General features: G+C 43.0%; 2 protein-coding genes across 3 annotated transcripts; one reads left to right on the top strand and one right to left on the bottom strand.

Annotated features, from left to right (window-relative positions):
• Positions 1 to 50,591: 50,591 nt before the first annotated feature.
• LOC121361160 (synapsin-3-like) lies at positions 50,592 to 89,691 on the top strand. The gene is made up of 9 exons (XM_041481585.1): positions 50,592 to 50,921; positions 51,666 to 51,728; positions 61,223 to 61,365; positions 66,599 to 66,673; positions 70,039 to 70,141; positions 75,743 to 75,877; positions 80,811 to 80,895; positions 82,347 to 82,644; positions 84,156 to 89,691. The coding sequence occupies exons 1-9, from the start codon at positions 50,799 to 50,801 to the stop codon at positions 84,286 to 84,288; spliced, it is 1,158 nt and encodes a 385-aa protein (XP_041337519.1). The 5' UTR covers positions 50,592 to 50,798; the 3' UTR covers positions 84,289 to 89,691.
• FBXO7 (F-box protein 7) lies at positions 88,787 to 99,216 on the bottom strand. 2 transcript variants are annotated; one of them, XM_041481583.1, is made up of 9 exons: positions 98,902 to 99,216; positions 97,172 to 97,466; positions 95,987 to 96,214; positions 94,527 to 94,668; positions 93,981 to 94,064; positions 92,820 to 92,912; positions 91,686 to 91,862; positions 90,971 to 91,008; positions 88,787 to 90,600 (listed from the first exon to the last, which is right to left on the bottom strand). In XM_041481583.1, the coding sequence occupies exons 1-9, from the start codon at positions 99,021 to 99,023 to the stop codon at positions 90,196 to 90,198; spliced, it is 1,584 nt and encodes a 527-aa protein (XP_041337517.1). In that variant the 5' UTR covers positions 99,024 to 99,216; the 3' UTR covers positions 88,787 to 90,195. The 2 variants fall into 2 exon arrangements, with proteins under 2 accessions (XP_041337517.1, XP_041337518.1); XM_041481584.1 differs by lacking the exon at positions 98,902 to 99,216 and adding an exon at positions 98,213 to 98,433.
• Between the last annotated feature and the right edge of the window lie 7,683 nt (positions 99,217 to 106,899).

Raw genomic sequence — 106,899 nt, 5'->3', positions numbered from 1 at the left:
CCCGGCCCCGGCCCCGGCCCCGGCCCCGGCCCCGTGGGGCGGGGGAAGCCTCTCTCCGTAGCAACAGTACCTCTCCCGTACCGGTGAGTGTCCGCCCGAGCCTGTCACATCCTTCCCAGGACACCGCTCCTCAGGACACCTGGAAAGCGCACGCGGGGCTTGCGGCTGGCTTGGAAAGCTGGCGCTGCTTCCCTCCGGTCGGTCCGGGCTGCCTGCAAACTGACTTTACTCCGCAGGCACGGCGCGCTGTTCGGGCTGTTCCACAGAGCTCTCAGACAGCGATCAGATAACGCACAAGTGCAGTGTGCTGCTTCTTGTCCTCTCCCAACAGGCAGTAGAAAGAGGATGAGGGGAAAGGACAAGATCTATCTGAACTGAAACCAGGATTTTGCCCTGAATGTTTTTAATCCTGCTCAGATGCTCCTTCTCCACCACCCAGCAATTCCCCTTCTCCGGCCTTTCAGTCAGAAAGCCGTCATAAACTGCTAAAAGCAAGCTGGAAAAAGCAGTGTTGTATCTACCCGGGCACTGCCAACATTTAATCTCAAAGTATATTTCAGCAGAGCAGCTTTAGTGGAATTTAGAGAAATGTCCTGTTTGTTTTGTTTTCCTTTATCCCCTTTCAGAGCCATAAATTTCCATCAGCTGTAGAAATGTAAATGTTATAGAAGGGCTGGGACTGTAAGGAAGGAGATTGCCAGCTGCATGATACAGACAGCCTTATTATCCTCCAAAGGGGACTGAAGGGTGATTAATCACAGTATCAAACCAGTGTATATAATGTCAGAGTACTTTCCACGGGGTTTACAAGACTTAAGCATGTCTAGTTATAAATTATGCTGGTATTAAAGGCCAGGGACCAGCTGTCCTAAATTTCTATATAGTCAGCTAAGTCTTTAGATTTACAATTCTGCTCCATCTGGGTGAAGCACAGCCTTCCTACACCTTTTGTTTAATCGTACTGTCCATATAAAATTAAAATCTCCTGTCTTATGGAAGCACAGGCTTTTATTTGGAGCACTGGTAGGCAAAAGCTTCAGGATGGGTGTTGTCAGTAGGGATCAAGGTTGCAGTGCCAGCAGTGGGAAACACAAGTTCCTACCCTCACTGTGACACAGACAACCTGTGTGGCAGCTCTGCCTCACTGTGCTTCACATCCCTGTGTCATGGATAATAGTGTTGGGAGCTGCTCAGGAATGTGCATTAGGGAACACACTGAAAAAATCAGATGGTGCTGGGGCACTAACGGGTCCTATAAGTATGCGTGAGACAGGGTTTTAAATAATTGATTCCATTTAGACACCTCACAGTCTGAACCATTGGGCCCAAACTGCAATACGAGAAACCCTGCGCAAAAAATACTTTATGCGCTTGGACTGTCTGTTCAAAGCACTGCAAGTGAAGCTGGGTCCATCAGGTTGGGTGGATGTCATTTCAGTCTCACTGGGTGTAAACAAGGAACAACTCCACCAACCTCAGCAGAGTAACACAGAAGAATGAGGTGTGTCTGGCACTCTCATTTTCCCTTTGTTGTTGTAAAAAGTTTGATGTCCACCGACATCATGATACACCTGGCCTATCAACATCTCAGATCAATATCTGAGAGAAGCAGAATTCTGCCAGAACCTGACACTGGTGTAAATAAGGGAGAGTTTGGCCCACACACAACTAGATTATAATCACAGCTCCTGCACCACCTCCCTTCACTCTCTGGCCAAGTAACTCCCCTGAATATGTTTCTTCATTCCTATAATAACATCTTTCCTGTGTGTTCCGAGAACTAACATGCTAAATGCTTTGTAATAAGCTTGTAAGCGGTTGGGTGCTCTGTAAATGCTGAGAGTCTATGATACACAGATGCAGGACACATTCAGAGGAGACTGAAAAACAAACCCTTTAGTCACCTCCTCAATTTCTGAAATGGGAGAGGAAGGGGTCTAGAGTTACTGAAGTTCCACAGGGCTCTCCAAGCTATGGAAGTAGCTTGCTTACAGAGAGGCTGACCAAGCTAGTTAAAATGACACCAAGTTGGGCTGATTGCAGGAACTGGCTCACTTTTCAGATACAATCCAGAGAAGCAATCAGATGAAAAGGAGTGACACAGCTTGATCCAAGGGCTGGGCACATCTCTTTGGAAGGGAGAGGGTGCAGGTTGTCCGTATGGCAAGGCTTACCGCTATCTTCTATACCACTGTTTGGGAGATGATCCAGAAACTTTTTTAGTGCCTGTATTATCATTGCCTGGCGTAGTAGTACCTGTGTTTGGTCAGGGCTTAGCTGATTCATCTGCTTTTTTTTACACTTAGATATTCTTTTTCAGAGAGATTAATTTCTTTACAGTAGTAGGGGTGCAGTTTTTTTCAGTCAGGACTGGATACTGTACAATAAGAACAATATTTATTTGCCTCTTGAAGAGTACACTTCACACAGAGAAACCAGAATGTGTTATTTTTGTAAAGTACAGGTAAATCATTCTCAGGAAAGTTCATTCTGGCCAGTGGCCTGCTCCAGGCTTCTGTTAAATAATTTAATCTCCCTGTACACTCATTTTATCATCTGTAAATGGAGATATTCTATGTTAGCATTTGATAATATCCATTAGATAGCCAATATTAGCCTCTCCCCTTTAAGACCTACTGGCAAAGTGAACTCTGAAAAAGCCAGACAAGGATTCTGAGTGTTTATTTATATGAGAAAATATTGATAATGGTGTCAGAGTAACAGAGAAAGTCAATGAAGGAACTGAAAGGGGAATTATCTCTGAATTCCTCCTCTATGCCCTGTCTGCATGGGAAAAACTGCAAAGGGGAAAAAAAATAAAATAAAAACTATCATTCCGCTTCTTTGCTCAGATAAAACTTTAAACCTTATATGGCCATAAAGAAGACAGCATTGAAAGAAGGAGAAAATAGACACCTTGATCTTCATATGAGAAAATTTGAGTTCACATTTGGTTAATGTCACCAAATAAAGAAATCTTTGTTATTCCACTCTTCCATCAAGAGCACACTGCTGAACAGAATTAAGGACATCTCTGCCTTACCGAGCAGCCACACAACTTCATGCTGTGATCCTGTCGGATCCCGCAAGCCAAGCGTGACTGGGCTGGGTCAATAGTTGGTGTGAAAATTCCCAGGGAAAGCCGTGTCCCGCAGGTGTTGTTGGCTGAGCGGTGTCCTTCTCCCCTCCATCGTGCAGGAATGTGCGCGGCAGTGCTAGGGGGCAGTGCGCTGCAAGAGATGTTCCGACCTGACCTCCGCGCGTGGAGCCAGCTCCTCCGCAGTACCTAGAGAACCGAGTCTTTGGAAAAGGAAACATGTTGAGCTGGGTGTCTTATTTAAATTTCAGGAAGGAGAATTACCTTCTGCTTTCAGATACTCATATTAATTTACATCGGGGGATGTTAACATCATTCTCCTTCCACAAAACCCGCCTGGAACCAGGGACAGAGACTGAGATATGAGCTAAAGGCATGTTCACTTGCCTTCTGATCACATTTCATTGTGAGGGATGCCGGCTGCTTCAGTACAGAAGGGCTTCATCAAACTACAGCAACTGCTGGCAAAAAAACCACATACCAGGAGGGTTGAGAGAAAGAGAGAGAGAGGGAGGTGCAGCGAGAGAGAGAGACACCCCACTATCACCAGAGAAAAATACCCTCACAAATGTCACATGTAGTGGTTGGTAACACTTCAGTTCCTCACCAGATCTTAGCTGGCTTAAACTGAGCTTAGCATGAATGAAATCAGGAGAATTCAACCTGCAGTTCAACAGCCCTGCCACCTCCTTAACAATATAATAACTTTAAAAGCTTCTAAAGTAAGGGCCCTTTTCTATTTTAATTTTTTGACAGCAAATTGACTTGATTCATTAATGTGGAGTCTTGCCATTAGCATTCTAAATTTTGCACCTGACAAGTTGCTCAAAAGCATCCTCTTGTCCTAAAAACTTTTCTTGAAATTGATGATCTTTATATCTTTCACACCAGCTCAGCATCATGCCGTTTAGGCATTGTTTTTCTGCTTTTATGCAGCATGAGGGGAAGGGTAGGCGTTTTCAGAGCTATCTGATGTTCTTTCTATAGCACACTCCTGCCATCTTGTAGGACAGTAGCGAATGGTCATCTATCACGTTAGAAAAAGGTTCTTGTATTTCTTGATTATCTGCTTCTTTTTCAGTGAATTGTTTCTTTTCTAACACTGTCCTTGGAGAAGACATTTTGTCTAAAATGTTTGCATTTCCTATGATTCATATGCGTGAAACAAGTTGAAAAAACTCCTATTAATTCCACCGTTTTATCAGTGAACTTTATATGCTATTTAAAATGAGAATACTCCTTCTTCAAAAATGTCTTTGATTCTATGAATACATACCAAAAAAATTCATTTGATCTCTTTCTCTGAGGTTGCAAAGGAATTATGTCACCTTCCTGTCTGCAAGCCAGACGTAGGTAACACTCCATCCCATTCCCAAGCTTTTCATTGCAGGTACACCATTAAATTTTCATCAGCTCTAACAGTTTTATACTGTGTTCAGTCTTCAAGGATCCTTTAGAGACTGTGCCCACTGAGAGCACCCAGCCTGGTAGCAGACTGTAGGCACCATGTGTTTCCAGGAATATTACATTATATGGGGTTGTGGAATATGAAATCACCCCTCAGTAGTGTGGGGATCCTCCATTCATGTGTCATCAGCTGCAGAGGAGTAACCAGGAAATATCTTTTAACAGCCTTATCAAGCTGAAAATGCTTCCTGCACATGACCGCGCTCTTTGGCCCAAATCCAGCAAAACAGTAAGGCACATGTTCAGCTCTAAGCACACAAGATGCTCTTCTGAAGTCAACAGAACCATTTACATACACAAAGTTAAATATAAGCTTAAGTGCATTTCTGGACCAGGGCCAGAGGGCTCAGTACCATGCAGGGTTCAAGCCAGCAGGCTGTGATTAGATGGTCTGACAGAATCCGGGAGGAAAGGACACAACGTGATTTGCTTGGTTCTACCTGCCTATGCCTCATTCCAAGCAACTAATGTTCTCTCATTTTTGTTTATAGTAAGTCTTTCCATTTCTCTTGTTTTACTTTCCTGCTGCTGTAGCCATTTCCAAATTGAAGTTTTGATTTTCTTTTTTAAACCCTTCTAAACTGCATCAATAGCTTTAAGTGATTGAACAAAGAGATTTCAAATAGATGAAGTGCTTCAAATGGTAATAAGAGCTGGTGTTCCCAGAGCTTTGGAGGCTGCACTAAATACAGAAGAGAGTGAGAGCAATTGAAAATCACTTTTCTGTTGTTCCTTTGTATGAACTGGTTTCTGGCTTATGCAATGCACAGTAATTAAAATGACTGGAATGCCTCACATTTTTAAGAGAGCTTTAAGGCAGCTCTGTGGCATTGCAGCCAGCAGAGTTCATGAGCAGATTCATGGCTGCAATCGAGGTTTGACGTTTCTATCCACGTAACTTGAAGAAGACAATATCTGTGTAGAGGCCTTTGAGGGGAGTTTGAGGAAGAAGGGATAGACACAGAAAAGCAGTAACATCTGTTCCCTGCATCAGCTCCATGAGCAGCTGTGGGGCAAATCTTCCTTTTGATGGGATAAGAGCCTGAAGGTTGGTGTGGTTGTCATTCATTGCCTTCTCTCACTGTAGCCTTAATGTCCTGCTCTAATTCAAGGGTGGGACAGAAAGCCTGTCAGAGTGGCATGTCTCTCACGGCTGGATGCCCTCCCTGTGATGAGGTTTACTCTGCTTGGAAGGGGTGAGGGATTATCTTGGTGCTTTTCAGTCCCCCAGCACAGTCCAGGATTTCATTTTCAACTTTTCCAATTTTTCGTTTTTACTGAAGGTGGCTGGCGCTGCATCCCCGGTTTTCTCTCAGCTACTGGCCTGGCTTTTGATAGAGATGATTGGCCACAGAGGAGCAGGAGAGCTGAATACAGCCTCCCTTGTCAGGGAGAGCTGGCTGACCTGAGGACATGGCCTTTTTGGCATGTTGAACTGCTAGATCCTTCTCCTCTCATCTCTCTGCCTCTCACCAGCCTTCTGAAGGCATGGACTGAGCCTGCTTCCTCATCTCTCAGCATAATCTTTCTCTCCTTCTCTTCAGAGGGCACTCTCAGGATACAGCTGCTTCCACAACCCCATGTGAGTGTAGGGAGTTAAAGATCCCAGGCAGGAGGCAGTAATCCTGTTATCTCTTAGACCATCCTGAGGCTATGAGAGCTGCAGCCCGTCCATGTGCCAGTCCCTAGGATGTGTCGCTGGTTTTAAAGCATGTTGGAATCCCCTAAAATCACCATATATATGAAAAGCAGAAAGAGCAGCACCACAGGGCTTGTATCCCTTTTTTTTTTTGTTTCTTTAAAGAGCCTGAAAATAGTATTGGGCTGTCTGGTGTGAAGGAAGGGTCTTTTCTTTACCTGCAGAACAGGTGCAAGTGCAGGAAAAGTTGATGTCTTGAGTTGCTTCTCCCTGTGCAACCTTCAGAAACTTCCTGTAAGAATAAGCCAGTCTCCTCATCCCCATAGTGCGGGTGTTACCAGTCTCTCACCTGAAACTGCAAATTAAGGTATTAGTTACAAGGGCAGTCTCTAATGCAAGGATAGTGTCCCAGCAGGGAATGAACTCAGTGACTCCTGTCATGCATGCCACCCCATGATGTCAAAAGTGAGATGCAGTTCCTCTGTGTGGAAATCCCAACAGAGATTATTGCTCCAGCATAGGATTTTTCTTATAAATCCAGACTTTTTCAATGCTTTTCTTCCTGTGTTCCCAAATCTGTGCTGTATTCTAAACAGTAGCTGACTGCTCACTGACATCAGGCCCTTCCCTCAGACTCATAGTCCCAGCCAGGAGAAGCTGGGGAATTTCCGATGTGAGATTTCAAGGACGGGTCTCTTTCTTCTCTAGAGCAAAAGGCAGCACTTTGGTTTCCTCACTCTTTTGGAATTTTTATCCGTAAATCTTGGCATTTGGTGTGAGACAAAAGATGAGGAGATGGTAGATCTGCAGTTTAAAGTGAGGACACTTATTTGTTTATTATCTTGCTCTTCCCAAGTGAAGAGTAATGCATTCCTCAAAGGAACTTTTCAGGTTGGCAATGTGAGTTCCACACCTAATGTATTAATGTCAGGAGTGAAAAATCAGTGTTTGATTTAGCACAGATGTGCGAAAATTGTATTCTTCCTCCACTGAAGACAGAGATAATCCACAGCCCTTCTTCCCCTTTCCTTTAATCTGACAGCCTCTATCCCTTCGCTGTGCCTTTCTGAGAGGTGCTTCTGAGGGGTGTTTCAGTGAGAACTACCCAGAGCTGGCAGGAACCAGGAAGGTGTAGTCTGTATGTACAGATTACATACCAGGAGTTGAACTCTGAAGATACCAAAGCTTGACCATGTGCTCTGAGCTAGCAAACACCTCTCTGTAACTTTGCTGTTTGTAGCTGTGCCACCAAATCTTGCACAGAGCATTGGCCAGGGGTCCAGCATTATCCCAAGTGCCTTGCAGTGGGATCCTGACTGCTCCAAAGCAGTGGCTCATCTCAAGTGCTAAGAGGTTGGAGAGGTACTGAACACTTCTAGCAGAAGCAGGTGTCCAATAGCAGCTTAGCACAGCACATTCTCTCTTCTCCCTCTCCTCTTTCTCTCCCTCTGCCTCTGCCTGTCTCTCCTCTCCAAGGTAACTGCAAGAAGAGATTGAATTCTCACCACACAGGCCAGGGAGGCAGAAGGGTTCTCCCTAGAGACCTAGCTGAGGTCAGTGAGGAAAGTGCTCTCAGAGTAAAAGTTATGCAATGCATGGGAGGAATCTACAGTTTTAATCATGGGATAATGAATGGAAAATAATAAACAAAGGGCTGAGCAACAGCAGTTTCTACCAACAGAGATATGATTCTCCAACAGACTTTCCCCAGCACCTGACAGTACAAAAGACAGTAGATAGACAAGCATTTTAATGTGTTTTCATTTTAGCTGTATCATTATGTTCCCTAGATTACAACCCAGCATTTTTAAACCAAAATCTTGCTTCCTTTTCTGTCAGTTCAAGTTCAGCAGAACCACCACAAGACCAGTCTGGGGAATGGGAAGGCAGGGGTGGAGTTCTGCACAGTGCCAACAAATTCTTAGTGCAGCTAGGATAGAAGGCACTAGGCGCTAATCTGGTCTCCCTTTCCTCACAGGATAGCTGTGGGTGTACCTGTTGAAGGCATTTCAATTCTCCCTCCCAGTGATGAGATTGAATGAGCTGTTGCTGGAGAAAACCTTATCCCATTGATTTCTGTGCCAAAGAAGCAGGATCATCAAGAAGGGCACAGTCTGCCCCATGAAAAAGAAGGAGCAAGCTAGGAAGGGAATCTTTTACTTCATTTGAAATTGGCTTCCCCATTCCCCATAAAACTTCACCTTTGAACACCATATATGATGGCAACTTAGCCTAGAGAGGCTAATAGAGCATAATCTTTGTGTGGATGTGAGCAATAGCATTCCAGAGAGCTGGCTGGAGGAAACCCATACTCACTCCTAGTGATTGCAAGAGCATTTCCTTCTCCTCCTGCTCCTCCAGAACCTACCTCCTTAGCTTAGACAATGTCTCCAAGTCCCCTAAAGTGTTTTCACAAGTATCGATGCAATCACTTTTAACAATATTTTTATTCTTTTTTCCCCTGAAATTACAATCTGAAGGATTAAGCAGTCATAGCGATTTGGTTTTATTTTGAGAAAAGGCTTTTAAAAATAAGAAGGAGAAAATAGGAGAATCTGGTGCTGCCAAAATAACCCAATTTATTCCATCAGGCATTTCTGGGGAGAAGGAGGGAAGGGATGATTTTAAAGCCATGCCTGTGGCTGCACGTTAAGGAATAGTTCTCAAAGGATTCCCTTAATCAGTTTCTGAAGAAGATGGGCTGTCTCTTTGTAATTCACTCCATGTCTTATTCTAAGACTATATGCTCTGGTCACGTGAAGATTTACAGTCTCAAATTTACTGGCCTCAGAGATCTGAAAGAATTATGCAAGAAAACATGGTCTGTCATAACTGAGGCCTCACACAGCCGTGCTTCCTAAAGACTGCTTCTAACTCGATATATGGCCCCTCTAGGGCTTTGTAAGCCCTTCTGGGGAAGAGGGAAGGGGAGGAAAAAGGGGAGCTGCTGATCATTGCCATATGTGAGAAGCATCCCTGTGTGCACGTGGGTGTGACGTCCGTGTTGTCACGGAGGCCGAGCTCTGCAGAGCCCCCATTTCCTGTTTCCAGTCAGAATCTCACTGCCAGAGCAGGAATCCCATATCACTCTGTACTGCACTTACAAAAAAGGAAAATTATGGCCAGTGGAGGGGGAAGGGGTGGGGGAAATCCTCTTAAATAGCCATGTAGGATGTCTGGGCAAGGATATGAGCCAGGAGTCCTCAGAGGCAGTAGAATAAGTGGGAGTTTAGCAAACAACCATTTTCTTCCTTTGACTAGTGTTCCTTAGAGACCTCAGTACTCCAGTTCTCATAGCTAATTTTAGCTATTTGTGGTTGGCCTGTTCCTAATGTTCCTTTCCTATCTCTCTCACACACACTGAACCTTGGGATAGTCTCTGTGGGTTGACAGATGATGTGAAAACCTCTAATCTGCAGGTCAAATATCAAAAAATGAAGTGGGATCATGCAACTGGAAGCATAATTTGCTTTTTTCCAAATAAGGGAGATACATTCATATTAGAAGTTCTTAGCATACCAAGTTTATGAGGTTTTTTAAAAGTATATGAGGGGAATGACCTATTCTTTAAAATTTTATGGTAACCACCAATGTTATCATCCCATGGACACTGCCTTTCCTATGCAGGCTATGACTGATATGCTTTCATTATGTTTTGGCTCTGCTCTGTTAGAAAAACCAAAACCACATTGTCCCTGTACTGATACATAACAGGCAGGATGAGTCCCTGCCAAAGGCCATTGAGTGCATGTTAGAGAGGGTTTAAAATGGACATAGTGGCAATAAATGTGCCATGCCAGGAGTGAAGGAGCTTGCAGCTTGTGGCATTTGTACTGCAGATTCAGAGAACTCTGAGTCTTACTTGCTTTACACTCCTGTGGTGAATTGATGCCAATTCTTTATCTACCATGAGGTTTGCTGTACAGATTGTGATGAGTCTGAAGTCCAGAGGCACCATAGGGTACAAAAGAAAGGTAAAAGAGTCCTCCTGTCTCAACCAAATTTTCCCAGACACGTGAGCAACAGGTGGCTCTTTTTCTTCCCCTAAATTTCTCCTGGATTCCCTGTCTTGATTGCCCCTCCTCTCCACGTAGAAACCTGTAGAGGATGCTCTGCAGGCGAAAAGTGTGTGCTCTAAGTGATGGATGTGTGAGACTGTGGACAGTAAAAGGGTATATGGGTCCTTAGATGCTGACTCTGCTCTGTAAGAAAATTTATGACCCTGGAAATTGGGTCACTAACCTTATTTTCAGTTGACTGATTTAAATAATCTTAGAGCCAGGTGAGGAATCCTGAGAAACTGATTAGGAGGAGGGAAAGGTAATTATTATGTCTCTCAAGGATAGAAAAGCAGTATTCCTTGAGAATAGGCCAGAGGCCAGATTTACATTATTAATTAGACAGACACCTCTGGTTTTGTGTTGGACCAGAAGCAAAAGACTGACTAGGGTGTCTTGGACTAGACTGCCTGTAGCACCCTGTTCTGGCTGGCCAGAAGCAGTCAGTCTGCACATCAAACAGACCTGGAGAGTTCTTTGCTGGGAGCTCTGCTGATTACTGAAGGTCCCTTAATTTTTAAGAAGTGTTGGCAGCTTGTTTCACTTTCAGACGGAGATAAGTCCTGCCTAAACTGAAGGAATGAATGGAGGGAATCTCCCCCCACTACACCCCATATACAGGTTGTCCTAATAATCCCTGAACAGATGGACGTGGTCATGTGAGCCTGTGAAACTCTATCTGTTTTGGAGGAGTAGTGGGTGTGGTGCTGTGGTCATGGACAGATATATGTGTTGCCTTTCACAGAGAAGCTCACTGTCCTCCAAAGACTGAATATCAACAAAATCCTTCCTGTGGGGACTTCCAGTTCTGCCCGAGCCAGCTGTAAATTCCTTTGAGGCTAAGACTAAGAAAACTGGAATCCTGGGAGGGCTTTGGTACAGTCCCAAAACCATTTCCACTGAACCTTCCCAAAAATATGGTTTCTCTGACCCAGGAATGTGAGCTCTGTAACAATGCAAAGCTCAAGTCCTAGACCACTGGAATTAACCAGTATTAGCTCATTGCATCTTTGCGCTCCGTCTGTCTCGGCTAATACAAAAATCATTTTCCCTCTGGGACACAGAGTTGGTTCCATTTTTGTGTAGCACCTGGCACAATGGGGATGTTGGTATTTGAGTGAGGTGCTACCTTTATATATAAACAAATTTAAAAAAATCCTGGGACCCCTACTTTCTTCTTTGCTGCTTTTGAGTTGATTATTTAAGAGTAAATAATCATAAAGCATCTGAGTGAGCAGAGCAGAGCTAACGGCTGCTTCAGCCAGGAAATGCCTGAAGAGCAGGGAAAACAGAGACTGGAGTATAAATTGCTGTAGCACAGTGAAACAGAACTCATGAGCTGGTACAGACTGGCTGAAGCGGAAGATATCAGAAAAGTAGTTATGTACACAGAGAGCTCCTCTACTAGTCCCAACAAAACTGGAACAAAACTACATTTGCTCTACAGCAGGTGAAGGTCCAGTCCTCCAAACTCAGGACAGCTGGCCATTCTGACCACTGGACCTACCAGCTGCCTCCTCACTTGCCAGACCTTCTGCTTTTGCCTTCTGTCCCTCACCATCTCTTTGTCCTTTTCATGGGAGAGGTCCCTTCCAGTTGTCACCCTCTGCATGAGCCATTTGAAATATTTGCCTCCCCTACCGGGACAAGTTTCCTTCACATTTTTTGTGCTTCCTTGCATGATACCATTTCTTTTCTGAATGAACATTTGCAGTCTTCCCCTTTTAAACACAGAGGTTCTAGAGCGACACAACAACTCTTGGAGCAAATGCCTTCCCTAAAAGCCTTCCTCTTGGTGCTAAGGCCCCAAATGTCAACACTCTGTCTTCCAAGGATACAGAATGTAATCCAGGCATCCCTCCCTTGCCTGTGGTTTCTCTGTTGCAGTGAAGTGTCCAGTGAGCAGACAGCCAGAACAGCCACCAGCATGCCGGAAAGGGCATGTCAAGGGTGGGAAGGAAGAGTGGCTGCACCACATTGTGTTCCAGGCATGTTTGGCATGTGGTCCCTAAGGGACTGCTGGATGCTGGAGTATATTTAGGGCAGCTTCTGGGCTACTTGAGCTCACAGTGAGAGAGGTAAGGCAAAATCATGCAGCTGCACCCAACTCCTAGGGACTGTCTTGCTTCCCACTGCTTGTGAGAAAGATCTGAGCAGAGCAGAGAGAACTTAGACCCACTTCTCTGCCTCTTCCTACCTGCCAAAGTAGGAGGGTGGGAGTTCCAGTGAAAACTTTTTTCTGGAGTGGGGAAAAAGACAAATAAAGAATAACCAGGTGGTTTGCTGTGCTCACACTCTTCTTTGCATCCCTAAAGTAGCCCCACAGACTGACATGAATGATTTTATTAACTTGTGCTCACATGAAATACACACAAACACGGAAGCGGGGAAGGCTCTCAGGGCTGTTTCCAGCTCTGAAGCAGCTCTTTGACAGGGCTAGACTGGTTGTTTTTTTCTCCCCAGATGAGAGACTGGTCAACACCACCCCTAAACTCACCTCCACCCCCAAACAGCTGTTCTGCCAAAGGGTGGAGAAGCAGACCTCCTGACTGAGGGTGGAGCAGTTTAAAGGGGAGGAAAGCAGTGACTTCACTTCATATTAAGTAATAGCAGAGCAGGGTGTGCGTCACTCTGAAAAACAAGAGTTTGGGTGGGGCCAAAGGCTCTCTGCAGCATCTTATGCATGGAGCCTTCCTCTTTGTGGGAAATGAGCAGAATACACCATTCTGAAGAATGAATTTAGAAAGTAAAATATGTTGAGTACCTCATAATCTTATTTAAGGGGATCCAAGAAGAGCATCAAGGTGAAAGGGCTCATAATGGTGGAAGTCTTTTAGGTTAGACTTTAGGAAACACTTTCCTCCAGCAAGGATAGAGAAACTTAGGAAAAGATCGAGTCCCTGTGAAAAATGCAGCATGTGGGGGTCAGTTTTCATAGGGGGCAGATGGCACTGGGGTCTGTGTACAAATACTAGGGGAGTGATGGCAGGACAGACAAAGGTGTCTTTGTGATCACAGGGTTACCTGCAAGGGTACTGCTCACAGCTTCCTCGCACCTGTGCAACTGAGCAAGTATCACAAGATCTGGATCTATCTTCCCAAATAATCCTTTCCCTGCAGCTGACTCCTTCAGGGCTGTATGAACAGCCTCAGGCCAGTCTGTTGCATTCTCTCTGCCTGATTCAATTGGCTTCTGCCAGTCCTGACTACTGCTGAAACAGTCTGTCAGGCTTGAGAGCAGTCTGGTATGTTAGACATCATTCCAGGCTTTTCTGAGCAACACAAGAGGGAGAAAGAGTCTTGGACTCCAAAGGCTTCAAATGTGACAAATGTTTTCATACTGCTGATACTGTTCATACTGCTCTGAAAGTGTAATCGCCAGAATGGCCATCAGAACAGAGACTGTAAAAAGACTTCCCAAAGACTCTGCAATGCTTGTGGCATCATCAGTACCTCTGGCTCCATTTGCAGTGAGGACATAACCAAAGGCACTTATTTCCTCTCCTAGACCTTCCAGGTGAAACTTAGAATACCTTGGCAGTGTCCTAGAGACACATGGCAGGGTGGGGGCACACCTCCCTCATTCCTCTGGCTGGCACAGGGAACTGCAGTGCTGTGCATCAGTGCTGGCGTGTGCTTCACTCATTGGGCATTTACCCAGGATTTTGCCTGGGCATGTTTGACCTTAGATTCTTGCTACCACTCATGTGAGTTATTTTATATACAGTTTTTACACACCTTTTCATACTGCAACCACACGAGGTGAGCACATCTCAGATGCAATCAGGAATTCAGGCTTTGCTTAGGAGAGGTGTGAAAGCTGCCAGGCTGCCAAGGGGTCAGGCCCTTAATTTTTTTTCCTGTATATAGACTGAAACCCCAGTTTTGTGGTACCAACCTCCCAATGGCTCCTCATGCAGACTTTCACTAGAGATTCATCAAGTCTGCAAAGAGCTCAAATACAGGCAATAAGCAGCTTTCCTCAGCCTTGCCTCAAGTATATGACAAGGGAAATATAAAAAATTAAGGAAAGAATAAATGAACTCTTTCTTCCAGTCTGACTGACAACAGCAAGGGCAGTTCAATTTCATTAACAAATAGAATTTTGTGTTCCAACTTCCAACCTAAGAAAAATAAATTAACTGAGTGTTCAGAGAGTTCTACTGCCTTGCTCACAAATCATAAATGGCTTAGCAGAACAGCACTGTTTTGGAAATAAAGGAGAAAAGGACAAAGGAACATAAACAAAATAACAGGCATCCATCAGTTCCCAAAATGATACTTGCCAAAGCCCTTTCTCATTGCTTGCTGGCACAGCTGCTAGAGCAGACCATTGCTCCCCTGGTCTGGAAACACTCCACTCACAGCTGACAGTTCAGGGGGACTGCCACACACCTGCTGGGTAGCAAAGGCTTCCTCAAGCTGGGGCTGAGATAGGGTAGGAGCCCCTGACCAGCCCCTCTGGCTTGCTGCTTCTTGCAGCTATTCTAACTCCTTTAGCAGCTCCTCTTAAGTGGGTCCAGCTAAGCATCTCCCACCACCTGCAGTTCCTGTTAAGCACTCCTGCTCCTCACTGGGTTCTGGCTTTTTGTTGCTCAAAGAGAACTTCTTCAACAGCCTTTTCTGGTCCTCTAGTTTGCTGTATTTTTATCAGCCAAGGCTGCAAACCATTACATGAGGCTAGGGGTGGTGATCTACTATGGCACAGCTAGTCCCAGCTTTTCACACTTGGTCATCCCCATTATCCTCATTTTTATGCTGGTGATGTTGTTGTTTTCTTACACAAATCTGTCCATATCTGCAAGCATATGTTGATCAGTATTAGACCCACCTCTAGGCTACTTCAGCTCTTCTCTCTCAAACTGAGGCCAGCAGAGCAATTCTGTCCCTACAGCTCTCCTTCCTTCTGGGCTGCCGTGCTGGTCAGCCAACAAAACAGAAACAGAAACACGGGGTCTGAGTTAGTTCCCTGTATCTTGCAGTCAGCCTGAGGCTGACTAATCTCATTAGGATTCACCAAATCCTAAAAAATAGTAGTTGTCCTATATAAACCTCAGGACAGTCCTCTGTTTATAACAACTTAAGATCTTACTGTCATATCCGTGCCGCAGACAAATGAACTCAGAAAGGCTAAGCCATGCTAGCAAGTTTGTGAGTCCCAATGCTTCTCCACCCCTTCCCTGTTTTCTTAGAGCAGGCAATATTCCCTTCCAAAACCAGGGAATTAGTAACACTAATGGGGGAATGTGTCACTTCTGCATGCTGAGCGTGACTCACAAAGTCAATACAGCCTTAGCAGCTGAGAGGAACAATGAGTTGTGTTCTCAGTTACGCTTTTTTTGGCTACACCATCACTGGAGCCCAGAACAAGGGCAGTGATGTCATGGCCATAGGCTTAATGTGTAAGTATCATATACAGCACTACCAGCTCTCTGTGATCTGTGACTTCCACATTAACATAACTTGGGGCATATATACACACAAATAGTTGCCAGAGCCAAGAATAAGTAATTTGGAACAGATTATTTTATTTCAGGCTTTTAACAAGAATGCTTGTCAGTCCCAACAGGCTCATTCTGGGGAGGTAGTACCTAGCTCAGAACTGAGCTATATAATTTAGTCAAGACCTCAGCTATAAAGACAGAAGTTTGTAATGTAGAAATGGGCAGAGAAGAATCCTGCTAAAAAATAGCTTACATTTTTCTGACAATTAACCATTGTTGCAAGTATTTATACAAATAAAGAAAGAGTAAGGAAAAGTTCTGAGACAAAGGAGGAAATTACTCCCAGCCATTTTCAAGAAAATGAAGCATTCTGTGCACTTGTATTTGAGCAAGACTTTTCTCCATTAGCCTCTGAGTGGAGTGGGGAATTGTTCCTTCCTTTCAGAAATGTGCTGTGTGTATTAAGTGGTCTGTCAAAGGAGTCAGTGCAGGAAGGGGTGTAGAGCTGAGCACACAGTGACATTGTGATCAGAGGCCAGCCCCTGGGTCACGCAGGCAAGCTGGAATTCGCTGTAACCTGCCTGGAGCGTGTGCTGATAACCCAGGCTGCGGGGTTCACGGGGAGCTGTTAGCAAACATCCTCATCCCGGCAACTGCGCAGGGCTGGAGCCTGCACTGGCCTCTGGGCAGCCCACGGTGCTGCTAAAACCCAGCTCATGGCATCTGAACTGCACAGGGATGGGGCTGCAGGAGCTACTGTCTGCTTCTGCAGGGACAGCTGTGCCAAGAACGACAGTTCCCTGCTTTATAAAACTCTTTTCTAATGTATTGCCAGGTGCCTCAGGTGACAAGGCTTGCCTCTGTCCCATGTTATGGGCCCCTTTCATCATTTGCTGGGTTAAGCCAGGATTCCTCTGGCCAGAAAAACAGGGGAAGCCCTGAGAATTCATAACACGAAATCTTATCTCAAGGGAAAAAACAGAGGCATGTGTGTAGAGGCTTGTTGAACTACGCATTCCTCTAATAGTTTCCCAATGCTGAGTACCAGTGGGACAGTCACACACTTTGCTGCATGTTCCCAACAGGCTGGAACCTTTATCTGCTGGGCTGGCTGGTGCTGGAGCCCTGCCAGTCTCCCTGGAGAGCAGCTGTGGCCCCCTCGGTTCCTGTGCCTCTGCGATGGGCAGCAGATTGGCGGAAGCTGGTACAAAGCTGCCTGTCCGATTAAATTTGTTATTTTGCAAAAGGATTTAGCTTTGCTTGTTGGTTATTACTTAAGAAAAATCCTAAGCTGGTGCTTTAACCTGTTTTAAACCTTTCACAGGGTGAAAGAATCTGGTTCCTTTGCTTCCAAGTTGTAAACAAAGAGCAGAAAGCTGAGAGAGAGCAGAGAAAACAAAAAAGTCTTAAAATACTATTTTTCTTACATTTTTTTTATTTTTCAATCAAAAATTGTGTTTAAAATTTCTTGTACTAAAAGGCTGCCACATCAGAAGTGTTGCTGAACTTTGCTTCTGAAAAAAATCTGACAACAGGTCATTAGCCACCATCTCAGACATACTCCAGCTCCCACGCATACCTGCTGTCTCTCCAGGGATGTGCTAGTAAGCCCGTCCAGAAGGGTTTGTAGATTATAAAGATGATGAGAGATGTTCACATGTTTCATATTTTTTCCTTAAAAAAAAAAAAAAAAAGCAGAGGAAGCCAAATCAAATAAACCACTTATTCCAAGAAAAGCTGCCTATATACAAGATTATACAAGATTTGCTCTGGCTTAATTGAGCTTGTAGCTGACTGTTACTTGACTGTTAGTTAAAACAAAGCTTTTTCAGTTGAGACTGTTTCACGTGAGCAGAGACTGGTAGGCTACAAGTGAAGATGACTGTAAATGTATTGTCTGAGTACAAAAACTACACTCAAATACTGTTGTAGTTGCAAACCCAGAAATTGCCCATGCGAAGTGCCCAAAGAAGGGTTGACACTGAAGTTTTAATTTCTGTACTCTGAGACATGCAATGTAGATCACATCTTTCACAGGATTCCTGTCACAGGATTTCTGCAATTAAAAAAATAAACACTTCAGGTTTAGCTTCGTCCTTCTGCTCAGTGGATGAACTTAGATCATCTTTAGTTCCCAGGGTTTAAACAAAATTCTGACAGCAGAATGGCTAAAACCCCTTTTGAGCTGATAGCATTCAGCAACATATCATATCTAACTCTTTCAGAAACATCAACAAATTTGTTTTCACAGCAGGACAGTAAATATTATGTATTTTGTAAATGAGAGGCTGCCTGCTGAAAGTGCAAAGTCAGATTTGTGTACTTGATACAGAACGATGAGGACCTGGATTTTCAGTATCTACCATGCTGCAGCACTTTATATTCAAAGCATGAAGTCCAGGTGCATTTGCAAGTGTTCATTCCCTTTTGCAAGCCAGCTGTGGCTCAGCTATTCAGGGGGCTCTAGCTGCAATGCCAGCTTCAATAGCTTCCACCCTGGTCAGCAGAGCCCTTGCCTTCCCACCCTGGCCCTACATTGAATCTCACAACACACACGCACTTTCAGTTTTGGGCCTGTTCTGCAAATAGGATCAGGGAATCAATTCATAATAAAAATAACCCTGCTTGGCCTCAGAGCACAGTCTGGTACTGGAGGCTATGTTAAGCATGCAGAAAGCAATGGACAGCCTTGTCACAATCATTCATGGGGAATCTGGCTAACTTGCCCAGCATCACACTGGATGACAGGAGCACTGGTCAGCTTGCAGGGCAGTAGTCCATCCCTAAAGTCCCATGATGACTCTTGCTGCTTCTGCAGTCCCTTTTCCTCTGCTGACCGCTGCCATCGATGTCCCACGATGCATGAGGCAGGGGGTACTGCAGAGAGCCCTTGTGAGGCTTTCACAGCCATGAGTGCCCATCGGGCGGTACTTGAATGTTACCCAGGTAACTTTAATCCTGGGTTTCTTAGGTTTCTAAGCACTTGACTCCACAGCCATTACAAATATTTTATGCAGGCATTTTGTGTGCAATATGCACCACATGTAAAAGTTGTTCTTAGGGACTTCGTTTAGTGATGGACTTGGCAGTGTTAGGTTAATGCCCAGACTTGATCTTAGAGGTCTTCCCCCACTTAAACAATTCCATGATTCTATATGTCCTCATTCAAAGAAACCTGAAGTACAAGAAGAATGAGAAAGGGAGGAGATGTGTAACTGGACAATGCTGAGGACTAGAGCCAATACTTTGTCCTTGCCCTTTATGCTAGATTACTTGGAGATAAAGGAGTTTGGAGGGATTACCAGCAAAGATTCCCCACTCTCAGAACCTGGTTGTTGCTGTAAACAGCAGAGCTGAGCTACCTGTTGGTCCCTTGCAGAGAAGCTGCCACTTGCAAAGTGCTATTTCCTATTGGAAGCAAGATGGTTACTGTGAAGGAGCACAGACTCCTTCCTAATCCATGACCGCTGCAAATATGTCAGTGCCTCTGTTGGACACACAGAGCATGCATGACAGCTTTGCTTCATGTCACTGCCTAGCAAAATCCTTTATTTGATCTCTCATAAGGAGAAATACAGAAAATAAGTGACAGTTCCTCTGCAAGTATTGCCATCATTAGGATGGTCTGTCTAGCTCCTCTCCAGTAGGACCAACTCCCAGACATCAGCTGGAGAAGTCTCAAAACCTTTCTGACATCTTCATGACACATGGGACATCCTCATGTCTCCTGCTTCCTTTCCTTTTAACATTTCAGCATGGTAAGGATGGGACAACAGTGTGAGCCACATGACTTATACTCTTGTGCCCTCTATCCTCTATTTCCCCACATCATTATATCAGCTTTAGTGACAATCTGTGTTACTAAAATGGCACAGAGCCAACCACAGAAGGGGCTAAAACCTGGCACAGGACTAGCTGTTGTGAAGTTCACTAGAATAACAAACAAACTTCAGCTGGGTCATCCTTAAAATAATCTCTTTTGTTTCTTTCATTGCACCTGATCCAAGCTCCTCATTCTCAGTTTTTAAGTTGAGAGTATCTGTGCCTTCCTGCTCCCAGTACTATCCCAGTCTGCCATTATTATTTTTAAGCATCTTCTGGATCCCTTTTCTCTTTGTGGTGTGCTGCTTCCTTCTCTCCCACTCCAGAGTCTGTGGGACAGACTCAGACACAGCCAGCTAGCTACCCTAGGGGTCTCAAGCAGCAGAAAGTCATTGTGGGGCACACTGTACTGAGGCAAAGTAACAGCAAACCACTTCCCACTTTCTGGAAGATTATCAGCAGTTCACAGAGGGGGTGCACAACCAAGATAATCCAGCAAATGCTAATCCCACTTATTCTGAGCCATGTCACTTCTTCAAAAAAATAATCTTCTTGAGTGGCAACTGCATCGTTAAAGGCATATTATCATGCATGAAAGATTTTTCATAATTTTTCTACCTGAAAGAGGCAGCTCTTATTTCCCATACAAATGCAACATTCTCATTCTCTTTCCAGAGGGTCCTTAAAAGCTCTGACCCAACAGTTTTCCACAGTTTGATGTGCCATGCCCACAGCTCAGATTTTCTTGTTATTATATCTGTCATTACAGTCTGCAAGATACTGAAAGGCAAGCTTGACACTTGGGCTTTCTGTAATGACCTCCCCATAGATATTTCTGTGTTAATAACTGAAAAGAGTATACTGCAAATAACAGGAATTATGATAACTATAAGGTGAATGGTAAAATTACTCTTGAAATCAGCCTTATATTTGAACAAAATTTAGTAATATCCCTTCTGGAGAAGCCAGAAGCAGTCTCTTCTTGCAGGATGAAAGGAGCTAAGGAATGTGCTGGCTGGCACTGAATCCCTGTCCTCTTGGGCCTTTAATGGGTTTCCTGCTCCTGAAGGTTCAAAGAGCAATTACAGACTCCAGCAAAAGTACAGCAAATGGAAAACAGATTCTCTGCCTTTCACTGAAATGCCAAGAAAATAAGTAGCTGAAAGATGGAGGACTCAAAGTCACCACATTGCAGCAGTTGTCTGAGCGGAAGGGAAATTTCCCTCTGTTCATCCCCAAGGCCAAAGGTAGTCCCTGCCATGTGAAGTGGGTGGTGGGAGCCCAGTTTGCTGACCCCTCTCCCTGAGGAGGCTCATGTTAGTGGAAAGAAATTACACCAGAGGCAGCTGGAAACTGCCTCTGGGCACCAGCTCCTTCACCTCCTTGTTGGGGGTTTGGTTTTGTGCCTTTGAATTGGCTTTTGGAGAGGAACAAAAGCAAGGTCAGGGCAGCTTCCTTCACTGCAGCAAGTCACCCAATATATGGAGAGCCTTTTCCCTGAGAACAGGTTTTTTGCTTGGTATTCAGTAAACTCTGCCATACAGGGCAAACTGAAGCCTGAATAAGCCTGTCTGAAGTGAAAAGCCTGCCAAGTTACTTTGCATCATGTTTCATTGCCACCTCAGATTACTTGAGATTAAATCCTATCATGGGTGGCAGGGAGAAATAGCTAATAAATCTGAACATCAGCAATAATACCAACTTTGTGCTCAAACAAAGGATGCTCAGTATCCAGTGACAGTCCATGTAGGTCACCCAGCCAGCTTAGCAACAGGAGGAACTTCTCCAATGAGACTTAATTCTGGCACTGTTCAGTTTGTACCACACTCATCTGGGATGTAGCTCAGCCCTGCAGTTCCTCAGGTGTAGAGAGGAAACCGTATCCTCATAATTAGACAGTTGGGATGAAATAATTGCTAAGGATTTCTTTGGTCATCTTATATTACAAATTGATGCTTCCTCTAGTTTTCCTTACTGTCTACAGAGGAAGAAGGAATCCATTCTCTCCTGACCATATGGATGTGTAATTCCCCTTAACCAAACAGGAACCAAAGAGAAATTGAATGTGAAAGAAGATGGGTAAGGAACAACTGAATGAATAAAAGGCCCCCTTATAACAGCTCTGACCTGGGTGGGTGGGGTTTCCCTAATCCCTGACCTTCTGCTAACAAGTATGAACTACAGGCAGAGAGTTTGGATATGAAATATCCAAATCCAGAGCCAGGCACGTTTGGAGAGTGAATGGGTTTTTTCGGTCCCATCTTTTCACACCAGGAAGAAGGACTTGCAGTCAAAACAAAATTTAAAATTAATTGATTTAATTTTTTCACATTTTGAAACTCTTTCGGTCTATCTGGGATGGGGAAATAAGTCTGTTGTAATTAAAAGTTATGACAGAATGCCAGGTAATTTTTCCCAGAAGAAGATGTTTTGAGTTAAAACGTTTGGACAACGCAAGGTGAAAGTGACCTTTTCTCACTGCAGTTTGTTGGGTCTGTAGATGTTAGCTGGCAGTATCAGCTCACTGTCTCTACCCCAGGCCTCATCCCTTCTCCTTTAACTGCACAATTGATATAAATTTCAATTTTTGTAGGTAAGGAAAGAAGCAATAGCAGAATGGGAAAGCAACAGTTTTGAAACTTCCAGCACAACAGAGGCACACTATTTTCCATAAATGCCTAATTTCAGTTTGAACATGGTTTTTCCTTTATCAACCCCCTACTGTTGGAGTCTTTTTGGAGAATCTTTATGAATTAATTTGGAAACAATAGCCGCCAGTGCTGCTCTAGAAATGCCTAAAAATGGTAAAGCTCTGCTATCTTCTAGGCTCTTTAATGTCAAGGTTGGAAAAAGGACTTCTAGGTGGGTTAAAAATCATCTGGACCACAAGACTGAGAAGGTAGTGATGATCAAAGGCTTAGCATCTGCTCACACCTAGTAATAAATGGTGTGCACAACAGGTTGATCCTGTGGTCCTTATACTACACCAAGGACCTGCATAACATACACATGCACCCTCAGCATATCACTGGAAGATGCAAAATTATGACATCTGACACATGAAATGATATCTTCAACTTAGAGGCACTTCAAAGACATAAGGGTTGTAGCAATAGAAACCTCATGAAGTCTAGTAGAGAGAAGTGCAAAGTTCTTCACCTGAGCTGGAATGATTCCTATACACTGGGAGGGAACTGGCTGAGATGAAAGTCAGGAGGAAAGCCTGGAGGTTACTGTGGATTTCAGGCTGAATGAGCTGATCCTGCACTGACACCACAAGGCAGCTGTGTTCTGCACTACATTAGGAGCAGCACGGCTGGCAGATCTAGGAAAGTTCTTTTCCCTTGTGCCTGACACTGATGAGGCTTCATAGGACACACTATCCATTCTGGAACCTGAACGTTGCAGAGGGATGGGAAGAAACTGGAGAGTGTCCAGCGGAAGTCTAGCGCTCTGACCAGAAGTGGTCGGAGGCCTGGAGCACATGATTGGCAAGGGTGTGCTGAGGCATGCTGAGGCAGGTGAAAGGAAGGCTAATCCAACAGCCTGAAAGGGCCTGAAGGGTAATTACAAGCACGACAGATCCACGTTTTCCTCAGCGGTGTCAGATGATACACCATTGAACAGGAGCCACAGGAGCTGGACATTAAGAAGGAAATTCCTATAAAGGTAGTGCAGCATTGGAACAGACAGGCCACAGAGGTCATAGAATATCCAATTTAGGCAGTTTTCAGGATGCAGCTATTCAGAGTTAGAGCTGACCAGATGATGTGCTGGCAATAGTACTTCTGTGAATAATTGTGTGGGTGGAGTAGATGACTTCTACAGTAGTTCCAATCACAATATCTATTGTTCTGTGATTCTTTACAGTCACTAGTCAGTGAATTTGACAAGGGGATTTCCCAAAGTTCACTGTACAGATAGAGTTATTTCCTAGCAGACTTAGATCATTGCATGCCTGACAGCTATTTTTCCTCTAAAATATGGTGAGCAGCATTATAGTTAGAATTCCTCATGCCAAGAAACGTGATTTCCATTTATTATTCTGACTCTAAGTCAGTCACAGATCATACATACGTAGAACTTGAGCATGAGATGGATGCTCTTTGGAACTAATATTGGCATCAGGTGCACAATCAGCATCTTCTCTAATCAGTCCTTGGTCAGAGAGGACCTCACCAGGCAGTAACAAGGGATTTTAAAGTCTTGTACTCAGGTGAGGTTTTGAGAGCAAGCTCAGACCATCCTTGATGGTCAGAGACACCTTTTGGATTTTCTCTTCAGTTCTGAGAAGCTATAAAGACATTTTCAGAGGTATTCAGCCACAATAGAGACAGTGCTACAAAACCCCTGAAGCAGAGTCAATTGGCTTCAAATAACTTATTGTCATGTAAAAATACTCTGAAGGCCCATGCCTATGTCCCAGATATATATGCTTGATATCTATGCAAGAAAAGGCACTTATTCAGGTGGCAGCAATCATTCCTTGCTGTGACCGCTAAAATGTGAATGCTAGGTCCTCTTTTTACCAAAGTAGTCTCTTTGTCACAGAGTAGTATCCTGAGTGAGTCCTGGCTACAGACAACAATGACAAAAAGCCAGTCTTAATCTGGTAACTGCAGCCCATATTTCAGTCAATGACCCTTTAGTTAAAAAGGCTGACTAGTACTAAGGCAAACCCAAAGTGTTGCATTTTTACAAAGAATGCAATACTTTTACTCCACTGTTTATGACTAATGTATCACAAGGACTTAGAGCTGCTAGTTAATTTGCAGTAGTATTTATGAATCAGAAGAGGGACAGACTTGTGGTTATGGCTGGACTGACATTTAGGATGTCTGGGTCCAATTCCTAGTCTAGCATAGATTTTCCTTTGTAAACTTTGGCAGGGCTGCTTCATCTCTCATCCTCAGTTCCTTGCCTACAAATTTTTTCCTCCAAAAAAAGAAGGCTTTTTGGCTGTCTGATCCATTTTAGTTGTGAAGTATTTCTGTAGTTTCTGACATCCAGGAAAGTACAGAGTAACTTGTATGATGTAACAAATTATGCTTTCAGCTGCAAATATCTCTAAAACAGCCTAAAGGCTTCAAAAGCTAACAAACATACCCATGAAGAAACCAGCCTGGACAAGTGAATGTAGCAAGTAGAAACTACATTCAAAAGTAATTGTTTATAATGAATTCAGTTAAATACCTGACACACTATTACTTTTTAACCCAGTATCAGCACAGACATATTTACTACCATTTCATGCCAAGCCATTTTAAGTGATAGTACAGACTCCCATTGGTATTTCTACCACCTGTACTATATTAAAAAAAACAAGTATTGGAGTATTTTCTGATCATCAAATGTGAAGCAAGAATTCTATTTTTGACATTTTAAAATATTCTTTACAGATTGCAACATTCAAGTGCTTATCAGTGATGTCTTCCAGGGATGATACCTCTACCTTTCAACATAGAAAATAGTTTTAAAATTGAACCTACTGCTGATTAGGTTGCTTTGCAGCCTGAAGTTTTCAAAGGTTGACTGAAATGTCAAGAAAATATGAAAACAAGAAAACGAAATGTGGACATAATTATTTCTGTCTTACTGTCTCTTTTCAGAAGAATTATCTTAGCACCAGGAGGTCTAGATTTAAAGAAATAATCAAGAATTAGCAAGTCACATTTTATTCACTTGGCTCTTTGGACCTCAGAATGGAAACACATGGATCTCAGGGTGTTAGAACTAAAACTTCTTTTTTATTCTACCAGCAGTGCTCTAAGCTCTATCCTTACAGACATGTCAAAAGCTGTCCCCTCAAAAGAATAAAGCACAAATATAAATACAGAATGGGGATTTAATTCAAAAACAATGGCAGACTAATGTATGTGCTTGGAATCAAAAGGAGAAGGTAGATATCTTCAGAATGAGATACAGAGATGAAAAATATGACAATCTTCTGTTTTCCTATCAGAACTGCAATAATCAGGGTAAATTCCGTGTACAGGGCATATGAGTTTTTAGTACTAAGCAAGAAAAGACAGCATCCACAAAGTTCACCAATGCAGTCAGGTGCACCCTCATTGAAAATGGTCTTTGTGCGTGCCAGGCATCTTTCATTCTGAACTGGGAGAAGCCATAGGTTGGAATTAGTGGGACAGTGTCTGTTCTGGGAAACAGCATGAGCTGGAAAGTTCTCCAACAGTACTAAAGGGCAGCAAAACCAGAGAATGGAGTGGGGCCTTGACCTCTACAGAAGATAATGTGACCGAGTGGAAAACAGCTGCATATGCATTAGCTCTGCCTGCAACACAGAGAAAGATCCCAGCAGAGGTCATTGTGCCCAGCAAATTGCAGCTCTTCATTATATACAGCTCTGAATGCAGTACTACCACCAAATTCACATTTGTTCCTCTTCCTCTGTTGTTATAAACCACAAAGCCTAATGGAAAAAGGAGGAAGCCCCTGGGGACGTTCTGCAAAATTAGAGGTAGGAGGTGATGGACTCAATGAGTTTCCTAAGACTTGCTGTACTATGGTAACAAAGGCTCACAGAGATTTTGGACAAGCATGCTGAACTCTGAAAAAGCATTACAGGGCTTCTACAGTTTTCCAGAATTTACCAGAATGTGAGGTCCTATCAGTTGGACATTCTTGCACACCTTATGAGCTGATGAGGACCTTTCCACCTGAAGCCTTTGAAAGCCATTAAGAAAGTAAATATTACTTGGAAGTACCATTCTCCCCTTTCTTTAGTTATGTTTCAAAATAAAGCAGATTCTCATAGCAAAAAAATTTGGAGGCAAGCTAAGGTTGTGTAATCCTCCTGCATGATCCTAGGCTACCAGCAGAATGGTACAGCTTAGTTTTGAGGCTCTAACAAGCACCAGCTGAATCTGCCACCTCAAAACATGGGAAAACAAGAACTGATATGCTCATCTGAGGCTTAGCCCCCCTGCTGCCATATGGTGCACCTAACAACTTACCAAAACAGCACATTGTTGAGAAAAGGGGAGAGAGTAAAAAGAAACAAAATAATGTACTGTAAGAACAATGAGGTAGAAGGGCTAGATTAATCAGTTAGACCTTTCCTATAACACAGCCATCATTTCAAACCCTATTAGTTATTGGTGAAGCAGCTGCCAGTGCTGTTTCAGAGACACAACGGCAGTTTCTGCTGGCCTGGGCCCGACTGTCACAGCTGGAGAGCAAGGTCTGACCCCTCCTTCATCAGGCCACACAGCATGTCCAGGCCACTAAAACCTGTCCCTCTTAGCCCATTAACCATCCCTTCAGGTTACTTCAGCTGGCCACCTGTACTGACTTTGACAACCACTTCTGGTTATCAGTAACACCTTCATTTTAACAAGAACATGCACAGTTTACACACACATACTCACTCCATTCTGTCCAAAGAAAGGGTTTTTAAAACAACATATTCTAATCCATCCTTTAGACTGGATTGTCACTTCCCTGAAGTACAGCCATTGCCCAAAATGAGGATGTTCAAGCTCTTCCTGTGCATATTAAAGTACCACTGGTTTGCCCAGCTTATGCCACATAATTAAAAGGCACAATATCCTTCCCCATTATATTTGAAACTTTTTTTAAACTTCACTACTGTCATGATGAAACATAAAGTGCCAGCTGAACAGACTCAAGCCTACCCATGAATCCCTTTCTGTCGCTTCCCAAGACGGTAAGAGGGGACACCGTCCTCACCAGACCACGCATTTTCCTCAGCAGAGGGTTCTCCATCCCCTTCAAACTTGAGTTGTTCAGCTCCCAAGGGAAAGCCTTCTTCAGTAGTTAGAAGCTATGCAGTGTTGGTATTACATCTATAAACCAAAGTAAACACCTTCCTGTAAATCTCTGTCATGCATGGTTCCAAGGGTGGTTACATTACATGATATTTACTTGCTGGGAAACAGGCAGAGGACACACACAGATAAGCTTTTCACAGTACTCATACACAGCTTCTGTGCTTGTGCCAGCTTTTGGAAACCACTCACCACGGCTGGCTTCGAGCATGAGACCTTACTTCCGTCATTCCCAGGACAATCGTTTTTGTCCCACACTTGATTTCTCACATATTGGAATGCCACAGAAGATAAACAGATACAGCAGAGGAACACGCTGGGAAACAGCCTCGCCCAGCTCTTGAGGAGCCTTTGTCAGAAAGCAACCTCTGTCAAAGCAGCATTGTTTTGACTCGGACTCTGGAGTTCACTGTGGCAGTCTGGTCAGGGCCAGGCCTTCATCCTGCCTTGAATGTAAACACACATGAGGCTTCTTTTACCACATGTTTTGGGAAGCATCAACAGCTCTTGGCAAGCAATAGGAAAGAGATGACTGAGAGGCTGCTGGCATGCTGCTTAACCTGATGTCATCTTACAATCAGACTCGAGCTCTGGGTGCACGCACTTAGTCACACAAAACACACAGCTACCAGTCACCATGCTTTTGTTATGGCTAAAAAATTAAATTAGATATGTTTGGCTGGAGAGTTCTCCCTCCCTCTCAGAACTGTTATGTTGCTTTCTTGCTCCAAATGGCAAAGCAGCTGCTCCCTCAGATCACCCAGCACCCAAACACCAGGATATATCTGTCAGGGAGCAGAAAGAGCAGGGCTGCTCCTTAAAGGAAGGTGGGGCAGGAGCCAAGAGGGAGCCTTACTAGCCAGGTCTCAGTCCCACATTGCCAGAGGTGAGCCAGACAAACCCAGAGATGATGGCCAGGCCCAACCAAAAATTCAGGTCAAAATTCTGTATAATGGTGATGGGACAGGTTCTGAGGCCAAGCCACAAAGTCAGGGGAAAGGATCAGATCCAGGGCCCACCAGGCAGGTCCACAGTGACAAAAATCAAATCATGAAGGTAATCCATAGATTTAGATCCAGTTCAACAGGCTTCATAACCAGACAGGAGCAGGGCCATGGCTGGACAAGAGACCAGCACTCCTCCAGTATGGATCAAGCAAGGAAGGAATGCCCAGGCATTCTTGAGCTTAGGTAGAGCTCCTGGGCCCATGGGTGTGAGCTCCAGGTGAGGGGTCTCAGGGCTATTAGTGAGGGCCATTAGTGAGCTCAGGGCTCAGCAGAAACTTCATTTTATTTTGTGTGACAGATAATAAACTAAGGTACATAAACAGGCTGAAAACTGTGGATATGTTAGGAAATTCCGTTATCAGGGTTGATTGAAGCAACTTTCTTTGTTTCCCTTATCTGTGCATAAGTTCTTGATTACTGATCACATACTGACTTTTTTCCACAAATTTTCGGCATCATTTAACACCCAGTTCTGACTGAATGACCTGTTACCCCCTCATAAGTTTTGGTCCACTGTTCTGACACTATTCATATGCTGTCCTAAGGAGAGAATTGTTCTTTTAGCCATGGGCATTTCAGTGGTTCTCATTGCTGAAGTTTCATAAATGATAAACAGTGCACATTCAAAGCTTACCTTCCAGCTAAGGGGAGATTCAGAGTCATCATATAGATGTAAATTTGAGCTAGCAAGGGATTACATTCAAAAGTACAGCATTTAAGTATCTTAAGTGAGATATCTGAGATTTTGGGGGTTTTTGTCTGTGTAGCACTATTTAGATTTTTATGTAATCATAGAGAAGTTTCAACTGACTTCAGATGCAACAATGACTACCTGGCACTTGGATTAGTAGAGATAAGGGTTGTTAGGTCACAGAGTCTGACTTCCTCTGTTTTACAGACCAATATATAATTTAATTAAGTTTTCCCTGTAATTGGTCAAATACTTCAGGATTATCCAAGGAATAAAGCAAGTAGCTAGGAAGGCAGTTAGTCTCGATTTGGAGACCTAAAGAGATAAAGAGCTGATGATTTTCTTGGATTGATATTGGAGTGATGATTAATTACTTTCACTGGTAAAGCTTTATGCCAAATTCCTCATATGAATCTGCCTAGCTTCATCTCACAGATGCAGGTGCTTACTTTACTTTTCTCCACTGGATTATAGATTCTTTTTACATCTGGTATTTATTCCACAGGAACATATTTGTAACCTGTTTTCCAGTCACATTTTAAAAAGTTTGAAAAGTTTAAGAAGTCAGTTCTTCCTTTCCACAACAAACATGAGTCCAAGATGTCACTCTCTGAAGTTCATTACAGCAGGACTGAAAAATTTTCAAGTTAGTTTACTGTGTCCAAAACTAAGAAAATCAAAAATTGAGAGACAGAACATTAATTCCTACAGAGAACTGTGATTTAAAGGATTTTCTCTGAATTTTATTTGGACAGTTTGGCACACTTAGGGACAGAATTCAATTCCCTAAGATGTCTTTCAGCTGCCTAAATCATCAGAGTGCCCCTTCTTAATCTGCTACTCCCTGACACATAATTATGCATTTTCTGACTTCTGGAAGAAATGAAGCAGGGGTCCTGCAAACAACCTTAAGTCCAGATTTAGCATCAGAACAAGTCTACCTGGTGGACCCTTCTGAAGGGGACCTGTGGAAAAAATAGCTCACAGTCATGTAATTAAATGCTGATTCATAAAGCTTATGTACAAGGAAGGAAAACGAAGTTTGTATTTCCTAAAGTTTGGGTGCTTAACTTTTTGACCTTAATAAGGCTCTTTTCATGTGATGTATGGGCATGGCAATCCCTGGGCTTACCACAAATCATACTGGGGGAAAAAAATCCCTCTGGCAGCTGTATTTTGGTACACGCATGACTCACCAAGGTTGGCACGTTGACCTGAACTTCATGAAGAGCAGGCATGTGTTTGCATTCATCACCTGTGGCCATAAGGACATCTTTGCAAATATTTTCTGCTGGCAGAGAACTGGTAACAATCAGGACATTTAAAATCCACTCTGGGCTCTGAAGGGAAAAGGTCACATTGGAGACAGGCTTTCCTTCCCTGTTCCCTTGAGTTCATCTGTATCTACATTCTGGGTCTCTCCGATCCTGGTTCTTTAGGCAAGCCCCATTCTCCTCATGTAGTTGGTTTTAATATCTGTCCTATTCTTAATATCTGTCCTGTCATAAACATGGTGCCCACTAAGTCCCAATATTTGTCACCGGTGCCACTGGCCTTGGCTGACCCATCCAGTGCCTTTATCCCTGGCTCTCTATCCATGCTTCCTCCCCTCTCTGACTCTTCCTACCTTCTTGTTTCTTCACTCAGACTCCCTTCCCAGATATCTGTTCATTCACAGTGCACCCCTTTGTTTCCAACTCTCCCCAGCCCATCCCAATTTTCTGTTTGCCCCTTGATCCCTGTGAGATACCTGCCTTCCATAAGATCCTTGTCAACACCTTGCTCTTCTTTGGTCCATAATTCCTTGTCCTACTCCTTGCCTTCCTTATCACTGCACACCAGATCACATCTCTGCTGTCTTTCCTCATGGACTCTTTGTCCCACTGATCCCCATATATTCTGCTCTTGTGTCACATCCTTATTCTCACATGGCATGGCCAGACTTTACATCTAGTTTCCTCCATAGCAGTCTTCAATCCCAGTGTCATCAGCTGACTTTCCACGGCTCCCTGGACAAAACCACTCCTTCCCAGAGCTGATTCTTGTTTTTCCTGTGTTTAAACCATGGCTTTCCCAGTGGCCCTGATGTTAGCCCAGCACAGGGAGCGTGGCAGGCCCCACATGTCCCAAAGAAAGGGACAGAGGTGCAGAAACATCACCTTGCAGTAGCACATCCCATCAGCACCTCATGACCACTGGTGTCTGTCTGCTGACAGCTCTCACCATGCTGTAAATGCAGGGCAGTTTACTTGCCTTTTATTGAAAGGTAAATTGCTGTGAATTACCCCATTTTATGCAGGGTAAGAATGAACAGGGATAATTGCTACGTATCAGTTCACACAAAGTAATATTCTTCCCTACATTTGTTTGTTCATGTTTCCACACCCACAGACTGCCTTGCTTCAATTCAGTACCTGCAGCACGTGTAATTGCAGGGGAAGATCTCTGTGAGCCTCTGTACTTCAGAAACCTGCTTAGCACAGGGAGATGTTTTGATACACTTGGGGTAGGTCTTTGGCAGGACTGTGTTTGGCAGGTGCTAACTGCAGGTACCAGAAGTTTGAAACTTGACCAAAGTGACAGTGACATGAAGACAAATTTTTATAATTATTTAAAAATTCTGGGACTGCTACCCTTCATTGGCTCTTTTCATAGCTGAAGTTCTCAGATTCACAAGGTAGCAGTTACAGATATTCTTCACTATGGGCAAACCAACTCTTCTTTAGCTTGTGTGTCTGAGTTTATGTCTATTAAGCCTTCTGGTTTCCTTGAAATATTCCATCTATTCTTCTTAAGGAAAGCACTCAGGATGGAATATTCCATCCTGAATGGTCACCAGAAGGAAAAATTTTTCAAAAGGTAAACCAGTATCTTGTAGTAAGTTGTGATCAGCCACAGACACATCAGGCGATGGCATGTGTCCATGGAACCTGCTTGTAGAGGACAGTGTTAGACATACATACCATCCACAGTGTATATATTGACACAGTGCAGTCTGATGGAAGCAAAGAACAAATTGCAATTGCATCCATGCAATCTTCAACAGACACATATGTGGTGATGATGATGATGATGCTGATGGTGATGCTAATAGTAATAATCATATGCTGACCACATCTATGCAAGTCCAGGAGTGTTTTCAAGCAAGAGAGATTATTATGTATTAGTCTAGCATAAAGCTGGGCTGAATGATAGGAAACGTATGTTTCTTGGTACTTGTGCTTGCACAATGGTATAAAAAGAGTCCTGACATTCTATAGGTCTCTGGACAATTCTGCTATTGATGTGCTGTGAGTCACTGCAAACAGACCATCGTATATTTCTGAATCACTTCCTGCTCAAGGGGTTCCTCCACTTCTTCCAGAGATTGTGTGCTGGGGAGGAATTCAGTGGGCTAAAGCCCTGGAGACCTATTCTAAATGCTTTCCCTTTCCCTTTCCTTCTGTGCAGCTGAATGACTCAGACAGGGGATGACACCTTGAACCAATGTCACTATTCCCTTATTGGGATGGGAGAACCTTATGAGGAGTCCAGAAGGAAATTTAATTCTTTATTTTATTTTAAGGACATCCCTTCTGTTTTGCTTTATTTTTGTTGTTGGCATTTTATGGTTTACGGGAGGTTTTTAGCGGGAATGAGTTTAGAAGTTAGGAAATGGTGCTGTGATAAAACAAAGTTGTTTCAGCTGTTTCCAATACAGCTGCAGTGCTTTGCCCCTCTGTCCCAAAAGCATTCAAGCCAGACCACAGAAATGGTCCTTAGATATCTAAGTACCTCAGCAGTCTAATTAACTTTCCAATTATTAATAGTTGTAACTAGCTTCTTTTAGATTCCCAGAATATTTATACTTGCTTCTCTTAGATCTGTTGATTTGTCATTTTTCTGATAACACAAGAGGCTTTAAGCATGGCAGAAGATACCAGATAGGCCAATACAGAATTACAAATTTTGTGTGATTTTCAATGTCCCAAAAGTCCCACTTTGCATAAAAAGCATTGTTGATCGACTGTTTTAATGCATTTTCATAAAGAAAAAAAATCTGCATTTAAGGGAAATGTATTCTTCTCCTAGTGTTTAAAGTGCTCCATTTTTCATTTGACATTTCCACTAGAAAATACTGTCTTGATGGCATTTTTTCACAAAGAGATAAGCCATTGTGAATTGCTGAAACCTTGCATTTCAAGTGCTTTTTAGTTTGCTTTTCCCAAGTTTTACTGGACTGATATGTGATCTTTTGGCAAATCAGTATTGTGATGAAAGTACAATCAGTTTCTAAGTAATTGCAAAGTTATTTTGACTTCAAGAGATGCTTATCCTGAATGCCAGCTAATGCAGTACTTCCTCACTAAATGGCACTAAACATTAGTCCTGAGTGAGCTGTGCCTGTTCAGCAATTATTTAGAGCTATCATATCTGACGGACGTGCATTTCACTGGGGCCTGATTTTCAGTCCATCAGTGCATAACATGGGCCTGTCATCAAGGCAGTTGCTGCTTTCAAAATACAGTTCTCCCTGTGCACCTTCACCGACAAAAACATAGAATGCCAGATTCATTTTTTTTAATAGGTCGTCTGCTTTGCTTTCATGAAGGAGTGGATGGTTCCAGGACCTCAGTCCTTAAAAGTTTGTTGTGCCTCATCTGTTTCTTTGTAGATGTGCTAGACTTTAGTTTGATCACTTTCTAACATTTTAGGCATTCTTACCTCTTCAGATTTTTGCTGAAGGATACCTGTGTAGCTGACAAACCACTCATCTTCTGCAAAGTCCTATAATTTAGCAATGCTAAATGCAGGTAACAGTTCACTTTCTTACATCCTTACCCTTTTCCATTGGGAGGTTTCTCATTTTAATAATGCTTCCTACCAATCTGTTGTACTGAGTGTAAATTTGGACTAAGAATAAAAAGTCTCATAATGTTTCACCACAGACTCAGATCTGCTAAAACTGCAGTGCTGTGTTAGCAACTAACTATGCCACATGAGTAGACCTAGCAAAAATGGATATGATCACCTTTATGGCTATCTAGTAAGGCTGCCTCTGAAATAAATACTTCATTTCTCCAACATAAAGGAATTTATGCCAGACTGCATCAGCTGACCAACTGTTCCCATGCCATGGGAGTTTTCACTTGACTGGTCTGTGATTTCAGTAATTGTGACAAGCCTTAACAGGTTCCCTTTCCCTTGGAAGGTATCCTCAAATTATTTTTCAATTGTTTTGATCTTCTGCCTGTTTACGTCTTTAATGAAATTAAGGGAGTGGCATGTTTTTATTCGTGGGTAATTATTTTCTCTTGTTGTGATTATAAATTGTACTTCTTCCAATTTGCTAATTGCCCATGAGTTTAGTCACAACTCTAATAGGAATTACCTCACCATGCTAAGTCCCACACTCCATTTGTTTATGATCAATTGCCTGTAGTTTTACTTTATATGCTAACATGCCTGTTCTGGCAACATTTCAGCTTGTACCAGCGTCATGTTCAAGACAGAGGCATTTCCTTTGCTTTTGAGCAGGTAGTGCTTTAATCCTCTGCAACACTGCTCACTGGTCCCATGAAGTGTTGCCTGCCAACATGTGCTATTGTCCTCTTTGTGCATGCTGGGCAGTGTCTTGGACAGAGATAGAAATTACCATGGTCCTTGAAGGTTTTTCCAAATACATGTCCTTATCCTGACTGGTGGTGTTTGTAGGACTGTGTGCAGATTTGTGAGGCAGCTTCATGCTCAATATTCCATTCTGCTGCCACTCTCCTGTCTTGTAATGGCATCCTCTGTGGCATGACAGTACTGTCCATCTTGTGTAGCTTTTAGTCTGAATTAGGTAATTTCCTTTGGCTGGCAAATTTTAATGGCATTTCAAAAAAATAGCTCTGGCTCATCCAGTAGATTTTGACTGCTTTTTCTCAAGTTCCAGCCATGTTTGCTGTCTTCCTAAAGAGTCAGCTTCTCAAGATCAAGGTGTTTGGATTTTCAAACCCCTGACAATCCAAAACTCTGCTGTCCTTACCCCTGGTTATCTTACTGCTTAATGACATATGGTTCACATGTTTCATTTTTACATGGAAGCCAGTACTCTTCAAATTCCTGTGTTGCAGCATCCTGTGTTGTGGTGAGCCACAGATATCAGGCTTCATTCAAAACTACTAGAAGCATCCAGTAATCCAGAACCAGCTATTGTCAAAAATAAAGCCACCTCTGAGTGATGTAGAAGCATTCACCTGAAGAGTCACCTAAGCATAATTTCCTGTAATCACTGAGCAGTGGCCATAAGGACACAAACTGTTCACACTTCCACACACAGTCACTCCAGTTACCACTTCCCAGCATCTTAGAGCAAACCTGGCTCCTCCTTTTCCAGGGATCCCAGCGTCTGCTGGCAGACAACAAGCCCTGTTTAAAATTTTCAAGTTACTCTCCATACACCCAGAGAGCATCAGCTCCAGTAAGATGAGAATTGTTTTTCCATTCAGAGAATTTTCTTAGGTTTTTTTACCTGTGGCACCAGGGCATTAGTCAAAATCAATTTCATTCAACCAAATCCACACATGTATCCTGTAAATGTATATATTTGACCTGGTCACTGACACTGTCTTTGTCATCAGTGGGGAGGAATACAGGTATTACTGTGGAATAGCTATTCTCAGCCTGAGGTAAGTATCTCAGGTGGTTTGGACAAACCAGGTTCTGAAACCTCCAACTGATCTCTACTGATATTAAACTTTGTCCAGACTGGCTGCTGCAGATATAAAAATGAGATTCATGCGTGTCTAATGTTGGGTGACAAGTAACTGATGAGTGTGACTCTGAGGAGTGTGACAGAAACCTGCTTTAATCAGTTTCTCACTCCCAACTCTTCAGCTTAAGTAACACAAACCTGGACTCAAGAAATGGATCTATCTATAACCTTTAAATGTCTTCAAGCTTTGATCATGGAAGAAAAGTAGAGTGCAACAGGGGCAGTTTCTCCTGGAATGGATGCAGTGGCTGGAAGGATGCAGCCACAAGGTTCCAGTTTGCCAAGTTTCTGCTTCAAAATGCAACCTTAGACATAATCTGGGTGCATCAAATATTACTCACATTTTCCTGACATTCCTTACAGACAAAAAAATTCGTGTAAAATCACCCCAGTGAAAATCAAAGCAGGATTTGTGTCATATTGGCAGCAATGTCACAGCAAGAGAGAGTTGTGCCTTTTCAGCTCCATGGACAAAAGCCAGAGATCTGCCAAATTTTCTAGTTTCACGTTAACTGTGGGAAAGGAGTTGTAGAAGAGAGCCCAAGTTAGTGAAGGCTGATCTACGTACAAAACATGCGTTGGGCAGACTTGCAGTTATTCGGCACGTGCTCTGCGCTGGCAAGGAGGGACATCATCCTTCTAGCACAGCACCAGGCTCCAGCTGCTCCACTGCCATCCCCAGGGATGCCTCAGGCCCAGTGCTCCCTGTCAGGCTGGTGATGTGGCTGTGCTCTGGCAGGGGAGTAGCTGCAGACACAGGCTGTGCTTGAGTCATGCATTGCAAGAGTGGTTACCACAAGAGCTGCTGCCTTTTGACCCTCCCAGTGAATCTGTGCTGGCCAGGGCTACGTGGCACTAGGCTGGTAGGCAGCCCCTGCAAAATGATCTCTTGTTTGCCTGGGAATGCCATCCCCATTGATCACTTTCCAGCTGGCTTGTATTGATTTAGCTTAATTCAATGCAAGTGTTTTGCATGTAGAAAAGGCTCCGTCAATGTTCCCATGAGGTCTAAATCAGTTCTGCTGTCTCTCTTGCTCTTTAAATCCTATTGTCACTCACGTGTAGCTTTCCTGCACTCAGTACATGCCTATTCCTGGGGGAAGCAATTGCCAGGGGCTTAACTTTAGAGAGGAATGCTCACCCTGCTGTCTGGGAATGAAGCCTGGTGTAGCCAGCTTCAAAGACTACATAGATTTGTTGCTGAGTTTGAAAGACATATTTCCCTTGACTGGGATTTGCTGTTGTATCCCTTTCTGCTCTTATCTTCCCTTTCAGGATATGGGAGGGCACAGGTACTTTCCAGACTCTTTCCATCTTTGGACCCTTTAAAATTGCAAAGGTACTAGCAAATTCTCAGTTCTGCCTCTTGCCCTCTTCAGGTTGCTGAGATGACTGAGGATGTGGTGGATTTGATGGAATCTGTGCTTAAAGAATCCATCCTTTGACTCTCTGTTTACACAGAGCCCTGGCACTCAGCACAAACCTAAAACAAGGCTTATTTTTAATTCTAATGAACTAGCACAGAAGGAGAGAGTTCTTTGCCTTCTTCTTTCACATAACAATTTTAGTCCTAATGAAGGACTCCACACCAAATATAATAGAAGGAAGAATTATTTTTCCTGTGTGCCTGTTGTTTTTCTAACAAACATATGTGTTTGTTTATTTTTAGATTATAAAATGCAATTATTGTGTTCTCTGAAGTACACAAGTAAAATTTAAAACACGTTGAGTTGACTTGCTGCTTATTTTATGTTAATTAAACTATTCAATGGGAAGGATGTTCCTAGTTAGGTTGCTTCAGTGGGATTTGGATTTTATTCTTGGCTCTGCCACAGATTGCCTGTTTGATTCATTAATCTCCCAGTGCTTCAGTTCTTCAGTCCCCAATGAAGATAATTCTCCTTCATTGTCTCTGTTTTGACTATAAATGCTTGAATTGGGGTGTGTTTTGCACAGTATTCACCGTAATATACTCTAATTTATAAGCATATGTATTGATAATAGGTCATCTTGTCTCCAAGAAAAAATCCCTCTGCAAGTTCTTCCCAATGAATGGATTTGAAAATAACTATACTTTCCACCACACCCAGACAGGCAATGTCAGAGCTCTGTCAGACCATGCTCAAAACTGAGTTTTCATCAGTGTAAACATGCTGATCTCGGGTTTCCAAATCCTAGGCTTTTATTCTGGAAGTTAAGAACTCAACTTCAAGAAGAGCTTAGTTCTTTCATTTCATCCTTAGACTTCATCTAAGCTAAGGGGTGTATGAAGTCTCATCAGAAGTTGCTACAGGTCAGGTCCAGGCCTGTGGGTTAGGTAACACAGAAACTCTGGCTTGAGCACACTTAGTCAGCACGCCTGGGAAAACTCCATGTCATGGGAATGGCTGAAGGACCTGCTTCACTCTGGTGCTTTCTCACATCTCCACCTGCCAAATAATCAGTCTCAGAATAGCTTACACTGGGAGGATCTACTCCTGGGCATCCCCAGGATTTACTTCTGACTAGCCAGGTAGGTGTTTAGGAGCAGTGACGATTTTCTGTCACAACGCGGTGCATACTCATTTGTGCTGACCATCTTCCCACTACACCTGCACTCATCTGCTCTCCTGTTTATTCACTAGTTGTGTTTTGCCTGGATTGTTGCATTCTGGTTTTGTACAATGCCTAGTGCATTGAAGACCTGAGCCCTAAGCTGGCAGCACTGAAGCATCAGTTACCAGAGGAGCTGCCCTCTGTTTGCAGTCAGTGCTGGCTTTAGCTGAATCATTTTCTCAAGCTGATCGGGTCCATTGAACCCTAGATCTAAGCCCTTATTTCTCCAGATCTGGGAACTTGGGCTATATTTGCAGTAAAGAAGGTGAGCAGGGGCTAATGCATGATGGGATTATGTTTTTCTTTTATTACCTGACAGCACTCTGACAGACTGCATTTCACTGTCATCTGCAGTCACTACAGACCTTTGAAAAAGGCCATGGTATCCATGGGGCTTCCTCCCTTCTTGCTGCCTGTGTCTCCCTAAGCAGTGTAAAGGGTCAGCCCTATGATCTTTCCAGCAAAAAGTGCCAGTGCTGGCACACTTCTACAGACTGAAACTCCTTTCTTCATTTGACATATATTGTACCATGCTTTGCAAATGTGAGGTACATCTAACATGTGAGGTTCACAATGTGAGCTCTGAGTGCCAGTGCTTTGACTGCCTGGCGAGCTGGGCTTGGGCTGCTATCTCACAGAAAAAAAAGGAGTTCCAGCCCTCCACTACTGCCAGAACACTTGCTGGCTTTTGGCCTCACACCCCAAATGGATTTCCACTGAATGACACACTTCCCATAGCCAACTTGGCAAGCAAAGCCCCTGTCCCAAGCATGACCCAAAGGGCCAAAGTATCCATTCTCTGCTGACTCTTGTGGTCATGTTCACAGAGAGGAACTGGTGAGGAATAGCAGTAGCACCTATCATTCTTAATGTCATCTGAAGTCACTATAAACCCCATCCCTTACAAAAATTTCCTGCACAGTTTAAATCTACCCTCCTAATTACTGTATATATTTGCCCAACTGCATTTTAAGCTGCATGATGCAACTCACCATGCTCATGAACAACACAGACTTCTCTTGCTTGGGAGAAAAGTTCTGGCCACCAGCTGGCACTCCCAAGACAGACCAAACTAAGGAGGCTGAATTAGAGGTCACTGAGGTTCAGAGTTGGTTCAGTTTGCACCTGGGTATTTAATTCTTCATGTCGCTGGTTCCCATCAATGAGCTGCAAGCAAAGGAGAGTAGTAGGAACCAAGGATCAGGGCATCCATGGGCATCTGCCTCCTGCAACACTCACACTGAACTAAAGCAAATAGCCTCTGCTTCATCCCGTTTAGGCACTCCCTAACAATTCACACCTATTCCGTACAGCCATTTCTGTCTTCCTACTGATTCACTGAAGAGTTCCCGCTCACTCTTTCCATAAACTCAGCATCCTGTCTTCTGTTGAAGTTACAAGCCAGATGTTAGCTTAGCCAGTGATTAATACTTTGAAAAGGTCAGCTTTGAATTTCGCTGCCAAGTTCACCCACCTCTCTGGGCAACTCCTTATACATCTTCTCTCCCCTTCATAACATATTTGCAGTTGAAAAATATTAGAACTGATATACTACTTTATGTCTTGAAAGCACATTAAAAATAATCTTGGGTGTTGGGAAATATTTTAAGGCTGTACTTGGAGAAGAAGAACCTGTTTAATGCCTTTCTCACATGGATTGCTTGTAGCTCTGAAAATCTGATCTCTGGCTCTCTATGCAGTACTGAGTACCACCTAATCACATCTCAAACAACCCATTGGATCTAAAGATGTGAATTCAATATAATTAATGTCATCTTCTGGTGGGGACACAGAAGGTTTACACGAAATTTTACAAATGAAGGGTCCTTATTCTCCCTCCCAAGCCAGACTTTGTAACCTTGCACAAGTAGTGTCACCGTGTTAAACATTAACACTGTCTTTGTCATATACTGCACAGTTTGTCCCAGTCCTGTCTGGACTTCTATGTGTGCAGCATCACCAAAGTAGCTCTGCTCTTCATCAACAGAGTAACCCTTTTGATAGGTAATATTTTAGAAAATCTGATCTTGGATCCTCTCACATAGAGAAGTACATTTAAGAGTGGGCAGATTTTGCCTGTTTTGTTTTCTTGTTTCTTTTGAAGTAAAAGAGGAAATGTGGGAACCATTTCTAAATTGCCCATGCTCCAAAGTGACAGAAGAAACCCAGAAACAGATAAAGACCGACAGCTGGAATATATTGTGGTACAAGGAAGCAATTAGCTTATGGCACAAAAGAATGAAATCACATATAGAAGTAATTTGTGTCTCCTGGCATTACTTGGCAGCCTGGAAACTTTGGGGCAAATGAGGTCCGTGGTCCTAGGCTAGTGCTGGTGTGGCATGGAGATGTGCCACCCTAGAAGGAAGAGTCCCAGCCTGTCCTTAACCACCTCATTTGAGACCTCACAGATGTGTGGGAAGAGACGACAGAGAGAGGAAGGGGTCAGCAGCTTCCCCCTCTCTCTGAGCTTTCCCAGCACTGCTCCAAATTCCTGAAAAAGCTTGCTTCTCCCTGCTGTGGGGACACTTCAAGGCAGCTTTGGTCCATGTTCCCCAGGGACCTTGCACCATAAGCTGCGTGAATGGCCACAGCCTCTCAGCTGTCCCTCTACTCTCAGTCAGCCTCAGCTTTGGGCATGAAAGACCATCTTCATATGGATTGCTTAAAAGTTGCATCATTGAGCAATAAAACAGTGAAAATACCTCAGGGTAGGAGAGGAATTTGAGATAAACATTCTTTACCAGATATTGCAAAAGAAAGTATGGCCTCATCAAAATGAATGAGCTGACTCCCATTGCCCTCGGTATGGCCAGAGCTCCAAGCCTTACATGTGCGATGGCGTGCTGCCGCAGTGATGAGCTCAGGACAGCATCAGCCACATGAAGTCAGACAGCTGGATTGATGAACAAATCAAATTTCCTGCCCCAGTTACAGTTTTACCATCCAAAGCCCCAGTTTAATCAGTGGTTGTACTCACAGTGGGATTTGTACTTACAGGAGGAATCCCGTTACCACTCCCAGTTTCGGAGAGCTGGTTAATCCTTCTGTGGGGCAGGGTTTGCATATCATGCCTCATAAACTCCTGGTGTGAGGGTTTAGGAAGAAAGGGCAGGATTTGTCGTTAGCATCCTGTGAGTGTGTCTTCACAGCAGGCACAGAGATTGTCAACCAGATGGCTTCACTCCATTAACTTCTCACAGGTGGAGACCAAGGTCCAAAAATACACAGCAGCAGCCAGATCCATGTAGGCCAACCCTGTGCTCACTCCCAAGAAAGGTCTGGGAACAGAAACGCCCAAACTGTCCCTGCAAAGGCCATCTACATGTAGGTTTTTTGCCACATCCATCCAGCCCTGCATTTTCCTGCTCCAAACTGGTGGGCCTGTTTCGTGATGTGCTTCATGAGCCTATCAGCCCAGAGAATCTCCACACAGTGTCCCACCGAGGTTATGGAAAAATTTGCTCTGTACAAAGAAAGGATCAGAGCAGCGTTTGTGCTTTTGGGAACCCCTTCCACCAAGGACTATTATTATCCCTGTGTAGTGCAGGATCAGTTTAAAATAATTTCACTTAGAGCGCTCCATGGAAATCCCTGCCAGTCAACCTCCTCACGTGCTTTTTGTCCTGAGAATCAACAGGCCTCAAAGGGCAGTCTCAGAAGAGGCCACATCTGTACAGAGTTTGCTTTCATCCCCACAAGGGTTCCCAAACAATGCCAGTGCCAGCCGGAGGTTTGCTGAATGGTATGAGAACCAGAGGCTTTCTTTGCCTTCTGTTCATCCATTAAAACCTTGTGAGTAAAAATTAAGAGGACAGGAGTGGGAGCTTTAGGAGGCTGTGGTTTCTCACAAATGCCTAAAGCTAAGCACTAATGAGAAAGTTAAAAAAAAGAAAAAGAAGTCTGCAACCCATCACCAGAGCAATGCCACAATTAGAGACAAATCCAATGTGCGTTGCTTTACATTTATGATGCAGACAAAGTAATTTAACTAATTAGGGCTGTCTACAAAATGCATATGAAATAGCTCTCTGTCCTCAAGGTCCAGTATCAGAGGTTCTTGCTACTGAAGTCCAAAAGTGCACAGATACATAGCATGGACACCTGCTACTCTCTGAGGATGGAATTAGCCAAGCCACTTCTGTATGGGAAGTTTTGAATATTTTCTTTATTGTCCCACCCACAACTGATGGATGAAAACAAATCAGTTGAGAAGTCTGCAAGGATACAAAACACTCCTTATTTACAAAACTGTCTTTGATTTCACAGTTTAAGAAATGAAACCAAGAGAAAATGAAAAGTCCATTTGGCTTCTCTCATTTGAACCTAATTTTTTGCGCATTATGTAAGTCTAAACAGTTAAGGTATGATTTATCTTCTTTGCGAAAGTGAACGATTTTCTTTGTCTGTGCAAAGATTTGTTGTTTAAAAGATACTCCTGCTCTCCTGAAATTTGATCTGTGTATTTTGATAGCAACAGTTTGTGCAGCACAGAAACTCTGCAGAGAAGTTCAGCTGCTGCATTACTGAGGTGCTGACACTACCTTCATGAGAATAAAAGCCATGACCTCAATAGAAGATTTCAGAAACTATTTTTGAAAAATAATTTAATGGCACAAAGTTTGATGGGAAGAAAAGAGGTAGAATTGTATTAAAGAAACACATTTTTAAAGAAACCCATCTTTCCAGACTAGTTTCAGACTTTGATTGTGCCTGGTTCTACTTCCAACCAGAGTGCCTGGCATGAGTTCCTCTGCTGAACCCAATGCCCTTTTGGGCACATACCAGTTACCTCCATGTGGGTTTCTGCTCACATTCCAAAATCCTACCAGGATCCCACAACAGCCTCAATACTGTGCCTGGGAAAAAAACAAATGTCTTCCTGTACTGGGCGTAGACCAATTCACTCACATTTGTCTCATTTATCCCTGAGAAGTGGAGATATTGCCTCAGAGATGAAATCAGCTCAGGTCTCCACCTCTTTTTCCAGTAAAGGGTGAACCCTTTCTCTCTAGACAAACAGAAGGAGTGGGCTCACAGAGACCACAGCATCCTTTGCTACTCCAGGCTTGCCCAAGGTAAAGAAGAGGGTCTATGTGTTACTCCAAAAGGAATTTCTCTGCTTCCTGCTTCTCACCATTCCTGGCTGTTGCAGCCTGTGGTACATCAACGTGTGCTCAGCAGGGGAAAAATGCCGCTGGCTGAGGTGGTGGTTGAGAGATGAAAAAGGCTGATCCACACAGTGGTTTCTTCTGTCTTCAGCTGAATGCTTTCACTTCAGGAACCCCTTCCTTGTTACAGCTGGGAAAGATGTAAACAGAAGCCAGTCCCAGCTGAAAATAACTCTGCCTGTGTCCTGTGTGGAGCCTGCTTGATCTCCCTTCTGCTTTTTATTGCTAATGTCAAACTAGGTTGTCTCTCAGCACTGAGTTCACAGACAATTAGGAGCACAGGTCACCCACAGTTTCTTCCACTTCATTGGGAGCTCTAGTGGCTTCATCAAACAGGTGGAGCAGGATTGTATCTTTTCTCATGGAAAGAGGTGCAAGAGGGAGACAAATACCCAAGTGGTGCCAATGTGGACCCATTGAAGCCTAGATAGGAAAATGTATTTCTCAGCTCTTGAGAGGTTTCAAGGTTTTGAATATCTTCAAAATCCTCAAGAATGAAATATGGGGAGATTAAATGCATGTCAGAAAAACTTCCCTTTTGCAGTTTGAAAGCATTCCATGACCCATTTTGATTAGGGATGGGGGAAGAAGTTAATTAGTGCTCATTCACTGAATCATTAAAACATGACACTTCCACCTTTCAAAATATAAAATTTGCCCCCTGGGACCTCATACTCTTTCCCAAGCAATTGCTGAATTTGGAGAGATTGTGAAATACAGCCCTTCCTACAGTTTTTGGCTCCTACTGAAAACATGTAATTTGAAAGTTCCCAAGAAATCTCAACAGACACAGAGCTAATTCAAACATGGATACAATGGCTGCCTTTCATGTCCTCAGTGTCTCCGACATGAGCCAAAAATTAGTCTGGATAAACACAGAAGATTTTTATCTGGAGAAAGAATCTTGAAACTGTGAAGCACAAGAATGAGGATGTAGGAAGAGCAGAGCTCATACCTGGCCCCCACCTGCTCTAGGTGCCTAAAAAAGACACCACAACAAATTCAGGTTAAGAAGAGTTGTTGCCAGTGTTTAATTCCACATGCAGCCCAAGAAGGAGGTAAATCCATGGAACAGGACTTACTCCCCACATTTATGTCCCAGAGCACAAAAAGTGGGGGATGTGTATTTTACTCCAGTCCACATTAGCAAAGTATTTGAATTTCTGCATGAGCCTAAGGGCTCAATAAGCTGAAAATATGATCTAGCTGTAAAACAGAGCAAACTGAGCCCCTAGCTCAAACATTTCTCGTGTGAGGCAATACCTGACTTTCCAGGTCAGCGGGCAAAAGAAATATGGTGTAAATATCTGTGGCTGTGAGCCAAAAAAGGACCCACTGTGAATTCAGCCTGAGAAAAGTAGTCAGTGGAAACTGTCATATGGGAATGGTATGACATCTGGGTGGACAAGATAGACCATTTCTGTGTACAACCAAAATGAAACAATAATGTGGGAGCAGACAAATATAATACATAATGCAAGATAAGAACTACCCTCCTGCTCAATCCAGTGAAGCAGACAGAGGCTATATAAGCAGTAGCAAACTATACAGTGCCAGGCTTATTCTCCAGCAGCTCTGTCGTGGCCCAGCCAGAGCTGTGTTATCAAGCTCTTCTAGCCTCCAGTATTCTGTGGGGCATGTCTGCAGACTTGTGGTGGTTCCACTTTGTGCTTGGGAATGCTTGGGAGAAGCTTATTCATCTTGAGACAGAATATGCCAGAGGTTGGTCTAACAATTTAACAGTACAGGCAAATCAGGGCCAGTGTCCTTGCTATGTCATTGTTCTACTTACTTGTATAGATGTGGGATGAGATGCCAGCTGCAGGGTGATACTTCCCGTAATCCTCATTCTTCTTTATGTCCAAAGTCCCTCCTGAGGCATTAATCAAGATTATTAACTGTGCTTTTAAAAAAGTATAAAAAATTGATCTTTCAAAGAAGTCCGACTGTGTCTGGTCCTCTGTGCTGCTATTTCTATGGCTTTCAGTGCTGAAGAATGGCAAGAAGGAAGGAATTTTCTAATTAGAGAAAAATACAGCAAAAGGCACACAATTCAGGTCAGGGGGAAAAGGAAACTCATGAGTTTCTTCTTCCCTTTCACTGCATCCCACAAAAAATTTTTGGACAGTTTCTCTACATAAGGACTTGGGAGAATGTATGCACTCTCCTAGTGAAAACGGAAAGATAGGCTTCCTTAAAGGCACCACTGCAAAATAGCCAAGTGATCATGCATTGAGGAATTATAGAAATGTTCTATGTAGTCATGGAACCTTTTAAAAACCTGCTTGTGATTTGATATGTGGTAGTGGGGATTTGTCAACCAGGACTGCTAGATATGTGTGTGAATACAAGCACACACATACTGCATTTTGGGGGTTTTTGCTGAGCATCTGCTTGTCTGGATATGTTAATATAATTCTCACACTTGAAGCTCCAAAGGAAAAATAATATCAAATGTTCACACTCCTATTCTCCACTAGGGGAATCCAAATATGTTCTGTCTCAAATAAAGAAGTTATGTAACATTAGAGGTGGAATCAATGACAAAATGTTCCGGTTTGTGCTTACCCCTTTTTATTCACTTCCATGACCCATTCTAACCACAAAAAGTGTTAGGAGCCCTGAAATATTGGTTTGTGGTTTGTTTACCCAAGGATGTGGGGATTAAGTCATGCTGCTGTTGGGGTTTCTTTTTTTTTTTTTTTCTCTTTTGTTGTACTTTTTTAAAACAATGGGAGAATTAAAGGATATTTTTTACCACCCTGCTGCCATCTCGTCCATCAAGTGCCTCACTGCTTCAGATCCCACCTGTATAATGATGTCGTGATCCAGCTGTCATTGAAATCCTTCTGTCACAAGTATCTCAGTGCTCTTCTCATCATACCCCCTATCTCCTCCTTCCTCCTGAGACTTTTGCAGATACCTACTTCTCCTCAGCATTTACTTCAACTGTCTTGAAAGCTGTCTTGAGGCGCTCTTTCCCCAGATAATTATTTTTTTTCTTCATTGTGCTCTAACTGCAATACAGTAATCAACACCCAGGCGTGTGTCTTACAGGAAACCATATCACAAGCAGCCCTGATCTTGCCAGTGCTGATCTTCAGCTCAAGTTTTTAGTAAGATAGTTCCATAAACACAATGACATCATGTCATGACATCATTATTTTCCTGTAGGTTTGAATTAGCTTGCTTGCTTTTACAGGAAATTATATGTTCACAGCTCCTTCATCTTAATTGACACCAGGGAAGTGCCACACACATTACTTCCAACATTTAGGTCTCAAGTGCGTGAACAACATTCCCATCATCCGTTAGGTACCCACCCAAAACAGACTTTGTCATCATACAAGTGAAAACAGCTAAGTAAACATAAAAATCAAGTTTAGAGTATAAAAGAAAAATTCAGAATATTACTTATGGGGGAAGGGTGAAGGCAAAATTACAATACCTTGTGCTATGGGGCCTTCTGACCTGGTTGAAAACACTGGATGTTATGGCAATACAATACCAATGCCAAGAGACCAAAGTTTTAATGTCTCCATCTCCAACCACCTCAAATCCCTCCTAATACAGGAGAGTTTTCCTCCATGATGTAATTGCAGCCTGTACTATTCATTTTTGCATTGATTGGAAGGGTTTTGTAGCAGAAAGAATAGTTCTAGAAACTGAAAGTTCATTGTATAAAATGCACAAAACTATACATAGCAGAAGGAAATCTAAAGAGACGTTCTACTTTGTTCATGGACTACAAGACAGTACAAAAAATCACAAACTTAAAATCAACATCTCTCTTGAGAGTCTCACAGGTTTCATAGAATCATCAAATGTTAAGGGGTGGGAAGGGACCTCAAAGATCATCTGTCATCCCTGCTGCCATGTGCAGGGACATCTCCCACTAAACCAAGTTGCTCAAGGCCTTGTCCAACCTGGCTTTGAACACTGTCTTTCTAACATTCCTTCCTTCAGATCAGTTTATGAATTATCGTGTTTTCTGCCGGGCTGTTGGGGTCCACTCCGGCTAGCTGTGGACCCTTGCCCACACGATAATTCATAGACGAAGGTAAAAGCGCTCTTCTCCACGTGGGAAACGTTGTCCTTTATTCCAAGACACACATCAGGTAGACAAACCCATGGGAGGAGAGAGGATGTTCCCTGGTGGCAGGGAGCTTTTATACCCCCCAGGATGGGGACAGAGGGAGAGACCCACAGCCAATGGATACCAGTGAGGAGTGGTGAGGGGAGGGGTAACCCAGGGAAGAGACCACCAGGGGGTACCGGGACAGGTGAGGGAAAGACCATGTGGTGGGGGAAAAGGGGTAACAACCCACATGATGTAACATAAGCTACACCGTGCAATACAAAACTGTTCTGTGTAAATTCCCAATCACCCAGTGTAAGAGAACAACTAAAACTAGTGCACCACAACAAGTTTAGATCCAACTCTTTTCTACTGCTCCACCAGAAAAGAATAAATATTCATAAATTTACAAGAAGTACTGAAGATCTCATTATTTGTTGGAAAGGAGGGGGCAGAAGGTAAAGGGGAAAGTGTCACAGTTGACAGCCATGATGTCTTCGAGTAAAGGCTAATGTGTGTATAACAGCATCATTTTACACACCACTGCCAAAACTGATAAAGTGCCAAGTCGTCTTTGCAGTGACACTACACACAGAACAGAGCCCTGAAAATCAGGGGTTGAAATGGTACACTTTGGGCCATCGGTGTTCTAAGTTAGAAATAACCTTTCCATTACTCTCTTCACTACTACCAAAGACATGGAAGAGTTGCTAGTTCAGGATTCAAATTGCTATTTGACTCTTAACAGGCCTCTACATACAACAAGCTATAGACATTTATGTAATCCTTGGCACCTCAAGGCTTTACCACAACCTCTGGGAATACATTTGTAAGATTTTAATTCAAAGGGCTGAGTTATGCATATGAACTAACACCATGCATATGATCACTGAGCTAGCTGCAGCACCACAGTCCCATCCTAAAACCTGCCAACTTCATCTATAACAGTCCTGTCAACAGTTCATGCATATTTTAAAATTATCAGTGCTTTTCACTATTTTTCCGAGAAAAGAGGAGCCCTTGCAACACATAGAAAGACACAGATATATGTCTTTGCATGATTTCAGTAAAAGCATGCTTTTCTTATTAAAATGTGATGCTATTCTGTGATTATAATAATCTTTTTTCCCAGGAAATTTATGACTCGGTATGTGTAAATACTAGTCTTAGGGGTCTGCCCTTGTGGTGGCTTTGGCCACCTGCAGATCTTCTCCCTGTGTTTGTGTGTGAATTGCATCAGAGTTGTGTGTATAATAGATTCTCCCTTCTTTTGGCTTCCCTGTCCATCTGGGAGCTTGCCAAGTATGCTGGCTGGCTACCTCATTAGCAGAAAAAATGGGACTTGAGTCCCAGCAAGACTCTGGTGGAAGCTGAAGGTCTCCCTGTTGACTGCAGTGGTGTTCAACCACTTCCACCACTTCAGCAAGGGCTTTCCAGTGGGTGGTTGTGGACTCTGGTTGTTTTAGTCCTGAGGACTGTGAAGAGCTTTTGATTACACTTAACTTCAGCACAGGCTAAGGGCACTCCACTGTCACTAGATAAACTCATTATATAAGGCAGCTCTGTGCATGTGCCGTGCTCTCTTGTTGTTTCCCCCATAAGGCAGGTTCATGTACGTGGAAATCTGATGGGTTTCCTGCAGCAGAGGCAGATTCCTGGCTAGCCATGCACCAACATTTCTCTGGAGCCACAGCTTTCCCAGCAAGGCTACCACATGTTCAGAGTCTGGATCTGTCTCACCTCAAGCCCCAAGTGCTATGCCTAGGCCAAGCCACATGTGACCCCAACATGCTGGTCACCCCCAGGTGGGATGAGATCAAGCCTTAGTAAGAAAGCAGAGCTCATGTTTCCAAGAAGCAAAGAGAAAGGGAGAAGTTTGTGCAGCATGTTGTCATTGCCGGTGGTGTTTTCCAGACTAACAGTAAACTTGGGTTGTTTACTGGATCCCAAACTTTCTTTGCATGTATACAGGAAAACAGATGCTTCCCACTCCCGGGCCCCATGCCTGAGCAGGCTCCCTCAGCAACATCAGAGGCAGGGGACAAAAAGCAGGGCAGCAGAGACATTGCTTCCTGCCTCTGTCTGCTTTGAGCTGGTGATAGAGCATTATCTATCTCACACACTTCTCTGGCCTCCTTGCCAGGCTATCAGGCGGGCTCACAGCGTGCAGTTTGCTTTTCCTGCTCAGTAGGAACAGCTGCTGCCTCTGCTTCCAAACAGGGAACAGAGACCAGGGCTTGCAAGCACTTTGGCTCAAACAGGACACATGGGGCAGGGATGTGAGAACTGGGAAGCGAGCCACATCTCCCAGAGCCTGAGCAGGTGTGTGCCCCAACTACTAGGTTGCCTTTCATCTTCCAGCATTAAAGGCCTGGCATGGTACATCCAGAGCCCTATCTTCAGTAAGCCTCAGGTGCAGTCCTCCAATTGACGCATTTGTGCCAGCATAAATTAAATTTCAGGCTCTTACAAGGAATTAAAGAGGCAAAGGTAAAATAGAGGACAAAAGCATGTGCCTGGACATATAAGTAACTATTTGACTTCAGGATGGCCACTTGTCAGTCTTTTGCCTCTTCTTCCGAAGCAGTGGTGCTGGTCCCTGCCTGTGCCAGGACTGTGATTTATCATGCCCTTCTGTGGTCTGAAGATCTTTCTTCAGCTTTCTGCCTGAAGAAAGGGACACAGGCTGCTTGAGGACGTGATGCACTCACTGTTCCCCTCTCCTGTGACATTTCTTTATACAAGCAGCTGAATAGCAAAACATATCAGTGTTCATTACTAATTTATTTATAGTGAGCTGCCACAGATGCAGACTGCACCATTCTATCTTTAGAGCGTAGTGCCTGTCTGTTCCTACAGATAATTGGTAATTAGCACAAGAACAAGTTGTTTATCTATTCTCAAACATAAATAAATAGGAGACCCATTTATCCATCAAAATTCAGCTGCCTCCCTTTGCCAGATCTCCAGGTTAACTGCTTAATGAATAGAGCTCATTGCTTCAGGCACTTAAGCAAAGATAAAAGTGTCTTTAAAGGAAATTAAATATGCAATAAAAAATAACCAGCTATATACTGAACAAATAGCATTTAGGTCACAAGAATCATGAGCACAAGACAAGATGAAGGGATCAAGGATGCCAAGCAAAAGTGTAGAATTGGACCAATCAGCACGTAGGAGAAATGTGGTGCATATATCCTACTTACTCCTGCCATGTGCACTTCCTACAGCCGCCCGGCTCTGAGCCGACCACTCCAAGTGAATCCTTGCATGAGCATGAAACTGGAGAAGAAGAGGCAGAGAGGGTACTTGCAATTCTTCAAGTAAAATCAATCCCACGTGCTCTAAGATGATCTTGTACGCCTTGGGTGGCAGGACCCTTCCCAATGGAAACACCACACAAGCCAGGGAGAACATATGACTTTTTGTATTTTTATTGCTGATCCCAATCCTTCTTTGTTTTCTTTTATTCACTATACCCACCCCTGAAGGTAGAGAAGAACAGACTTTATGAATAGATGGACTCTTTGAGTTGCACCTAAGTGTTAGCCCCACTTCCTTCTCTCCTTGTCCCCCCACCTTCCCTGTGGATCAGAAGAGTGCACTCCCTATTAAGGCCAAAGCAGTCCATGTGGAGAAGAACAAACAACCCTTGTCTTTCTCACCATTCAGGTGTTTTCAGCATCAGAAAGCGTTCACTTAAGCTTGCAAGTGCAACAGTGTTTTACATGCATATGGGTGTACACAAATCCTTATGTACAGAGTGGGAAAACTGCTATCACACAGCAGAAGTGGGTCAGATCTGAGGAATTCTGCGAGGCCTCCATTTTCAATCATAATAGGATCCAGTAAAACGCTATTTTCTCACTGCTGTACCATCCAGGCAAACTTTATTTGGCCTCCTTCTTATCCAGTTTACAGCATCCAGGAAGGGGGTAAAAGGGGGTAAAAGCTACTAAATAAAAGAAAATTGTTCCAAATACAGTGGCTGGGGAAAAAAAAAAAAAAAATCTACAAAAAATTAATGAAAAGGTCCTTTTGTCTTTCAGCTCACAACTCCAAATTTTCCTGTAGTGGTCAAGCTGGGACATGCTCATGCTGGAATGGGGAAGGTAAGTAAAAGAAAAATATGTATATTTATTTATTTATATATATATATATATTTATATATATATATATATATATCTGGAAACAGATGCATATGTGGCTCAGCATTCCTGTGATTACACATGGCATGTGACCAGCCAGCCAAGGGGTTAAACCTCCCCACAACCTATCTGGGTTGCACTGGCTGTTCCTGTGGGAGAAAAGGCCTTTTTCCGCTGTCACGCACTTGGAGACAGGCAGTGGGATTGGGTTGGAGGCTGTCTGGGATGCGGGAGGGGGGGTTGGTGAAGTGCGGGGGAAAAGCTGGCTGGGCTGAAGTCATTAGGCTTGTTGTCTTTTATACATTTTCTCTGCTCCTGAAAGTGGTAGTGTTGTTTATTCAAGCACCTGTAAAGTGCAGCTACACCCCATAGCACTCACAATGAGGAGCTGTGGCGCTGGGCTTCTTGAGTGCATTATGATGACCTTATTCAAAAAATGGGAGCCCTTCAGTTATTTTTTTCCTCCTTGAAAGGAAGAACAAGACCTTACAAAGCAGAGTGGCTGGTTGCCTGCCAAGGAATCCTGAAAAACAGTTCACTACCCAGAAGGACCTGTTTGTTTTTCCCAGGCTCTCTGGGATCTTTATTCCCCCAGTGAATTAGCAGCCCCTGTTACTTGGGGTGATTGGGCTCCCCTTTCAGTGAGGCATCACCAGCACATTCCTGCTGCACTTGAGTCTCCTCTTTCTTGCATATATCTTTTCAAAAGGTATCCCCTATCTGTCTAAAACTTGGTTTGTGCAGAAGTACAAAATGGATGTATCATCTCTGAATCCAAATGAGTGGTACATGAACTTCGTAACTGATACGCCTGTCACAGTGCCTCCCTAGAGCAGACAGACCTTCTCCTGGCCTCACACTTTGCCTGAAAAATATATATAGTTACACTAAATTTAAACTTGGTACAGTTTGTTTGCTTGTGCTCTGGAAACAGAAGCCCTTTCTGGCTTGCTGGATTGCACATGGAGGATCTAATAACTTTTCTTGCTCTGGTTGCAATGTCCCCCTGTCTAGATGGTAGCTGCTGGGGAGGAAGTGGGCACAGATCCCTGTGCCAGTGGTGGAGCTGGCTTTCAGCATCAAGGAACAAACATGTAAATAAGCAGGAAATGTTGGTTAATATATTGGTGCTGTCTATGTTAAGCAGGCAGAGGTGTCATTGAATTAGAGTGTGTGCAGACAGCCTAGAGGTGCTTGTTGGGAGCCACTAACTTGTTCCTAGGAAGGGTTTAATTAGCAAAAACCAACCAGGACAAACCAGGAGGAAAACCTCTCCCCTGAGACCCTGCAAGCCTGCATGTCTCTGACTGCTCTGCCATTTCACCTGTAATGCAGGGCTTCGTGTGTCTCATGCACCAAGGATCCTTAGTGGCTACAGAGATGAGGGCAGAATCAGAGAGAATCAGAGTCCAATCTTAATAGCATTTCCAGACAAAACCCTCAGCAGAACATTTAGCTATTTTCTTCTGCACCACACACCAGATCTTCTTCCACCTCATACTTTCCCTCCCTTTTTATTCTTTAATTATGTTGATTTTTGCTGTCACAAGTTAAGGAGGAAGAGAGTTTCTATTCAGACTCCTGGCACAATTGTACTCAGAGGTACAAGGAGGACATGTAGGAAGTCATTCCAGATAAAGATAGGCTAATAGCCAGCATCTTAGAAGAAAGAATTGGTCTGAAGCCAAGTTTACTTTAGTCCATTATGAAATTAGTGACCACTAGCAAAGTCTGGATGTGCATTTTGGCACAGAGTTTCGACACTGCTCTGTTCAGTAGATGGGGAAGGTACAGGAAGAAAGGGTTGTTGACTTTAGTTGGTTGACTTTAGGTGGTTGATTTTAGTTTGGGCCCTTCTCCCGCCACAAGCAGCCTGAAGGAAAAGTTAAGACTGATTAAATTTTCTCTCTTTAGTCTCACTGCATTTCATTGCACAGAGCAAAAAAAGAGAGAAAGATAAAATAAAATAAAGAATAAATCAGTTGGTTTAAAACACAAGTAACAAGAATTTGTTTCATTATGTTTTTGAAACAGTAAGGTTTAAGCCCAAGCAGGACTGACAAAAGAAACCACAGAAAATATCAGGAGAAATACAGAGAAGTGCAATTATGGGTATACTAGAAAAGTAACACCTACAGATTTAAAAAATCAAACCTACAATAAAGTCATGCAGAAGAGGGAAGTTCCCAGGAGACATTGTGGTGTTGTTAACCATCATAATGTAAAAGCAATAACCAGTGAGATTAGAGAGAGCTAAATTATTTCCTTGCACTGTTTTTCAGAAGTAGAGATGATAGCAGGAAATAGCAGGTCTTTAGCTATAAAATATACATAATATGAAAAGAGATAGGTTTGGTTTTGGTTTGATGTGTGCAAAAAAGTAAATGTTAATAAAGCACCTGCATCGGGTCATGTTTTGTATTAAACCAGTGATTGGAGAAACAAAAGATAGAATAATCAATGTATTAGCCAAAGTACACATGTGAGTATTAAAACAGTACTTACTGCAATGATGCCAAGATAGCAAGCCATGTATTTGTACCTGTAATTGGTGCTTCAAAGGACGTGAGCATTCAGGTTACAGTGTTATTACAACAGAAATTGTCAAGGAAGTATACTTATTATTTTTGTTATTAACGATAAAATCACGTGTAATGGGAGGCACCAACACATAGAAGAATGAGCAAAGATGGGAAGTCCAGGAACTATTATTCTTTATTTGTCTGAGGCAGTGGCCAGGAGCCAGAAGAATTCTGGATGCAGAAAATACCTCTTCCCCGAAGAGTTCCACCATCTGCTTTCAGGGAGATTTGTGTCATTTCGCAGTTTTCTTCAGTTTATCTGTGTTACATACCAGAGAAATTATAATGTTTACCTGATACCTATTGCTAATTCATGTTCATAACATTCTTGGCAGTGTAAGTGCTGAATGTTTATTATTTTGCAACAGTTGCTAGAAGGAACATAATTATAATAGACTTTCATTTTCACATATTGTTTGTTTTGACATAATTTTCACGAAATTCACTCACCACATTTTTTAATCAGAAGGCTGAACAAAGAATCCTCAAAGCTAAAATGAAAAATAACCACAGAAGATCTTGTACAAAATACACCCTATTGACTGCCTTCCCATTAAGGGTGGGTAGCCACAACTGTCTTTAGCTGGGGAGAAGAGCAGCTATTATTCAGGATCAGAACCAAAAGGGGTGGCAGTATACCATTTGTGAAAGAAATGCTCTTGCCAAGTGATATGTGCGTGTGAGGTGCACATGGAGATGGAGAAAACAAATTTGCAGCAACAGGCATCTTTTGAAGTTTCCATTGAGAAATGCAGGAACAACAGCTTCTCTATTGACTTGAACAGAGACACCAGTAATAGCTTTCACCCAGGAACAGACAATCTTCTAATCTAAAAACAGAACACATGCCCCTCAGCCCCTCCCATGATCATCGTTATGTTCCTTCCAAAATTTGGAGTCAGTTCATATTTCTGTGGCACTGGAAGATCATAACAAGTGCTCTCTGTGCCGCTGGCCCTATGCAGTATTGATACAAATAAAATATTTGTAGAAACACTGCTTAGACAACTGTTTACAATGGAATCAGCAGAGAAGGACCTTTCTCATGTTGTACTTAAGTTGTCCAGACTCCCAGGATCAAAAGTACTCAAGGAATCTTCCAGGGAAACTATGGATGGACACTGAGAGAAGATGTCTTCCCATGTGCAGAACACAACTGCTCATTGCCCAGCAGCTCCTTAGAGGTCAAGGCATTTTTAAGCATTGTGCAGTTTGAGCCTACCTACCCCAGAAGTGATTGGGGGTCTCTGTTGAATAGGGACAGCACTGCAGTGAGAAAGGAATAACACTTCTTCCTGACTCCGGATCTCATTATGCCAGAGCCCATGGAAAAGAATAAAGCTCTGAGTGTGTTAGTATTTGCCATTTGTGTGTTAACATGACCCTAAAGTGCCCTAGGAACAGAGCCCAGTACTGCAAATTCACTCAAAGAACCTCTTCACCTCTTCCTGATCAGATCATGAGAAGGAAACAACTGCCAGATCTACACGGAGAGGAAAACCAGTATCTGTTCATGTGACTTTACATATATTTATATCAATTTTATATATATGTATATTTTGCTGCTCTTACTTTATTTTTAGACCTCTCTAATTAGGTCAGTTTAAGAGTCACTCCTGTCCCTTCCTGCCCCGTAATTATGAAAACACCTTCCCTGTACAAATCCTGGCTTGGATGAATTTATGACATCGCAGAAGAAAAACTTGTTGTTCATAATAATATGGTCAGAGTTATTTTCTCTCTTACTGGATGGGAAAGACTTCTCTGCTTCTTTTTTTCCTTGGTATAAATATAGCACAAACTAAACAGAGCCACTCTGTAATGTAAAAATACTGCAAGGTTTTTATCAGGAAGGACAGCTCGTCACCTTGTCTCTCTCGGGACTGGAAATAGAATGTTCCAAAAGTGAGAGCTTTGAAAATCCAGTGTGCTAAAGGGGAAAGGAAGGGAAAGGGCTGCCTCAGTTTGTCAAGGAACAAATATTTTCTTTTAGAGAAGACAAATAATGACTTGACATGTAACATTCATTCACAATAGAGCAGCCCAATCACTGTGTTCCCACTGACTCATGAGTGAGGATGTTCCAAATATCTTGAAAATAGCAAAAACATCCCCATTTCTTGCACATCAGTCTGAAAGCTTTTGCTGACACAGGAAACAGTGACTGACCCAAGGCACCAAGGACCACAACAGCCAAGACCTGAGCTCTGTATTAGGAAGGTTCAAAACATTAAAGGCAGCAGATGGGGAATTTCAGTGTGAGGATAATAAGGAAATGCTGACAGCACTATGACTTCACTATTTTGGGGTGGGTCAAAGTTAGGCCTAAACCGATTGTGTGTCAATTGGATTGGGTATTTTCTGAGAAGAAGAGCATAATTCGGGGCAGAGGAAAGGAGAGATTCAGGAAACCATCTGCACAGAAATGTTCCTGAAGACCCACTATCCAGAGATGGTAGGGTCCCTACAGAAAGGCTGAGAGCAGGTTGAGATGGATGAAAAATCACAAGCTTTGTGTGGCTGCACCAGTTCCTCTGGAAGAAAACACTCAGACCATGAATTTTCACAAGCCTACCAAGACTCAGTTAAACACCACATTGCCAAGTCCAGCCCTGGCTCAGACTTGGACACTCACCTTCCAGCTGAACCTGGCTCTAACCTCATTTTGGACACAGAAAGTGCTTCTGCAAGTTATCTCCAAAGTGATTTGTGTTTAGCCTGTAGGGCAGAGTTAACCTCAAAAGCAGAGTTCACACTGGATGATGCTCAAGAAAGGCAAGGCTAGGGCAGTCCTAGCAGACTAAGATAATTATGGCACTTTGGCTAACCAATTATTTTTTCATGTGGCCACATAATGAAAGCAAAAGGGGACTGGAAAGCAAGATCTTGCAGTGCTTAGACTAAGGATGAGGGAGGACAGCTGTAGCCCTGGGACCCTGGTGTCCAGGAACATCTGGGATGTAGAAGAAGCAGCAGATTAGGGAACTGTGAGACAGAGGAAGCAGAAGTTTCTACCCAGACAGATCCTTCACTAAAGGAACCAGTGCTCACACAGATCTGAGGTATTGCTCAGACTGCCCAGCAAATTGCTACAGTGGGGTTTTAACGCTGCCAGAAACAATCCAAAATCCTGCCTTGCAAGAAAGGTCTCAAAACAAGGTCTGCAACAGGGATGGAGCAGAATGTTTCTTCATGACCTGCCCCTTGGACTGCTCTCCAGACAAAGGCAGAAAGACCAGTGCTTCTTGAGCAGGCTGAGGATGCCAACAGGTACCAAATGCAGGTCATGTGGTGACATCAGGCTCTGAGATGCCACCACAGGGCAAAGGGATATTCACATCTGTGTGAGCATGTCCCCAGCAAACCAGCCAGACACCCCTTTCCAACAGGGAGCATGCTAGGGCATCACTGGTGTCAGGGTTAGGGAAGAGAGCCAGGAGGGAAGGAGGAGCTTTCTTACTCAGAAAAGGCATTTGTCAACACACTGGCCCAAACCCTTCTTAACAGGTCACTAAAATGCTACAGCAAACAGTAACTTATGGCTTCAGAATGAGTCTATTGCTGCTCAAACAGCCAGCACAGCTAAGCAAACAGGCTGCCAGGGCAGGGGCTGTGTTTGTATTCACTGTTTGCACTCCCCTATGCAGTTAATGGGATATAGCATTTATCCTAAGAAGGTTGCAAAATAAAAGAGAGAGAGGGGAAAAATGGCTTCCTGTTGGTTTCTTTTCAACTTCTTTTATCAGTTTCATGTATTGGCCAACCTGCCATTTTAGAAGACAGATTTGTCTCTTGTTAGGTAAATTGATAACTTTGCACTAGATTGATTTTTAATAGTACCTTCTTAAATAATGCCCTCTGGTGTCACACTGCAGCCACCCTGGCTTTGGTTATGTCTGGGATTTTTTCTTCTGTAAGGAAAATGGATATCTTATTGACATCTAAAAGGGTTACAAGGCAGGATGAAATGAATTATACAAAATTTAAAAGTAGAAAGCTAATAAAATGGGAGACTCAATAGATAAGGCAGGAAAATAAATCTAATTTCACTGTAACTTGAGTGCTTCCTGTTTATGAAGTAATAACCGTACCCTGGGATAAACCAGCATTAACCCAGAATACGGCTGTTGTTTTGTCAAATTTGGCTGGCTCTAACAATTAACAAACGGTGGCTCAGATTTCAGCTGTGGTGTGGTGATTATTTTGATGCCTGTTGGGAAACAAGGCTGTGATCCCCTACAAGGGAACTTCTGTGAGTTGCTTTTTCTGAAAAGTCCATGGGAAGTACTCTGGCACAGGCCAGGGAAGATGCCAGAGCTGTTTCCTGAGGACTGTGCAGTGGTGTAGCACTGTGGGAGTCATCTTAATTTTTCATTTCTTACTTTGTGTCCTTGGTGAGTCCCCCCAGCCAAAAGTCCTCAGGCCCATTGGACAGAAAATTTTCAATTGCTTTCCTTCTCTCCCTCTAGGGAAGGGGTGGTGGAGGAGGAGGAAGAAATGGACCTTTCCAGACATGCTGTACTTTTTGAGCAAACATCACATTTAACAAGATGAGCTCCTTTCTAGCAATATAATATGGTCTAATTCCAGTCTGGAGGGGGGAGCTGCATCCTTTCCTCTGCTCTGGGTCAAGTGTTCCTGGGCTGAGAATGCAAACATTTCAGTTTGGGCCCAAAGACATCTGTTGCACAAGCACAGCACTTTGTTTCAAATCCCACAAACGTCCTTGTTCCAAGTAGGTCATTATATAATAGCTTTTGTATTTTCTCACTCCCAAAAGGGTCCGGGAGTACTGTAACACCGCTCAGTGTCGCCTGCCCTTGCAGTCCCTCCTGTGATCATCTCATCTGGGTGGGATTCTCTTGCGTGATGTCATTCAGCCCAGGGCAGCTCTTATCACTGCAACAAAAATACCCAGCTCCAACACAGCCTGCATTGTTTTCTCTGGTATTTTGAAAGTCCAGGCTCTGGGTTCCCTCTCCCATTCTCCCCGTTGCCTCCAGGGCATTCCTACCACCTTACCCTGCCCTGCACATCCCCACTCAGACACAGAGGGAAACAACACAGCCTAGAGCAAGGCTGCTCCTCCAGGATGCCATATAATGGTTGCCTTTACATATCCCCTTTATATTTGTTATTTCCTTCTTTTTTTTTTTTTGGTACCCTCCCTTCCCACAGATGACTGTCATCACTCTCTGCTCCTTTCCCCAGCAGTTCCTGGATGGTGAGAGCACAGCCCTCACCACAGCAAAAGGGAGAAGGACTAGGGGTATTTGCTCGTCAGTAACAGGAGAAGCAAAGATGAGTTCTTTTTCCTGTTCAGGCATCTAGAAATGGTCATGGGTCAAACTGGTTGCACTTTTCACCTTCCCCACAACTGTTCAGTTTTTGAAAGCTTTTCTGCAACAGGATGTGGCCAAATCTTTGTATGTGCTCTATGTGTAAGCTGGCACTTACACAAAACAATCTAAACAGAGTAAAACAGGTTAGCAACAAGCTTGTTCTCTGTTCCCAAGTGAAGATGGCTCCCACCCTTCCATGCTTGAAAGCAGATACATAAAACCACTTGTTTGCTCTTTGCAAAGAAACACCAAATACCATTGCATGTGCTTCCTTCAGCTGGCTCCACGGAGTCTGGCATCACCCTCTTTTAACACACAGTGACACAGATGGAAAGCTCTTCTGGAGAAGAGACCATTAGTGAACACTTAGCAAAGCAGGGTTGCAATCCCTAGCTGTGGTCTCAAAGCATCTCCAAAAGACAAAGTGAGGGTAATAACATAAAGAAAGTCACTCACTTGCGCATCCTTTTCATACAGTCATGGTCTTTTTTCCACAAATTAATCCACCCTTCCTGCAAATGTCCAGCCCTAAGGAACAAGATTCGTACAGGTTTCCTAGATGCACCAAACAAGTGTTTGCCAATACACTAAAGGCCATGGTTAAAGATATGAGTGAGGTGAAGTTGTCCAGTATGTTCTTGTTCCCTGCTTGTTTGGTTTTGCTTTCCCAAATCAATGAGCTTTTGTAGAGGTTTGAGTATATCATTAGAACTTCTACTGTTTTGGTCTTTCCCCATTTCACCTTTTTTTAAATTAAGATACAGAGCATTTCCCATAACTGAATACAGATCTGTGAAAAGCCATCTTCTCAGAAAAAGTGTAGCTCATAGGTCTCAACTGCTCGTTTGTTTCCAAGTGAGACTCAAGTCTGACACCCAACCAGCTGTCCTACCCACATGCCCATTGCCTCACACTCACACAAGTCTCCCCAAGAGTCAGAAACTCCCCCAGAGACATCCTTTTCCTTCAGAGTTTATGTCCAGTCAAGAGACCTACACAACTCCTCAAAGAAAATCTGGAGTGGGTTAATGTGAAATGCCAGGGAACTGAAGGCTAGAGGTCACAGACAACCAGCTCTCATGTTGATTTCCTGGAATTGGTTTGTATTTCCTGACCACCCAAAATACTGTTTTCATCCATCCCAACACAGGAAGCAGCAGTTGCAAAGTTTGAATGAAGTAATTGAATTAACCTCTTAAGAGATTGAATATTTTTCTGAAGCATCCTAAAAGCAAAGACCATTAGCAAGAGCCACTTGGGCAAAGGTCTAGCTGCCTCTCTGGTGCCAGAATTACCAGGGCTGGGGCATGAGGAAGGAGAATGGGATGGATTTGCTCTGGGTTGGTTTGCTCTGGGAAGCTTCTCTCTTTGAATCACAGAAGCCTTGCTCTGTCCTCAGCTGTGTCTGTGTGGGGTTTAACTGTGCTATTCATAATAGACATTGTGCTATTCAGGTGCAGAGATGACGTCTGCTTACAAAGTATTCATGTTCTTTTTGCTCTTGTCTCTTTTTCACTGGATTTTGATAATCAAGGTCAAAGTTGAGAACCAGCACGACTTCCGGGACATGGCCAGCATAGTAGCCATGGCAAAAACCTATGCCACCATCGAGCCATTCATTGACTCCAAATATGACATCCGAATCCAGAAAATTGGCAGCAACTACAAGGCTTACATGTGAGTGCATGCCTATGCCAGAGCGAGATGGGGAGGAGACAGTGCTATGGATATGACTGAGTCGGTGTCTGCTCTGGGCAGGAGTAGGTAGCTGACTTAATTTCCTTGAAGAATAACCCTGCTGTTCTCCTCCCACCTCTGAACTCAGTTCCCTCATCCACCAATCATCTTCTCTATTAGTCACTGTCAGGTCATTGTTTCTGGAATGTAAATCTCGGTCTGTCTCTTTCTGAGATTCAGTTAGTTCCCACTATAATGACTGTGCTCAGCCATCACCTCTCCATCCTGTTATTGAAGGGCTCATCTTTTCCAGCAAAATCCTCCAGCTCCAAGTACCCTCTAATGGAAACTGAACCCACCCACTTTCCACCTGGAGAAAAAAAAAAAAAAAAAAGATTGAACTAGCTGCAACTCCTGGAGTCCTGCAGTGTCCAGGTGATAGCAGCACCCCATCTTTCAGCCCACAGCAACACCCTGTCCTCTCCCCAGCTGCAGATCACAGCACCACATCACATGAGGGGCACAGAGCACCAGGTATGAAGGCCTCAACCGGGGCAGCACACAGAGTTTCTGTGGGCATTTTGCATGTGTGCTCCTTGACGCATACAGAGGAGGGAGAGAAGGTGAAACATTTCTGTGGGTGCCCCAAAGCTCCTCCCTGCCCTGTGAGGTAGTGAGGGAGGTGTCATGACAGCAGTCTTCAACATTGGTATGTTTAAAAACCTTAAAAAGCATTCAGCCAAACTTCAGTAGTCACCACGCTTAATTAGAGATGTAACCACATGAGTCAGTAAGACACCTGTTTCTTCTTACTGCAAACCAGTAAATGAAAAAAGCCACACAGCGCAGCTTCTCCAGAAGCTCCTTATCCAACCACAGAATTCTGGACAAGTAGTCAGCTCCAGCAGAACATTCTTCAGGTCGCCAGATAAATTTCATGTTACCTAACACCCACAACACTGTGACTTTTGGGTCTGTGTCTGCAAACCTCTAGGCCATAGTTCTGCTGAAACATAGTTAAACAAGATAATGAAATGTACACAATCACATCTTTTTCAGCTATAACTGCCTAAAATTCCCAGTTGGATTCCTAGCACAGAGATGTTTAAGAAAACTAGCTAATGACTGAGTCACATTCTTCATGGGAAAGAAGAACATGGGGGACACTTGGCTACTTCATGTGATCTCAATGAAAGAAATTTTATTTTTAATTGAATCAGGTCAACAATAGCACAATTGCCCAATACTACATTAACATCTCAGAGTCTGACTCAAATTGGCCAAAGGAAAGAAGGTTTAAAATATCAATTAAAATTCCCTATTCCTGCCAACACACCCAGCCTTGGCTCCAGAGCCTGCTCCCCAACCGCCTGTAACTGAAACAAAGGCCAAGTTAGCCTGACCATACTCCCTCCTCACTTATTCGCACTCACCATGCACTCATCCAGAACAAGGATCAGAAATAATACCAGATGATTGAGGAAAGAAAGCAGTCACACTAAGACCTAATCCCACTTGGGAGTATAGCTGCACAAACAATTGTTTGCTAAAGAAAAAATGTTTTCATGTGAAAACTGTCATGAACAGAGAACACCTTAATGAGAAATAAAGCTCATTAGCAAAGAAAGCAAACAGCAAGATTCACCCAGTGACTTGCTAGCCCAGGAGGCTGAGTTAGACTGAGAGAGGCATTTATGGATGTGAGCTTGGGAGAGTGGTATAGTCAGTCCCACCAGGGACTGTTCCTTCCGCCCCAGGTTATTTAGGTTATTTCTATGGTATAAGTCCCTACTATGTCCAAGGACATACGTAAAAGCACCCAAAATATAAGAGCTCTCACTGGTGTTCCAAATAGGAGACTCAAAACCATTAGTCATGCTAGCAAATCTTAGCCTTAAAGGCAATTCCAGCATCTTGCAGTAGCGTCATACTAAGGGACTTGCTTTGATCTGTGAGCCATGGAATCCATCCAGTAATTTTATACCTTCACCCACACACTTTTAAAACCCCTTTTCTATTGAGAAAAGACTGCACTGAAATTCTCCAGAATATGTTTACTTTGCACCAAGCATCTGCCAGAGGGAGGATGCTGCAGGGTGAGTCATGCATTCCTCCCTGCCCCAGATGTTCAATGCACTTCCTTCCAGCCTATGGCCCAAGGCTTCAGTTCAGTTTCCCATTGGCTTCAGTGCAGTGACTCCAGATTTACACTAACAAACTCCTACTTTGTCCATGCCTTGAGCCAGTCTGAAAACAGCAGATAAGCAGCATATGATACACGCCTAAAATTCCACCAAGTGTATTTGACTGCCATTGTAATACTGGTAAAGAGAAAACATGAAAACTGTTCATATTACAGGGGATTTAGGGCAGAAATTATGCTTCCACACTCCGCCCAACTGGAGGCAAACAGCTGGATCATTTCCAGTTTAGACTCACGAAATGTTGTTCACTTTGAATTAAGCCAGCAGCTACTGACTTTCAGACATGAGCTATTCTTGCCACCAGCTTTTACTAAGAGGGTAATACTCTTCCTTTGTAGTTTCATGAGTGGGATTTTTGACTTGTCACCTCCAAAGCAGTTCAATGTGCTCTGTAGGGGATACCACATCCACTGTGTCTATACTAGAGCTACTTATAGACTGAGATAGGACACCAAGAGCTCTTGATCTCCTCATTTATCCACTTCTCCTAAACAATGCTGAAGGTGTTGTGGTCACAAATCTGTTTGAGCAGCTGATCTCTAAAAGTCTGGGGTCCTTCTCTTTAAGATACTGACTGTACACTGTGTGGCCTCCTGATGTTTAGGATGGTTGGAAGCCTTTCAGTCCCTAAAAGATATGGGGTTTGAGGCAGGAAAATTTTTTTGTCTTAAGTCTCCTTTTTCACTTCATACAATAAAAAAAGGAAATCAAAAAGAAGCTGTATGAGGAACAGTTGGGGTCACTTGGTCTATTTATCTTGCAGAATAAGAGACTGAGGGGAGGCATCATAATCTTCAACTTCCTCATAGGGGAAAGAGGAGGGGCAGGCACTGATCTCCCCTCTCTGGTGACAAGTGACAGCACTCAAGGGAATGGCCTGAAGTGGTGTCAGGTGAAGTTTAGGTTGTACATTTTTCACCAGTGGGTGGTTGGGCACTGGAACAGCTCCCCAGGGAAGCAGTCACAGCACCAAGCCTGACAGAGTTCAATAAGCCTTTGGACAATGCTCTCAGGCACATGGTGTGACTCTTGGGGATAGTGCTGTGCAGGGCCAGGAGTTGGGCTTAATGATCCTTCTGAGTCCCTTCCAACTGAGAATATGCAGTGATTCTGTGATTCTGTAAGTTTGGGGTCACAGTTAACACCTGAACTGCTCAGACTTGCTTGGAAGGGAGTGATCTTGACAGAGGCTGTGGTGTAGGGTTTGGTGTCTGATCCAGTGGGCTTCAAATAAAACTCTTCAGTTTCAAAACAGCAAGGTTTCCTAGCAAGAAAGTTAGCAATACAGCAGAGAGAGATATTTTAAATCTTATGCTGAAAATTGGATCAATCTGGATAGGCATAAACAAGTCCAACAAATCAGCCCAATGGCTTGAGCAGAATTCTTATTTTGGGACCTTTCCCATGACAAATTTCCTTGTAAAACTGTCAAATTGTGGTTTAATTGTCTTAGGGACAACACAGCTGCTTACATTTGGTATGCCAGGTGCATTTTCTAAGCCCCAGTGTCAAATCATCTTCTCACTAATGAGACTCCAGGAGTTCCCATCAGTACTAATGGGATTTTGGATGCCCTCTGGCACTGCAGGGCAATTTTCTGTTAAAAGTAAATGCTAGCAAAGAGTAGTTCTTCCCATTGCAGAGCTGAAAAACATAATCCTATGAGTCCCATATCAAAAGAGAAAGAAAAGCTGAGGACTGAACGCTGGCCTTACAGGCCATCAAAGGGCTAATGACAGTCCAAGCTTGAGGAGGAATTCATTCTTTTGCTTGGGAAGTAGGGCAGCAGAATGGATGCCAGGTGAAGGCAACAGGCCCAAAAGTCAACTACATGAAAACACAGTTATTCAACACAGTAATCATGCTCCTTCAGCCCCCCCAGTCCAGTCCATTAAACATGGCCACAAAGATAATTTCAATTTCACAGCAACTAAACATGCCAGTTTAGAGGAGAATTGGGAAAAGCACTTCAGGGTGTCTCTCTCAAGAGTAAAGGGGAACCTTAGGTAGTCAGCTATAATGATTCAAGTTTATAGTCTACCAGGACATCAGTATTACCACTGCTGAATGTAGTTTTGCAAATTCAGTGTCTTTTGTACATGTTGCTGAAAATGTGAGAGAACTGGCAGCAAGGACTCCCATAATCTCATACTGCAGTGTTGGATCACACCTCATACTCCCCTCATAAATCTCTTTCAGCATGGAGAGGTTTCCTGGATGTATCCTGTCAGCTTGTTGACTTGTCCTGGCTTGTGCACTATGGAAGGGTTATCTGGAGTGTTGTCAGAGCAGGCTGCCCGATGTCTGCCTTGGGCCTAAGGTCAAGAAAAGGAAAATTTTCACCCCTGACAGTGATGGTGAAACCCAGAATTTTCTAGCAACAGTACCTTTTTTGGAAAATAGCTATCAGTTGCAGCTAATGAAACTCCAAAGATTTTGAAATAGGGAATTCTCTGAGTCCAAACACAGTAAGCCACTATGAAAAGTCAATGAAAAGTCAATGAAAAGACAGTATGATAATATATTCTATGACATCAGTACCACTGAAATCAAATTGAAGTGAACACAGAAGTACAACTGAAATCAAATTCAGGTAGACCCAGAATGTCAGAATTGATATTTTGTGAAGCTGCTCAGTAAATATTTGCCTGGAGACCTTCTGTTCCATGGACGGAGGATGCTACCCATTGCAGAACATAAGGGTGATTATTAGAGATCTTTTACACACACATCAGCTCCCCTAGGTCTAATGTATAAAGAAAGAAAGTACTCACACAGCCTGATGTGTGCTCAAGATTCCTTGGAGGTTTCTGTGCCTAAAATCCTCAGTCAGTTTTTCATGAGTCTGAACAACATATCCTGTATGGAGTGTTGTTCAGGAAGGATTTGGAAAGGCTTCTGGGAGGAAGAACCTCACCTCATCCCCTCCTGTACAAGCACAGAGTCAAGAATGAGCACTACAGTATGCAGGAGGATGGGTCAGGAGTCTATTTTCATGTTCAGGTTATGTTTTTGGTTTGTTTTCCTAGGAGGACTTCCATCTCTGGAAACTGGAAGGCAAACACGGGCTCCGCGATGCTAGAACAGATTGCAATGACAGAGAGGTAAGGAAGAGTGTTTCAAGACAGTATTAGCTATTCTTGGGTTAGAAGGGAGGAATTGTATTTCTGACTTTGGTTAATTGGGAGAACTGGTAAGTGAGGTCTCCTGGGAGGCTGGATAAAGACTTTAAAAGACTGAGTGTTTTCTTAAAAAAAATACTAAGGACACAAAGGCAAACTGTCCTATTTTGAAGAACAGACTGAAAGTACAGCTAGAAACCAACATTGCTAACTCATTAGATCTTTAGTGAGTGCAACCATAGGAAACAAGACCAGCATGCTAGGTCAAGCACACCAGTACAAACATGTAGGAATAAAATCAGAAAGGCCAAAGCACGAAACACAAAGTAACATGAGGTTATTCTAAGTATATTACTAACAAAAGGCAGAAAAAGAGTTTTTCTTCTGCCTAACAGAGGAAAAAAACTGTCAGCTGAACTGCTGAAAGCACTTTTTTGCTTTAGGCTGACAAAAGTGGTCACTGTCTAAGTTAAGGTCTTCTCACTGTAGAACAGAGCAGAAAGAATTTCCTCATGCATCTTACAGACCAAAACTTGCAAATACTACTCCAGTATTCAAATCACTGTGATATTTGCTAATACTGCAACTGCCTGACACTGTGGACTCATGGTAACATGCTTTGCTGTAACTCCTATCCTGCAGAACTAACACTTGTTCTCATCACTTTCCTCCATCCCATCTAAGTAGATTATTCCTAGATGTATAGAATCCATAGATTACATGTAGGCATTCATGCTTAGTGAATTAAAGATTTTTTTCTCAGATTACACCTACAGTTTGTCAGGTTCATTATTAATTCTGACTCTGTCCAGTTTTGGGCACCACAATTGAAGAGAAATAGCAAGGAGCTGGAGAAAGTCCAAAGGACAATAAAAGGAATGTTTAGAGAAAACCTAATGAGCTGTTGAGAAAAACATGCAACAATTCTATGTAGTTCTATGTAGTTTTCCACCTTTTTCAGTTAGCAGACCACTGATATTTTTCCAGTAGAGTTGTAGACTATCCTGCCTGCAATACAGATGTTCACTCTCCTTCATGAACTGTTACAGACCTGGAAGAAGTTGCCCACAAGCTGAACACCTCTTCATCCTAAAGATGAAAAAAAAATGAAAGAGCATAGGGTCTTTAAATATATGGAAGCCTGTTAATAGGCATTTCTTACTACTTACAATACCAGTATAATACTGTAAGAAATAAATTATAGCTTAAAAGGTTCCTTTAAATATTTCCTATATTTTCTTAAAGTAAGGATAGCATAGCACAGAAATTGATGCTCTGAAGGGGATGGCAAATCTCTGTCCTCTTTCTGACCAGATTAAAGAAATGTCTCCTCTTGGGAGCACAAGAGTTGTGCAGGCAACCGTCTAAGGTCCCTTCTGCACCTTTAGTTCTGTGAAACAGGGAAGCCAAGCCCCAAATCAGATGCTGAAGGTGGCTCTGCAAGACCCTAATAGTACTGTGGGAAGTGGACATCATGATGCATCCTGGCTGCTTATAACACAGCTGAAGCTAAACACATGAAGGGTAGACATTACCTTATTGCAGTGTTGTAGGACTAAAACACAGATTCCTGCCAGCCTACAACACTGCATTTTGAAGGTTTGTTTTGTTAATTGTACCACAATTAACCACTCCAGCCTTATCCAGCCATAAACGCAACAAACCCTGTTGAAATCTGTGAGTTGCCAGTGCATTAAACAAGGCAAGAATGTGCTCAACTGCTCTGATGAATAGGAGCAACCTGAAGTACCTACTGTACTGAACATAAGTACAAAGGATTTAAATGTTCAGGTAATGCAGAAATGACAGTAGATCCTCTGAAAATGCAACAGCTGGTGCATGTGCATAAATATGCTCTTCTTCCTTGTAATACTCCTATTACACCCCAGCGGCCCTGATGCTCCCAGTGCTCACCTAGGGCCAACAAACATTGAAGATGTGCAGCCATCAGAGTCTCTGGAGTGACCAACAATTCCCTGGCTGCTGAGCCCAGGCACCAAGATATGTTCCTCAGGAAGAGGGGTGTTCCAACAATGGTGTCCCTGGATGCTGGGCCACAGCAGTGCATGAGAGGTGCTCTCTGTGCCTCCTGCCTGACTCATGCAGTCCATAATTCTCCTCCTCTTTATGCTACTGACTCCTTCTCATAGACTGTCTTCCTTGGGCGTCCAGGGTGAACACACTTGTTCTCCTCATTAGGGATAAATAAGCACCGATAGTCATATAAGTCATCATTTTTCTTCTTCCCAGAGACATTGTGTTCACACAAGTTCATCATTATATTGTCAAGATATGGGGACTCTGACTGGCTTCAAGGACTTAAATTTGTTCTTTAGCCAGAACAGCTCTTTCCCCAGTCCCTGTAGGGTCTGCAAAATGTCAGTGTTTTCATGAGACTGTGGCCTTCCCTCCCCTCTCTGCATCATGTCATAGTCCTGCTTACAGATCTGCTGTTCTGAGATTATTATTTTTATTTAAATGGCTGGGACCACGGCACAGCTGCACAGGAAATAAAACCAGGCTGCCTCATTCCCTCCTCACTTGCACAGTGGGGGGATGTGGTCCCCCCATAAATATGCCTCTTGTCATTCTCTCTCCTCCTCTGACTCCAGGATAGCTAAGGGACCCCCAGCTCACATTCCCATCCTGGGATGGATAGGGAAAAGATCTGCAGCCTGAAGGTCTCCCTCCAACAAATAGTGCCTGGTCCATGTGATGGGACTGCCTGACTAGGAACAACACCCAAGGGATAGAAGGAAGCAGGAGACTGTAAAAGGATAAAATTGAAAGTAAATTGTAAAATGCAGGGGCTACTGAGTTACAGATCAGAGAGGGGATGGCTATTCCTTGCTAAATTCAACACTCACTTTCTGATCCTATTCCAGTCCTAATGTCCAGGACATCTTATCAGGAGAAAGCTGCCTGCATAATGGAGGGCTTTCAGGCAAAGCCAATACAAACGCTGAGGGGCCAACACTACTGGAAGATTAAATGAGCTAAATATTTATAGCTTGGCTGAATGACAACCAACTGGAGATCTGATGTAAATACCGAGGAGGGAAAGAAACATTTTAAGGTGGCTTTGAGGGCAGGATTGAATTAATCTGAAATGAAGGGACACTTTCAGAAGGAAACTTTCAGGGCAAGATTCTTTTTTTTTTTACTCCATCTCCTGCGAGTGGGAGTCAAGAGAGGGAGTCAAGGACCCAGCAAAACACATGAAGGACACCTTGTAATAAGGGCTCCCAAATCACTTTGTGTTCCTATGGGCAGCAGGATGGGTGGCTGGTTTTGGTGGACTACCCAAGGACAGCTAATCCTAGGCCATGCTCTTGTGGTTTCTGCAGGTACCGACTCTGGGCAGATGCCTGCGCAGAAATGTTTGGAGGTCTGGATATCTGTGCTGTCAAAGCTGTCCACAGCAAAGATGGAAAAGACTATATCATTGAGGTGAGAGCATGGGCAACATGAATGTGGGTCTCCTTTGGGAAGTGTATCTGCAAGCACTCTGCCTTGGAGTTCACACGCACCAACCTGCACCAACCCTGCGTGCTCCTGCAGTCTCTGCTCCTCTGTGCCCACCTGCATCTTCAGGCCATGCCCACTGATATGTTAGGAGCTGATTCAGAGCCCCAGCCAAACTAGCAGACACACAGCAGAGTGTCAGGGTTGAAGTGCCTTCCTTTCTCAGTGTGGACCGTGAAAGGAAATGGAGAGCCACAGAGTGCTGGCCACCTCAGCTTTCCAGCAGATGATTCAGTTCACTAAAAATCTCAATTTCTCTCTGAATGAACCTTTCTTTGATCACTTTTAAGGCAACTTCCAAAAAAAAATCCAAGTTGCACCTTAATTAAAAGAGGAAAATAAATGGTGAGAGTGTAGCAAAAGGTTCACAAGCAACAAGAGCATCTTGATAGAACAAAAAAAGAAAGGTGTATTTTCTAAAATCTTTTGCACAGACAGCATGCACTACAGTAAGAGCCCATCAAGGCAAAGCACCACAAAGTTACTCTGGGTAATGTGTACTACAACATTTTGTATTCAGGGCTGGACAGACTGTGGCTCTGAGAGCTAAAGCTCAAAGTGCTCCTTCCCAGGCCAGGAGGCAGATATGGAGGTGGGGTAAATAGCACACTCAGATCATCCTAACAGGGCAGAGAAGGAAAAGCCGGAAAATCAAAGTGGGAAACTGAAGAGATGCCCTGGAGGAGAGACAATCCAGCAAGTAAGCAAGTGCCTCTGTCAGTATGTGACTTGAGGAGACACAACATCTGACCTGCTGTAAACTCCACCAACACAGGCCAGCTGAGGAAGACGAGCAGAGCCAGCCTATTGGCTTCATGCAGGGGTGCTGACACACTGGAAAGCTATGTGTGGGAGAGCAGTCCCACCCGCCGAGGGCTGGGATGCTGATGAGAACCACATGAGGCCTCCAGTGACTGCGCATTCCTGCATTATGCATCTGCTCTCCCCAGGGAGGGGAGCAGTGACCTGTCAAAGGCCATGTGATAGAAGCGTGCTGCCAGCAACCAAATGCTGGCAAGCCTCTGTCTTTTCCTGAATTGATGGGGCCAGGGCTAATGGGTCTGCTCCCGTATGCAATTCATCAGCACCTAAAGGAGCATCCCCTAGATCAGACTGTTTCCCTGCTGTGCACTTTTAAATCTCTATACCTCTGCAGCTGGGAAAGAAAGAGCAAGAAAGCAGCCTTGCTAGAGACAACTGTAAGGACATTTGGATTGTGTCCACACATGGTTAGACGTGATATGTGGTTTTCATATCCCTACATATATTCTTGCACATAAGCCTATGTACGTGCACACACTGCTAGTTCTGGGCTTAAAGATTATATGGCTCTGTCTGGGTATGCCTGTGGGTTTTCACATCTGCCACTGTATGTGACTGAGTGGTGAAAAGCACATCCGTACCCTAACAGCCATCATCAGCTCGCATGCAGAGCAATGCACGCTCATGCTCCTCTCTCTGTGACCAAGATAAGCAGCAACACATCTAATACGACACAAATCAGAAGAAACACAATATAGTTTCAGATGGGTCATGGTGAATTATCACAGTGGAGAACCGGATTGAGAAGACCTGATATACCAATATCTAGCAGGCATTCAGATGCCAGGCTGATGGATGTTGTTGGAAAGGAGTAGAGTAGTGCAATATAAGGAGCAGAGCAAAGCCAAACAGGTACCTTTTTATGCAGATCTGAGGGAGATGTTGACGAGTAACTAATTGCCTCCAGCCAACTTCCTGGGGTACTTTTATTAGTCTGAAACTGATCCCTTGTTTTGCTTTTTTCTTTTGATAGTGGGAGAAAAAAGTTATTTGACAGAGTGACAGTTCTATTTTCTTGATAAGAAGGAACAGTGTGCTGTGACACTTTACAAGAAAGCACGCCTAAATGGGCTGAACAAACAAGGAATTTGCACAATGCAGTTGCAGGCAGTAATTAATTTTCACATAGTAGCTCTTCAGGAAAGATTCACAGAGGTAGTGATGGGCAGTTCTATGAACTGAGATTTATCACAGTGGTTTGTTGCAAAATAAATAAGATTAAGACAGATGAGTTATCAACAGCACAAGAGTAATCTTGCACACATGGTATTTGCTCTTACTTGAACTTCACTTTCTTTTCTTTTCCCATGACAAACAGCAGAATCTGTTACATTTCTGCCTTCAGAGCATTAGCACACTTATGTACCATTTTCATGGCTCATATTGAAACAGATTGTGAATTTAGCAGTAAATGCTGGTAATTCTTTTTTCCTCTGCTTTAAAGAACTTTATCAGCAACATGTATGGTTTAATAATCTTCCCACTTTTTTTTTTTTTTTTTTATAATCTAGCCCATTTCTACATCTCTGCTAAAATGAAAAATATGAAGCAATCAGAGGGCAAGCAAAATGGTCCATGTGATTTATTCTTCCTCCTAGAAGAATAAGATAAGCCCTGACTGCCATACAGCTAAGCTATGTTACGAGACATGCTCCTTGCTGCCCTGCAAGGAGCCCTGCTCATCCCTTCAGCAGTGCCTATGATTTGATACGTCAAATCATTGCCTTCCTTCCTTCCTTCCTTCCTTCCTTCCTTCCTTCCTTCCTTCCCTCCCTCCCTCCCTCCCTCCCTCCAAATCACCTAACACTCCACTCTTGCACATCAGAGTGTGAAAACAGCCCAGGCTTCAGCATCAGATAGGCACAGAGGGAGAACCAGGATGATCTTTTCCTGAGTCTCTTTGCCTGGGCACTTTTCTTCACCCCTCATTCACCTTATCAGGCAGCAGCAGCTGCACCAGGAGCAGCCTCTGACCTTGTGCAGCTACAAAGGCTGGGTCCATATGTGCTGACATCTTCTTGCCTTGCCCAGCTGTCCTGTGATCACGCAGGAAGGGATGAGTGCAATCTGTCTGTAATTCACATATTCCTTTCAGCCAGTTGATTTATTCAGTATTAGCATTTATATCTGCCCAGTTTCAGACCAATTCACCCTTCCTGGAGGACAGGCAAAGTAACATCTCATGATCCTTTCAGTTCAGTGGCAACCAGCTGATGTCAGAAATCACTGCCATTTTCAAAGGCCTTCCCTTGTGCATGTGATTGTTCACTCCTGTATTTGCTGTTTCCCACATCTCACATTCCCCTGCCAGATACTACACATTGGGGCAGCACATAGCCTCATCCCTGGTGCATCTTCACTTGTTCAGGTGGAACCTGCTCCAGGGCTCACTCGCCCTGGAACCCTTGGTTTATAAAGCACCATCTTCCTCTTCTGCCACTGCTTCCACAGAAATAGGAAAAAGCAATCCTTGAGATGGGGAAATCAGCTCTGGGGTTCTCAGCACAGGAAAAAAAATGGACCTGTTGGAGCAGATTCAGAGGAGGGTCATGAAGATGTTAAAGTGCTGGAGCACCTCACCTATGAAGACAGCTCCTAAAACAGCTGTGGTTGTTCAGTCTGGAGAAGAGAAGGATCAGGGCAGATCTTATAGCAACTTCCAGTATGTAAAGGAGGCCCATAAGAAAGGGACAAACCTTTTAGCAGGGTCTGTTACCACAGGACAAATGATAATGATTTTAAACTAAAAGAGGGTACATTCAGACTATATATAAGGAAGAATTTTTTTTTACTGTGCAGATAGTGGTGGATGCCCCATCTGTGGAGACGTTCAAGGTCAGGCTGGATGGGGCTCGAGAGGAATCTGATCTAGTTGAAGATGTCTTTGCTAATAGCAAGAGTATTGGACTGGATGGCCTTTAAAGTTTTCTTCCAGCCCAAACCATTCTACGAGTCGATGAAAAGGGGGGTTCGGGGTGTTTTGAGCAGAGCCGTGTCTCGGGGACTCCTAGGGATGCGGGAGCGGGGAGCGCGGCTCGCCTGGCTCTCGGCGGGGCGAGGGCAGCATCTAGTGGTCACACGGCAGCATCTAGTGGTCACACGGGCCGCTCGCACCGTGCCCTGCGGGAACACGGGAGACCGCTTCTCTCTCGGCAACTGTAATTGTCACATTTCCTTTTAAGATAGGAGCGGAAATAAGGAAACCTGCGCAGGGACCTGCTGGAGGGCTCCCAGGAGCCCCTGGCTAGTGGAACCCAGGTGGGAATTTGCCATCCCCTGACACTGTTAGGAAGCATCACATTCCTCACCTCATTTCTCAACAGAAGAACAGCTAAGTGGATAGTGGAAGGAAAAGCCACCTTGTGTATTTAGCCAAACACTGACATATAATTTTCTAACCTTCTGCTTTTTTCCCCTGGGCCAAGTCCTACTTGGATATAAACATCAACCCCTTTTCCATGTGTACCTTAGTTAAAACTTTCTAGGTAGCTTTTCTAGTGTTCATAGAAGACACCTGTAGAAATTAAACAAAACCATTATGCTGCAAGAAAAGAGCAGAATACAAACTCAGTGAACTCACCTCACTGATTTCCTCTACTTTAAATCTAAAAAAGAGGGTACAAAATTTTCCATTTCCCTCCAAGTGTGTACTCTTGCGGCCTTGCCAGGGTGGAGTGCACTTCCGATTGTTATCTGAGCGTGAGTCAGTGCCTTTCTTGAGCAATTCAACCTTCACCTTTGCATTTCCAGGGATTTTAATGTTTGCTTTAAAAATAAAAGCAAAATAAAATAAACTCTTCCAACCCTGATATTTTGGTACTATTATATTTACTCCAGCTGAATCTTAACTTCATCAGAGTACAGTTCTTCCTGTGGGATTTAGCTAATATTTGCAAAACACTTGATTTATGATGAACTGTTGAAAATCGTGTTCAGGGCTGCTATACAGCTGAGGGTCTGCTGTGCTTTCAGTATTATTGTTGTGAGGCCATTTCTTACCTCAAAGACCCTTTGACAGTTTTCCTTCCCCCATCCCCACAGTCTTGCTTCCCAGTTTTCCCCAACAGATTTGTAGAACTTTCTTGGGAAGCAGTTGTATCACAGCATTATCAAGAAGACAAGCAAGAGACCAAGTTTATTTTCCTGCACTTGGTGCTGGTTTGGTGACATCCTATTCATTACACATCTGTGGTGTTTATTTTCCCTCTCAGGGTGCAGTGCTTTGTGTTCATTAATCCCAAATGTTTCCTGGTTTCCTCCAGTCCCTGTTGCTCTCATCTCCTCAGGCTTCAGTACATGTTTTTTCTCTTCTCCTATGGCCATTTAAATTGCAATGTCACCCCCAAGTACTGTGGGGCAATGCCAGACCTTATCCATCAGAGGCATCTCCTCAGGACGTGCAAAGGAGAAAATTTGCATTAAGTCAATTTAGAAAGCTTCCAGCCACCATAAGTCTTGGCTTGGCTTCCAAGTTGTGAAGGGAAGGAAGATGGAGAGTTGGGGGAAGCACATTTCCAAAAAACCCTAAGCAAATTCCCACACCTGGAAAAGTCAAGCATGTTTCAGCATGAGGAGAGTGGTGACTGTAGATATTGGCAAGGATGTGCAGACACAAATGTAAGGTTAATGTAAGAGGTGAGTTGAAACAGGCATCTGCCAGCTGGAATCCACCTTACTAACTGTTGGTTTTGCCTCCTGTGGCAGGTGATGGACAGCTCAATGCCCCTGATTGGGGAGCACATAGAAGAGGACAGACAACTTATAGCTGATCTGGTTGTTTCCAAAATGACTCAGCTTGTCGTCACTGCTGGATCTACACCATCACCACTGAGGCCTTGGGTATGAATGAACCTTGTGACCAAGTTATTTTCCTGACCTTCTTCCTTCCTCTCTCCTCTCTAAGTCTGTCAGCAGTCAGACATCTCAGAGAGTTGAACAGTCCCATGTGGGAGTGTATGGGACAGACTGACTCCTGCTCTTCCAAAGGAGATTCTCACAGGCTCTTTGAAGTGGGCAGCCCTAAGGAACATATCTCTCTCCCTTACTCTCCTTCCAAATAAATATGACATCACACCAGTAGCATGTCCATGCATCTAGGCATTCTGACTTGCTAAATTCACTATTCACACTGAAGATGGACATTTTTAGAGGTACTTCTAATACCCAGAATTTTCTACAAATCTATTTCCCACAACCGAGTTTCATTTCTGTCTAACAACATCCCTCAGGATAGGTTTCATTACAGTTTTTGCATCCCTGTTCTGTTTTCAAGAATAGAAAGTGGGAATCTCCAGCAAGACTTGTTCCATTCCTTACTGCAGTTTCTTCTTCAGAGATGTCCTTTGCCACCTTCATCAGGGGGAGGCTTTACTAAAGGTGAACTAAGAACCTGTTACTTTTGCATTTAAACTGGCCCCTTAGTTCTTCTTGTGTACATCCATTTTGAGTATCAAATGCATCTAGTTTTACTACCACATTTCCCAGAGGCAGTTAAATATAAATGAAACACCCCAGAACAGAACCTGAGTATCCAGGTGTACTTGCTACACTTCTCTCAGTATCTAACAGAGAGCCAAGTGGGAATGTTTGAGGACAACAAATCTGTGCAACAGAAGAGATAAGAGAGTAAAAAGTTGAGGGACAAAACTAAGTGCAACACACCGGTACAATTTTCATTTCCACTTGAGACAAAAAAAAAAAAAAAATGGGAGAAGGCACTTTATGGTGCTCTGCCTTTGCCATATGACAGTCCATTCCTGCTAAACCAGGACCCAGCATGAAGGGTATTTGGGATAACTCCAAGTTTTAGCTAGAGTGAAGGAGTAAACATTTAATAGACACTGAAAATGTTTTGAGGCAGGGTGGTGCAGAAGAGACAGCATTTACAAAGTGGAATCAAGAACTACCGTTTGAAATAGCCAAGATATAATAGAGTGCACGAACTAAGAGAAAAGGGCAAGCCAACAGAAACAGAGAACACGGACAGATGCATCTCTTTTCCATGCGTGTAATATACTGGTACAGGATTGGATTGGATTACAGCAGACCTAAATTAAGGCAAAAACAAGAACAAAACAAATCTTGAAGGGATAGGGTGTCAAATAGTAGAGTCAAATAAGAAAAGGGTCTTCATTGGGAATAAAACCTGGAATTACCTATATATATAATTAAGAAAACTAAACCCACAAACATGTTAACTAGAGTGTTTTACTAATAGAGAAAGGGCTTGGTGCCACAAATATCACCAAAAATTGTACATGCTGCATTACTAACATAATGTTATCACGGTTAGAAGTGTCCAGAGAGAAAGAATTAAATATGAGGCTGGTGAGATGAAGAATTAGAACTACAAATGAAGACTTCCACAGAAGGAATACAAAGAGCAATTCTGAATATAAAGACAGCAGTACTGAATTGATAGAGATGTGAATCCTTGGATATCCTATGGGTATGAATAGAATACCTATACTTATTATTGGACCTCTCTATATTAGTCTCTGGATTGAGAAAAACTGAGAAATTATGAAACTGAGAGCACAGAATTGACAGAGATGGAAAAGTAACGAGTCACAACAATGTGAGACTTCAGCTATCAAGAAGCAAGTCAAATATCACGGGGGACAGCAATTCAGAGGGAGGTAAGAACACCCTGACTTTGCCATAAGAAACATCCAGGTGCAAAGTCAGATAGTGAGTGTGTGCATTTAGATTTAATGTCCAAGGGACAAATGTGCTATCAAAAAGTAAGTGTATGACACAAGCATGAGAAAAGAAAATTAATCAACTCCCCAGCAGTAAAACTGTATAGATGTTATTTGAGAGACCACTGTTTTCCAGAATGTATATATCCGTTTCTGATCTGCTCCTGAACAAAGAATGTGAGAAATAAACTTGTAGAATTAAATGATAGAAAGGACATTTAAGACAAACAGGGAAAAAAGTCTTTCAAATTTGGAAATCTGACATTTATGTGGCATCCTACAAGTAATAAAAGGAAATGTAAAAAATGACAGAAATTAATTTTAAGGAGCAGATAGAGGAAAGAATGAAAAAAGTTCTTTGAGTTCATCAGAAAATGGAACCCTAGCAAACAATTGATGGGCTCTATGGATCATCCAAAATTTAGGGAGGAAAAGAAGACAACAGAGACAGCATTGTGGTTCTAGTAAATGTAATTGCTGAAAGCAGGGAACTTCTTTACCTCGTTATAGTTTTTCCTGATCAGAAAGACACAGAAAAGAACAAAACCAGTTATTAAATCAGTGATGACTGATATTTTTAAAAAATTATTAAGCCCCCAATTCCAGATGGCCATGTCCAATGAACTGAATTTGGGAAGTGACTAAGCTGCCAAAAAACTGTGTGATATCATTAGAAATAGTTACTGCTCCAGAGGACTGGTGTACAACAAATACAAAATATGTGGTTTGAAGGCTGTAAGAGTAATGTAGAAAAATTTAGACAAGTAAGTCATAGACTTTATGTATTATCTCAAATGATAATTTAAAGAAGAATACAGAAGAATAAATAAATCAGCAGAAACCACAGCTCAGGGCATTTACCACACGATTTTTTTGCAAAGAAGAAGAAAAAAATGTCCCATTCATTTCCTTTTGATTCTTTTCCTTTCATTTCTTTGGGAATTCTTTCATGAAGTGGTGGATAACAGGCAGTCAGTCAGAATGATGTAGCTAGTCAAAAAGCCTTAGGCAAGGTAACAGACAAGCTATACAAGAGCACATGGAGGGGCTAAAAGGTAGTTTTATTGTGTAGCAGAAGCTGACCTCAGATATAGATGTTAGAGATTTTAATTCTTGCAAACAGTTAGCAGAGGGGATACTTCAAGGATACTGCACCTGGCCATGTTGATAAATGGGTTGCTTGAGCCCAGGACAGGATAAGATATTAATGACAAGTTTGCTTTCATGCCTTCAGCATGAAACCCGGTCCCATGGCTACACTGTGGTTCTGTTCTTGCCTCTCTGACCCACCATCAGAAGACCTTGGGCTGGCCCTCACCCCTTCGTCTCTCAGCCTCAAAAACCTGTTTTGCCTTTATTTCTGAGATGCCTTGGTTGGCTGTAGGGAGAGGCTGTAGAGGTGAATATGAGATCTAATTCCTTTTCTTTGCCTGTCTAATCAAGACATTTCACAGCATTGGAACAGGTAATTTCCATCAACACCAAGGCAAGGTTTAGTTCCCAAGCTATGTAGGGCTAGAAGCCATGAATGGAAAATTCCAAGATTTTCCTTCCCCATCCATTTGCAAGTCCCAAATAAATAGTGCAAAAGATGGACTGGCAACTTCATCACATTTATGTTAGTCAGTTGAAGCTAATTTCAATGTTTCCAACTATGAAACATTTCTTCACATTTCCAGAATCACTTAGCTCATTCTCCTGACCTTCCAGGAGCCTTGAAGACCCTTTTATCATGATGTTCTGCATGTAAATAATCCAGCATGTACCAGCCTATCTGTCTCCAGCTTTCCTGGTTTTCATAAACAATTTTGTGCAATAGGCTTACTCAGACTTTTGTTAACTTTGGACCAGCCCTTTATGCAGCAGCTCTGCATTGCTTAATCTGTTTATTAAAATGTCTGTCAAAAAGTAAACAGTGAGAGAGAAGAAAGAGCAGATGGCACCAAATTATTTGAGTTAGTCAGGACCAGGGATGCCAGTGAAGAACATCTGACAGAGCTATGTATGTTCAGTCACCACAACAGCAAATGAAACTCCATATGGAAGACTGAAGGGTAAGCTAAGCTGGGGGTAGAGAGAGGGAGAGCATAAACAATGTGCAGAACTTTCAAGTGGCACCAGCCATTCCCTTGTGAAATACTTTGTCGCACACAGGCTAATGAAAACCATTGCTCAGCCTATGGTTGTGTTGACAAGGGAAAAGCAGGAAATTAGGATGCAGGAAAAATGAACTGGCAATGTATACAGAGAACCAAGATATTGCTTCATCTGGAAAAATGTAAGCAGACCCATCTCTGGCATCTGCAGGAGAAATTACAAAGCTGGGAAAGAGACGTTAGTGATGAAAACAATTAGGGGCTTGGAAATATTCCCATGGAGGGACTGGAGGGATTCTAAAGTCTCTTGGCTTTAGAAAGGAGCTAAATGAGAGAGAGGGCAATGAAGGTTTGCAAAATAATGAATGGCCTAGCATGGGCAGGTTGTGAGAACTAGTCTCAAAACTCAGAAGAAAGCAACAGAGATAAGAAATGGGAAAGACAATGAGGCTGAAAGTTGAGCATGACTCAGAGGGTCTGGATGTAAATACCAAAACAAAATATCTGAAACTGTTGCAAAGATTTTGTGGAGGAGATAGTAAGCTTCATGTTTCAGGGCTGAAGCTGACCCATGTTTATTAGCAATCAAGAGGACACCCCTTAGGGTACAGAGATGATTACTCCATAGACATTTCCATGGTTCATCCCTCCTTCCTTCAGAACATCTGGTGCTGGAAACTGTCCAAAATGGGAGATGGGACTAAGAGAGCCCCTCGGGCCAGATACATTTGGTAATTCCTGATTGCCTAAAAACATTCTAAATTTTAATTTCGTTGTTATTCCCTGTGAGCAAACAACTTCTGTGTTCTTTTTGACTCACCTCTCCATTGTAGTCCCATGAGATTTTACCAGCCAGATGCTGGATGTCTGTAAGTGTGTATTTAAGGAACACTTCATGACTCTACAGTTCCTGTATTACCTCAGAGCTTCTCTTTGGGGACTCTGTATTAACTGGACTGGCTTTTTTCCCTCTAGCCTCCACAAGTTCAGCCTGTGTCAATGAAATCTCAGACTGGACCTCCACTTGGACAACTGTCACAACCACGGCCTCCTCCACAAGGTACAGTTCTCTGATTTCCATGTCAGTGATGACTCTGAGTCCTGTCAGTTTGCCTTCTAAATAAAAGGTATCAGGATAAAGGTTTCGCTCATTTTCCAATTCACTGCCAAGCAGGCAGCAAATTCAGTGTACTATTAAAGCAGATACTGTCATATTCCACAGAAGCTCAGAAAGTGGGATGAAAATTTGATATAGATCCAGTTGATACCACTGGTAGGACTTTGCTCAGCAAAACAAGGCCACTTGAACTGGCACTGGACCAGAATTCTAGGCACAGAGTATATTGTGTTTGCACAAAGCTGTTCAGTTACAAGTGTTAAGAATTGATAAGAAAATGCTAGTGTTGTCAGGCTTGGAACAGACATCAATGTTGCAATGCCAGGATCCTCGATCCATCTGTCCAGGAGCTCCCATGTCAGCAAGAACACACCTCCAGCTCCTCCTGACAGCAGAAGCAGTTTTGACTTATGTGGCTTGGTCAAAACAAGAGGTTTGGCTTATTGTCCTAATGTACACTGAGGTGATGAAGCACAGGGCTGCTCCATCAATAGCAAGATCACACCAGCCACTCAATTCACATAACTCATTAGACTCTCATTTTTGCCACCTTCCCTTCCTTTCTCCATTTCAACCTTCTACCAAATTAACACTCTCCTCTAATTATCTTTTCCTCATTGGTCACAGTTTTGCTGCATCCAAAATTGAGCATTTCTACGTAATCTTGGCATTCCATACTAGTATTGATATGAGCTGTTGGCCTTGCAGGGTACTACTCTCCATCTGTCTCCAGTACTCCCCTTCAATTCTCTGTAAAACTTTTTCTCACATATCTCCCCTGACACCTGTGAAATCCAGCCAGACCTCACAACACTATCTGTAATTTTTGTCAGGTTCTCACAGTATTATCTGTCATGTCCAGCAATTTCTCATGTCATGTCCAATTGTTTTCCACATCCTCTTCAGTTCTGAGAGTCTGCTGCCAAAGCAACTGAAGGCACCTGGTGATGGTTCTGGAACAGAGGTATGGATAGTGATAGGATGGAATGACTCACATCAAACTGCTGGGCCCATGGAGGCACTACTGACCCAAACCAGCAGGGTCAGCTTACATTTCCCACACAGTTGCTTCTTCAGTGACTCTTCCTTACCCAAGCAGGAAGTGCTCACCAAGAATAAGAAACACCAGATACATGAAGAGTAAGGCAGGTTGAAGTGACTCCCTTTGGGGAGAGTGGAGGAACTTCTTTAGTGCTGAAGAAGGTAGAGAAATGGACAGCTCTAGAGACAAGGGAATCACACCAATTTTAGGCCTGTAAGAGAGGATTTGCCATATTCTTCTCCATGAAGCTACTCTGAAGAGTCTCTCCTCTTAGCAAAACCCATCCTTCCACAGAGATGTTCCATGCTTGCTGCCCACCACATGCACTTCCTCATGTTTATGTCCCTTTCAGGCGGACCACGCCAGCCACAAGGATCTCAGCCTCCACGAACAAATGCACCCCCACAGCAGCGGCTGTCTCCTCAAGGACAGCAGCCCCAGAGTCCCCAGTCCACTTCCCCTCAGCAGCAAAGGTCACCTGGATCTCCACAGCAAGTCCGATCGGCAACTGGCTCCTCTCCAGTCCAGGCCTCCAAGGCAGGCGCGTTCCCTCCACAGCAGCCTCGGCCTCCTGCCCAAGGCCGGGCTCCCAGCCAGCCGAGCCCCACGGAAATGTCCAAGCAGCAAACCACCCCACACCCACACCTGAAGTAAGTCTCTGACAAACTCCTAGTATTTGTAGATATTAGAATAAGGCTGTCCAAAAAGTATCCTTGGAGATGACATGGAGAGTATATCACCTGTTGTCAAGCAGCAGTCCCCAGGGACAAAGGCTTGCACAACTGTGAGTCACTTCAGAGGTAAATGTGTATCCCTTGGCATAACAGTGCACCAGTGACCTGTTGTCAGGAACAACAGGTTGTATTTGACATCACAAAGATTTCACACTCTTCCTCTTGTTCATGTGCTCAGTGTTCAACGTGTGCTCTACCCCGGCCATATCAACACAGCCACCGCCTTCCCAGCAGGGTGTATAATCCTCACAGGCTGCAAACAGCATAACATTGGCCAGAAAGCTCACCAGGGGTTATTCCTTCACTATATCCTAAGTGCAGGAGCCACAAAGGTTCTTTTTACATTTGGTAGCAAAAAGGCAGGGGAGACAGGGGGAAGTGGCCCTATTCATGTATATAAAATTCCAGATGGTGACTGTGTATGTGTAAGACTGGTATGTGTAAGCACTCTTCTGGAGCAGAGCACACTGCTGAACTCTTGTGGATCTTTGGAAGCAGCTTTTGCTATCACTCTTTGTGGGGAATATCTAGCTGGCACCACGGCAGGAAAACTGACCAAAAAAAGGTCTGATGCTGACAAGAAGTTAACAGGCAAATTGGTATGAACAGGCCAGAATAAAACATAGGCTAGGAAGAAGAAGACAATTTCTGAGAAGCAGAGGAGCGATGTTCTAGAACAGGCTTTCAGTGATCACGTTTACACAAGCAAGGCAAACTAAAATGAGTGTACTTAAGGACTAAAATGTTGGTGCTAAGGATGCAGTCACCACACTATACATATTTCAGATACTTTTTCCAGTCTAGTTTTTTGCTGGATACCTATTACTGATCATAAGAAACTAAGCATGGTAGCAGGGAAATTGGGACATTTACTTCAAAAGCATATCCTGATCTGAACTTGACCACTAGCAGATACACAGCCAGCAGAAGCAGTGTGGTCAACCCAAAGACCTGCATTACAGAGTTGGCAGTCAGAGCAGACAGGTCGGGGAGGGCAGGAAACAGCACCCATTGCAGGGGATTTGCATACCAACTTACCCAGCCTCTGGGGCTCTCACAGCTGAAAGGCCAAAACCATCATTTCTGGTAAGGCTGATGAAAGACAGGTGACCTCTAATATTAATCTCTTCTTCTGTATTAATAGTGAAATTACTTCAGGGTTTCTCATAACAGCTTCACCAAATGGCAACTGCATACTTCAAGTCAGATGTTTTCACCAACACTTACCAGTTTGGACTGAGCCATTTGCCCATGCCTCATTCTGTGCCACCTCCCCCATTCCTGGATGTCTTAGCACATGGATATTTTCCATGCAAACCTATCTTTTTATCCTAGCATTTGTCTGTGTGATGAAACACAAAGCATGAGTAACCAGCTTTGAATTCCCACCTTCTCCTGCTGAGAGTTCACTCTGTTTTCCCTTTCAGCAAATCGCAGTCCCTGACAAACAGCTTCAGCATATCTGAGTCATCTCAGCGAGGAAATGCCACTGAAGATGAAGCAAAGGCTGAGACCATCCGCAACCTGAGGAAATCATTTGCTAGCCTGTTTTCTGATTAATAGTCCTGCAGCTGGATCTGTGCTTTTGTCAGCCCTCACTCTACATTATGTCACACCTGATGTCATCCTGGAATACACTCAGTGAATCCAGCGATTTACAACACCTGGGTAAAGGGAATTTATAGAACTATAGTTGTTTTAATACAAAGAAAATATTCAAATAATGATCTGAAAAGTGACTGTATATAAGTGTCACTATTTCATTGGGTTTTGTGCATAATCAGAATCATATCTGTTCAAATGACTGAGTTGTAAAGCAAATTTTACTCTTGCCCCTGTGGAGTCAACACAGTTATGACAGTGCAAACTAGGTTTTATTTTAATTTGTACATAGTCAATACAATTGTTAACTTCCAATTACTGAATTCTTGTTAAGATCAAGCTTAAAAAAATTAGGCTTCTTTCAGAAACACACATGCAACGGCAGAGTCAAGAATAAGTGTCCATTGACTGACAAAGTGAGCATGCTTGAGCATCCAGTGAACTGTGGAATTTCATGACAGCAACTTCATAAAAGGTCACTTTTCAGAGCAAAACTACGTTCAAGATAAATACGGTACCAGGCATCAGTAAGCACCAAAGATCACACAAGCAGGTCAGCCAGATGGTCTGCTGCTTTATTCCAGATCATTCTGCTCATAGCAGATAAAACATCTGTTTCATGCCTTGCATTTATGTCCCCTGCACGTGATTCCCAAGGTCTGAGAGAAAAATGGCATGTTCTAACCCTGTAGCCTTAGTTCAAAAATAACCTAAGAAATGGGTCTTCCACACAAAAAACAACTTCTTCCCCTGCCCCTGAAAACACCAGAGTTCACACTCACAGTTCACACAAATTCCAGACAAAACCCAGCTAAACTCCAAGCACTTTGGTGACTTGGTCACATCTGGCTGTGTATGTCCCTCAGGAACACGCTTAATTAATAGCAGATCTGATGAAGTGCACATAGTTGTGTGCTGAGTGTTCCATAATACTGAATGGACAGAGAGATGGAGTGAAATCCTGTCTCCCGCCTTGAATTCCCACTGACTTTGCTGGGGTGAATGAATGTAAGGTGACAAACTTGCAGTAGAACTGGAAAATTATATTTCACAAAAAATATATTTCACAAATATGACCTGGGTCCTTCCTGAGACACCAAGCCACAGGAGGGCATGTATGGGATTGTCCCAAGCAGTAACAATCAGTATTAGTTCTCCCTGACCACTCCCAAGAATTATTCTTCCAGAGAAGACAGAGATGGATCTTTGCTGATGCGCTTTTCCTCTAATTCTGCAACACTGAAAGAAGCTGTGCACATATGCTAGAACATGACAAACCCACACAAGCTGTGTTCATGATTGAAAAAACTCATCCTAGGTAAATCCATGTATTTATAGCTATTTATACCAGCTGAGATCCTACCCCTTGCACCCTGGGAGGTCTCTTTGAAATACACCTAATGCAGGTGCCAGTCCTCATCCCACCTCCTTGACATGCAGCTTTGAGGCCAGACTTGGCTTTGTGCTTCCCTTGGCAACTTTACCGTGATGATACTTAGGAATGCCCACTGATGTCAGTAAGTCAAAAAAATATTTGAACCAATGGCCCAGATCGTTGCTGTCACTTAAACAAGGAGATCCCCAAAGCAGCAAAAGCAACAGCTGCATTAGCCATCTTGGATCTTATGATTCACTGGTGGGAATACAGCCAAACAAGGAAATCCTTCCTGCATAGCACCTGTAATGAACATCTAAATCCAGTGAAGTCATCTGGACCTTGTATGACCTACTGCTGAGCAGGCCTTTGCACATATAATGGCAAGCAACAGCATAGCTTTTCCAGATTGGAAGTCCCTCAAGAGACTCATCTGGATCCATGATTTATACCTCAAGTTGAGTATTACAGAACTACCTTATACTCTGATGGTTTGTCTTCTGTTTTGTTTTCCTCAGCTCTGTGCTGTCCTTCAGGATTTGATAAGCAGTTTACCATGTAGCATCATAAATATATGTCATCATGTGGAGAAAAAGAAAAAAAAAAAACAAACCAGTCCCTGCTGTTTTGTCTCCAGGAGCAATAAAAGAGTGAGAAATGACCTTAAGCAAGCAGCGTCCCTGCAAGAGAAGCAGATTAACAGGCTTCACTATAGGAAGAGGATGTTCTTCTGTAGCACTTCCCTCAGCATGGTTTATGTTTTTTCCTTCTGAATGGTCACTAGAGATGCAGAGACAGAAATGAAAGTTTACTGCAAGAATCCTCAATTGCTTTATCCCCTGAAACTCCATGATTCCCTCAACAATAGAATATATATAAAAAAGGAATGGTGACTAGTATGACATGGCCCCATAAATCGACAGCAGTTCATCACTGAAAGTGCAACAGCTGGGTAATTTGCTGAGGCTGCATTTGAACACAGCAGGGGTGTACTCTGACAGACCATAGGAACAGGGCCGCACGGTCAACTTTCATACCCAGTAGTGACTCAATCTCTTCATTTGCCTACAGTGCCCAGCTGTCACCTTTCAAGGACAAACAGAATTGCATCTCACCACCTAGCTTTAAGTTGCAACATCAAGTGCAAACAACAGGCACTCTCAGCTTAATTTAGTTAGTCCATAGTTCCCGAAAAAGCACCTTCAGTTCTATTCACAGAAGTGCTTTAGAACACTGAGTTGATTTCTAAAGCTAGAATGATGAAAATCTGTTGTGTCCTGTAACTGTCCCAACAGTACACTTCCCATCTACAGCTATGATGCTCACACACTAGATGTGGCTAGCTGGAGATTCACAAATGCAACATGCCATCTTCAAGTTATCACCTTTGATGCTGGCTTTCTACTCCAAAATCCCTACCCTCTACAAAAAGAGAAGAGGGAATACAAGGAGTATTCTTCTTTCATATGAATAGGAAACAAAGGTACACCCACAAGGCACTTAGGTACCTAAATATAACAGCAGGGGCAGTAAGAAAACAACAGAAAAACTGGTAAAGAGAAGCTACATTTAAATCACAAGGCACACATGTTCCACAGCACACCTTGGGATCTTTCTCACACAGATGTTAACACTGAGCACCTGGTCAAAGCTTCTTTTGTTCTATTTGCTTTAAGTTTCTTCACATGGATGCCAGGAAACATGAGTAGGTTTGTGTGTTTGGGTCCAGCCCAAGAAGTAGCTGGGATACAGCTACAATACTCAACCATACCCACCACCTGGAAAACTAGTTTACATTTTGCTGTTTAGCTACAAACTGAAGAACACCTTGACGTGCTTGTCATAGCTAGGTGTGGTATTTCAAGTGGAATGGAACACACATTCCCAGGCAAGCTACAGTCCAGCAGAACAGCAGTCCTGCTTAAAAATACCACTTGTAAATGCAGTGGTATTTTATAGTCTTCCACTAATCACAGGCAAGTACCTAAGATCTTATAACTTGCGTGTGGCTCAGTTCCTTCATCTGGTTGCCCTGAAGTTTCATGATTAAGATAAAACAATACACAGAAAAGCCAAGGATAATAGTTATTTCTAAGTGACTCAGCAGCACTCTTTACAGTGCTAGATACTGATGAATAGTACAGGTAAGGAATGCTCATCTTAAGGCATTTAATCTTTTGTGATTTCTCTTTTATCATTTGCAACAGCAACAATACACACACTTGACTTATGAGCTGGCAAATGAAAAAAGCAAGCAGCTAGTTTTCAAGTATTTCCTCTGTTTTGTCTTCTAATTTTATACTGTTGGTCCTGAGATACTTTATACCCTGTTTTATGAATAACAGGAACTCCACTTTAAGCAACTTTACAGTTCCAGCTAAGTCAGGTTTCTTAATATTTGGTTCCTAACATCTTTACTACAATGGGAGGGACAACAAAAAAAAAGGGAAGGAATATCTTCAGGTCACTTAGTGGTGTATGTGTAAAAGGGCTGAGTTCATTACTTAAAAACAAACATTTCAATGACAAAATCCAGGATAAACTGAACCTCTGGCATCAGCCTGGCAGAAGTATGACTTCATGGTTGTCTTCATGGCAAAGAGGGCCCGATTCCACAGCAGCACACGGCTTACCAGCAGGGCAAACCATGTGACTGCCATCAAGGCATTGGCAATGTGAGCACCAATGGCACCACAAAATTAACTTCACATGCATTATGTGATCACTGTTCCCAGAAATAGCTTGGAAAAAAAGGAAAAAGGTAAGTTATGAATTATTTTATCAGTTAAAGCTCTGTAACCTTATCTGAGTATTATTTATGGATTGCTGAAGCACCTCAAGGACAAAATGGTGCGAGACCAATACAGTGTAGATTTACCTTTTCCTTTTTATAGTCAGTGGAATATAAAGAATTGCTGCAAACTCTAAGAGATCTGACTATACATTTCACTGGCGAAAATGCTTTTGGAACAAGGCAATTCAACTACTGAAGGAAAAAGTTAAAAGTTAAGGCTAATCTTGGTAGGGAAGAAAAACTATCTCTGTGAAGAAGAAAAGGAAGAAAGAAGCAATACAACTTTCGACAGCAAAATAAAGTATTATATTTTACTTGCACTGGCAAAACTCCCTGGCCTTACTAATGTCAGCTGATTTTATACAAAACGAGAAGATGAACCACTGAAATCTCACCTGAAAAAGCACATAAGAATTACTGATTAAATAGCTTGTATTTAACAGGAAATGTCATTCCATTCCCACAGCTGGAATTTCAAAAAAGTTTTAGAAAATAATATCAGTTGTCACAACAGTCATTAGTACCATTCACATTTATAGAAACACTGAGATCAATCATCTTAAAAAATACGTAAGAAATTAAAAGTTCTAGCAAAGTTCAGTCATTCCAGTCTTCCTTTAACTGAGCTCCAGCATCAGTTTGCACATCTCATCAGGAAACTTTAACAGTGGTCTTGTTAGCTGCTCATTAGTTAGTAAGACAACACTTGAAAGGTGCTCATAACATGCTATGACACATTTCTTTTTGGCAAGATATCATCTGATACTTCAGCAACAGAACTAAGTGGAATTTACTGAAGTCAGAATTCATTCTGCTTCTCATGTTGTTGTGATTCCATTCCCACTGTAACCAGGTCAGCCTTTAAGTATGTCAGATAGGGAGAACAGATGCATTTTTGCACCACTTTTAGTTCAAACACAGTAAATTCAGTCACATACTACAGATCCTTATTTGTAAAGTGAAGGACAAAGTCAAAAGTTTTGCTGCTGATTCTTTGTAAAGTTGCTCTGCTTCTGCTTAGACTTCTGAGTTGCACTGCGGCATGACTTTACTCAATTGTTTGTAAAATGAATTAATCTGTGTTCGAATATTTCCATTGTAAAGAAAATCCCTTTGCTGTATTCTTTGTGCATTAAGTAACAATACAAAAACGCTTTTTACCTAATAAAATATTAAAGGAAAAAGGAAACAACACCTTTAAAAATTTCCATGAACACATATCCACCATAACAGCGGCAGTATCCTGTTCTATATGGTAACATTTTTGTTACTAAAGATTATTAATTAGCTGGGTAGATTTTAAACAAAACCTTTCATCCTGGCAACGGAGTAAAACTCTTCAAATAAGACAGACAAGTAGAGGGTTTGTATTTAAAGTGCTCTTTATCTGATGCAGTAAGGATTTGGCCGGTATTGTGGTCTCTAAGTAGCACTTCACAGACGATTAAGGGCAAGGAGGGGGGGCAGCAGAACAAACTGCTCTAAGTTGTAGCTCTTTGAGGAACAGACCTTAAGTGCCAGGTGATACAGCACTACCAGAGCACAAAACAAACCCAGCCTCTGCGGTTGGGACATCACCATGCACACATGTTCTTGACACAATCTGAAGGCAGATGTTAGTGCCTGGGATTTGCAATCTCCTACAGTTAGAAAGCAAGCTCAGCAACTATAGAACTCCCTGCAGGAAAAAGCAAAATCAAATGAATGCACGGCGAATGTCCATGGGGCGGCCCCGGCTGGGTCGAGGTGGAAACCTGTCACTGGGACCAACTCGTCCTGGAAGCGTAGGGTTTGCTCCAGGCAGGGAGCCAATGGGGTCAAAATGTGGTCTGAATGGAGGAAACTGACCTGGTGCTTCCCCCTGGCCAGGAATGAGTGAGTTAATTGGGTCTCCAACATATGGAAGTGTTGGTCTCTCATCATATTCTCCCCCAATGATCATTGGGGGATAGATTGGATTTGATGGGAATGGGTTGGATGGAAAGGGATTAAGATAGAATGGGTCGGGATGAAAGGGGATTGGATGAGGTATAGGGGGCAGAAGCATCATGTGCCTCCATCTCAGGGCTTCCTTCTTCTGTTTCAACTTTTTCTTGTATAGCTGCAGACAGAAAAAAAAAAAAAAAAAAAAGAACATTTTAAAGCTCTCTAAGTGTTCCAGCTTCAGCAACTGCACTCAGTTTTACAGCACTTCTCAAAAAAGTGCTCCTCACCAGTCTGAAAACTCAGAGCAGCAATTCCCCTGCCCACCAAAGACCAGGCACAGCACCCTTGGAAGATCTCTAACCCCCATGGAGCACACACCACGTAATTTGTTGATGTTCCTTTCCGCTAGTCTGACCAACATCAACATGCATACATAGAACACCATGCTTTTAAGCTAAACTTTAACTCAAAGTTACTGCCTCCCAAAGTCTATACTTAATTCTCAAACTAAGATCTCAGAGTGATTATATAAAAAAGCCACCTACTTCTTTCCAGTCTGTGTCACGAGGCCTTGCAATAGGATCTACAAAGAGAAGCAAAGCATTAAGAAAAGAAACAGATCTTGTGCCACAGATACAGTGGCACAAGATGCAGTTTGTCAGAATTGAAAGAATAATCAAGATATGAAAAACACTTTTGGTCAATACATCTTTTTCTAAAGATAATGTAGCTTTAAAAATACAAAGCTCCAGGTCCATTTGACAGGTAATCTACTTGCACACCCAGTCCACGAAAAGCATCATCTCCAAATGTTATTAAAAAGAGAAATCCCAGAAACATTGTCTCTACCTCCGCCTTCTGACAGCACTTCCCTTAATTACCTTTGTTTCTTAACTCTCTTGTGAGAAATTGAAGGAGGAATGTATCTTCCCTCCACTTCTAATATCTGCAGTAGCTAATACAAAGGTAGCAAAGGAAACAGATGAAAACAAGGAAAGCCTGCACCACACAATGGGATGAACCATGTAGAGCATCAGTAACAGCTCAGAAGATTGCCAACCACTTTCCTTGGCAAAAAACTCTGCATCCACCTGAATCACACCTGACCAACTGTACTGATTAGTATCACACACAACTGCATTTACTCACAGTGTTTCAATATCATTATTGGTTACCTGAGGAGTCTCTTATCAAAACCTGTCAGAACTAACCCTCTGTTAACATGAGAATGTAATTAGAAAAAGATGTGCCTAACATTACCTCGGAAATCCCGCAGATACATAAACCTCCAGAGAAGCTGGTCGTTGGAAGCTGTGTAGAGATCACGGCAAACAGCGGAGAGAGAGATGAGGGAACGGACATCCAGAAGTCTGAAAATCCGAAGCTTGAGCTCAAGAGGAAGGACTACTAACCCAAACACATCTGGCAAGTTCAAAGCTACAGAAAGGAGAAAGAAAGTTCAGAAAAAATACAGTAAACTCAACACCACTTAGGTAGTGCTTCTATCACCAAAGACCCTTAAAAAAAGAAAGAACATTATAATCTTTCCCTTACATCCTCTCTCTTTGATGCCTGAGTTACACCACTTTCCTGAGCAACTACTGTAATGTGACTCCTTGCAAAACAGATGTCTTGCAACTCTAACTACCTATTAAGAGGTGCACAAAATAGGGCAAATGACACTTTATACCAAGCACTACACTAAGAAACATTCCACACCAAATTATGCTTATAGAATAATAAAGAAATATTAAGAAATGCTTAAGAAATAAGTAAAGGAGAAAAAAGACTTGCCCAATTTCATGACCCTGCAAAAAACACAAATATAGAGCACATGCTTCACATAAAATCTTCATGCACTGAAGTCTAGAGGGAATTCCATTGTCTTCAGAATACAAAGCCGAGACCTTTTATGGCAGTAAGTATGCAGAGAAAGCCTGGTTTCCTACTGCTTCACAAACACCAGCCTGGGTTACTTCCTTCTACCCTTTCCAAGCCCTCAATGACCAGTTCCTAACAAGATAATTCCTGAGGTCAGACTTCCAAACATGATGCTAAATAAATGTTTCTCTTTTGACACAGAAATAGATCAAAACTACCGAACTATTGCTACAAAATTATTGTGGTATGATTTCCTCATCACTATGCATGGAAAACAGCCACTCTGAAGTGAGACTAGAGCAATCAAAAATTAAAACCAGAATTATATTAACGTTTTCTGAGTTACAAAGGTCAATAGGATTTCTTTAGCATGTATATTTTACTTTATGCTTACTGTTTATATGTCTATCACTGAACAGCAGTTTCTAACACTCTTCCTTCCAGGCTCTAGATTGACTCCCTTCCTTCCATCCTCAAAAATTACCATCTTTAATTGTAAATATTTTCTCTCACCTTGTCGGGCAGCAGCCAGGAGAGAGTAAACCAGCTGGTCTTTAAAGAGACGGGACAATTTCTGAAGGTCTTTGTAAACACCTGCAACCTTCTCTATCAAAGAAGAGAGGGAAAAAGCTTAACTTCAAGAGGTTATAATGCAACAATTATATAAGAATTACAGTTTTCTTATTAGCGCAACTTTAATCTGCTTGTGATCTTGATAAGAGCAGAGTGCAGCTAGAGTGCAATTATACTGCAACAAGTCAGTCATTGAAAAACTAGAAACCATGACTGAGCTAAGCTTTCCCTTCAGCCTTAGAAGAGACAGACTTGAGTTCTCTAGAAAAAAACTGACTTCTCAAGCCGTCAGAGCTTCCTTCGTCAGATTTCAAAGCTCCTGCCTAACACAGATCTATGTTCTAAGAGCCTGCAACCTTCATTTCTCTGACAAAAGTATTCTTCCATTCTGTTCTCTGAAGAAAAAGGAGCAAGAAGACTTTAGTGTTATACTGGACACATTTCAGCACTCAGTTCTTCTACAACCCTTCAACTGGACTTGTATATTGAGGGCTACACAGAACATAAGAAATTGAGTCAGCCTGGACTGCCAGTAAAGCAACTCATATTCTCCAGAGAATTTAAGGATGGTCAGGTCTGTGCTCAGAAGGATCTGCATGGATCTGCCCTTCTCTCCTCCCTCAACTTAATTTTCACTCTCATTTTGGCACTCTGGAGAAATTTATGTGGTCAGCGCATGTTTTCTGACAAAAAGAATTTAACAACTACAGTACCACAAGAAGAGTGTAGGCACCACCAGCCTCTGAAGCCCTGAGCTGCCAGGGATATCACTCAGCACTGCTGTCCCAGAGATTCACACATATGGCTAGGACCTCATAAATAACAGGCACATGGGCCAAAGGATAAACTGAGCTTTGCAAGGCTCTTTCCTTACATTGTTAATCCAAGAAATACAATTTGTTCTAACAACAAAGTGTGAGTAAATGGCTACACTCTAAAATCCTTTTACCATGAAGTTATGACCAACCTAAATGGTAACAACACTTTTATTCTTTTTTGCTATTCTGTACTTATTTGGTATTCTACTAAAGCATATTCTTCCCCACTGTGTCCCTTCTTTACTTTTAAGTTTACTACTACGAGATCATAGCTCAGGCATACCTGGGTCCTGAAAGCAAACAAAGGATGATGGCAACAGTTGGATTCTCTTAACGCTTCTAATCTCTTCGTTGATTTTTAATGTTGCTACAAATAAAAGAAAGACAGACATTTCAAAATTTAAAACACAGAGAGACAACAAAGACCACTTCAATACTTAAGTAATACATAGTCTGGAAGTTTTAAGTCTTGCAAAAAACATAAAAGAAGCCAAAACATTGTAGCTGAAGCAAATCTACTTCCTTCATGTCTGGCAATGTGTACCAAAATTCCTATGAAATGAGACAACAAACATATTTCTACAATATTACAATGAAAAGGCCAGCAGAAACTCTTAAGGATTAATCTCTTACAACAAGAGGGAAAAAACAGTCAACACAGAGACTGGAAAAGAGTATTCAGCATCAGGAAGTGGCATCTTCTGCATTTCAGCAACCCAAGTAATAAAAGTGCAGTTCAAAACACACAAAAGCACACTTAAGTTTTCTCTTCCTAAACAATGGTGATACTTAGGAATGTGCATCCAGGATGAAGACTTGACTGACTTACCGTTAATAGCAATAAGATCTCCCAGAGGCACACAGGTCAAACCAGCAGAACCTTCTCCACAAAGGGGATGTGTGTACTGTAGCTTATAAACACCATTCCCTCTCCATTTCTCTGGCATTGAGACTGCCTTGGCTCCTATCCCCTACAAATGTTAAGGGGTAACAAACACACTGTCATACTTTTGCAATGTACCAATGCTGAGGGGTGAGAAAAGGATCAGAAGTTAGGAAATGGCAGAATAATGCTTGCAATTCAACTCTTAGATCAGTTCTAATGACACAGTGATTATGAATATGTATGATTATTCACATTTTCCCCAAAACTAACAGCAAATCTAAGTGAAGTTCAGTAATTTTTGTCCTGATAGGAACAGACATTGAGTGAGCACTCATACCTCTTTCTTTGAGACACATAATTCATTCTGTCATCCATTCCAGCATTCTGACAACTCCTGAACATAATTAATTTGCTGCTCAAAAAAAAAAAAAAAACCTACTGCACTTTTTCTGTGAACTTACAGTATTTGACAGGGCTTTAAGAATGATAGTTTAAAGTTAATTAGAAAACCTGACTCAACTAACAGGCTTGCTTTCAATTTCAGTATGAAACAGCTCAGATGGATTATCAGAGTGGGATACAATATAACCATAAGCAGGTTCCTTCTTTCCTCTTAAATCTACACAGCATTCATCTTCCCTACCTCCAAGTCTGCTCATTGCCATAAACTTTATTCCTAGTGGCAAATGTATTCTTTACATAGTATTTCAAATTATGGTGATGCAATGAACTTAGCAGATTTATTAAATTGGTATTGGTCAACCAGACACCCACATGTGCTTAGTCAGCCTCACTGCAAGAAAAAGGATGAGAATTTAAACACCTTACTGAGACCAAATCTTTTTCTCCATGTTCAGCCATTATTAGTAAACATAAAATGCAAATGTAAAGGGGAAAAGTGAATCCATACATTGCACAGATGTACTGCTATAGGTGCTTGAGTATGACACCTCTACAGATTAGTAAAACCAAAGCCAAACTTGACAATAAGTTGAATATGGAGTTAGACACTTTTTTGGCAGACCTAGACCCATTAAGCACCACTTGACAGAATATCCTTGAGATGACACTGACACTTAAGGCTGTATTTTGGGGAAGAGCTACGATCTAAGCACATTTTCACATGCTCTATAGTAGAAGGCAGAAGCAGGAGGTTCAGCTGGGTCCCAGTGAGGCTGAGGACCAACAGAAACACAAGGACAGGCCTCTTCAACCACACCTAAAAGCTGCTCCAGTCTTCAGCCTGAAAACTTTCTGGGAATTTTGAGAAGCTGATCCTTCAGCAGCCCCTACAGCCTAATGACATATAGAAAGGCAGAAGCAGATCCTCAGATGCAGCTTGTATATTCCACAGCTTCCCCACACTGACCCAGAAACTTCTGTTTGGTGCTGCACCTACCTACCTGAGGTACATAGCCTGTCTCCATCATGAGAAGATGAACCAGAACGATCAAGGCATCAGTGGCACTGGTACACTCAGCAGACAGGTAGAGCATCTCTAAGGAATGGGGTGTTTCACCATCAGCAGCTTCGCTGCACAGCATGGGTTCGGAGGGATAGGAACCTGTACCTTCTTCCAGGTCAGCATCTTCTGGAACTAGTCCAGAAGGAAATTCTAGGCTGGATCCTGCCTTCAGGGGAAAGCAAAGCATGTATTTGTTCAGAATATTACACCTCTATATACATCAACACTATACAGCTGCTTATTCCAGCCTGATTCCCCATACAAGTTGTATGGATTCATTATACCTCCATTTTCTAGCATTCCAGATGGAGACTGGGATTATATGTGTAGTCTTTGTGGTTTTTAATCGTTATAATGCAAACCCTTCATGAAAAGGTCTGTCATTTTGTTGCATATACTAACTGAAGGCAAAGTGATCATAATATACAAAACCTTCATCAGAATTTTTGCAACATACACAGGAATAATTTAATCACTACAGTATCACCATTTATTTGAATTTAGCCAATATGCATGGAAAGTAACCAAAATGGCAACTTGGGCTGCCAACAAACACAACAGGCCTAAACAGCAGAGGAGGAAAAAAAAACAAATCAATCAATGGAGTGCACCTGCTGCCACTTGAGGAGGACTGTGGCTTCATTGTAGCTTCCTTTCTTCTAATCATGGCATGTTATTAATTAACTGACAAAACTACACACAGACACATTATTAAAAAAAAAACCATAGAATGAAAACTGTAAGCTAATTTACCTAAGGTAAGGGTCAGGAAAGGGGGAAAAGATAAGAGCCTGTCTTCGACACTGCCTGTTGTATCTGCCCCAATCGAAAATCGGTTCCTCAAGAAGACAGCACTGAGACAGCCAAGAAACACAATCCCTACTTCCTTAAGTACATGTTCCAGCAAACATTCCTGTAAACCTCAAACACTTTGGTTCTCTTCTGTGCCACAGTAATATACAATGACCAGAGACAAATTTCCATTCAAACAACTGAGCATGTATCAGACAAGTATAAGGAGCCAAATATTCCCAAGAAATTCACTCCTATATAGTACAGCAACTGACAACAGGACACCTTCCTTTTTGCCTTGTGCCTTACAGGAAAATTCCCATGTACTTACCCTCTCATCACTCTCTTGAAATTCCACCTGAGCCTTCTCATTGTTAGACTGTTCATTCTGCCCTTCTCTTGGACTGTTGGCCTGACTGTAGCTGGGGGTCAAGGTGGATGGCTCATGACCATTCTGAAGTGGGGCAGGAGTAGCAGGAGGAGGAGGTAGGCTGGGCTGTCCATCTGGCTCTTCTAGTAACAAGCATATCAAATCACCAGAAACAATCCCATATGAAGTTAAGGTCTTCTGATCCTCTGTGAGAGCATCTTTTCTGTTCAATGTTATTGAAAACGTGGTATCAGAACTGCAAAATAATTTTAAAAAACAGTAAGGAAACATGGTTGGCTACACCTGGATAGCCACACACTGGACATGGCAATTGGTGCTACGGTTTAGGTGGCCTCGTGGTGATTGGTCAAAGAGGGGACTTGATGATCTTGTCCAACCCCAATGATTCTATGATTCTAAAATTAGAAATGCATACTGCATATTACAATAGTATTGTGCCACAGGGCTGAATCCATTATTAATTACTCATATGTTAAAGAAATAGTGAGGGGAAAAAAGATTATATGAAATTATTTCTCCCATGTTTCTTGCCGTGTACATTTTTAAGTTGCTGTAGCTGCTTGGTAAATAAAATTTCCTTTACAGAAATTGGTCATAAAACAGCTGTGAAGGAAAGCAAATAAGTGTCCCTCAAAATAGAAGATATCACAGCTAGGAAAACAAGACCTAAATAAACTACTGTCTCGGATTATTTAAAAATAAATAGTGTTGAAGACTCAACCAACTTGCTTTCTCACCAAGCTAAACATTAATTTCAATGATCAGCAGGTGTCCTATAGAATGCTAGCTGCAAATGAGGGTAATAAGACACTTCAGGCCAAAAAAACCCAGAAATTAAACTGGTTAGCAGGGAAGCAGCTATAAAATGCACCCACTGCGGCAAGCCAAGCAGTAACTTCAGATTCCTCTTGCCCACGCTGCTGTGTGAATCACCAGTGAAACACCAGCACGCCGGACCTCATTCAAGTTTGTGACACAAACCCTTCAGCCAGCATGAGAAAACGCTCCCCTTTTACAGGCGATTCATTTTCCTACGGAGGATGTCGTGAGTTCTTCACAGATAAAATGTTTATGAAACTTCAACCGAGATTCTCCAGGAAGCCTGAGAGAAGTGTACAACTGAGACCCCGCAGCATTCTGTAACTTCAGTGCCGGCCAGAAATCTCAGTCAGCTCTGACCGCGCTGCCACCTGCGCTTCGCAGCTGAGCGCTCCCCAAGTTTTGTTTGCCCGCTCCGCAGCGCCCAGCCGGGCAGCAGCCCGCGTCCCAGGCCCCGCAGGAGCCCGGCCGGCCGAGGGCCGGGCACAGCGGCCGGCCCGGCCGCTCTCACTGCCCGGGGCGCTCCGGGCACAGCGGCCGGCCCGGCCGCTCTCACTCCTCGGGGGCGCTCCGGGCACAGCGGCCGGCCCGGCCGCTCTCACTCCCCGGGGGCGCTCCGGGCACAGCGGCCGGCCCGGCCGCTCTCACTCCCCGGGGGCGCTCGGGGCCCGGGCGGTGCCGCCGCAGCGCCGCGCCCGCCCCACAGGGGGCAGCACCGCGCCCGGGCCCTGGGGCAGATCCCTCCCCCTGCACCGCATGGTACGGCCCCACCGGCCCGGGCCGCGCACGGGCGGCATCGCCTCCCCCTCCCCCCCCCGGAACCCCTCGCGATGGTTCGCTCCGCTCGCTACCTGTACCCCCAGGCGGGCAGCAGGGCCAGGCGCAGCTGCGCGCGCAGCTCCCCCAGCGTTGGCTCCGCCCCCTGCACCTCCAGGGCCGCCGTTCGCTTCTGCAGCCGTACGCGGAGCTTCATGGCGGCGGCAGCGGGACGGAGGGGTCTCCGCACCCACCTCACGCCCCGAGCGGCCCCCGCCGGGCAGCGGCGGCGGGGAAGGTGGCGACGGGGCGCGGGCGCAAGGGCTGCCGGGCCGGGCCGTTGTTTTGGTTGTCGCGGAACCGCCTCAGCCCGGCCCCGGCCCCGCCTCCGGGGCTCGCGGCACGCCCCCGATCGCTGTCTCTGCGTGCCGCGCTGTGGCCCGGTGACGATCGATGATTGGGCGCTCGGGGAGGAGCCGCCCTGCGCCCGCCCCCACGGGCGGTGCGGGAGCCGCCATTGCTGCGTGTGCGGCCCGGCGGTGCCCCCGCGCCTCACGTCTGCTCCCTTCCTCCTTAGCTTCCTACCCTGCCAGGGATAAGCCACTGGCGGGAGTAATTTCTGCGCCCGGGCTGCCTCACGCCGCGTGGCGAGGGTGGTTGGGCGGCTGCCCTCTTCCTTGTCAGTGTCACATCGGGCCAGGTGGTGTTTCTGTAGCCAGAACTACAAGGGAGAGCCTGGCTGGGTGTTAGACTGTGGGCGAGGGTGGAAATGCGCAAAGGGGAGGGCTGAAGGAGGATGCTGCCCCCGAGAGTGTTTAGTTTTATGAAGGAACATGTTTTTTTCTAGACCAGACTGCTTAGTTGTCACCTCAGAGGTAGTGCTGCAACACTGCAACACCTGTGAGCACATAATCTCGACAAAAACGTGAAGTGATACAAACTGAAGTTTACTGGCTTTTGTTCTCCTTCACTTCTCATACTTGGAAAAAAAGCCCTTCCTCACATCTTTTATCAGGAAGTGCACACTTGGCAGGAGTATAATGTTGACTGGGGGTGTAATGTAAAAAGCAATTTTTTTTAAGTTTTCACTTCATTTAATGAATTCCGTAGAATTTTCAAAAGCAGTAAATTCAGAGGTAGCTTAGAACAATGGATGTTCTCAGATCATCTTGGTTTTCCTTCTAACAATAAAACTGCTTGCATCACATTTCTCCATACGAAGAATAACACAAGAAAACTGGGGTTCTTTGTAGGAATGTAATACTAAAATAATAAGTGAAATCACCAGACTTAGCTTACACAGCTACCACCAAGTACAACTGCTTATTAGGGCCCTAATCACATTGTTTAACCCTGTAGGAACAGCCCTGCTATCTTCTTCCAGCAGGTAGGGGCCCAATAGGAAAAGGGAGACTTGAAACTTCAAAAAACTATTCTGGGCTGCAGGTGAAATCTCCTTAATGCATCTGAACACGGCCATATCTGTCGCATCCAATTCCTTTTAAGAGTTGGCTGTCAGAGATGTCTCAAACTGGCAGCCATCCTGTGGCTTCAACATGCCAATGAATTCCTCACTGGAAAGGAGAGGCTTGTACTGGAGGTGATGAAAGGAAAGAGGCTGCTGAGCTGGAACGCCACTCGCTGGACCAGGGAAGAGCTGATGCTCATTACAGTCAGCTTGGTGTAACTCACCAGCTCTTCCACGACAAGAAGGGATTTCCTGAGAAGCTGCACCCTTTACCACTGCCCATTTTGAAGGAGTCCTTACACAGTCATCATCAAATGGGGACACATCCTGAATAAACCCAGAAGAGTGGGTTGCTGCCGCAGAGGGGAATGAGAGTGGAACTGGCAGAGAAGTAGAAAGGAGAACACATGAGGAGCACTGTGCCTTTCAGAAATTCTTTGCCTTCTCTTGAAGAGGGTTGAATCCAAAGTGTGTCATGCTGCTGCCTCAACATCATTACCATTTTCCTTTGGCCGTGAATGTCCTACTCTGTGTCATTCTTCAGGGTTATCCCTGCTGCAGCCACCTCCTGTTATGGGCACTGGCTCTATGGCATCTCAGTCTGTGCTCTTTTGGAAGGGTGGAGGAGGCTTCCCTAGTGTGAGGAATGTCCACGGCTGCAGACGTGGTGCTAACAGCAGAACCGCCTTTCCTGTGGCTTGCACAAGCTGAAGCCATTATGTGACATGAAGGGGTTCAGTTTCTCAGGAGCTGACTATAGTCATTGTTAGGTAACCAGCTAGACCAAGTTACCAGTGAGGTTTTTTGCTGACATTCTGTGATTTTTTCCTTTGAACTTCATGAGTCATGCTATAATATAAGGTTTAGACACATTTTCCACTCAATGTAAAGTTTAGACACATTTTCCACACAGCAGGAAAGCCTCCTAGGAAACAATTAGGATGAAAGGCTAAAATGTTTTCCTCAGCTTTCAAGTCTGGCAAATTTCAAATTTTGGTGACTCAACACCACCATTATTTTTTCCTTCACGCATCATTTGAGAAGAAGAGGTTGTTATTTGTTGAGTTACAAGTTTTCTCCACCATTTTAATTTTGTCTCAGTCTGCAGGCAGGAGACTTTTGATGGCCATATATGAAGCTGACCTATGGCTGGGAAGGGCAACTTGTCAAAATACTACAGGAAACCTGTGTGCTTAGAGGCTTGAAAGAATGGTTGTGTACAGAGGAATTTTGACTTTCAGCATAGTTCACTCTTATCAGAAAGAGTGAATTATTTTTAAGTCTCGTTCATTAAGATAATACACTGTATGGTGACAAAAGAAAGCTCTTTGTCAGTAGCTGGGAATGGTTGTTGAAGACTGTGGTTTCTCTACTCAAAGTACTTTATTGAGGATGTTTCTTTTCCTCATAGTAAGTGTGAAACACAGGCAACAGAACCTGTTTCACCAAAGCTGTAAAACCCTACTGATAGCCCTTGTGCATGCTCTTGAGTAATTTGAAATTTAAAGCTGTAGTCCCATGGCAGAGGAGAACTATAAAATGTAAAGGTCTCTTTGGTTCAGTTACATACCTCATGGAAATTTTTTTCCTGAAAGATGAGTGTGGTAATAAAGCTGTGAGCCAGTGGACCTTTTCTGTTATTTCTCTTCATGTATTTGCCACTACAAATAATGTATTTTATAATATGTATAAATAAATATGTTTGTGTATATATTAATTTACAATGCTCATATTTTGAATGACAAGAGTCACACTGAAAGATGTGATAAAGTGTGGAATGAGAAGGAGATGGGTATGAAGGCTGGAGTATCATTGGGAGATGAAGTGCCAAAGTCTGAAGTGTGCCAGTGGAGGAGATTCAAATGAAAGCCAGTGGAGGCAACCTCCTAAATTCTTGCAGCTTGCTGGTGGTCAGCTTTACTGCTAGAAGGTATTGTAGAGCGCTTTATGCTATATAATGCTCTATACAGTGAGTGGAACTCTGCATTACACCATCTCAGGTTGGCTGTCTACAGATTACTCTTAAACAGTGTCTGAGTTTGCTCATGTGGCTTTATCTTCTCTGTTTCTGATTAAAATCTTGATTGTATGGACCAAAAGACCACCAGTTTTCCCGGAGTTTGCCAGATTGCTTCAGACACTTTTAGTGTTTTTTCTTGTATCTCCATATTTTTAACAGTATCAAATTGCTGGGAGTTGTGCAAAAGTATTTGAAGTGGCGCACTAAAGTCAGAATTTGGTATCTTTTCATTAGCACACTAAAATCACATTTCTCTGGGTGGTAAAAAGAGGCTCATTTTTTTCTTAGGGAGATCATTGCGTCTACCTGTTGGGAATATGGCAGGATTGCAATTTGTGTGAACCCAGGGAAGAGGCTGCCTAGGCTAAGAGTGCCTCATGCTACTGTCAGCCCGAAAGGAAGGGAATGGTTATACAAGAGGCTGGTGAGTGAGCCAGACTATGGGCAGAAAAGCAGAGAAGAAAGCTTAGAACAGACCTGTGCAAATGATGGACTCAAGTCTGAATCTGGGCAGACAAATAATGCCTGCTGCATTCTTGTTCAGTGTCTCAGTGTTTCTTACTCTTTCCCTGTCTGTTGGGAACCACCCCTGAGTTCTTAACTGTGAGGGCAGCATGCAGGGCAGAGCCAGAACAAGGACGCTGATTTTTGTTTTGCTAAATGGACTTTGGTAAAGATGAGCCTCATAGTCCTGGCTCAGGTGCTGGGATAGGGCAGTTACAGAGCTCAGCAACATTGACTCAATGGATCCAAACAGTGACAATGGTTTTTTCCATCAGGTCATCAGACAACTGCCTCCCAACATAGTTGTCCATTGTTAACATATTCTGTGTAGGCATTGCAGCTATGCTATTTATTTTGCAGCCTGGCATAGATGAATAGTTCTCTGGCAACCCTGCTCCAAGGCCTTGAAAGCGTTTATGAAGGGCATCAGTAGTAAAGCCACACTTAGGAAAAGCTGTTGTAACACAAAGCTTTTGCAAAGCTACTGAAAAACTGGGGAGTGTCCCAGACATACTCACAGACACAACCTGTGGGGTAGGGGTGGCCATTTCCTCCTGTGGTTTCTGTTTGAAGATTTCACTGAGTAAGATCGATTGGCTGCCTCATGAGCTGGGAAGTGGATAGCATTACTTTCTACACAGAATGCAGGAAACCATGAACAGGAGCTTACTTAATGGAGTTTTACTTTTTCTGTGGGTATTCCCAGTAGCTGGGAAGAGGGTTCATCTGCCTTTATGTAATTTAGCAAACTCCTGTGTCATTTGCTGTTTTCTTTAAGCATTCCTACCAATATATCTCTTCCATCAATACTTCATATTTCTTTTCCCTCGAGAGGCAATCTTCTATATGGAGTATCAGTGTGTAGAAAGGGTTAAAACCCTGGGGCTGTTCCTTTTTGATTTGACATTGTTGAGTGAGCTGCAGAAACCGTATCAGTTCTTGAGTATGCTGCAGAGTAACTAGAAACAATGGAGCAAAGAAGAAACTGAAAAATCCAGTCCCAGTTCTGTGATAAGAGCAGAGATATTTGGGAAACTAAAGTGTTCTTTCTGGACTTCAGGTTAGGTAGATCTATATTTGCTATCGTGTTTGAGAACTGTTTGTCTTGTGTTTGTTAACTAGTGAGGTTTCTAAATGTTTGAAAGTGAAAGAAATTATTTTGTGGGTTGTAGACTGAAGAATTTTGTACAGGACCAAGGCAAGACAATTACAAAATTCCTTTTCAGATGTACTCTATTCTGAGGATGGTCAGTTTAAGACAGTGTGTTTTTATGGGTGTGTTAAACCTGTACAAGACAAGTATGGTGAGTTTTTCTACATCAGAAGCTTGCTGAGTTCTTAGGCAAATTTCATCTGTAATCTTTATTGTGATTTTTGTTAAAAGTTTTTGCAGACTGTTCACAAAGGAGAAACCAGACATGGTATCTACAGTCTGGTAAGTAGGATACTTCATTAGGGTGAGACAGGTACACAAACTGAAAGGAAGGAGTTTTAAATCTTTTTCTCTACTTCAAGTACTTGAACGTACTTAAGTCTTTGTGAAGACAAAAGAATTAAGAGAATTATTTACATACAGATATTGGTCTGTGCCTGCTCAGTTACTGAAGATAGAAATCAGAGCAATTTGTCTGACATCTATTGTCCTCAGCAGTGCAATTGGCAGCTCTCATTTAGACTGTCAGGCAGCTGACAAGTTCCTTCTGCTTAGCTCTGTCTGCCTCGGTCATCTGACTGACCTTGTACAATCAATCCTAGAGTCTGAGAGGGGCTTGGGAATGAAACCAAGAGTATCAGCTTTGGAGTCCAGAAGTACAGCTTGTTGGTGTGAGGAAGCAGTCTGAAATGATACTTCTTTTATTCCCATGGCAGTTTAATTTTTCTTTCAGCTTCTTGCCCAACATACATTTAAGATCCAAAGAAGAACTAATCAACTCCAAAGCACAGTAATGACCAAGACTGCTGTTTTCTGTTCCTCAGTGTGAATAAAATGCCATGAGAATGAGGTATCTTATCTGCATCAATGTTTCTAGCAATCCTGCTAGATAAATATCTAGTAAATATCCATGTCTTTAATAATAGAAAAATCTGTCTTCCTGGTTTTACATTGATTTTTAATTGACCTTTATTAATCAGGATTGAAAGTGGCATGTTTGCAGGAAAAGTTAGGACACTTTTTTGGAAAACATGTAGGGTATGTGACTTCAGGAGTCTGTTGTGCATAATACAGCATTGCTACCTTAAAGTATTTATTTTGAGTTGCTTAAAATAGAGAAAACCAAAACAGCAAGAACTAGAGATGGACAATTAAAGGGTACATTTTCAAAATTTGTCACAATGTGGATTATGTTCTCAAAATGTTTTTTTCCCTGAGACTACTTTTTCTTTCATAGTGTCCTGGGATAACTTTGTAAGGATTCCTCGAAGAACCAATATCAGGGCAATATTGATAATGCATTTTGTCTGTCTTATAGTGGGAAATCTACCAAAGACCAGGTTCTTTTGAGGTGCTAGGTAGAACATAGATTTGCAACCATTTATAATCTGACCTGATAATACTAAATTCAAACTAAATTAGAAGACTAACAAAGGGTGGTGGGGTGTGGGGTTTTTTGGTGGAGCAGAGGGTTTGTGCTTGTTTTAAGTGCATTTATGTGTTTTCTAGCAGATTATGGAAAAGATCGTCCAAGACAATATGATGCTGGTTAGAAATCCAGGAATGACTTCATAGACTCCAAATTACTGGGGAAACCAGCAAAACCTGTTGCTACTAATTAACTAGCATGGTTTTATATATAGGCAGGTGTCATGATCACAATCAGACATGTTAGAAAAGGATGTGCCACTCCCCTCTGTGGTAAGCCCATCATAAAGTTATTATGGGTCCCTAATAAACAATTTTGTAATGCAGCACTGGGAAGACTTGAAGTTGTCTTGAGAAACAGTGTTGTTATTTCTAGGAAATTGAGCTGTAGTTGTCATTGGTAGTGAAAATCAGGATCAATACAAGAATTTTGAACAAAGAAACCTTACTTTTGTAGTAGGGATGTGTCACAGAAAGAAACTATTTGCTTCAGCTTTTGTGAATCTGTGTTGTGTGGTTATGTCCCACCACACAGTGGCTCAGAGCCTGCTTTGCACTCAACCACACCACTGCATTCTCATGCCAGGAAACCCTTCTCTCTTCCTTTGCGATCACCATGTAATTCTCACATATGCTTTGAATTTACCCTTGCATTCCCTTCTCATGTAATCTCATTTAGTTAATCTCATGTAGCAGTGTCTGACCTACCTTATTGTATTAGACCAGCAGGTTGAGTTGAAAAACTTTGTAACTCTCAAAGCCAGTGTATCCTAGGAAGGCTCTGTAAAAAGAAGATGGTGTTACAGAGGAAGACAGACCTGCTCCTGTTTGACTGGGATTGCTTTGTCATGCTCACTCTGCAGGTAGTAGGACAGATGGTAAAATACAATAGCCAAGACATGGGTCTGGGGAAAGGGTAGGGTAGTGGAGCAGAACCATTCAGTCTCACCAGCAGCCTGCCAAAGTGATATCCAAGGAATCAGAAATCTGTGCCGGCTCCCACAATGATGACTTTGTGCAATAAAATCATTAACTAAAGTCCTCTTGCCTATCCATCCTTGTACAAATTTCATTAAGGGAAGTCATGGATACTGATTTTTTGCAACTCATGGTATGCATAAGTTATTAAAGCATCTGTATCAAACATGTTGTTAACAGAGCTGTGACAAAGGTGAGAAGATGCTAAAGACATGGTATTTTTTCCTGCTGTGTTATATGTCCTTGAAGCTTGAGTCTAATCCTGGCCTTAAAGTGAGGATTACTCAGAAGAGGCTGGACTATGTTATGTCTAACGTTGCCAGAAGTTAATTTATCATAAATACTCTATGTACAGAATATTGTTTCTTAATAGAGGTGCAATGAAGGAACAAGCTTCTTAAATACTGAAAGAGAATATATTCCTTTTGTCACCTTACACCAGGAACACACTTTGACTATTCCTTTATTTATTTCCTTTCTTTTGTGTACATCCCAGTGTGAATTTTTCCTTTATTGATTACTGCATTCTCCTACAGTCCAGT

The sequence above is a fragment of the Pyrgilauda ruficollis genome, unplaced genomic scaffold (genome assembly GCF_017590135.1).
Source record: "Pyrgilauda ruficollis isolate IOZ18807 unplaced genomic scaffold, ASM1759013v1 scaffold56, whole genome shotgun sequence".
Classification (NCBI taxonomy): domain Eukaryota; kingdom Metazoa; phylum Chordata; class Aves; order Passeriformes; family Passeridae; genus Pyrgilauda; species Pyrgilauda ruficollis.
Note: the sequence above shows the minus strand (reverse complement) of the source record. Positions and strands in the feature narration are given on the sequence as shown.

Coding starts and splice junctions, on each gene's coding strand:
- LOC121361160 (XM_041481585.1), top strand. CDS start 50,799: ATGTGGTGCATATATCCTACTTACTCCTGCCATGTGCACTTCCTACAG. Junction 70,142..75,742: donor GAAAAGACTATATCATTGAG/GTGAGAGCATGG, acceptor CTCCTGTGGCAG/GTGATGGACAGCTCAATGCC. Junction 80,896..82,346: donor ACCACGGCCTCCTCCACAAG/GTACAGTTCTCT, acceptor TGTCCCTTTCAG/GCGGACCACGCCAGCCACAA.
- FBXO7 (XM_041481583.1), bottom strand. CDS start 99,023: ATGAAGCTCCGCGTACGGCTGCAGAAGCGAACGGCGGCCCTGGAGGTG. Junction 96,215..97,171: donor TTCAAGAGAGTGATGAGAGG/GTAAGTACATGG, acceptor TTTCCCCTGAAG/GCAGGATCCAGCCTAGAATT. Junction 92,913..93,980: donor TGTTTGCTTTCAGGACCCAG/GTATGCCTGAGC, acceptor CTTCTTTGATAG/AGAAGGTTGCAGGTGTTTAC.